The 144,179-nt window shown below is 43.0% G+C and overlaps 2 protein-coding genes across 4 annotated transcripts; one reads left to right on the forward strand and one right to left on the reverse strand.

Annotated features, from left to right (window-relative positions):
- The first annotated feature begins 37,710 nt into the window (after positions 1 to 37,710).
- CT47C1 (cancer/testis antigen family 47 member C1) lies at positions 37,711 to 40,886 on the forward strand. Its single transcript, XM_072955924.1, has 3 exons — positions 37,711 to 38,374; positions 39,195 to 39,333; positions 40,241 to 40,886. The coding sequence occupies exons 1-3, from the start codon at positions 37,711 to 37,713 to the stop codon at positions 40,251 to 40,253; spliced, it is 816 nt and encodes a 271-aa protein (XP_072812025.1). The 3' UTR covers positions 40,254 to 40,886.
- Positions 40,887 to 43,878: 2,992 nt separating this feature from the next.
- KIAA1210 (KIAA1210 ortholog) lies at positions 43,879 to 103,068 on the reverse strand. Of its 3 annotated transcripts, XM_072956434.1 has the most exons (13): positions 102,952 to 103,068; positions 95,528 to 95,595; positions 83,414 to 83,484; positions 77,530 to 77,698; positions 74,004 to 74,130; positions 73,585 to 73,683; positions 69,914 to 70,069; positions 57,722 to 57,916; positions 55,235 to 55,343; positions 50,053 to 53,580; positions 48,882 to 49,045; positions 47,368 to 47,473; positions 43,879 to 45,950 (listed from the first exon to the last, which is right to left on the reverse strand). In XM_072956434.1, the coding sequence occupies exons 1-13, from the start codon at positions 102,973 to 102,975 to the stop codon at positions 45,778 to 45,780; spliced, it is 4,989 nt and encodes a 1,662-aa protein (XP_072812535.1). In that variant the 5' UTR covers positions 102,976 to 103,068; the 3' UTR covers positions 43,879 to 45,777. The 3 variants fall into 3 exon arrangements, with proteins under 3 accessions (XP_072812535.1, XP_031527257.2, XP_072812536.1); XM_031671397.2 differs by lacking the exon at positions 95,528 to 95,595; XM_072956435.1 differs by lacking the exons at positions 95,528 to 95,595; positions 102,952 to 103,068 and adding an exon at positions 86,724 to 86,778.
- Between the last annotated feature and the right edge of the window lie 41,111 nt (positions 103,069 to 144,179).

Here is a 144,179-nt window from a genome sequence, read left to right on the forward strand (position 1 = left end):
ATGTTGTGTCAAATTCCAGTGTTCAGCACAATTTTTCATTCATGGATTTTAATTCCATCACTTCCAGGAGGGGCTGAGGTGGGGTGGGAAGGGGCTGGTGTCAGTACTCTCCATATTGGCTTCTTCCAGGTAACACAGGAAATTCCCAGCCAGACTTGTCCATGGTCAGCCTAACGCAGAGGCTTGCCCTGGTCCAGGCAGAAAAGTGCAGGCCCCAAGGAGCCCTGCCTCTAGATCCTGAAGCCCACTTCTCCCAGCCTTTTCAGTTTTCTGTTAACTGATGTCCCCATTTCAACCGGTTCTTACATTGACTGGCCACCCATGTTCACTATCCACCTATACACGTCTTAGCCAATGTCATTAGAAAGCCCTGGAAAACTCTGTCCTCTGCTTACTGAACTGCTGCCCTCTCGCCCTCCTACAGAACACCACCTGCCTCCCAGTAAGTCAATATCCACAATTTCTGCATACCACAAGTGCAGTGAAATTAAGTCCTGAAATCACTTGCTTAACCTAAGTCTAGTTTTGCTATAAAAATCTTGTTTCTCTTGGATTTTAGAGGTGCGTGATGGGAATATTCAACACAGCCATGGGAACTGGGGAGATCACTGCTTCTTTGGCCCATCAAGCTGCCCACTGCCACGCCTGGCAGGCACCTGCATTCTTGGGACCATATACTCCCCCTCTAAGCCCCAGAGAGCACTTTCATAAGAGGACCAGGGCTGCAGGTTGGGGGAGCATAAAGTCGGCAAATGGAGTTAAGCTCTTCAGTTTGGGTGGTCTACAGGGATGAGTTCCAACAGGGAGGGGTGGGAATAAGAAGGGAGGAAGAGAAGGGTGTGGACTTTCTCATTAGATCCTGACTATAACCTGTGAAGTAGATCTCCAGTCCCATGTTATAGGGGAGTCAACCGCAGCCCTGGGTGCTTACATCACTTGCCTATGGTCATACAGATTAACACCCGGGCAATCTGATTCCAGAGCCCACACCCTTAACCACTATCATGAGCCGCCCATCACACGGTGCCACAGACCCAGGAGAACAACTCAGCTGGTGGATACCTGGTGGGGAAGCTGCAGTGAGGATGACAGTGAAAGAGTGGCAAGAGCAGCTCCCATTTACCAAATATGAATTATGTACTGGGCACTACCTCACGGTACCTTGTTTAGTCCTGAGGTGGGTGCTGTTACCACTCATCTCTTACAGAGGAGGACTCTGCGACTCAGAAAAATAAAGCAACTTGTTGAAGCCACATGGCTCGGAGGCAGGGAGGCTGGGCTTGGAATCTAGGCTGTCTGACCCCACAGTTGTTATTCTCACTCTGCAAGTCAGACTGTCTCTCATGGAGCCCATGGCTCTTCTCACTTCTTAGGCCTTCGGTTTCCTATATTCGGCTGCCCACCATAGGCATTTATCTCATTTAATAGGAAGACCAGAAACAAGAGATTTCAGGGTTGGTTCATAGGTCCAGTGATCCCATCAAGGACCTGGTCTGTTTCCATCTTTCCTGCATGTTTTTAAAGCCTCATTATTAATGAAACCACTTCACAAAGAAAAGAAGGCTGTCAATCTAGTCCTACCTGCTGGGGGCCAGATGCCTAAAGGGGAGGGGTTTTGTGGGCCAGCAGCAATACAGGGCTATAAATTCACAGATGGAGGAATTTTTAATGTAGAAAAAGGTACTTTGAATTCTCTTTGGAACAGGTTGTAACATCTTACTGGTTCCCTCATTAATTATGAGTTAAATAAAATCTTTGACATGTGTTCAAAAAATAAGTGGAAAAGGGAGGAGGGTCTTCTTATGCTCAAAGTTCAGATTCGAGGGGGTTCACCAAAGGCCTTTCCACCTACAGGAACTGGCAACAAACTAGAGGCTCAGTAACAGTGGTAATTCTTCATCCAGGTCTGCCAAGGCAGTAACACCTCCAACTCATTCACTTATTAATGGAACGAATATTTCCAAGACACATTAAATGCTAGGCACTGGGCTACAGAGAATAAAACAACACGGTCTGTGCCCTAGGCCTAAGGAAGAAAACCCAGAGCGTTACTTTCCTCAGAGGAAAGGCACCTAATCTTGCTTGGGGCGGTATTCAAGGAAGGCTCCCTTGAGGAGGTGACGAAGCTGAATCCTGAAGGATGAGAAGTTTTCCAGATGAAAGAGTAGAGAGAGGTTGAAGAACATTCCAGGCAAAAGAAACACATGAAAAAAATCTAGTGGTCCATAAAGAGAGCACTAGCCAGTTGAGTGGCATATTGTGAGTAGTTCAGCCTGGCCAAGCCCAGGGCTCAAGGCATGGCAGTTCCTGACAGGGAAGCAGAGCCCAGTTTCTCACACTTTTGTTTTATCCTGATTGAAACCACCAGCTGGTCTTTGGGGAGGTCTGTGCAGCAGGCTTCTGGGAGAGGGGGGAGGGCTAGCATATGAAAGCGCAGCTTGCTGGCCAAGTCAGGGTTTATTGGGCAACTGCCATGGGAGTCCTCTGGGCACAGCCTGACTTCTGGTCCTGAGCCTAGGAGGCCCGTTAGGGTTTGCACGAGAGAAAGAGAAGATGGACATGTTTGGAGGAGTGATTTGGGTATTCAGAGGAGGCCAGGGTGGGGAGGGAAAGGAAGGAGTTGGCAGGGCTGGAGTGGAGGGTTGTGACTGATGAGATCTGGAGTCTTTGGGATGATGGATCCAGATGAATCTCCTTATCTTGATCAACTGCACATAAACCAGGGCCCCAGCCGTGGTGCGCTGCATCCTCCTGGCTCACAAAAGCCAACTGTTAGGATTTCAGCATTTTACCAGCCAGTTGTTAAATACAGCCATTATTTTAATAAGTTATATAAGCTTACAATTAAATAAATTACATTAAAAACAAGGTAATAAATACTCAAAGTTTGTCCCTTCTGAATTGTTTTACTATTTTTTACTCTCATCTTTGCTTTTGAAGTTATTTGGTGCTCCTGCATCTGTAGGTGGAAATGGTATATAACAGTATGCCACACACTGAACACCTCTTTCCAAGTCCACGTTTGGTGACAGCAGGTTGCTAGCTGAAATCAACCGCAGTGGGAGATGTACATCACACTAGAAATTAGGCTCCTCTCTCAGAGAACTGGCTGCTACATTTTTACCAGCATAGCGCTGGCTCTGGGTCATTTTCCCTTTCTCTGTCTCTAAGCTTCCCCAACGCCAATAGCTGTTTTCAGGAAAAAGCAATCCTGAAAACTAACTCATGTGGACATGTGAAGTGCTAGGAGTCCGGATTTCTGGTTTGGGCTCTTAGATAATTTCTTTGAGCTTTAACAGAGGTCTTCTGGGGATGCTATAATGGTGTGATTGACAGACATTTTCAGACCAACCTTTTCCGTGGCTGTTGAAATGGACATAATAGACAGCAATCCCCTCTGTGCTTTTGTTTAAGGTCATCCCTCCACACCCACCTCCTTCAAACCACAAGCCTGAAACCTTCCCCCCAGCCTAGGATTTCAGTGGAATTAAGCAGCTGAGTCCTCATCATTCATCCCACTACGGTAATGACAAAATGGACTGACAGGTCTTCAACCCAGGAGCTCTCAGCTAGAGAGGTTTACTTTTACCCCCAGTACACAAGGGTAAGTAATAATAATAATAATAATAATAGCAGGAGCAGATAATGTATGTTGAGCGCTTGCTATGTACCAGGCACTCACAACACTCACAACAGTCCCAGAAAACAAATACCATTACCATTCCTATTTTATAGAAGAGGCGACTGAGGCTCAGAGAGGTTAAGGAACCTGCTCTAAAGCACAGCGCAATCAAGCAGTGAGTGAAGTATGAATTCAGGCCGTCTGCTTCCAGAGTGTTTCTTTCTTACCATGGCAGGGAGCTTTCTCCCATCAAAGCTGTCCTCATGCCTCTTCCCCTGGCTTGGCCCCGGCTCGGCCCCTCCTCTCTCTGACCAGCCTGTTCTCTCTCCCTGTCCATTGTGGGATAGCACACCTAGGGGCTTAGATGTATGGCTGAACTTGACCGTTAAGTGAGAAAATCGCAGAAACTGAGAAAGTCCCAGACCACTTCCATTTTACGATCCTTCCAATGTATTAAAACAAAGAAAAATATGAGGAAATGCCAAAGATAAAGTTACAAATTTGTAGTAACACATTCATACATTTAATATAGAGCAGTTTAATGCAATTTTATTTTGTTATTTGTAAGATAAGAGGGCAGCTGTTTAATGAGGATAGAATTTGTTTTGCAAAGTGAAAAATTTCTAAGGATCTTTTGCACAACAATATGAATAGAGTTAACACAACTGAACTTTACTTAAACTTGATTAAAATGATATATTCTATGTTATGTGCTTTGACCCCAACTTAAAAAAAATCTTATAGTGAGGATATGGGGAAAAAAAAAAGAGGAAATGCCAGAGAAAGTTACAGAATTTGTGGTAACACACTGACACGTTTAATTACAGAGCAGTTTAATACAGTATGATTTTACTATTCAGAAGAGAAATTCAGGATTTATATAAAAATTAACTTGTATTGCACTCTATGCAGTGTCGTACGACACCAGCTTTAAGCTGTATGATGAATGCTGTCTTTGTCCAGACCTATCAGTGCAACTCTGTGAATGTATGAAAAATAGCCTCGTTGTGAGATAACCTCAAACACTGAGGTCTGTCATGAATGTAAGGTCTTCATCAAACGGCTTTCCTCGCTGCCCCAGCCGTGTTTGGCCCATACCTGACATGAGGCTTCTGGTGACAGAGGGCCTCTCACAAGTATCATCAATTTCACACTCAGTTTCACAGCTCTGACTAACACTGTAGTTTCCAGAGGGACCGCACAAGCTTGAAAGTCCTTCCAGGCCAAGACAACCTTCTCCTGACTTTTTGATCATCTGAGCAGATGGTTTGACCTTATTTCATCAGTCTTTATATTGCTATATCTCATCGGTTATCACCATTATTGTATCACACACAAATGCAGAACATTATGTACCTGCTCTTTAGAAAAACATACATACATACTATTTTGAATACACTTTGCATATATACAGTTTACAGTTGGAATCAATGAAGCCCATTCATGTGCTCTCTATAGAAGAACTCTCCATACACTGAAGTCCACACTCTGTGATAGGAGGTTCTAAGCCATGATTGCTTGAGGCCACCAAGGTTAATACAAGAGCCCCATAATATTTTAGTGATTTGGTGGTGGTTCAGCATACAGGATAACATGCTAAATTTGAACTTGACCCAAACTCCCAAACTTTCCCCATCTCACAAGTTTGAGGACTGCCCCTCAACCCCTCCCTCTTGCTTGGTCTCCCTGGCATGCTGACCACCTGGCTACAGCCTAGAATTGACCCAGCAAACAAGCAAATGTAAATATACATTGAGTCTCTCTGGGGCCATTCTGTATATACAGAAGATGTATATAAGTTGTCCTGCCTTTGAGAATCTGCTAAGAGCCATGTACACAGGCACATATATTGAGGGCTCTTAGACCCTCTGACATGCTCTATTTGCCCTCTGGCTTCTGACCTGGGCCCTTCTTGGAAATCGCCATTCTCTGACTCAAGGGTCTAGACTAAGCCCAATTGGACATTCACTTTCTGCTTTCCCCCCACTGTTTTTTCCCCTCTGGTAGTGTCTGTCCTTGCCCCACCACACCTGAGCTCTCTCATCTTTGATCCATAGTTATATTTCCCCACAGCTTCCCTCTTTTCCTCTTTAACCCTTGTTTTCTGAGGCTTGCATTTATACTATTTTGGTATTTTGGTCTCAGCCCCTCCCCTTTTCCCAACAGCCTCTGAATACTGCGTGCTTGGCACAGCTCATGGTTTCCAGCATCTCCCACAAATGGGCTTTGTCTCCCTCTCCTGAAGTGTTTCGTTATGGCTTCCCAATACATATTTGCATTTTGATTATGATTTCCATGGATTTTGGCTCTGCAAAAACAAAAACCTGCAACTCAGGAAGCCATGTTGATGTATTTTTCAAAAGTCCCATTCGTCTATCCTCCACTGGCTTCCACCATTCAAAACCCCTCGTTTGCCAAGAGTGTCCTCACACCTCTCCCCACCTCTCCCATCCCTTAATTGTGGGACTAAAGCCTAGAACATTCTGTTTATTTGGCTAAAGAAAAGAGGTCATCAGATTGAGCCCAGAGATGTATATGTGGGGGCTCAGAAGTGAAACAACCTCATTTCACTCTTTTTAAACAGAATGTTAGCTAGGTTACTTCTACTAATAGCCACCCATTGGGGAAAATTAATGACTATCAATTTACAAAACAGGATTACGGAAATTCACAAAATGAGAGCTAGATAGACAAACTCTTGGGTTGACGCTCTTCACTGACCTAGAAGTACACTGCAAAAAGAAAATAGTCTATTTCTGATAATGAAAACATGGCCTCTGTACCTAGCTTTTTTAGGTTAACAGTGGTGCATATACACTGTCCCTTCAAGGGCAGCGGGACCACATTCTAGATCACTTTCTTCCGAGCTTATCTGGAGGAACATGCGAATCAAATCTTCTTAGATAACTCCACCCATCTGGTCCCTGGGACAGGAGTTGAGACTTGCATAAGAACCAGCTGCCATTAGATGAGCGAATTTGAAGTTCAGTAGCACGTCTAGAAGAGTATCAGATCAGAAGATTTAAGAACTCCAGATGTTTTAATCTGGGAAAGTGCAGCCACAAAACTTGCTGGGTCCTCAGTAGAAGACTCGGTAGAGAAGAAAAAGTAGCTGGTATTAGATGAGATTAGGGGTGGGGGGAGACAACCTGGTTTGTCCTTAGAAAGGTCGAGGGAATGGAGTAGTGAGCCATCCCACACTAATAGTGCCCAAGGCAGGGTGGCAAAGTCGCCACTGATGAGTACTGGGGAGGTGGGAGGTGGGCAGAGCCTCTGTAGCAGCAACAATGGTTGCATCAAGATGGAGTTTAATGTTGAGACCATTAACGGGCAGGCTGCCCTGTCTAGTGCCCATTGAAGGCAACGTAGTAATGTCCTGAACAGGCTCGCTCTACAGTGTCATGATCATTGTTCTTGCTTACATAGACATGGGCTTGGCTCCCCAGCTCTCCCAAGGACTCTGTGAGCTACCAAGAACCTTTAAATAAATACATTTTCTCCCTGCATCAGTTAGCGATTGTTCCTGTAGCTTATAATTCAGACCACCAACTGCTATGACTCAGGTCTGCATCTGTATCCTGAGAGTAACTCAACTGCAAATGTCCCTAGGTGTCAGGGACGTTCAAAGCTGAATAGGTGATGGCCTTGGGGTTCTCAGTAGTCATGTGGTTTTGGGCAGTGCTCCCCATCAGAGCTGCTGGCAAGAGGAACCCCTGACTTGAGGTTTTTGTTTTCTTTTCTCCTCCCTACTTTCTTTTGGTCCTCCTTTTTTTTTTTTTAGTTCTTCCTTTTCATTCCTCATCCTTAGCCAAGGCTTTGTCTAGGACACTAGGCCCTACAAACATTGTTCAGCCCCAAGAGGGGCCTTTGGGAGCAAGGAAGCTGTGAGTCCTGCTGAGTCTGGGATGTCTTGGGAATGAAAGCTGCCTTGGGATGTGTTCCCCCTCCACACTCTCCCAACCCTTCTTGGACGAAGACTGGTAGATAAGGATAATACGCCTTTATTTTTGTGCAAATATTGATCCTCTATTACTTGGAAACCAAAGGTCAGCCTGAGACAAAGCGGCAGCTCTAGAATATCCATAAAGGAAGGGCATCTATATCTCTATTAAGGACAGCAAACGGTTACTAGTGGGAGGTGGACCAAGAAGGAGGGGCAGTGTGTGTGGCCAAGGGGGGCTGTCTTGAAACGGAATTTACATAGCCAGCACACTACTTCTATTTACATGGTATATGGTAGAGGGGCAGAAATAGCAAAAGTCTCCAAATATGTTCTTTTTTACCCTCTACCAATATTTAAAAATGTGGGTTATCCTTATCAAAGACGGCTTTTCATATTTTAATTTAGGGGTAACTTTGGGAGACGGATGGTTATAAGGGGGTCTATATAGCTCTCACAAGCTACTGCTTGGTGCCACCACTCTTGGGCAAGAGGCATCTAGGGCCCCCAATCTTAGATCAGAAGGCTGTTATTCAGCCTCAAGTTCAATTATTGCTCCTAGGGACTTGGGTTGTTCCTCAGCCACCTGCCTGGGGCCTGAGTTCTGGTTGCCTGGGCACAGGCCTCTGCTCATTGGTCTCCCAAGCACAGGATCCAGGGCTCCTGTGGCCTCATTCCTTGGACCTGGCACATAGTCTTTAGCTGATTTCCAATGTGGTCTCAGGCTTGCCAGACTTCTGATACCTCCAACTCTCCTTTGGCATGTCTTATCAATTCCCTGATCTTCGCTACTCCATTCCAGCCTGTGGAATTCAAGCATGATCATGAAGTCAGCCCTTTGGCAACAACGTGTACAATTAGAGATAATTCCCAGGTCCAGGTTATTTTTTCTCCTTCTGGGTAACTCAAGAGGATTATTTGATTGAAAATGTAAAAATACAAGACAAAACAAAAAACCAGGGGACAACCTGAATTTGTCTGAGGTAGAAGGCTTTCAAGCATTCACTTAAAATATACCCAATCTCTCATCGGATAGTTGATTTAACTTTGTTTTAACATTTTATTAGGGGAAAAAAAAGGTCAGTGGAGCAAAGGTTTCTATAGCAACCTGGCAGCCACACCCCTTGTAACCTATGAAATCATTAGATTATGAGGTGTAACTAGGTCAGAGAAGGGCTTTATGGAAATTGACTGACCAATGGTTATATAACTGGAATAAGGGAAGGTTCCAGCCCACTCATCGAGGAGACAAGTAGGCATTTACAACGCCTGAGGCTGTGTCATATGGCTCTATTGTTAGGAGGGCCTCAACTCAGGGTTGGGAGTATATAGGTTGTGCACATGTCTTTAGGATGGGAGGTGGTGGGGGCAGTGTCCTAAACGGTGGAAGGGCAAAACCTGAGAAAAAAGTTAAGGCTTAAGTCTGAAAAGCCTGGTGCTGCTCAGACTAGGTCATCTCTGTTGATCTGGCTCCCTGATAAGGGTAGGCAGCCCTTTTTTAGGGGGTGGGAGGAGGGACAGATGATTACAAGCCAGCTGTACTTGAGAGTAAAGTGACATGTGGGTGAGAAAACACAGAAGACCAGGATGGGCATGCTGGCAGGTTTCAAAAAACCAAACCAGACCACACCAAACCCCTATGCCTGGGAACCTGAAGATTTGCCAATGTTCAAAGGGCTAAACTACCCCACAGACACATCCTCCGCGGCCCTCCTTCTCCCCTATCTCACAGCCTCTGACAACAATCGGAACTTCCCCTGAATGCTTACAAGTGTCATGTAGAAAACTGATGATTAATACAGAGACTGCTGGAAATGAATATCCACCATTAGTTTCTCTTATCTCGGCAACACCTCTGCAAACCAGAGGTAAATAGATGAATCAACCCACCTTCACTTAATGTGGGGAATGGCGTTATATAACGCAGCTGTTTTATTTTGCACCTGCGGATGAGAACAGGATTTGACTTAAAGAAATTTGTTTCCAGTCTGGGTCATATGATGAAGGAGGGAGAGAGAGAGAGAGAGAGGCATTCTATTTTCTCAGCATCCTGTGGGAGGAAAGCCTGATCAACAATCAACATGAGCCCCACCAGTGGGGCCAGAGTCCCCATTCTCCCCAACCACGGGAATGCTGAGAGACCGGTCTGGGAGGCTGCCCAAGTCCTGGGACCCTGGAACTTGCTTCTTTGTCAACCTCCTTTGGGTCTCACAACCTACCTCTGCCCTCCCATCCCCCAAACACATTCAGGCACCCTATTTGTGCCTTTGATCACATTTGTCTGACAGAAGGCAGGTGTGGGAGACTAAAGAATGTTTAACTTCATGGGAGTGGAGGTGAGGGAGGTCAGTTTGGGATAACCACCAGAGCTACAGCACTCGTGTGTTGGCTCGAATACTAAAGTCCAGGGTCATTTCCAACTTGCTGAGTGACCTTCAGTCTTCTATGAGTCACAGCTGCAGCTGAGTCAGAGGCAGAAGAAGAGAGCCTGTGTTTTCTGCTTATAAACCTTCTTTCTTATTCCCTCCCCCTAGTCTTCCCAGTTACTTGAGGAAGGGGCTCTGTCTTCTATTATTATCACAACCAATGTCGTGATGGCTTTGGAGTCACAGAGGTCTGTCATTTACTGCCTGTAGATGACTTCCGCTGCCTGGGGCTACATTTCACGATCAACAATGTGGGGAGAAAATAGTACCTTGTAGTGTATTACAGGATGACTGTGAAGTCTAAATGCAGATCAATCGTGTAAATATTTCAGAGTCCCTGTCACATACTAAGTACTCAGTGAGTGTGAATCATTATTAAATTATTCCCCCAAATTATTTTGGAATTTTTTAAAGAAATTCCTCTATTACGAGCTTGCTTAGTGAGAACCATTTCCTCAGAACCTCATCACCCTGGAGGAAGAGGCAGTGATCCAATTTGACTTCTGCCTCCTAAAAGTTAAGGACCAACACTAAGCATGTGTTGACCACATCAAAGGGCACATACCCCACCAAGTGACACATGAAACAACACATGGGCTTCTCTCTGGCCTCCTCTGTACATGGTAAGGAGCAGATTATGCATTAACTACCTTCCGCTTGTTGGACTTCTGCTAGGGGAGGATATATCCCAGGGTTCTCCATGTTTATGCTAATGGAATGGTTTGTCCAACCCGCATAGAAAAACGATGGTGCACCTCACTGTCAGTAGAATCTGTTCTTTGGCCACCTGGGTGCCCCCTGGGTTCCTTGAATACTTGACATCCCTTATAGATGTTCCCCTGGGAGATGTCCCTTGGGTGCCCTGACATCATACTCAACCAACGGAACTGACTAACTCTCAAACTGAAGGCTATTTTGCTAGTTTCTTCCTTTGGAAACAGCACATTAATCAAGATGTTTCCTTCCAAACTTCTTTATTTATCTCTTTATTTTTTCCTTCTTTTTTTTTTCCTTCAGAGATGGGGAAGTCTACCAGTGAGATTTTATGAAATGTTGCTAAGTCTTTTCCACAACAGGTTCAGTGAGCCAATTTCAGGGCTGAGTGTGCTTTTAATGCCCCCCAAAATCAATAAGGACCAATTTCCCACATAGCCTTTCAATCCAGGATTTTTAATCATGAGAAATCGACCAGCTTCCAAGCTCCAGAGACAGGTTTTTTTTCAGGAACCAAGTTTCGGGACTGGTTCATACACACAAAGCCAAAGGCAAGATCAGTGCGATGTTATAATTGTTCCAGACACAGTTGTCAAAGAATTATTGTGTGGGCGCCTCTGAAGCACCCCCATGTGTTCCAAATGCAAAGGGTAGAGGCACATAAATGTCGATGATCAGCGTGGGCTCCGCGGCCTCATTTGGCGTGCAAATGTCATGCTCCAGGGCTGTGCCATCCTCCTCTGTGGTCACTGCAACCTCCCCCTACCACAGACTACAACCATGGGCAGAAAAACCCTCAAGTACTGCTGAAGAGCCTCGACAGATTTTCCTCTGATCACCTCATGGGTATTTTTTTGTGAGGGGGAAGGAGGTAATTAGGTTTATTTATTTAGTTATTTTAACAGAGGTACTGGGGGTTGAACCCAGGACCTTGTGCATGCTAAGCACGTACTCTAACCACTGAGCTATATCCTTACTGCTCATGGATCTATTTTAAACCAGTAATTTACAGATGTCAGTTTTCCTCACTTTGGGGCCAGTAGGAGGCAGGGAGAGTGGACTTTTCTGCAATAGGGAAGTTATGGAATTGTTGTGGAATGATATTTAAAATTGGACAGGCCCTTTGAAACCATCTAGTCCAATGTCTTCATTTTTTATGAGTGAATAAACTAAGGTCCAGAGAGATTTCTGTCACTTACCCAAGGCCATTATGGCTATTTAGTGACAGAATCAAAACTAGAATCCAGGACTCTTGCCATCCAGTTCAGTGCTCTTTCCAGGACAGCATGTACTTTCACTGTAATACCATGTATTTTAACTTAAATAATAACAAATACTTTTTGACCACTCCCTATGTGCGAAGAATTCTGCTAAGAATTTAGGTGCATTATCATATTTAATCTGCAAAACAGCGCTAAGAGTTAGGGACTTATATTTTACCCACTCTACAGACAAAGAGATGGAGGCTTAGAGCATGGTCAAGTAACTTGAGCCAACATTACCCATTATACCATACAACTTTTATTTCTTTCTTTGATAATGGCTGCTCTCTTGGACCTTTTTTTTTTTAATTGAAGTATGGTTGATTTACAATATTGTGTTAATTTCTGGTATACAGCATAGTAATTCAGTTATACACTTATATATATTCTTATTCATATTTTTTTCATTAAAAGCTATTACAAACCTATTGAATATAGTTCCCTGTGCTATATAGGACCTTGTTGCTTATCTATTTTGTATATAGTAGTTTGTATCTGTTAATCCCAAACTCTTAATTTATCCCTCTCTTTCCACTGGTAACCATAAGTTTGTTTTCTGTATCTGTGAGTTTGTTTCTGTTCTGTAAATAAATTCATCTGTACTCTATTTTAGCTTCCAAATATAAACAATATCATACATTTGTCTTTCTCTGTCTGACTTACTTCACTCAATATGATAATCTCTAGGTCCAACCATGTTGCTGCAAATGGCATTATTTCATTATTTTTATGGCTGAGTAATATTCCATTATATCTATATACCACAACTTCTTTATCCAGTCATCTTTCAATGGATATTTAGGTTGTTTCCATGTCTTGGCTTTTGTAAATAGGGCTGCTATGAACATCGGGGTGCATGTATCTTTTTGAATTAGACTTTTCTCCTTATATATGCCCAGGAGTGGGATTGCTGGATCATATGGTAAGTCTGTTTTTAGTTTTTTAAGGAACCTCCATACTATTCTCAATAGTGGCTGCACCAATTTACATTCCCAACAGTGTAGGTGGGTTCCTTTTTCTCCACACCCTCTCCAGCATTTATTTGTATATTTTTTGATGATAGCCATTTTGACCAGCATGGGGTGATACATCATTGTGGTTTTAATCTGCATTTCTCTGATAATTAGCAATGTTGAGTATGTTTTTGTGTGCCTATTGGCCATCTGCATACAACTCTTTCAATATTTAATTTACTAAACTAACCTAATCCAAGGAGAAGAATACTCAGACTAGAGGGGATGTTTACATTGAGCAGAATCTATAAGGCAGAACGTCAGAATTTATATGTACATTTGTTTATTTTTATCCTGGGAAGATGATTTCCTCCATTAAGGCTTTCAAATCTATTTCTGAGAGGTCTTTCCCTCTTCTGAATGCACTCATTGACGTTCACCATTATGTTTAGGAATGGCACTGTCCAAACATCCCACTGTTTCTTGGCAGGAGAGTCAGAGCTAGTGGATGTAGTTGGTAATCTGGAGAGTTAGACTTCAGTCTCAGTTATCCTTTCAGAGGCTCAGTTTCCCCTGGGCTTAATACCCACCTTTCTGACACACAGAGTGACTATAAAGGCAATGAAAGGAAATAAGTGAATGTTCTTTGACAAATTACAAGTTATCATTTGTGACGGTTACTTTTACGTGTCAACTTGACCCGGCCACAGGTGTTTTTGAGACGGAAGGTAGGTTAGTCGTTTCCGAGGGATGGGGTGGAGGTGGGGCATAAAGAAAAATGGGTTTTAATGGCTAATGGCAACGGGTTTCTTTTAAGGTGATGAAAATGTTGTAAAATTAGATTGTGGTGATGGATGGATTCATAATTCTGCGAATATACTCCAAAACATTCAATTGTACGCTTTAGGTGAGTGAGTCGTATGGTGTGTGAATTAAGTATCAATAAATATGTCAAAAAATAAGGAAGCCTTCCATGGCTCTTCCTGCCTGCCTTGTTTCTCACCACTGTTCTACATCTATCCCAGCCTATGGCCAAACCTCAGTAAACCCCAATCATCATCCATACATTCCTGCCTCTACATTTGTTCAGTTTCATCTAATTCCATCCTATTTCTTTTCTGGAAATCTCATCCATCTTCTGAGACTCATTACTATTCACTTCTTAATGATCAGATACTCTAACTTGTTTTGTAGTTATTGACCTATGCCCATTATTAGACTAGAATGCTTTGAGATTCTATTTGGTTCATGTCTATTTGGCTACATTGCTGCCGCACCTAATGTGGCAACAATTAGGCATTGAAAAGTTTCCCTTAAAACTGAGGAGGAACAGCAGGACTTTTCCTCCAGCCCTTTTTATCTTGACAATGCTACAATTTTCAGTTATTGTAAACTTTTGAACTTCAGTTCTTAGTCTTAGTCAATCCTCTGACCTCAATAGTTTTTACAGCTATCTCTGAATTCCTACCAAGTTTTTAGTCTTTTGTTAGCCATATGGTCTTGGAATGCTGAGACCTAATCTTCTACAACCATGTGATTAAATATATATGTATATATGTGTGTATGTATGTATGAGAGAGAGAGAGAAAGAAAGAGGGTGAATCTATTGTGTGCCAGATACTGGGAGGATACCAAGATGTAAAAATCATAAGAGTTAAATGAGTTCCAGTCCTTGTGGGTGAAGATGAAGGTGCACGTATATGGACACAGTATACAGTAGACTCAGAATGCACATAGGACGTAGCGATACCCTGCAATGAGAGACTGCTGAATGCCAGCATTGCTCTCCTCAACCCACCTCCCCCCACAAAGTACATGGACCTTTTTAGCTGCCTCAGTGTGCTTTGAGGCCATAATTAATTTACAGATTAGCTTGCTTAATTTCCAAACATAGTGCTTTTCAAATGTCTTCTTCTCATCAAGTATATGGGTTTGGGTTATTTTTCCTCCCTTGATTATGTATTAACTTGCTTGTATGCACATTGATTTTGTTTGTTGACATATTTTAGACTTTCTGTAGTCCCTTTTCTAAAAATTGAATACTAATATATTGAGGTCTCTTATTGCTTAATTTAGAAGACATGCTCTCTAGCCATCGGATCGAGTTATACAACATTTCACCGATAACGTACAGAAATAGAAAACGCCCATTTTATCATCAGTGGCTGTATTTGATCAAGCTTAAGAATGTTTTCACCAACTGAGGGTGAAAGTCTTAGGCCAAAGATGTTCTTAGAAATAAAGGGGACAAAAACACAGATTTTCTAATTCAGGAATTATCCAATATTTACTTCTATTGAAGTCACATCTACTTACATTCCTAAACTTACCATAAATAAACGTTTTTAAAAATCCTAAAATAGTTTGAAGTAACCCTAACTTTGCTTATACTCCTGCAATTCACTTTTGCTTTACATGGTACCAACAAAAATGTTTGGGAAAGGGGACCCAAATGGGTAAAAGACATGCCAGGAACATCAGTCAAAAAGCACAGCGCAGGGAAACCAACCATCGAAATGCCTAAGAGAGTCTGTACTCTGATTAACAGAGGGTTAGAGAGAACCTATCATTTACTATGTTTTGGCCCTTATAAAATCGCCCCTATATTATGTGAATCCACTTTCCTGCCCTGGTCCTATTACTGATGCTCTTCTAAGTGAGGGTGTCACTGGATGTCTTGTTTAAAAATCTCACCTTTACATTTCCTATACCTTTTTCCTCGATTTTTCTTCACATCACTATCATCACCTACTACACTATTTTGTTCACTGTCTGTCCACTCCCGCCAAATGTCAGATCTACGAGGCAGGGATTTCCCCACCACCACCATTTTATTCAAAGCTATGTTCCCCTCCAGCATCTAAACCACACTAAAAACAAAACACATACTAAACATGCAATTAATTATTATTTAAATAAACTTTTTATTTTAGAATAGCTATAGAGTTAAGAAAATAGTTGTAAAGAGAATACAGAGACTCCCCGTATACTTTCTCCTATGTTAACATCTTACACTAGTGTCATACATTTGTTACAATTAGATAATCAATGTTGACACGTTATTAACTAGGGTCCATAGTTTATTCAAATTTCCTTAGTTTTTTACCTACTGTCCTTTTCCTGCTCTAGGACCCCATCAAGGACACCACATTACATTTAGTTGTCATGTCTCCTTAGACGCCTCTTGGCTGTGACAGTTTCTCACACTTTCCTTGTTTTTGATGACCTTGTACTAGTCAGGTATTTTGTAAACTGTCCCTCACTGGGATATATCTGATGCTTTTAACATGAGGTTATGGGTTGGAGGGGAGGAAGACCACAGAGGTCAAGTGACGTTCTAACCACATCAGATCAAAGGTACCTGCTATCAATGTAACTTATTACTGTTGATATTGACCTGGTCGGAGGTAGTGCTTGTCAGCTTTCTCTGCCATAACATTACTCTTCTCGCCACTCCTTCCTATAACGCACTCTTCAGAAGGAGGTCACTGTGTCCCAGCTCACACTTAAAGACTGGGGCGTTACACTCTGCCTCTCTGAGGCCGGAGAAGCTATACAAATTATTTGGAATTCTTTAGCACAGATTTGGTTTGTTTATATCAGTATGGACACATGGATATTTATTTTACACTTGGATTATGATCCAATACTACCATTGTATATATTGTTGCTTAGGTAGTTTCAGCTTTGTTCATGGAAACTCTTTCGATTGGCTCCTGTGTCTCTTTGATATACTCCCATCATTTGGGGATTTCTTTCTTTCTTTCTTTCTTTCTTTCTTTCTTTCTTTCTTTCTTTCTTTCTTTCTTTCTTTCTTTCTTTCTTTCCTTCCTTCCTTCCTTCCTTCCTTCCTTCCTTGTCTTCTTTCTTTCTTTCTTTCTTTCTTTCTTTCTTTCTTTCTTTCTTTCTTTCTTTCTTTCTTTCTTTCTTTCTTTCCTTCCTTCCTTCCTTCCTTCCTTCCTTCCTTCTTCCTTTCTTTCTTTCCTTCTTTCTTCCTTCCTTCCTTTCTTTCTTTCCTTCCTTCCTTCCTTCCTCCCTCCCCCCCTCCCTCCCTTTCTTTCTTTCCTTCCTTGTTTCCTTCTTTCCTTCTTTCACTTCCTTATTCTCTGTCACTACAAGATGCTCCAGGCTCATCTTATATATTCCCTGCCCTAGTCCTAGAATCAACCACTTCTCCAGGGAGGCCTGGTTCCCTTCACTGGAGAATAGCATTAGAAACCAAAGTCAAGGAACTGGGTGTGCTCATCGTTACTAGGATTTTGTTGCTTCTAGGCCCCGTCAGCAAACAGAGCTAGGAAATATTTGCATACATACTAACCTATGTATACTCACATATCAAGAAATATTTTTGTATCTATCCTTCTGTATCTGTATTAAGCTGAACATGAGTTCATACTGACATCACAAATTGGTTACCACTTGGGTCATTCTAGCCTCCTCCTCTTGCTTATCTGTCGCCTTCCACTACTACCTCCCACTACAGATGGGAACCTGGCTCCCATCCTTTCACTTAATTACTCAATGTATACATGTACAGCAATTTGAGAATTGTACCTGTGTCCCCATGAGAAATAACTTTGCCAACTAGAGTAGAGTGTTTATGCACACTCTTCTCTTTAATTTTATATTAGCCAGTCAAAACACCATTTTTCAAAGTTACTTGGGTCAGCATCATTTTCCACAATCCATTCAGGGAAGTTATGTCGTATATTTGAAATACAGCTAGATTCATTAGTCTGCATTTCATCCTGGGATCCTCCAACCTCCTGGTTGATGAAAGCAATTTTTTTCCTACGTTAAGGTTTACTCTCTGTGCTGCAAAGTTCTAAGGGTTTTGACAAATGCATAGCATAGCATCCTGTGTCTACCACCTTACTAGCATACTGATTAGTTCTATCCCACTGAAAATAATCTCTTGTGCCTCCCCTAGTCAAATTCTCCTCCTCTCCAAACCTCTGGCAGCCATTAATCTGTTTTCCATCTCTCTGGTTTTGCCTCTTCCAGAAAGTAATATGAATAGAATCATACATTTATGTATCTTTTTGGTCTGACTTCTCTGACTTAGCAAAATCCACCTAAAATCCATCTGTACTGTTGAATGAACTAGTAGTTTGTTTATTTGCATTGTTGAATACCATTGTATGGAAATAGAAGAATGTGTTTATCCATTTACCTTTTGAAGGAAACCTTAGTTACTTCTAGTTTTAGCTTCAATATAATGCTGTATTTGTTACCATTTTGAACTTAGCTGGCCAAATTCTGGAAAGTTAGCACTGAGTGTTTCAGTGCTAATAATCCTAACAACCTTTCTAGTATTTCTCTGGCAATCAGATCTCTATAACACAGTGCTTCAGTTCAAAATGAAAGTTTGGATTTAATGGAGTTGAAATAGATACACGTCTCCAGGTGACACCCTTCCCACCTGTATTGTGTCACCAAGCAGCTCATCAAGAGATAAATATAGGCGGAAAACATGGGAAACAATGTGAAGCAACTGAAAAGTTTGCACATAGCTCACAGTGAAAAAAATGTGACAATGAATATATATATGTTCATGTATAATTGAAAAATTGTGCTCTACACTGGAATTTGACACAAAGTTGTAAAATGACTATAACTCAATAAAAAATGTTAAAAAAAGAGAAAAAGAAAAGTTTGCACAGCAAGAGATGAGTTCTTTAGAACTGATTTTCTGTTAACAGCTCATTAAGACAATAGGACTGAACATTTCACCAAGGATATTTCACATATTTCAAAAGTTTCTAAAATCATGGCACACAGACCTCTACATTGCTATAGTGAGTGGGTTGCTTCTCTGCAAGTAGGGGTCTAAATTTAAAGTTTCAGAGATAATTGGTACAGTGCCATGAATTGGAATTTGTTATTGTGGGTCTGTGATTTATTCATAACTAAGGAAATATTCCACTCATTTTTAGAAAAAATGTTGTCAGCATGTTATTAATTGAAAAGATGACGTATCAAAATGTTAAAGAACATGTTTTAAAAGAAAATATGTTTCATAGCTGTAATCAGAGCTAACTTGCTTTAAAATTTTTTAACGTAGCACAGTATTTTTAATTATAAAATATGGAAATTCCAATTCATATACAGAAGTGTTCTTTCAGTTTCATAGTTTAATAGCTGCCATTAACTATAGTCCAAATACTTAAGGTTATTATCTTTTTTATTGAGGTATATTTGATTTACAGTATTATGTTAGTTTCAGATGTACAACATAGTGATTCAATATTTTTATAGCTTGTGCTCCATTTAAAGTTATTATAAACTAGTGGCTCTTATTTCCCTGCACTGTACCATATATCCTTGTAGCTTATTTTTTTTATATCTAGTAGCTTGTACCTCTTAATCCCCTACCCCTATCTTGCCCCTCTGCCCTTCCCTCTCCCCACTGGTAACCAGTATTTTGTTCTCTATATCTGTAAGACTGTTTCTTCTTTGTTATGATGAAATAAAATTACTTTTAAGGCAGAACAAGAAAACTTTTATACATAAAATTCTCTCTCTGTCCATTTGGGCCCCTACACCTTCCCCTTTAGTATGCATTGTGTATCTGCATTACGCATTAACCAGATCCTCTTAGAAGACACAGGAAGATCTGATTCCCTCCCACCCCCCACTCCCCAAATACAAGCAATTTTCTCCTGGCGCCATCAAAGTAACTCCTTGGGAGATAACATTCCCTTCTCAATCCTGTAAGGGGTCACGATGACTCAGTACTCACTTTCTTGGGCTATGTACACTGTCAATATGTTAATTTGATGCATAATCCTTTGTCTCAAAAACTTTTTTAACTGCTTTGACCTCAGAGCTTTCTGAAAGTCTATCTCTTGTATTATAATCCTCAGGTTGGCTGGGATAAAATTTCTTTCTTAGATTGACTATTGATTAATTTTTTTATAAACAGTTATATTCATTTTTTTTAGTTTTCAGGTTCCACATGCAAGTGATAACATACAGTATTGTCTTTCTCTGACATTTCATTAAGCATAATGAGGTTGTTATCTTAGAAAGGATTAAAAGCTTAGCTGTTTCTTCTACAAGAACTATTTTAATACATTTAAGAAAAAGACTTGAAAATGTATTATGTAAGCATGTTTCTTCAGTGTATAGTAGACACATGAAATAAAACTAAAATATTTCTACACAGGAAGATCTTGTCTATAAAGGATTATTTCATACCCACTTTTGATTTTCTGGCCTATCTATTATTTTGATGCTGGTGACACTGATGAAAAGGGAAAACAAAGGGGACAATATTAAAAACTGAAAATCAAACCAGAACATTACTAGTATTATACTGGAAATAAATCACATTAAAATTAATTTAAATTACTTAAAAATTAAATTTAAAAGCCAAATATAGAAGCTTCATGCACAAAAGATAAATTAACACTTTATTTTACAGTAAATGAAACGAAAATCTATAAAATATGTAAAATATTTTGTCTTTTAGATACAATAAACATTTATTTATATTTACTATGTGATATGCCTTTCTCCATACATTATATTGGGTTTACCTTAATATTTTTATCATTTTAAAGGTAATATAATACTCATTATAGAAAATTAAATTTAGAAATTTATAAAGAAAAAAATTAAAGTCACCCACAGTCCCACTACTCATAAACCACCGTCGTCTTTTTTAGCCTTTTTTTCCTGTACATACATATCTATAGCCATTTAGAAAATAAAATGAAAATGATGCTGCATATACAAAGTAATTGAAGCATCCTATACTTACAGGAAAAGCAAAAAGATAATGACAAGAATTAATGTATGTGTCTGCAATTAAGTTTAAAAGTCAATAAATCTTATTAACTGTATAGCCAAATAGGAACTTATTTTCATGGTTGGTGGTTATAGTAAGCAGTTCATAAATTCTAGAAAAAGTTGTACATATATAATAAAAGTGACAAACACAAACATCCTCCCTTTCTCGCTCATTAGGACTGTAACCCAAGAAACTAAAGATTAAAACATGGATCAAGAATGATGTTACTATTGATGGACATTTAGGTTGCTCCCATGTCTTGGCTATTTTAAATAGTGCGCTATGAACATTGGGATGCATGTATCTTTTTGAATTAGAGTCCCCTCTGGATATATGCCCAGGAATGGGATTACTGAATCATATGGTAAGTCTATTTTTAGTCTTTTGAGGAATCTCCATACTGTTTCCCACAATGGCTGCACCAAACTGCATTCCCACCAACAGTGTAGGAGGGTTCCCTTTTCTCCACACCCTCTCCAGCATTTATCATTTGTGGATTTTTGAATGATGGCCATTCTAATTTGTGTGAAGTGATACCTCATTGTAGTTTTCATTTGCATTTCTCTGATAATTAGCGATATTGAGCGTTTTTTTTACGTGTCTATTGGCCATTTGTATGTCTTTATTGGTTAAAAAAATGGTGTTACTAGGAAACAAACAAACGAAAACCAGGTGAATGGATAAAGAAAATGTAGCATATACATGCAGTAGAACTAATTCAGCCTTAAAAACAGAAGGAAATTCTATTGGTCACATGGATGAACTTGGAGGACATTGTGCTAAGTGAAATAAGCTAGTCATAGAAAGACAAATATTGCCTGATTCCTCTTATATGAGGGATCTAAAACTGTCAAGTTCATAGAATCCAAGTGTGGAATGATGGGTGTCAGGGATTGTGGGGAAAGGAACATGGGAGTTAACTAATCAATGGGCATAAAGTTTTGTTAAACAAGATGAATAAATTCTAGAGATCTGCTGCAAAACATTGTGCCTATAGCTAACGCTACTGTATTGTGCACTTAAAAATTCATTAGGAAAGGTAAATCTCATGTTAAGTGTTCTTACCACAGTAAAATAAAAAATTTTAAAAACAAAACAAAAACAAGAATGTCAACAACCATGCTGAAAAAAGTTTTCACTTTGATTTCCCTAAAGATGTGTACTTAGTGGGGGCAGGTATAGCTCAAGTGGTAGAGCACATGCTTAGCATCCACGAGGTCCTGGGTTCAATCCCCAGTACCTTCTCTAAAAAAAAAAAAAGGAGATAAAATTTTAAAAAATACAGGGCCCAAGATACATCATTAGCATAATTAAGAAAATTATTCTTCAATCAGAAACAAGACATATAAAAAAATCACACTGTACCGAAACCCTGTATTTAATATATTGAAAAAATGAAACCATAGAGACATGTATGGGAACAAAGTATATGAAATGTTCTCTATTAATATAAGCATATGACCTAAGAATATGACACCTATCAGAATGACTAAAATAATGTACAGTGACAACAAAGAATGCAGATGAGGATGAATATCCATCACTTGTGATAAGTGGGGTTTTGCAGATGCCAGTGACACAGGAATTCTCCCTGGCAAACCTTGACATCAGAAGTTGCAGGTCTTGGGGGAGGGTATAGCTCAGCTGGTAGAGTGCATGCTTAGCATGTATGAGGTCCTGGGTTCAATCCTCGGTACTCCACTAAGTAAATAAAAAAAAAAGTTGCAGGTCTTTACACATTTTTTAAAAAATTTCTGTCTTTATTTCTCTCAGTTTCCATCTTTAACATGTATTTTAAGTAATCTTCTTTTTTGATGGGGGAGGTAGTCAGATTTATTTATTTTATTTTTTAAGGGAGGACTTTATTTTTTAAGGGATTGAACCCAGGACTTCCTGCATGCTAACTAAGCATGTGCTCTACCACTGAGCTATACCCTTCCCATTTACACACTTGTGATTCTATGGTTTTTCCAAATGTGAGAAAATTTATATATGATGAAATGTGCAGATAGCTGCTGGGCAACATTTCTCAGGAGAGCTGGGATTATAGTAAAAAGTGAACATTTCTAACACTTATTCTGTGACATCCTGGATAGGCTCCAACAGTCTTAAAGGAGCACTGCAGAATTCCCTCAAAATTAATTAGTTATCCCAATTCACTTTATACCAAAGATAAATCAAAGCTTGAAATGCTCCCCCCAAACCTCTTTGGTCTAAAGTGTATTTTACCCCCCCCTTCCTCCACAAAGCCTTCCTTGGCCCACAGTGCACTCTTCCTGTGAGAATTCCTCCTGCTTCTATGGGACAAGTACCAGTGGCATTCCAAGAAACGTTTAATTTAGCACATTGTTTGGTCTCCATGGTCTTGTTCTGTTTGTCAATAATTTGCTGCCTCCGCAGTCAGGTTGTACACTCCTGAGAATAAGGTTAGCATCAGATACTTTAGTTATACCACCTTTTCCACCCCCTCAGTAGATTAGCACAGTTTGGAACCAAACAAATGCTCAAAAACAACACTTGAGAAGGAACTGGGGGATGTCATAAACATAAAGTTAATGTTCCTTTAAAGCATTTTTAAAAATAGCTACAAGAGAGTTCCTGCATGAGCATCAGTGAACAACTTACATTGGGCTCTGTATTTAACCACCCTGAAATTTGGACCTGTTCTCCCTGGGCCCTGAGCCAGAGATTACAGAGAAAAACCAGCCCTAGCTGAAAGTCATGCTGGGAAGTATAAAGACTGTGCAGGTGTTGGCGTAGGAACGACAGCAGATAGGATCTGAGTCATCTCCCTACCCACAGCGTCATCAGGAAAAAAGGAAATCTGAGGCATGCTGATTTGTGGGATTGTGATTTATTGCTAAAAGAAGTCTTGCTCGGTCTCTGCAGTGCCAGCGATTGCTTCTGTCATTTCATTTACCCTACTGTGTTGTATGAGGTGGGGCTGCTTTTGTTTCAGATATTTCTTGGATTGATTCTGGGGATTCTTGAAAGGAAGCTGAGTGGCGGGTCTGCAGCCATAGCCCACAATCACTTTAGTGACACTATCAAGGCCCTCTAGCCAGGGTCACCCAGGAACACACATGTGGTCAAGCTGAGCTTGTCCCTTGCTGTGGTGAGAGAGAAACCACACCATGGAGAACCATGAGGCATCTTAAGAGTAGGATATTAGTGGAAAGGGTATAGCTCAGTAGTAGAGTGCATGCTTACCATGCATGAGGTCTTGCGTTCAATCTCCAGTACATCCATTTAAAAATAAACAAACAAACAAACTTAATTACGTACCCCCTCCAAAAAAAATACGGCATTAAAAAAGACTTACAGAATTTGAGCTTTGGTTGGGTGACTTGGGGGGATGTTGTCAAAGGAAGCTGTGGTTCACTCCAGGCTGGGTGCTGTCAGAAAGCAGGTTTGGTGCTGTGAGAAAATAGAGCAGTTCTGTGATCATCTCAATGAATCCTATCTGGGGTAGGGGGACAGATTAGAGTGAGGCTGACTGGTAACTGGTAGAGGAGCAGTGGTCACTCATATTAGCCAGGAAGGAGAGTGATTCGGTCATTTCTGTGATTTGGACAATGTTCATACTTTGCCTGGGTTCAGACATTATAGAATGGTCTTGTTTTTGTCTTGGTCCATCATAGTCACAGAGTTGCCTTTTCTGGTATTGATGTCCTGTGAAATTGTCCATGTTTCAACAGAACACCAAGCCCTAGTTTGGTGTTGCTACTGGTGCCAGGCTAGCACATAGCAACACCAAGGCTAGCCAATAGTACCAGACCAGCTCCCGGATGTTAGGAGATACTTTTCTCTTTCTTCATTTGGCATTTTACCAGAAGGTCATGTGTAAGGGGACTTCCTTAAGTGCATTTCAAATAGGCCTGACCTCTCCCTCGACCCCACAGGCATGCCCATCTCTAAGCCCACATTCTCTTGCCCCCACTACCTTGCTCTAGCTCCATCTACTCATCCCCTGGCATATTTCTGGGACCTATCCCAAGTCCTACCTCCTCCATGAAGCCATCTCTGATCACTTCACTCCAAAGGACTTTCTTCCTGCTCTGATCTTGGTGCTTTTACTGTTTACTTTATTGGCACTTTTAGGGCCTAAGACTACATGCAATCTATGTATGTAGTAATAAGAGGTGGTCTCTTCAAAAAAGAGATGTTGAGAAAACTGGATATTCACATGCAAAAGAATGAAATTAGACCCCTATCTTACCCCACTGACAAAAATCAACTTGAAATGGATTAAAGACTTAAATGTAAGACTAGAAACTGTAAAACTCCTAGAAGAAAATATAAGGAAAAATCTCCTTCACACTGGTTTTGGCAATGATTTTTTTTTGCGTATGATACCAAAAGCACAAGCAACAAAAGCAAAAATCAACAAGTGGGACTACTTCAAATTTTTTAGTGCTTCTGTGCTTCTGCACAGCAAAAGAAACAATGAAAAATGAAAAGGCAATCTATAGAATGGGAGAAAATATTTGAAAACCATATATTTGATAAGGAGTTAATATCCAAAATATACAAGAAACTCATACAATAGTACTTAATAGAACTCAATAGTAAAAAACAAATAATCCAATTTAAAAATGGAGAAAGGAGCTGAATAGACGTTTTTTTTTCCCTAGGGAAGACATCCAAATGGCTAACAGGTACATGAAAAGATGCTCATCATCAATCATTAGAAATGAAAATCAAAAGCACAAGGAGATATCACCTCACATCTGTTAGAATAGCTATCATCAAAAAGACAACAAACAACAAGTGTTGGCAAGAATATGGAGAAAAGGGAACCCTTGTGTAAGTGACTGTGGGAATCTGTGGGCACAGCCACTATGGAAAACAGTATGGAGGTTCCTCAAAAAACTAAAAATAGAACTACCTTATGATCCAGCAATCTTACCTTTGGGTATATATATCTGAAGAAAGTGAAACCACTATCTTGAAGAGACAGCTGCACCCCCTAGAAGAGATATCTGCACCCCCTTCAAGAGATATCTGCAGTTCCCTGCAGTACTACTTACAATAACCAAGACATGAAAACAACCTAAGTATCCATCAATGGATGAATGGATAAACAAAATGTAATACACACACACACAGGAATATTACTCAGCCACAAAAAGGATGAAATCCTCCCATTTGTGACAACATGAATGGACTTTGAGGGTATTATGCTAAGTGAAATAAATCAGACAGAGAAAGACAAATGCTATGTGATCTCACTTATATGCAGAATCTAAAAAAGCCAAACTCATAGACACGGAGAGTAGAATGGTGTTTGTCAGGGACTTGGAGTTGGGGAATTGGGGAGATATTGGTCAAAGGGTCCAAATTTCTAATTATAAAATAAATAAGTTCTTGGGATCTAATGTACAGCATTAGTTAACAATATTGTTAACTATACTGTATTATATACAGTTAAATATAGTTAACAATACTGTATTATATACTTGAAGGTTGCTAAGAGAGTAAACCTTAAATGTTCTTTTAAAAAATTTCCTGTGTGACGTGATAGAGGCATTATCCTTACTGTAGTAATCATTTCACAATATACGTGTGTATCAAATCATCAGGTTGTACATCTTAAATTTACACGATGTTCTATATCAATTGTATCTCAATAAAGCTGGAGAAAAAAGGAAAGTGGAAGGCTGGAGGTGAAAGGATGGTGGCAGAGCTTTGTGGGGTTGGGTGAGGAGAAGTGAGGGAAGGTTTAGGTAGGTTTTCTTTATTGTGAACCTGGAAGGACAAGGGAAAGAAATCAGGACTAGAACTTTCCTGGTGGCACAGCCTACCCAACCCTCCTGGAATGAGATCTGAGGTCAGAGTTGCCAAAACAAACAAACAAAAAACCAACCAAACAAAAACACAAAAACTTGTAATTTGTCTTCTCTCTGCCTGTAACAAAGCCCATCTCTACTCCACAACACAGCCCCACTGTTTTCCCCAGTGGCAGTCTTGAGGTAGTGCACCAAGAGTGTCTGCCAGAGCCACCCAGACTGAATCAGAACACTGACCAGGTAAAGAGATGTGGCTATGTTGTTATTATTATTGTTATTGTTGTTGTTGTTGTTGTTATTATCAAATCCCCAGGGGATTCTGATGTGCTGCTGTACTTGAGGATGGCTGGCCAAACTTGCACTTTCCCTATAACACAGACTTTTTCTGGTGCCAATCAGAATGGTAGGTGGCACCTGGGCATGTTGCTAACCTAGGCCATCTGCTTTTTGCATTCTCTCCTCAGGAGTTTCACTCTTTCTCACCAACTGTCATTTCTTGGGAAGTGGGGGTGTGTTGGATTGTGTATTAGGTGCTGAGGATAAAGCACTGCATAAGACAAACAAGGTCTCTGTTCTCATGGAGCTTACAGTGAGGAAGACAGATAAGTAAATCTGTACTTACAGATGGTGATCATTTCTATAAAGAAAATGGACATGGTGTTGAGATAGAAAATAACTGAGATGAGAGAAGACTTCTTTGAGGAGATGACACTGAAGCTGAGACTTGAAGAATAAGAAGCCAATTATACCTCTAATAGCCAAAACAATCTTGAGAAAAAAAAAACAAAGCTCTTTAGCTTCAATCCATACTACAAAGCTATAGTAATCAAAACAGCATGGTACTTGCACAAAACAGACACATAGATCAATAGAATAGAGTAGAGAGCCCAGAAATAAATGTCAATTAATCTATGACAAAGGCCACAAGAATACACAATGGAGAAAAGACAGTCTCTTCAATAAGTGGTGCTGGGAAAACTGGACAGCTACATGTACAAGGATGAAATTAGAACATTTTGTCACACCATATACAAAAATAAACTCAAAATGGATTAAAGACCTACTTGCAAGACCTGAAACCATAAAACCCCTAGAAGACAACATAGGGAGAAAACTCTTTGACATAAATCATAGCAATATATTTTTTTGATCTGTCTCCTAAGGCAAAAGAAACAAAAGCAAAAGTAAACAGATAGGACCTAATTAAACTTAAAAGCTTTTGCACAGCAAAGGAAACCATAAACAAAATGAAAAGACAACCTACTGAATGGGAAAAAATAGTTGCAAATGATATAATTGATAAGGGGTAATGTCCAAAATATATAAACAGTTCATACAACTCAATATCAAAAAAGTAAACAACTGATTAAAAATGTGCAGAACTTTTGCAGCAATATGGATGGACCTAGAGAATGTCATACTAAGTGATGTAAGTCAGAGAAAGATAAATATTATATATGATGTATATGTTGAACATAAAAAATAATACAATTGAATCTATAGACAAGACAGAAACAGACTCAAAGACATAGAAAACAAACTAAAAGTTTTCAAAGGGGAATGGTGGAGAGGAGGGGAGGGACAATTTAAGACTATGGGGTTAACAGATACAAACTACTATACATAAAATAGATGAGCAACAAGAATTTACTGTATAGCACAAGGAACTGTAATAAGTATGTTGTAATAACCCATAATGGAAAATAATCTGGAAAAATATATCTATAACTGAATCACTTTGCTGTACACCTGAAACTAACACAATATTGTAAATCCACTATACTTCAATTAAACAAAAACAACAACAACAAATGGGCAGAAGACCTGAATGGACATTTTTCCAAAGAAAGCATACAGATGGCCAACATGCACATGAAAAGATGCTCAACATCACCAATCGTCAGAAAAATGCAAATCAAAACAACAATGAGATATCACTTTACACCTGTCAGAATGGTTATCATTAAAAAGACCACAAATAACAGATGTTGGTGAGAACGTGAAGAATAAGAGAACCATTGTACACTGTTGGTGGGAATGTAAATTGGTGCAGCCACTATGTAAAACAGTATGGAGGTTTCTCAAAAAACTAAAAAGAGAACTACCATATGATCCAGAAATTCTATATATTCTTGGGTATATATCTGAAGAAAATGAAAACACTAATCTGAAAAGATACATACACCCCAGCATTCATAGCAGCGTTGTTTACAGTGGCCAAGATGTGAAAGCAACCTAAGTGTCCATCAGCAGATGAATGGATAAAGAAGATGTGGTATTTATATATATATAATATATAATAAATATATATTATATTTAAATATATATAATATTTATATATATATAATATTACTTAGCTATAAAAAGAATGAAATTCTGCCTTTTGCAAAAACATGTATGGACCTAGAGTATTATGCTTAGTGAAATAAGTCGGACAGAGAGACAAATACTCTATGTTATCACTTGCAGGTAGAATCTGAAAATAAAACAAACAAGTGTATATAACAAAATAGTAACAGATTCACAGATATAAGAAACAGACTAGTGGTTACCAGTGGGGAGAGACAAAGGGGGAGAGGCAAGATAGGGGTAAGAGATTAAGAGGTACAAACTACTATGCATAAAATAAATAAGCTACAAGGATGTATTTTACAGCACAGGGAACATAGCCAATATTTTGTAATAACTTTAAATGGTGTATAATCTATAAAAATATTGAATTACTTTGTTGTGCCCCTGAAACTAATACAATATTGTAAATCAAATATACTTCAATTAAAAAAAAGAATTGAGCTCTAGAAAGAGTTGAAGCAGGGCTTCTGAGAGCCTACAGAGTGCCTTTGTTCTGAAAGGAAAATTAACTCCCCTCTGAACACATATAGCCCTGTTGACTTGTGCTAAGTGCTCACTGGCACTTTGAAGTCAAGAGATAAAGCTCTTTCTCCAGGAAATTACAGTCCCACACCACGGCATACTGCTGGGACAGCAGACTGTAAGCTAGATTTCAGCTCACCCTACCCTTCAGCCAGATACCTTTGTGTGGAAAACAGTCTGCACAGTCTTAGATGGGAGTAAGGGTTAAGGACCCAGCTTCAGCTTTTCCCCTGGCTGACTTCAAGCAGATGGAATTGCATGTTCAGGGAAGAACTTCATGTGTTCTAGAAACTATGAGACCAGTGGCAGGCAGAGGCCAGATCACACAGGGTTTATAGGGTAGGATAAGGAGTTTGTATCTTATTTAATCCATGAGAAGGCTGTGAAGGTTTTTAGCAGAAGTACTGAAAGAATCTGAGTTATGGTTTAAGACAATCAATCTGGTTGCTGTGCAACTGGAGAGGACAGGACCCTGCCAGTATTAGCAGCCCTAATTCCATCTGCAACTTTAATTCCCCTTTGTCATGTAACCTAACGTATTCATAGAGTTCCAGGGATTAAGAGACTATTGAATAGTCAAATCAGAGATGATGATGATTTGGATTAGGATGGTAGTGATTGAAGGGGTGAGAAATGGCTGGATTTAAGATATTTTGGAGCTAAGTTGTGTAGAGGAGTTAAAGGCTACCAGGGTTTTGACCAGAGCAGCTGGATGGGTGGAAGTGCTGTTTCCTAGGATGGAGAAGGCAGGAGGAAGAATAAGCTGAGAGGAGGAGTAAACCAAGAATTCCATTTTGTTACAATAGCCAAGATATGGAAGTTATCTAAATATCCATCAGTGGGTGAATGGATAAAGATGTGGTATATATATTCAATGGAATATTATTCAACCATAAAAGGATGAAATCTTGCCATTTGCAACAACATGGATGGACCTTGAGGGCATTATGCTAAAAGTGAAATAAGTCAGACAGAGAAAGACAAATACCATATGATCTCACTTACATGTGGAATCTAAATTTTTTTTAAAAAAAAGATGTCTATAGCTACAGAGAACAGATTGGTGATTGCCAGAGTGAAACAGATCAAAAGGTGCAAACTTCCAGTTATAAAACAAAAAGTCCTGGGGATGTAATGTACAGCATGGTGATTATAGTTAATAATACTGTATTGCATATTTAAAAGTTGCTAAGATAGTAGATCTTTAAAATTCTCCTCACAAGAAAAAAAAGTCTGTAACTATGTATGATGACAAATGTTGAGTAGACTTGTGGTGATCATTTCACAATATATACAAATCATTATGTTATACACCTGAAATTAATATAGTGTTGTGTTTCAATTACACCTCTATTTTTTAAAATTCCATTTTAGCCATTTCAGGTTAGAGATATATGTAAGATAGTCAAGTGGAGATGTCAAGTAGAGTTTGTTATGATATTATAGCTCAGAAGAGAGGTTTGGATCAGATATATCAAATTGGAAGTTATCATTGTTTGTGTTATTTTTGAGGCCATGAAAAAGGATCACATCACTTAGGGAAAGACAATGCAGAGAGGTAAGTCCAATAACAGGACCTAGAGAAACTCCAGTTTGAGGGAATCAGGTAGACAGTGACCAAAGTGGGAAAAAAAAAACCAGGAATCTATGGTGTCACAGAAGTCCTGAAAGAAACTGTTCCAAGAAGAGCATGGACAGCTGTGACTGAAGGATCAAGAAAGAGGAGAATTAGAAAAGTGGATCCATGGTTGTGATCCCATGGTGGTCTTTGGGGATCGTAATAAGAACAAGAGGACCAAACTGGAAAAATAAGAGTGTGGGATGTTTGAAATTGAGATTTTTGGAAGTGATGTTGATTTTCATTAAGAAAGGTCTGGGACCCTTAGCCGCTGGGAATGAGTGGCTAAGATAGAGTAGATGACAAGCCATTGGAAATGAAGAAGCCAAGAAACAGCTTGGGTGTTTAATGGTGAAGTTGTCAAAAATTTGAGGTGGAGAGGAAGTGTGAACTTGCCAGGCAGTCTTGAGTGTGCTCATGATCACAAATTGGTGGTGAACCTAGTCAGACAATTTTCAGCAGCTTCAATATGGACAAAGAACCATGTGGTTTAAGTAGGGTTGGGATTTTGCCTAGTGGATATGATAGGCAGTTAAGAGGAGAAAGGAAGTGGAGTGACTTTAACAGGGAGTGTGTATTGATTTCGTATTGCTGCTGTAACAGATTACCACAAATTTAGAGGCTTAAAACAATACAAGTTTCTGGAGATGAGAAGTCCAAAGTGAATCTTACACGGCTAAAATCAAGGTGTCAGCAGGTCTGCATTCCTTCAGGAGACTCTAGGGGAGAAACTGTCCTTGCCTTTTCTAGCTTCTAGAGGCTTTCTGCATTCCTTTGCTTATAGCCCCCCTTCCTCCATCTTCAAAGCAAGCAACATTGGGCTGAATCTTTCGCATGTTGCCATCTCTCCAGTTTTCTCTTCTAATTCCCTTATCCACTTTTAGTCACTCTTGTGATTGCAGTAGTTTCCTCTGAATAAACCAGGATAATCTCCTTATCCTAAGGTCAGCTGATCAGCAACCCTAATTCCATCTTAAACTTAATTTCCCTTTGCCATATAAACTAATATATTCACAGGGTTTTAGGGATTAGGATGTGAACATCTTTTTGAGGGCCTTTCATTCTTCCTATCACAGAGTGATTATAACAATAGTCAATAGATTCCTACTGTATAGCAAAGAGAACTATATTCAGTATCTTGTAATAGCCTACAATGAAAAAGAATATGGAAAGGAATATATACATATATATGTATAACTGAATCACTATGCTGTGCACCAGAAATTAACACATTGTCAACAAACTATACTTCAATAAAAAATAAATAAGAATTTAAAAAATAAAAAAATAATATGATGAAAAAAGTCAATGGATGGACTCTACACTGGGTAAGGAGGCAAATGGAGAAAACAGTGGGCAGATGAAGAGAAAGAAAGTGGTGGGTCAATGAACTGGAGAAGTAATCTGATGAGATTGAAGAGCTGTAGCACTAGAGTAGAAATGTTCAAAATGCTGCAGTTTCTGGTGATGAAAAAGCTGATGTAGGATCAAATCAAAGGGGTGAATATCTGAAGTAAGGTTGTACAAAAAAAAAACACGGACAAAGAAGTCATGGGGTCTTGATGCTGATGAGCTAGAGGGAGGTATTCCACAATGGTGCTTGCTGGCACCTGTGTCCACATGGTGGAGGAAGCTCCTGGGAATGGCTGTCACCAGAGTCTATGTTCTCAGGGTGAGCTGCAGTTGCCTCCTGCTTCTCTGGGAGAGTCTCCAAGATCAGCAGAATTGTAGAATTACAAAAGAAGAAGGCACTTCAGAGAACAAAAAGGAGCTGATGCTTTTCTGAGTTGTTTTTCAGAAGCCAGACCCTATCCAGACAGAAAGAGGTGGCTCTGAGCACACAGTCTCACTGGAGCCTGAAGATTGATAATATTAACCCAGGTAGCCTCAGCTGGCTCCCTCACCACCCATCAGAGAACTTCGTAGGAACTAATCACATTCCTCATGACCCTCTCTCTCACCTTGCCTTTAAAACCCCTTCCCTGAAAGCCATCAGGAAGTTCAGGTCTTTTGAGCATTAGCCACCCCTAGCTCCTTGCTTGGTACTTTGCAATAAATGCTGTACTTTCCTTCACCACACACACAAAAATAAGAAGTCATTGAAGTGAGAGTCTAGGGTGTGGGGTGGGTCATCCAAGTGGATGTTAAAGTCACCAAGAATGATGAATGAGCTTCAGCTTAGGGAGGACAACCAGGGCTGGAGGAAAAGATGTAAACCCCACAAGCTAGGTAGCTGTAAGTGAAAAGGACCTCTGATGGTACCAACTCAGCTAGGACTAGGACCAGGGCCTGGCAGGACTGCAGCTCCCAATCAACAGGAAGGATGGAGTGCTGACACTCCATTCCACTCCCAGGGGCTGGGCTCCAGGTCACAGGCCTGTGCAGAAAACCCCTTGCGATGTGGTCTAGGAGGCCAGCAACAGGACAAATCACTCCCTGTGTGTGTGTGTGTGGGGGGGATGTGTGGCAGGGTCACCTGGGAGCGAAGTCCCTCATTGTCCCTGATATCACAGCACCATGATCCACAGGAGCAGAAACCTCATGGGAGGCCTGACAGAGGAGCTAAAGGGAGACAGGAAGAGGGATGGGAAGGCCCTTTGTGGACAGTGGGCCCTGGGCAGGTAGAAGAGAAACACCATTGACAGTGAGTGATTCCAGAGCCCTTGTGATTCTGTCAGCAAACACCCACCTGTGCAAAGACACCATGGGTGTCACAAACTTGAAGAAGGTCTGGACCGTCCCTCTAAAGGGCCTGTGCCTTCCTAGGAGAGTCAGACAAGGTCCACACACATCAGCACAATCAGGAGAGCCTGTGGGGGTGGGGGTTGGGGAGCAGATACGGAAGAGAAGGCTTGCTGGAGGCAGTGAGTTTGGGGCCAGGCTGTAAAGAAGAGCTCTGGGCTGGTCTTCAGGGAGTGTGCCCTGCCATGTCTGATGTGAAGCAGAAACCTCTTCCGGCTGTGGTGGCCTTGGGTCCTTCCCCCTGCCCCAGCCTGACCCTGATGGGCGATCTGCAAAGGGAAAGGATGTGGCCATTTCTGCTGACTGACGGTGGGAAAGAGAGCACCTTTCCCTAAGGAAATCTGAAATCCTGGATAGAGCCAACTTCCTGGCCTAGAGAAGATAAGAAGTCATGGGTGGATGGCTGGAGATGGAGGGCAGGCAACCACTGAACACCAGAGAGATAGGGAATGGGACATCCTGAATGGGTTTGTACCCCTGGGCAGACTCAGGCAGATGACTAAGGCCCTGGAAATTGACCCATGGACTTCTGGGCTAGATACTTGCTGTGAAGAGAGCCCCAGTGTCAGAGCTGGGAGGAGACTCTCCCTCAGTTTTGCATATGTATTCCCTGAAGGCACATCCACTCAGCTTTTTCCTTTCTTCTTTGTTTCCTGGTGCCAATTAGTCCTCCCTCCCAGGGACTTGGACCCAACTCCAACCTCCTAGGGAGATAGCTTGCTGCTGCTGTAAAAGCACCATCTCCTCTGGGGTCCTCTTCACTCCCACCATTTCTTAGCCATAGTTTTTCATTGGCAACAGCTGCTCCATGACAACAGGCTTTCTCCATGGGAAACTCAGTGCCCAGTCCTGCCTCCCTTCACAAAGAAGAGGCTCCAGGTTCACACTTCTTTACCAGAGACTTCATAATTAACAGCAGTCATCATGTTGTGTTTCAGCCCCGCTGATAAGTGGAGAAGAAAACTGGGTATGACTGAGTATAAACAGAATCTTAGCAAATATATCAGAATATCACACTGTGTGCAACTGGGAGGGCCTAGCCCCCAGAGGTCTTAGCCAACCCCTCTAAGAAGGGCCCAGGAAAGATGGTGGAGGAGACAGCAGGATGGGGACCATGGACAGTTCTGCCATCTTTGAGTTTCATATGTCAAACAAGAACAGATACAAATGACAGTTTCAATGGTGCCTGGCATTGATCCATTGAAAGTTACCCAATACATTTGGCAGATGTGTAAATGCATTATTTAATTAATAAAGTTGATCATTTGGGGTAGGAGGTGAAGAGGATGAGAGGGCACTGTGCTAGGCAAGAGGGGAGGAGATTGGTGGCACAAAGAGGAATATGTGCTTATGTAAGAGACAGAAGAGCTTCTTAATAATAATTTTAGTAGTAATAGTTAATTATTAGTAGTAATAATTATGGCCTCAATCTGCTTTCTAGCCTCATCTGTCCCACTGCTCATGCTGGAGCCATTTGTTTCCCTGGAGAGGCACACATACACACACAACTCTTCCACTATGCAGGCTGTTTCCTTTCCCTGCAGTGATCCTCTTCCTTCCTCTTTACCTTTTCCCTTCATCCTTCATTGCTAGATAAACTTCTAGTGATCCTTCAGGATCCAGGTGAAATCCTCCCCTTGAGCATCTTCCCAGGCACCAAACTACTCCCTTCCTTGCCCTCACCCCAGTTAATCATTCCCTCTCCCATACTCCCATAGCACTTTGTGTTCACCCCTGTTTTAGCACTTGACACTTGTGTCATCTTTGTCCATGTGTTTGTCTTCCCCCCTAGACCATGAACTTAGGCAAGCCATGAGTCTTAGGCATCTGTGAGTGAGGCCTCTCTAGCACAACCTCAGGTGTAAACAGGTGGGAACTCAATACATGCCTGGTGAATAATTGAATGGCTGGGACTTGTAGTGTATGTCCTATAATTTCATGGATCAACAGATGTTATTAATATTGCTAGATTGTTGCTATTTATTTAACAAGTAAACGCTGAATTGTTGTTGTTTTTACATTGTGTTTCTGGGACTCTCTTCATGTCTGAGTTTTATGAAGGGCAGAGTGCATTGGACTGGTTTTTCCTAACAAATCCATAAAACTATTGCCAGGCTTCTTGTTTCTGATCATAAGAGGTAGAGAAGCTTTCTGATGAACTGGAAGCAGTGAATCAGTGTGCTAATTCGTGAATAAAATACTTATCATTTCTGGCTACAATAATTGACAATAAAATATTACAAAGAGAAACTGTAGAAATCACTATATAAAGGCCCACATACCCCCTCATGCCTTTCTACCAGTGGACATTTATTATCAAGTATTTTGACAATGGTTTATCTGAATTCCTTGAATGTCTTTGATTTAGCTTCTCTGTGTTCACTTCATATTGACTGTCACAGAGATTTGACTCTGATGGTGTTAAGCCATGTAGCTGTTTATCGTAAGATTGGAGTGAGGGGTAAGGGACTTGGAGGTAGCTTGGACTCCATATGAAAGATCATCTTTCGTTGTATGGACAGAGGCACTATTTTAGCATCATATCCTATATTGACACTACTGTCCCTTATGTGTGAACTAGCCCCTAGTGGCTCAGCTCTGAAATGGTTAGTGACAATAACCTTTGTCATTTCATAGCCATAGTTTTTCATTGGCAGCTTCTTAATGAGCTCATCTTTGGGTACCAAGTGGCAGAGCTATGGGATTTCTTTAAGAGATTTGAGAGACATAGTCAGTCAATTAGCATTTTTATTTACTTTAGCAGAGCTTTAAGTCTCAAGACCTGCCTGAGATTTTCCTGGTAGTACTTGCAGTGTCTAACAAAACATGTCAAAAATTTCATAATTGTGATCCCAGGAATTTGGCAGTAACAATATTGAGCAGACTAGGACTGAAAGGTTGGTTGATGATTGCTGAGTTTAAAATGACTGAAGAATTAGTATCTATGAACAGTCTGCATGGAACTAGTCTGAGATGAATATTTTTGGAGTTGAAAAAACACTTAGCATAAACAAGTGGAATCTGCTAAGTTGTGTTATAACTGATGGTGTTAAAATATGTGTGGAGAAAAAAAGACTTAGTGAACAAATGTACAAAATTTGTGAAAATATAAGTTATTTAACTCATGGTTATTCATTATATTATTTATCAGCAGTTATGCTGCAGACAATATTTGAATCTCATGTATTATTAAACCAATAGTGTCACTTGGAATTTCAATTAAGCAAAATGTTGTTCTCCCAAAAGAATTCCATTCTTCTCATTAATAGATCTATGTTATTTAAAAAGTTGTATGCAGTTATTAGTATTTTTTAGTTTCAACAGCAAAATATTTGTGGAAATTTTTCTCCTTTGTTATGTAAGTGCGTACATAATAATTTCAGTTTTACTTCTGAGCACCTCCAAACCCAAAATGTTAACTCTCTGCTCTTTACAGAAAACGTTTACCCAACCCAGGCTGTCCATATATTGGACCACTATAGTTTTCCTTGTATAATTAAAAGGACAGGAACTTTGTGGACCGTAGCATAGCACCCCAAGGCGTCAAAGAACAGGAAGGCGGTTGGGAGCAATCTTAGAACCAAAAGGCCTTGGTCTTTCATTGGACCCAACCAAAGGGCCTTGGTCTTTCATTAGACGCAGGGCACATCAATCCTGTCTTCTCAGCCAATGAGCTTGCAGCTCATGATGAGGGGGCGTGGCCCATTGTCCACTCGTCTGGCCCCGCCCTCCGTCCGCAACCTGGCGCAATCTTCCCGCCCAGCCTGCGCGGCTGCTGCCTGAGGCCCAGCCGCGGTGGGCCGCTACTGGCATCGGCCTCCTGCCCACCCGCTCGGGGGACCTCCTCTGTTGTCCCCTCAGCGGCCACTCCGCTCAGCGCACACCCCCAGGCCTCCTGTCAGGGCAGCCACCTCGGTGGCTACCAACAGTACCGTCGCCGCCGCAGCCGGCCGCGCCGCGGCCGAGGTAACTGCCATGTCAACCTCGGGGGATGGAGATCCGGCCTCGGGCGGCCTGGACGGCTCCACGGGCGCGGAGGGAGCGCCGGCCGGAGCGACCAGAGCCGGAGACGGGGCAGACCGCGGCTCCGGGCCCCACGGGGACCACGACGATTCCGGGTCCCCCCCAGGCGTCGCGGCCTTGGAGGCCAGGAGGGCCGCGGGAGACCCGGGGGAGGCGGCGGGCCTGGTAGCGGCCCTGGAGGGCGGGAGCCCCGAGGATGACTCAGACATCGGGCCGGTCCAGGACGAGGACGGGGAGGAGGAGCCCCCGGAGGTCCTGGAGGTCGAGGTGGACGCCCACCAGTTCCCCATGGTTGGCTTCAACTTCCTGTTACTGGAGCTGCTGCATTCGATGCTGCGCCGCATCCACCACAACGACCACATCCTGGTGCGGCCCCGCAGCGGCCGCGTGGTGGTGCGGCCCAGGGCCCCCTCGCCCACGGGCTCAGCCATGCTCCCCGTGCCCCCGGCGCCCGGGGGGCCGGGAGAGGGGCCCGCGCCAAAGGCCCAGGAGCCCGAGGAGCCTGAGGACCCCGACGAGGACGCCTCCTGGGAGACCCCCGAGGAGGGGCCGGCGGAGGAGGCCGATGATGATATCAGCGTTTGGGAGATGGCAGAAGAGACCAGCACTCCTGAGGGTAAGGACCCGGCTGGGGTGCAGGGGCTGGGGGCCCAGCCTGCGGGACCCCGGCTCAGCGGGGCCTTGGCAGCTGAGGCCGTGGGAGTCAGGGAGCCCTCCACCAACTGAAGGCCAAAGGGGCCCAGTAGAAGCCCAATTCCATAGCGACCTTTACGGTTCGAGAAAAAATAGCCCGACCTCTACCAACCCTGGTGAGAGATACGAGATTATCCATCAGTGCCATTTCTGAGCCCACGGGTGAATGTCCGTGGAGGTAAGTGTGGAGGAAGGAGCTTGGGAGGAAATGGAAGAGAAAAGAACAGGCAAATGGCATACCTCATGTTTGGTTCCTGGCTGTTAAAAGTGCCAAGATGCTTAGAAAGTTGATACCCAAACATTATGAACTGACAGGGGAGCACTCGGTAAAAATGAGACATTCAGGGATGAGGAACTAATGAGCTTCACCATAGAATTTGTATTTGAGGCAAAACATTTTTGCAAGAAAATCCTAACCAAGACATACAGAATGATCAGGCCCAGACGATTCTGATCCCTTCTTCTCTGAAGGGCCAGAAATAATCAGCAGCACAGGGTGGCAGATTTACTGGAAAAACAGAAATAATGTCACTGTGAGAATGATCAAGCAGCAGAAAGGTGAGGGTCGTGAAAGTGTTGTATCGACCAGAAGGAAGGTGCCCAGCTGTTCTTTCCTTAGTTACTGCTGTCTTCCTGCTTCCCCCAAGGATGGAGTACTGAATGGCACTCTTCCTTATGAATTGGGATTTTTTAAACTTTCTGTTAATGTCTGGTCCCAAAGTATGTATTATTCTTCACTAAAGGAACAACTAGATATCAATATGAGAACTCCAGTGAAGAGGCTCATGGCTCCGAAAGCGAGGGAAAAGAGAAGTTTAACAAAAAACAAGAAGAGCCGGAAAAACATCAGGACCCAGCAGAGGGCAAGCCCAGAAACCCCAGGTATTTGTATGTAGCTTTGAAAATCACCCAACCATTCCAGGCACTGGCCAGTTTTGTTTCTTGCTTTATAATTCTCCCAGTAAACTAAGAAAAAGCTTGTTTAAAATTAGTTCAACAACTCAACTTTACCTACTTAGAATGTTACTAGAACACTCACGTACCTCGTAATATAAAATGCATCATGGCTGGAAATATCCTTCATGGCTGCCCATTTATTGTGAGGTCTTTTGTCCTCCAGCTCTAAGACTATTCACAAGTTGTAAATGTATCAGTACCTAAGACTGATATTTGTTTAGAAAACAGTTACCAGAGGCAGCAGTGAAAGTGTCTGGGCTGTGCACTAGTGGGGCCTTCATCGCTTGGCCACAGAGGCGCAGTCTCCCGCACTAGGAGACAGTGCCTTTTATAATGTGTCTACAAATAGCAAAAAGTTAAAAATTTCGAGTAGGACCACATTTAATGATTAATACCTAAAATACAAAAATCTACAACTGAGCAAATGTTTATGTGACAGTCACAAGAAAAGAAACTTAGTCATAGTATGACTGTTTATCACTGCATTGGTAATGGAATCTTAAGGCATAGCTTGTCTTTGAGCATATTTAAATGAGTAACCTTTTCCCCTGCATTTTCACAGCTGTGTATTTCATAATAACAGCCTCTTTCTCATATGGTAGATATGGAGACCGAGGTTCTGGGAGGGTGAGGGGGTATCATTTGCGGAATGAGCACAGGCTTTCAAGGTGGAGGTTGCGAGAGGAAAACGTGTTGTTCTCCTCTACTTGTTGAGGTGTAGCACCCAAATGCAGCAGGTGTGCATAGGGCTGACTACTTTCTCAGATTCAGAAAGTCACTGCTGCCGGTTAATGCTGAATAATTGTTAATTGTCTCTCATTTCATCCTGCAGTTGGGAGAAATAGAAAGAAGACATGTAAAGAAAGAACCCACTGTTTACAGCTTTCAGGTGTTTCATTTTTCAGACGCCCATGGGAATTTTAACACTGATCCCAATCCAAAGTTCATCAACTAAAAAGTGATATCCAGTGGCTTGCGACTTTCATCTTTTACAAATATACTTAACAGCATGGGTTCTAATTAAAAATAAATTTGCTTTAAATTAATAAACTGAAATGCCAGCAGATTTTATTTAGATAAATGATTCTGACTCAAATCTCCCTTTTACCTTTGTTTTGATCCATTTTATCTTCATTGAAAGGCATCACTTTCCACCACTTGGTAAGCCTGTTTTAAATATTTTTGTTAAAGTAAGTTAAATGTCAAGTTTAAAATAATTTTTGTAAAGACAGATATGGAGGTCAAGTTTAATGTCAAGTTTAAAATAATTTTTGTAAAGATAGACATGGAGGTCAAGACTTCAGAGCTGTGCTGTTTGCTACACTTAGTCCCTGGCCATGTGTGGCTGCTGAGCATTCGAAATGTGGCTAGTCTGAGTTGAGATGTACTCTGTGTTAAAAACAATGTAAAATCGCATTAATACTACTTACATGTTGAAATAATATAGTGTTAACAAAATATTAAAGTTACTTTCTCCAGTTTCTTTTTCCTTTTTTAAAGTGGCTACTAGAACATTTCAAATTACACATGACTTGCATGATACGTGTATTTCATATACTGTCGGGTGCGTTTGAAGGAAACCTCATAGACGGCCCCGCTTGCCTGGAGGCCAGATGGTGCTGCGGAGCCTGAGCCCAGACATTGATTTGGAGCAGTGGTTCTCAAAGTTTGGTCCCCAAAAGAGCATTATCAGCATCACCCAGGAATTCTTAGGCTCCACCCAAGACCTGTGAATCAGAAACTCAGGGAGTGGGGCGCAGCAATCTGGGCTTTAAGAAGCCCTCCAGGGGGTTCTGTTGCAGCTAAGGTTTGAGAAGCACTGGTTTAGAGCCACAGGGGAAGCAGCTCAGAGTCACCTATGGGGGGACCAGCCTTCACTCACTGGCTTGGGACTGTTGTAGGTAAATTGAACAGGACGGCAAAGGCTGGACTGGGGAGGAGACAGCACTCACAGGGGCTGAGACACAGAGGGGCTAAGAGTGGTGATGGCAGCAGAAAATGCATAAAGGAAGACACTGATTCCAGAAGGATACAAAATGATACCATATGCACGAAGTCTAAGGAAAAATACAGTCACTGTACGTTGATTGTGGATACATATAGTGACAGGCATGCCTGTGAAAGTGTATACAAATGTAGCATACAGAAAGGCCTGTGATGGAAAGGTAAACACCACATTTAGGATGGTGGTTACTCCTGGGGAAAGAGAAGGAGCGGGATCCTATTGGGGCGGGCTCCACAGTGGGCTTCAACTGTATTAGAATGTTACGTTTTGCAAGCTGGGTGGTGGGTATGTAGGTATTGATAGTATTATTCTCTATACCTTTGTGCAGGTCTGAAATAAAAAAATAAAAAGAGGAAAGGGCGAGAGTAAGTTTAATATCTAGACTCTAAGGTGGAAAAAAGGTAAAGTCATATTTGATCAGAGGATCAGAGAAGGGGAGGGGTCCTGGGGGTTTGACACTAGACAGCCTCATTTCTCCATTTAATTAAGGCTTCCTAAGTGCTCTCTTGGTAGCATTTATACCTTCTCTCATATTCCATGGTAGCATATCTCATATGCTAACTTATGTTAGCATTATTTTTTTAATTGAGGTGAAGTTCACTTAAAATCAACCATTTAAAAGTGAACAATTCAGCGATATTCACAGTTTCATGCAACCACCACCTCTTTAGTTCCAAAACATTTTCATCATCCCCAAATCCTATACCCATTAAGCAGTCACTCCCCAGTTCCCATCCCTCCACTCCCTGGTGACCACCAGTCTGCTTTCCATCTCTATGAATTTCCCTATTCTGAACATTTCTTATAAATGAAATCATACAGTGTGTGAACTTTTGTGTCTGGCTTCTTTCACTTAGCATAATGTTTTCAAGGCTCATCCACATTGTAGCACGTATCAGTACTTCATTTTCATGGCTGAATAATATTTTAATTGTAAGTATCTACTGCGATTTCTTTACCAGGTCCTCTGTTGGTGGACATTTGTGTTGTTTCCACTTTCTGGTTCTTGTGCATAGTGCTGCTGTGAACATTCATGTCCAAGTATTTGTGCACTATTTATACATACGTGTATCTACTGCCCCCACCCCACCACTGGACTGTGAACTTCTGAATGGTTGGGACCTTAGAAGGTTTTGTCTTTCTTTCCCGAAGTCCTAAGCACTGAGTTTTTTCACTTGGCAGGTACTCCACTAATGCCTGTTAAAGTGTAGTAAACTTAACACTTCCATAACCCTTTTTAAATCACCATTGTTGACATTTTAAAATGTATTATCATGAATTCCTTATGGCTAGTGCCGCATGGTGGGTCAAAGGCACAGGCCCCTTGTCATCATTATCTGAAGGAAAAGGGTAGGCCAATAGACAGTTTTCCATTTGGTGTGATTTGAGAGGCTTCAAATTGCCTCTGACTTGTTAGTGTTTATGTGTCCTAGTTAATGTAGTATTGCTTGTAGACCCAGGCAAGAGGGGCCTCTGTCTTGAGCTCCTGCTTTAGAGGCCCCACTTGGGCCCTCTTCCAACCGTACCCCTCCCTAGAGGGCCAGGAGCCCAGCCCATGGGAGTGGGAGGTGTGCCCCTGCTAGCTCATGCTCCAGGTACCTGGCCCCCCTCAACAGTCCCCAGCCTGCTGCCAGGGCCTGCGTGCTCCTCTTAGAGCTGTCCTGGCGAGGGCTGACTGCACTGCCGGGGGCTGTGCTCCCAGGCCCGAGGGGGACTGTATGCCCCAAGCGGGGGATGGGGCCTGGTCTGGGAGCCGGAGCACGGGCAAGAGGGAGGTGGGGAGCTCTTCCCAAACCACTGGAGCAGAACGTAGGAGTCTGAGAATTCTAAATCCCAACCTGCACTTTTAGGTCGTTATGAAGGTACATTTGTCATGGGAGGAGATAACTTATTTAACGGTTCATTAGTTGATTTAAACATTTCAAGTATTTTTAGACATGGTATCCGGATCTCTAACTGAATTCTTTCTCTGAGTCCTGTAAATATTACAAATGTTACAGGAGGGCCAGGTTAAATATCTGATCTATCACCCCTTCCCCTTGCTCATTCTGTGTTACACTTTGTTACCTGAGCACAGCAGGGCCCCTTCCTTTCGATAATGGCTTGTTCTAATAACCCATCTTGCTGTAAGACTGAGACCCAGTCCCTGAGCCAGGCTGGAGTACAACCACCACCTTGCCCTCCCTGTCTGCTCACCCCCATCTGCATTCTTTCTCCCACCCATCTGTTCGCTCTCCAGATATTTATACATGTGAAAACCTTCTCTTCAATACCATCTCTTCCTCATACAAATACCCACCTGGAGGCCGTTAGCTTGGTCAGGCACACCTCCATAAAGGGGGCCTTTATGCCTTGCACAACCTCTTAAAATCATTTAGCTTTTCTGACAACTCTCAGGTCTAAGTTGTCAATAATCCTATATTCAGTTTCCCTCCTCATGTGACAGACAGAGACAGACTACAGAACAGGCTTTATTGAATTTATTTGCTTTGCATATAGCAGAAATCAAGAATGCTAAAAGAAGCTGAAAACTTGTCAGAATGTGCCTCTAGGCGTTAAAAAAACTTAACCTCTTTACTTAAAACAGATTTTTGTTGTTAACTGTGGAAAGGAAATTGTTAATGGAGAGTTCTTAGGGTGAGAATAACCTAATAGTGGTCCACTCTGAGGAAAGGGGCATCGGAGGTGTAACAGCTAATTTACCAGGACTACCTAGGCAAAGGGCATCTACCTTTAATGATCTGTTCACTATGAGAAAACAAAGGAAATCAAACCCAAACAATCAAAATCTTAGCATTATCAAAAAGGCAAAGATACAGTATCAGGAAAAATAAATGTAGTATAGAGAAAAGATACAATCCAGCATATGATTGTGCAATATCACATTATATCATCATCAGCAAAACCAAGCATCAAGGATTTAAATTAGCTCTGGCACCTCACAGCCTCGCTGAACTTTTTTTGCATGTGGCAGCACCCTACTCAGAATTTAAAGGCACAGTTATATCTAGGTCTGCATTTCTGTTTAAGCAAAGTAGCCCCAAGGTGACAGAGACAGACACAGAAAAAGGTATATTAGGACACTTCTGGGTTTCCTAAGCAAATGAGCTGGGTACTGCCCAGGTATCAGAGGGAGCTCTCCCTTAGTGCTTGGTGTGTCTAGGGGATGGAACAGAGGGAAAGGACTTGGGGTGAGTGGTTCACTGGGGAGGCAAGGGCTGTCTAGCCTAGTGACTTTTGGGGTGTGTGCCCCTAGGAATAAGGGCAAGGAAAGGCTGATTTAATCACCTTGGGCTTCCAGTTAGCAGAAAGTTAATTGTTCTATGGCTTTAGAATTGCAGTCTTGCTTTGGGGTAAAATCTTGTGAAACAGAGGCTGCTGAGGGAAAGTGACAAGAAACTGGACTATGTGGAGGTCTCCATCTTAAGGCTGGAGCCAGTGTGTAAGACAGCTCTCCAGTGGCCCCAGACTTCCTCTGCGGAAGGCTTTCCATCTGCCTGATTGAAAGCACAGCTTTCAGCATCTGTAGAAGTTTGAATTTCAACAGGGTCTTAGGTTAAAAAACAGGATATATGTGACATGCAGTACATGTCTGAGCAACTGGAGAGGGTCACAGTGGCACTGGGGCAAAAGGTCAAACACTGATGGACTAACCATCCAGAGGAGTACGAGAATCCCCAAGGAATGGTCTGCCTCATAGGAAGGTGCTCACTGCTGCCAGACCTGTGACAGGTTGACATAGGGCAGGTGCAGAGAGAGCTCTGTATAAATTGTAGGCATTGGGGGCCCTCACAGATACAAAGAAGGTGTTTCAAAGGGCAGTGGGCTGATTGGGGGACTGGCTGTGCAAAAATTTTCTTGGACACCCAGGATTTTCACTTCTACCACCTCTTCTTAGGGGCTTTGCAAAGCTTGGAGCAGCAACCAAAAAACTGAAGCATCAAACTAGGCTCATAGAACCTAAAAGCCAATCCTTGGGCCAAATCATCTGGACATTTCCATTAGAATGAATTTACTTGATCAAGGGAAATGACTACCTCTTAGTTGCTCCAACAAAATGTTTTCGCTTTCTCCCTTCTAAAAGCACATTGTCCAAAGTTAAAGACTTCTCAATTTGACAGAAGTGCAAACATTTTACATAGTTTTCACAGAGGAAATTCTGGGTTTTCAGATGCTGGCAGTGACTCTACTGAAGGTTACACATTTACGGCATTTGTTTCATTCAGATAATTATTAGCTTTAATTTTCATTTTAAGGCTCCTTTGCTTAATACAAATGGTTACAGTAAATAAATCACTATGTGGCATTAATAACAGCTATTGGCAATTATCATTTGAAATGCTGATACTCCACCCAGGAGCTATTTATTTAATGATTTCTGCCATCTGGCTCCATGCTTTGGCTTTCTTCTTGGCCAGGGAGAACCAGACTGGCTCAGCTGGCTCAACCGGCTGTTGTAGTGTGACTGGGAGAGTGGAAGACCTTCTGGTTTCCTTCTTCATAGAATGTACTTGAAATATCTTATCATCTTCAAATCCTATTGGAACCACAGTAAATAACACACAAGTAGTAAGAAGCCCCAGAGATACTGAGGTATGTTTATGGGATGCAATAAGACTTTTCCTCCTTTCAGGTTTTCTCTGGCTTCTAAAAGTCAGTGCATAGGCAGTGCCATAGGGTGATATGTGAAAGGGGTAACATCAATACGGCTATGGCCACAGGGACCTGGACATGGGAAGGTCTGAGAGAAAATACCTACAGCTGTAACTGCCAATCTTTGGCTGATTATTATTGGATTGTCTTACACTTCTGAATTGAGTCTAGAGGGGAAATGTATCTTTTCAGTTTTTTCAATTTAAATAAGGTAATATTGTTTTGTTTTGCCAATCCATGATGTTGTATGAAATGACTGATGACTCAGTAGATCCACCCAGTAAAAGTCTATGCTAAATAACATTATATCAACTACTCCTTCCCTCATCTGGCTTTATGGTTGATGGACTTAGTGGCTTAGAGTCAACCAGTGATTCTCAACCCTGGCCACACATTAGAATCATCTAGGGTTCTCTTTAAAAATATGAATGCACATGCTATTTCTTGAACTAACTGAATTAGAATCTCTAGCAATGGATCCAGGGCAATCTGTAATTTTAAAAAAGCTCATCAGGTGATTCTAATATACAATGAGAGTTGAGAACCACTTGACAGGAGTACAGTGCACATGAGACGATTCACAGCTATAAGCAGGTCAAGTGCTGCTATTTCATGGCCACACAGTGGGTTCCTAAACTCCTAGTTTAATTTCTTCATGAGACAGACTAAGAGAGAGGGCAAAGATGACTCAATATAAATCCATCCTCCCCCTACCCCGCTCCTCCTCCTGGAAGAGAAAACATCCCTCTGGCACACAACTCTACTGATGAGACCTTATTCTATCGCAGCAGTGCTTTTTCAGCTTTCAACATTCCCCCACCTCTCATACCCCTGCTCAGAATACAGAGGGGCTGAAACAAGCTTTTAAATGGTTAAAAAAAACAATTCAATACCACTGAGACTTTACAGTGCTTTATTTTCCACAGATTCATTGGGAATGTAGAAGGTGAGAAAATGCTGCTTTGCTATGAACTAAAAAAAAAAGTAACTTGGTTCTTTCCTCTTGAATACCAGCCCTAAGAATGTTCTAGTGAGTGATCACAATTTTGTGCCTATACAGCTTCATAGATGTGGTAAAGACTGGAAGGCTCTCTGAAAGTTACACACTGGACTTAACAGTAGTCATAATTATCAGATTTTCCTAAAACAAGCTGATATCTGTATCTAATGGAAGAGCCATGAGAGAAACATGAAGCTGATTTGGGGGAAGAGACATCTGTTGTCTGAGCTTGAAACTGCAAAAGTTTCACAACATTCTACCCAGGCTATTTTGAGGGGTGGGGGTGGGGGGTGTTTTTTACCTGCTTTGGTAGACTTAGGTAGCTTCATCCGTACCATTTTCTCCTGTCTATTGACATTGGAACTGAAAATCCGTCTTGATTGGTTTTCATTTGCAAGGCCAGCTCTCTTTAACACAAAATGAAAACAGAAAGGTTGTTAAGTCCTGACATGAAAACTGCAAATTACTTATTCAAATCACAAGCCCTGTCCTGGGTATTATGAGTTCAACATTAACCAGAAGGAAAGAGAGAGAGAGATAGAAAGAAACAGAAAGCACCTTGGTTCAAAATTTCAGTTCACAAAACCTAAGCTGGTTCAAGTTTATCACCTTTCTGAGCTGGAAGAAAAGGTTGTCTAATCATACAAATAGTGTAAACAAGTTAACGTGAGAATTATTTAACTTGACAACAGCCTCTTCTCTAGCACTTTACCAGCACTTAGCAAGCTAACAGAATGTGGTGGTTACAAACACCTTATCAGTTAATTAACGTGACTTTCATGGATTTCTACGTAACAAAACTTGTTTACATCTGACTTGCATTAGAAAGTGATACAACTAGGTGTTTTCAAAATTGTACAGCTTAAGCTTTTCAAATTAACCTCTCCACAACTAGTCTAAATCAATGAGTTTATATACCCTAAAATATGTCCCCCGACAAAAGCTTTAATGAAGGTGGACTTTGCCCTGTATGATCCTGCTCCCATAAAAACACTAATGATGAAAATGAAAAGATCTTTAAAGCAAAGAGTTAGATTTTCACATGATCCCACAACAAATTCAGTAAGCACTTAGAAGTATAGGAACTTAGACATATCTTTTGATATGTAAATTTGATGTTTTCTTGAGTCAGTTTTCTGTAGTTTTGACAAGCAGGGGTCTCATTCTGACACTTCCAAAGACATTGCAAATGCGACATTGGAAGCAAGACATCATCCCATCATGTCTGGTCCACACGTGGTACCATTAGCCTTGTTCATCACATAGCTTTTCTCTTAACTTATAGGGGGTGCCACACCAAACCAAGTCGGTATGTGGAAACCCAAACATGAAACTACCTTTACTTACGTAAAGGTAAACCATTATGTACTGATATGGAAGGGTGTCCAGAAGTGAAATGTTAAATGAAAAATAGTATGTATAGTTTAATTCCATTTATATTTTCTTAAATACATGTACATATTTATAGGCATAAAATATCTGTAAGGATATTTACTCAACTCTCACCCCAGTGGTGACCTTTGGGTTTTTTTTTAATGGCTCCTTATTTCTAGACCAATTTCATGGAATTCCTTAGGACAGGACTTGAATCTTCTCATATTCATCACTTTTTACAAATCCTTTAAGAGCATAAAGCGGAGCACATTTCTATGAGTACAAAGCAAGTCTTTTCCCCTGAAGAGTCCCCAGATTAATGTATGATTAACGTATTCAAAGAGGTGGGGAGCTGCATCTTTAGCAAAGTTCCCAATACAATCTTAGTCAGTTGGCTCCAGCAACCTTTTGGAGTGTTTTGTGGGCTGCCCCAGGTCCTACCCAATATCTAGGCTCCTTAGTCTCAGGCTTGGCTCCAGCTCTATTCTTGGTTTTGGGCTCGTTTGCAGGAATGTTGGCCTGGAAACTCCCCTGCTTCTGCTTCACCATGGTTATCCAAGCTGGCTCTGAGGTGGCACAATCTGACTGTTGACCAGGAGCTTTTCCTGTGAAAGGAATGAAAGTTAGAACTGAAGCGAGGCAGGCAGGGTTTTGAGACTGACTGGGGCCTACCCACAGTAAGGTCCCAAATGGGACCCTTGTTAATTGCCAAATGAAAATAAACAGATAACACATAGAGAAGGGCCTCCTTCTTTTGTACCCTCCCCACAACTTGGCAAGGCAGGAGTTCCTTGAGTAGATAAGAAGCTGTACTTCTAAGTTTGCAAACCGTCCTCTTACTGGTCCCTTTCCCTCCCTTGTCCATCCCTCTTCCTATCTCCAGTTCAGGGTAGGACAGTGGTTGCTAGATGTGCTGGGAAAATTCCTACGAGGCTAGATGCTGAATTCACTGATGTCATTTCTCTTAACTCCAAGGAAAATCTTACTGTATTTGTTACCTCATGGTCCCTAATGCAAGTGTGTGGTTACATGGGTGTGGTTATAGGTGTGTACAAGACTATGTGATGGTGAGCCTGAAGGTACAAAGGCTTTGAGAGAGATAAATGCTCAAAATATCACCTAGCTCTGGGTTCTTAGGCATTTCAGGTGAGTGAAGAAGCTGTGGAAGTACAAAACATTTACAATAAATTAAGATTTCAAGCTGAGAGCCTGAACATAGTGCTTATTAATGAGTTGGTTTTAAAAATACACACAGTGTTGAGGGGCACCTAAGACATGTAAAGAAACGTATTTTGAGAAAAGCATAAAATCCCATCTACATGTAAGGTGTACAGAGGTTGGGGGATGGGGAGATGGTCACATGTCTATTACAGAATGTGGACAAATGTCCAGAGGGGACCACCTTGAGGAACAGAGGACTCAAAATGAACCATCTCCAAATCCATTAATCTAGAATGGGGCATGATTCTGCCCCTAAGTCCACAAGCCAGCCTTATCAAAGCAACAACTGAGCAAGCAAAGCTAGAGCAGACTTCCTCCTAGTCAAGACTTTGTTTTCCAGTTCTTCCCTCCATTTGGTACCTGTTTGCCATCTGGAAAGATAAAGTCTCACCTGGGGTCCTGTAAGCGGGTTGCTTCTTGCCCATGCTTTCAGATTTGGGCCTCCTCTGTAGCCTCTCTGCAAAGTTAGATGTTGTGGGGAGGCTCTGTGCGCTGCCCAGGAGCCCTGTGGAAGCCCTTCTTCTGATTTGCTGTCCTCTACCTATGGAAGATGAAATTGGGCCCAAGGAGTGCGAAGGATGCTTGGTAAAATCTTGTTTCCCACTCTTACCCTTTTGTGAGGAAGAGGTTCTTCTCAGTCGGACTCCAAAAAGATTTTCAACATCAGCCCCATTGGTGGATGAATTTGAATGACTGTTATTTTGAGCACCACTCCCAAGAGCTTCCTCCTTAGAATAAGTGCCTCCAGAAATGGATGCTTGCCAGGCAGGAGTGACGGTGAACTTCACAGGTTTGGTAGCAGGAGTCGGGGTGTTCTTAACGAGGTCTTCAGAGCTTTGGCTGCGTTTCTTGGTTTTGTTTGGAGAAGTGGGGTCTCTCGGTAGGGACCAGCAGCTAGGCTTGCTCTCAAAAATGGTTTCCTCAGCAGCAGCACTCACAGAACTTGAATAAACCTGTTGCTGACACTCAGGGTCTGCAAGAGCCTGAAAGGTGTGTCTGGGAGGCAGGCGCTCCTCCGAACCTCTCTCCTCCGCAGGTGCACTCACTGGGCCTGTCGAGAAAGTCTGTGGCTGAAATTCAGCCTCATCCTCAGCTTGGAAGGGGCGCCTGCAAGGCAGCTGCTCTTCGGAACGCCTCCATTCTCCACGAGAGCTCTCAGAAGCCAAGGAGATTTCTTGCTGGTACTCCAGCTTCCCCAAAGCCTGGGCAAGGTGTCTGGGAGGCTGCTGGTCCTTAGAACTGCTCCACTTCACATGACCACTCTCCGAATGGGCAAAAACCTCTTGCGAGCCTTCCGGCCTCCTCAAGCCCTCCAGAGAGCTTTTCATAGGCAGCAGCTTGGAAGAAGTGCCTCCCTCGGTATCAGCACTCTCCCAGCCTGAGAAAACTTGGTGCTCGACTTTTGGCCTCAACATAGATTTGGAAGGTGGATTTGAAAATGGAGGATCCACATAATTTCCCTCCTCAACAGCAGGACTCTCTGAAAAGATTTGCTGGGCCATAAACTTGACAAACGACTGGGAGGGACGCTTGGAAAGCACCATTTTCTTAGATGTGTCTTCTTCACCAGTACTGCTCTCTAGACGTGAGGACATTTCCTGAATTTTAGACTTTTTTGCCACCTGGGCAGGATGTCTAGGGGGCAGTGGTCTCCCAGAAATGCCCACCTCGACAGCAGCGCTCTCCAAACTTGACATCTGCCGGACTTTACGTCTCACAATGGACCAGGAATGTTTGGCAGGCGGCAGCTCGGTAGAAGCAACACTCTCTGGACCTTCAGAGATTGCTTGTTTGACTACTGACCTCGCCAGGGGCTGGGAAGGGACTCTGGGAGGCAGTGGCTCCATAGAAATGCCCCACTCCATGGCAGCGCTCTCTGGACCCGCAGAGGCTTGTTGCTCAAATTTGGGGCTCACCCAGGACTGCTGGAAGCTGTGTCTGGGAGGCAGCAGCTCCCCGAACATGCCCTCCTCTACAGCAGTGTTCTCTGAGATTTTCTGGGCTTGAGGATTTGTCAAGGACTGGGGAGAATATTTGGGGAGCAGTGTCTCCACCGGAATAATCTGCTCAGCAGAAACACCCTCCAAATCTGAAAATACATTGTGTTCAGCTTTAGCATTCACCAAGGGCTGGGCAAGAACTTTAGAAGGCAGAGGCTCCCTAGAAATGCTCCCTTCTGCCACAGCACTCTCTGGACCTGCAGAGACGTGTTGCTGGGCTAGAGGTCTCATCAGGGGCTGAGAATGATGTCTGGGAAGCAGCAGCTCCATAGAAACGCTCTTCTCAACCATGGCACTTTCCGCACCGGAGGAGACTTGGTGCTCCACGACTGGTCTCACCAGAGCCTGGGAGGGACGTCTGGGAGGCAGCAGCTTCCTAGACATGTTCCCCTCCACAGCTGTGCTCTCTGGACCGGCAGAGATGTCTTGCTCAGCTATTGGTTTCGTTGGGGGATGAGAAGGATGTCTTGAAGGTAGCAGCTCCACGGAAGTGATCCTTTCACTAGTAGTAACTTCTGGACCTGCGGAGACCGGTTGCTCAACTTTCAGCCTCATCAGGCGCTTGGAAGGCACTCTAGGAGGCAGCGGCTCCACAGAAATGTCCCACTCCCCGGCAGCGCTCTTTGGACCCACAGAGGCTTGTTGCTGTAATTTAGGGCTCACCCAGGACTGGAATGGGCGCCTGGGAGGCATCTGCTCCACAGAAACACCCGAAACTTCAGGTGCATTCCTTGAAACCGAGGAGACTTCTTCTTGGTCTTTGGGCCTCCCCAAGGCCTGGGAAGGGCACCTGGGAGGCAGATCTTCCTCAGAGCTGCTCCAGTCCTCAGCACTGTTGTACTTTTCAACATAGCTACTTGATCCTGTGGAGGGGTCATCATCAGACTCCCCCAAAGCCTGGGGAGCACGCCTGGGAACCAGCTGCTCATCAGAAGTGCTCACGTGCTCGACAAAACTTGATTCTGCGAAGACTTCTCGGCCACCTTTGGACTTCCCCAAGGACCGGGAAGAATACCTGGGAGCCCGCCGCTGCTCAGCACCGCTCCCTGCCTCGGAAGTACTCTCTGAATCTGAGGCGACTGCTTCAGGCCTCGGCTTCCCTAAGGACCGGGAAAAGCTTCTGGGAGGCTTCCCCTCTGCAGAAGAGCCTCTGTCTGCCAAAGCACTCACTGTACCTGAAACTCTGGCTGTGAAGGCCTGGAGAACATTGCCAGGAGGCTTTTCTCTGCAGGGATTTTGAGCTGACTTCACTTTAAATCGGACACTCTTCCGATCAAAGCTGGAAGCTCCTTCCTCTTCTGACTGGATGTCAGAAGGGTCCATAAACACCTGATCCTTCACTGGCACTGAGAAAATGACATCTTGGGTTGTGGAAAGGTTTTCTACCACTGGTGAGAGAGCAGCTCTGGCTTCCGTCTTCTTGGCTCCAGAAGCCCCATCTTCATGGTATGGTGAGAGACCAGTGACCATGGACTCTTGCAGGTCTTCAGGTATTGACTGTGATGCTGATGCTTTTCTGGCATCAAAGTCTACACCGGCATTTCTCCTTCCCACGTCGTTTTTATCTGAAAACAGCTCCAGCGGCGCAGCACTTTCTGTTTGTGGAGTTGTGCATTGCTCTACAACTTGCTTCTCCAAGGGCAGATGCCAGACAGGGCTGTCCCTGGAGGTCTTATCAGCAGGTGGGGACCCAGCTCTGTCACCTAGGCCAAGGGCTCTACTGGATTGTTTAAAGCTTCTTCTTCTGGATCCACGCTCATTCATCCCCAAAGTACTTAATCCTCTTCTTCCACGTCGCCTTCCGTATGCTGGGGAAAGTGGGTAGCCCTGACTCCCAGCGGCATCTTTGTTTGCAGCCTGATCTGTTGTCTTCTTTTCATAAATCTCAGCTCTGTTGCTCTGTTTCTGGCTTGAGGGACCTGTACCAAATAGAAATAAGGAAAGGAAAAGTGTGTCCTTTTGATTTCCTAAAATAAGAATACTCTGCCCTGGCCCGCTAGGTACCTACTTGCTATTGAATTCCCTAGTACAGAGAAGTAGCTATTCTGAAGACAGAGAGCAACTTGGTCACTATTAGCCTTCTGCAGTTGGAAATTTTTAAATCAAAGTGAAATCCTGTTTTATGAACTGATTCCAAGATTGGCCCATCACCATTATATCAACAGTCTGTTCCACCATTAGGTGTGAGACACATCAAAAGGCCATTTTTTGAACTTGTAACAATGATTACCTTTTAGGAAACTGGGGCAGGGCGAAGGGAACTTTTACTTTCTACTTAGTAGTCAACAGGGGTTATGGGAGGTGGGATTATGGCCCCTCATTTCTTCTGCTTTCAACTCTCTTGTAGTAAAGTAATCTGATGTAAAATGCATGCAAAGCAATCTTGGAAGAGTGTATTGGTCCACAGACTTCAGATCAAGTACAAGGCAGCAGTTCTACAGATTGCTCCTCTCCTCTCTAGCACTTTTACTAAGGAACCCAAGTTTGATCCCCAGGTGGGAGGGCCCTCACTTCCTCCTCTCCCTCATCATCAACTGATCCTTAGCTCCATCTAGTGGTTTCACATCCAGCAAATAGCACCGAACCTGGAGGTTCATTCCAAGCCACTTCCATTATATGGAAAACAAAAGTATCTGACCCCACGGACAATGAATGTTTTCATCTCTGTGTGTAAAAGGGAATGCTATTAAAAATAAATATGAAAAAAGGGTAAAAAGAAAGTAAAAGAAATTACTCATTTAATTTCTTTCTTTTTGTTGTTACGCAGAAGAGTTTCATGGTTTTATTAGTTTTGATGGGAGAATGTCTTCAAGGGCTATCCTGTCTTTGAACCCACGTGTGAAATCCTTTGCGGCAAAAATATGAAATAACTGTTTGACTTAATTTGTAAAACAGGAATCTTGTTTTATCAAGTATTGCTCAAAATTCAGTTGCCATCAACTGGAGCCAACATCCACGTAAACACACACACAAACACACAGACTTTTCACTCCAGTGGTATTTGTTGTTTGGGGTGTTGGCTGCCAAGGACATCTGTCTGCAGCTGCCCAAGCCCTCTCTGCCCATGGATATGGGAACTGGTCTCACTGTTAACAGAAGACCTTTTTTCTCTACTGGAAGAGAAAAGCAACTTTAAAAAACCAGGATTTTTTTTTCGCCAATTCTGTTTTTATTGTCTGGTTTCGTTGCTGAGGGGGGATGCTGAAGAGGAAATCACTGGCTGCACTCAGACACCTGGGCTCACTGAGGAACTCAGCAGGTACGTTAGACTTAGGATTAAACAAACTTACAAACAAATAACCATAAATCACCTCTCTGGTTGGAAATTCATTTAGATAAAATAGGAATCCAGGTATGACCCTTTACCTAAATCTCACACAAATGGCAACTGTATTAATTGGGCAGTTTAGATGGAGAAACTTGGACCTTATTAGTATGTATCTTAAATTGAAAGCCCTCTGAGGACCAAGGACAGCAGGCCTGGGCAATTCTCGTTATATAGCCCCTGTTACATGGAACTGTGCCACTAAGTTTGTAGTACATGTTTCTGGGTGAGGGTGAAGATGTTCCAACCTGCACTGTCTCTTTTCGGCTTCCTTTGGTCAGCTTCTTTTGGTATGGTTGTACTCTTCTCTTCTTCAGAAACCAGTGGAAGGCTTGACTCCTCTTGCTTTGGTTTCACCTAAAAGAGGGAAAGAAAGAGCTTGAATCAGACTGAAGTGCTCTTCCTCAACCCCTGTATAGCTGCCAAAGGAAAAAGCATCAGGGGAAAAGTCCTTGCTATCCAAATGGCTCTGTTGGGAGCATAACAACACCGTTAATGATGGAAATTATTTCCAGTGGTATCCAGACCCTGGTGATCATTTTCCTATTCGAAGTGGTTCACTAGATGTGACATTTCTGATCTCTGAGTGATACACTGCAAGGAACTCTCAAAAACACCCTGGAAACCACTGACCCACACTGCAAAGCCATACATATGAAAATGGGGTTGTTGGGTCTGACAACAATCGTACTCTTGTCAACACTGGAATTCCCACGTTTGCTTCACCAGTCCTGGGAACCACATTCAAATCCTGATAGACTTCTTTTCAGAGTGAAAGCATGAATTATGTCTTTCTAGCTCAAAAGGAGAAAAAAGATTGGGGTTTGGTTGAGAAAGAAGAGAGAAAAAGATGAAGGGTTCAGCCCTTACACTGAAGGGGTTAAAGTTGGTTTAGTATAATCAAGGTTTCCAGATAATGACAGTGCAGCTGTGGAAATGTCAGAGGAGCACTACACTGAACAGGGTCCAGAATTTGCTTCGTGTAAGTCTTTATGATACGCATCTAAAGACAGACATGCAACTCTTTAGGTTCCCACACGAAGTGCCTGTGTAAACAGACTCAGCTCAAAATTATTTACTTTTGAGTGAATGAGGGCAGAGAGACGTGGGATCAGATCTCTGCTCCATCATTTACTCTCTGTGTGATGTTGCGCAAGTTATTCTCTAAATCTTTCTGTCCATGTCTATAATTTGGGATAAGGAGAAACCTCCGGGGAACTTGCACACCTAAGAAATTCCAAAGCCGGAAGCAAGTGGCAGCAGCCTCTGGGTCATAAATGACCCTAGACTCATATTCATCCATGTGTCAGGGAGAGAGTCACAAGGAAGAAGTAGATGTCCCAGCCTTGTTTAGAGAGCGCTACCCAGGCCTTTCCTCAATTAGGCTGTGCAGAAGGAAGAAAGTCAGAAGGGTCACACTAAGTTTCCCTTCACCAACATTCCCTGCCTCCCACATTTGTGGCGAGGTGTCCAGGTGATAATGCATTTACAGGGTCTAGCACATAGTAATTGATCACCCTCTGCTTGACACTGAACCAAGGAGATTCTCTCAGGGCCACCGGAAGGCCCTTCTAGGCCTGCCACCCTGTCAACTGTTCTTTCAGTGTGTACTTTGTTCTCTTTCTAAAGCCAAATTGTGATGTCTAAGCTCAGGGCAACAAGGTAGCCTGAAAAGTCCTGGGCTGGAAGTCGGAAGACTGGGTTCTGGTCCAAGCTCTGCCACTACCAGAGTTTTTGAACTTCAGCAACTATTTGTGCTTTAATACCCTTCCCTGTAAAATGCTTGTAACTACAAAAACTTTTCATCTCTTCTAGCTCTGATTTACAGCCCTTTACTATGCCCCAGAGTCATGGAGGAATTGTTTGGACCGATGTGAATCTTCTAGCTCACTGACACATCTTTTAAATACCAATATCTTTGAATTCTCAGCTTTCAGTAAAAATCTTTCCCAAAGACATTACTCCCCTATCTTCCTAAACCGAGATTGGCGAATCTCGTTCAACTTTTCTTGATGATTTGGATGAATGATGAACATGACCTATTACATTGGACAATGATGCAGTGTGGCCCTGAGGGACTTACTGAGGTCAGCAAGGTTCATGCTCCCCATACTAAGTCGCCCCAGATTGTTTCTGTCATTTCTCTCCCCTATCAACCATCACTTCTCTTTGCTATCAGATCGCAGTCTGATCTGTGGCCACGTTTTAAACATAATTGGCTCACCTAAGTGTGCTAGAAATTCATGTGACAGAACTTTGTGACATCTACATGACTCCAAGAGACTTTGGATCTCTGAATGCTTGGAGTTGCTGGAAGCCTGATCTCCAAATAAGTGGGAGTGCTACAATTTGTATCTCATGGGTCTTATCTGATTAATAATTAAAAGAATGCTAATCTGGACTATGATTGGATATCTTCTACAAAGAGGGCTGAGTGAATTCCCAGATGCTAAGCCAATAAGCAGTTTCTTGGGGGGTTAGGTCACTGTTTCTCATTTCTTCAGTCCCTTTTATGGAAGTTCCACCTGGATACTACATCCCACTCACAAGATGCAAGTTTGCTCACCTCTCTGAAGGTGTCAAGCCTGGGACAGCACCCTTGACTTTACCAGCCCTACTTAGGGTCTGGATCCCCCAAACCATACCACATCCCTAGGAGCAGTCTGCAAAGGTTGGAACTCTTCTTTTCTTATATAGGAGTTTATCCCCAGGCCTCTTGGAGGACTTATAGTCACCTGAAAGCTCTTCTTCTTTTGTTTCCGGGGGTTTAAAGCCATCTTGTGTCGAGCAGCTGAAGAATCCAAACAGCCTTGGGTGGTGGCTGGGGTGCTGAAACCGACAGGCACCCGGGTGCTTCTGGAAGAGGGGAGCCTGGCAATCGTGTTCAAGGACTGTGAGTGAATGGGTCCAGATGAGGGCCGAAAGGATCTCTGGAAAGAGTAGGAGAAAAGAAGGGAGTCAGCTCTGTATGCTGGCATTGGTCTCAAAAGTTAGAAATTCCTCTGGCTGAAGAAGAATTCCTAGAGAACTCCTTCCTGAATTACTGTCCCTTTTGCCTACAGCTGCACTCACACTTCTGGTCAGTAGGCTCATTAGAGGCAAGGTGCGCACTTTCTGCTGGTTCCCTTGCAGATGAAAATGAGAAACAAGAAGTGCAGGTTGCTCCCTGGTTTACCAAGCATTCAGGAGCTTCCCTTCATCCTCGGGACAGGAACCCAACCATTCCGTGGAGTTTACAAGGTCAAAGAGTTTGCATGTTCTTTTGTCCTGTACCCCCCTTTTATTAACAGAAGGGGCTGACTGGGGTGAGAGGCACAGTCTATGTCAGTAAAACCATCAGGGTTCTGGGATTTCTCCACAGGAGTGCCTGGTGGAGACAAGAAAATCAAGTTGAAAGAGGGCTTGTCTGAAAGCTGCATTTGCAAAGACAGCACACTTTCTAGCAGACTTTTGCTTCTGTTTACTGTTCATGGGTGCGAGGCTGATGGAAGCACCCAGAGGAATGCTCTCACCACCAACAGAGTGGGAATGAAGCCTGTCACCTTGTCCCCATTACGACTGGCCTCCACCTCTCCAAACTATCTGGTCCTGGGGCTCCGAGCTGGCTTCCTCTGTAGGAGCTTCAAAATGGTCTCCCTTGGGCTTCTTGACACAGTGTTTTCCACATCTCAGAGACACTCCAGAGCGCCTCTCCCTCCTAAGAAGTTCCAGGTATTTGTGTTAGCAGAAGCCCCTTTGAAGGCCAGGCAATGAGCCATCTCTCTCCTGGACACCGGTGGCAAATGATGCAGTTTAGCAGGTAGACAGTTTCCATGTGTGTTTGCTCACTAGTTCTTTCCAAGCTAGCTTGACACAGCACCAGGGACCCCTTTGGTATTTTCAGCTTTCACATCCCTTCACATTTCCCCACCACCATTGTATGTTGATCCAGTGATAACCTTAGCTACTATCTTGGCTCCAAATATGGTTCTTTTATGGCCTGTGATTCTAATGCCCGGGGACTTAACACAACTAGTGGGTCAGGCTGATGATACGTCCATCTCACCATTCTGTTGTTGATTCTAGGAAAGGGAGTGGAATGCTACAGTTATCTTTTGTGGGGTCAATCACACAAAATTGGAGTGGTCCCAAGCCTTTCCTAACTTCTTTATGCAACTGTCATCCAGGAATATATACAACACCTCTTCCTGATACTTTATTTTTAGCTTGTGTTACCTCTCGGAATTATGATACTCAGTATACAGAGTAATGTCTCTTGTTTTATTGTTCTGAAATTTTTTTATGCTTCGGTGTGGTCTTATTTATAGTTCTGGTCTTTTGAGACTGGATGGCCGCATCTATGCTTCCACTAACTTCACACGGTCTGTCTCCGCACTGCCTCTCCGGCCATGTCTCTTACCACTTTCTGTTCCCAAACCACTGCTGGTTTGCTGTTCCTCAAACATCCTATGCATGCTCTTCCTTCAAGGCATTTGCACTTGCTGTCCCCTCTGCTGGCCATGCTCTTCCCCCATTTCCACGTGGCTAGCTCCCTCACTTCCTTGGGGTCTTGATACAAAAGCCACCTTCGCAGTGACACCTTCCCTGGCCAACCTATTTGAAATCTTAGCCTTCTACCCTGACACTGCATAATCCCCATGTGCTTGTGCTGGGTTTTTCTCCTTGGTACTTTTGATCACTGTCTAACATATGGTATATTTTGCTTGTTTATCTTGTCTGTTGTCCATCTCACAGCTCCCACTACAAATACAAACTCCATGAAGAAGAGTTTTCATCTGTTCTATTTACTACTGTATTCCTAACACCTAGAACTGTGCTTGGAACACAGTAGTTGCTCAATAAATGTTTGTTGAACTGGTGGATTAATCATGTTAAGAGCTCCTACCAGACATTGCTTTCTGAGAAGTCATCAGAGAAAGCTCCTCTGTTCTCTGTATCATTTTAGTTATTCTTTCTGAGGCCTCACTAGCTCCAGCCAAAGGTAAGTGGAAAAATCTAGAAGGTCTGTGGATCTAGAAACTCTAAAAGGATACCATGCAACCTGCTTTGCCTGAAAACTAACCTATGATGCCTATTCAGCAAGTAAATACACCTTTAGTAAAGAAACACTTTCAATTCAGTTGTCATCCCAAACCTTGTGGCAAAATCACTGTAGAAAAAAGCACTGTTTAGTAAAACCCATTCTATAGTATAACAAAGAAATCCGGTTCAGCAAAGTTCTGGCAATTTCAAGAGTGAGTGTGTGCAGGAGAGAGCTTATCTGTTCCCAGTCACAGCCTAAGCAAGGAGTCCATCAAACTTAGTAATGGCCACTACTGTCCCTATGCTTGATTGACTCTCATTAAGGAATCTCTGGACATTAGATCTAAACACAGGCCCACAGCTATCTCAAACCTGGACTAAAAATGAGATTGCAAAGCCATCAAGCATTATCCCCACTGACTATGGCACTCAAGCTCAGGTGTGTGATTCAAAACAGCCCTAAGAGGGTCTCTGCTGTTGGGTTTAGAGGATGTTGTCTGAATATAGAGTATGTATATATTTTACAACTTCCCTTAAACTCACCAGTGAATTAAATAAACTATTCAAATAAACTCTCTGGAATGTTGGGCAGTGTTTCTCAAAGTATGGTCTGGGAACCCCTACCCCTAGCATCAGAATCACCTGGAGTGAGTGTTGAAAAAGCACATTTAAAGACACATCAAGACTGTCAGGAGAGGGGCCTTAGACAAGGCTCAACAGGCTCTCCAAGTGAGTCTTCTGGGAGCCAGGCTTGTGAACCACTGCCTAGTCCTCCAGCATGAAGAGAAAGGCTCCTATTTTCAAGCAGAAGCATAGCAAGTTCCTAAATAACCACATCAGTTGCCTCAGAACAGGAGCCAGCAATATCTGGGCTCCCTCTGGGAAGTGGGGTTCCTTCTTAGGCTCTACCTTTTCCCACAGCCATATTGGTCAGGAGAAACCTAGAAAAGCTACCACTGGAGCCAACCACAGGATTTTATGAGCTACACAGGAAAAGCAAACCAAAAACCTTCCTGGCAGGTTTCCAAAAGAAAAGCAAAAGCAGGAAATGGGACTCCTTTCTCTCCTTTTCCTTTCCCTCCCCTCCTGCAACCCCACTCCTCCCACCCTGCACTCTGAGAGCCAACATACCCTCTCGGTACCCAATGTGCAAGTTATTCAGGAGGCCAAGATGGTTTCATTCCTGCTCCTGTGTTTTCAAGTAGGGGTAGCACAGAGAGCTTCTGATTAACAGCTGGAGTGAAATGAGCTCCTTTTGCCTCAACATATGGGAGATGTGCCAGGCCTGGCACCTACTAACCCAGAATCTTCCTGGGGAAGGAACCTGGGCCAGGCCTCAGGCCAGGGGAAGGAATCCTTCAGCACTGGTTGGGAGGGGTGTTGGATAGTCTTTTGCTGTTAATGGGAGAAAGGTTGCTCTTTGGATGATTAAAACACATTTTATCTCCTTTTCACTTTTCTGTCAAGTTTCTAGACCCAGTATAAAATAGGTCAGTGAAAAATGCATTGTTTGGTCATCCTTTTGATAGCTTCTTTGTCTGCTGTATGGTGTCAGGGTTTTCACTTTTTCTTTTTAACTGTTGATGAGAAACACTTGAGTGGTGATGGAGAGCAGTTTGGCTGCTTCTTGGAAAAAAAGAGAACGCCAATTGTTATGTCTTGGTATTACCTGGTGGCTCTTTAGGCCCAGATTTTATCAAGACTTTAGCCTGAAAAGCTGTCACCTTGGGGGGAAAAAACTCACTTTGAAACTGGGAGGTTTTGACACTGGGATGCTAGAGAGCTAGGTTCTGTGTGAGTCATTCAGCCAAAAGCTCCCAAGGCAAGTAGTCTTTGCAACATTTGCAGAAAAAGCAGCAGCTCTTGGTAGGAAAAGTGGTTCTTAGTAGGAGGCTTCTCTATCAAGAAGTACTGGCACAGGACATGAGACGCAATATTGGCTGTGAGGACTTTAATTTCCTGAGTGTGTCAAAGTGGCTTATTTCTCCCATTCCTGAGAATTCCTGTGCAGCTGCTGCTTCACTCAGAATCGTTGTTTCATAAAAGCTGTTGTGACTACTGTTCTGCCATCCTGAAAGTTGTAAGAGGTAGAATTTCACATATTCCCTATGATCCCCTCATTACAATCTCCCCAATTTCTTAAGTAATATAGAGAATAAGAACATGAGCTGTGGAATTGAATAGGCCTGGATTTGAGGTCCTAGCCATGGCATTTTTTTTTTTTAGTGTTTGACCTGGGACAAATTACCTAACCTCTCTGAGCCTCAGTTTCTGTGTCTATAAGATAGGGATAATAGTAATATACACTTTAGTGTGCAGTTTTAAAAATTAAATGAAATGATATAGGGGGAGTGTCTTTCAAATAAGAAAGTCTCCGTAAGTGTTAGCTGCTGTTGCTATTGCTGGGCATTGATTGTATACATTCAGAGAGCTGCTAAAGTCCGCATGGTTTGGTGAAAGGTGGTATGGATTTTGGGAGGAATCCTGGGTTTGGGTCTCAGCTCTATCTCTGATTGGCTGTGTGGCCTTGGCTGGGTCATTTCACATCTCTAAACTTCAGTTTTTTCCATACAAAATGGGAATAATAGTATCTTCCCTGTCTAACTTACAGAGTTATTGAGAGAATCAAATGTACCTTTATATATGCAAAAATCACTCTGTAAGCTACAAATTTCAGTGCAACAGTGGGGAGAGGGGCATTATGCTCTCCTTTGATGTATCAGAGGATTTTCAAAAATATCTCTCTGAACTTCAGAGACCTATTTGTAAATAATAATGGTGAATTATGAAGTAAGCCATCATGGGTAATGCAAGAGGCATGATAAGGAGGCAACCTTGCAGCAATCTAAGTTAACTCTTTATTAACCAATACAATGGAACAACTGGCAGCTATTTAACTCTTACCATGTTAAACGGCAACATCTATCCTGCAATGGAACTAAAGCCCAGATGTTTAATCAGCTTAAACTTTAAGCACCTAAACAGCTGATATGGCCCTTTCTCAAGAGAGAAAGCTGACTGGGTTATATATGCATGACTATTTTTCCATACAATTATTTTGCTCCATGAAAAGCAATATTGAGGGAAAACATTCTACAGACTCATTGGGGAATATGAAGTTGACTCACTGATGAAGATGAGCCAGGTTGAGAAGGTGGCAGGGGTCAGGAAAGTGCTAAGCAAGAAGATCCTCTGGTCCAAGGATGGGCTAGAGATGGTCAGTGGGGTGAATTAGTCAGGCCCTGCTAAGTCAGACTGCCTGTTGGAGGAGCCTTGGGCTTGTGTCTTTGCGTGGTGAAAGCTGAAGTCAAGCAGAGAGTCACAGTGGCTCATTATGTCACATATGCTATATAGAGATATTCATCTTCACTGCCTGTCTCACCTATACTCAGAGAACTGAAGCCACTGAATGGAGTCAGAGGGCTGTGAGGCCCAAAGAGGAAGATTACTCAGGGATGAAACAGCAAGTTTTGCTAACTAGAACTAAAAGAGACAAGGCACCCAACTCTTCACCCAAGGAAATATGGAAGAAATAGGCTGAGACAGCAAGGGCTTAAGGCAGTCCTTCCCATCCTGCCTCAGGAGATTTGGAGGTGAAAGTAAACCTAAGGTTAAAGGTCTGCCAGGCCCTTGAGAGATAACATGTGTACTCCCCTGCCGCCAGTAGTAGGCAGTGGCTCAGAGATGAAAGAATAAAACAGCTAACTTGGAAAGACTCCTCTGTATGGTAGAGATTTAGTCATCTTTTAGTCTGACTTCTCTATTTGATTTGGTTTCTGTCTAGTTCCCTAGTTGATGCTTAGTGAGAAGGCAGCAGGAGCTGGGTTTGTGGGGAGGCCTTCGGGAATATAAGAGTTGGGGGTCATAATTTATAAGAAGCTCAGATTAGCACCCAGGTCAGCACATCTGGTTGGGATGGTGACTACAGCTGCTTCTTGGGATGCTACTGCTGCTGTTGCTGCCCCCTTCCCTCTCCCCTGCTTGTGTTCACCCCAGTGAACTAATAAACCAGGAAGCTTGGCAGACATAGCTAAGAAACTCTCATACCTGGGGATGGTAAGGGTTCGACTACACCACCAAAGATTAGACTTTCTGCCTGCAAGCCTAACATTTAACCTATAGAAACTTATCTCAGTTTTTGAATTTACTAACAGAGAATTTATTCCATTCAAGCAGGACAAATGTTTAGATTAATGTTAGGAATTGTTGACTATAAATAATTTAACACTATTCATTAACCTATAAAATACATAGTTAGCCTACTCAAATTAATGGAAAGAGAAAATTACATGTATTAAAATGTTATCTAATTTTTTTTAATTGTAATCCTCAAAGTGACCGCTAAGGAAATAATTTTTAACTATATAGAGAAGGAAATGAGAAGGGAATAAAAACAGTACACTAAAAAATAATTAAATCCAAAATAAGGTAGTAATAGAGGAACTGAAGTACAAAAAAGATGTAAGATATATAGGAAAAAAAGCAAAATGGTATAGGTTCTTCCTTATTAGTAATTACTATGGAAGTAAATGAATTACACTCTCCAATCAAAAGGCAGAAACTGACAAGATGGATTTAAAAAACATGATCCATTTATATGCTATCTACAAGAGACTCACTTTAGATCCAAAGACACAGATAAGTTGAAAGAAAAAGAATGATTAAAGGGATTCCAAGCAAAACATAACCAAAAGAGAGCCAGAGTAGCTATATTAATATCAAACAAAACAGACTTTAAGTCAAAATTGTTACAGAAGGCAAAGATGGACATTATACATTGATAAAATCCATCTAGAAAATAGAATAATCATAAACATACACACCAAACAACAGACCCACTCTGTTGGAAGTGAAGGGAGAAATAGTTCTAGAATAATAGAGATTTCAGTATCCCATTTTCAATAATGAATAAACAACTAGACAGGAGATCAATAATGAAATAGAGGACTTGAAACAATACTATAAACCAAGTAAATCTAACAGATATAAACAGAACATTCCATCCAACAAGAGCATAATACATATTCTTCTGAAATACACATGGAACATTCTCCTGGATAGACCATATGCTAGACCACAAAATAAGTCTTAATAAATTTTAAAAAATTGAAATCATGCAAAGTATCTTCTCTGACCACAACAGAATGAAACTAGAAATCAATAACAGAAGGAAGACTAGAAAATTCACAAATAGGTGGAAATTAAAAAACATACACTTAAACAATGAATGGGTCAAAGAAGAAATCGAAAGGAAAGTTATAAAATACTTTAACATGAATGAAACTACAATACAACATAATAAAACTTATGTAATACAGCAAAAGCAATCCTCAGAAATTTATAGCTGTATATGCCTATGCTAAAAAAGAAGTTCTCAAATCAATAACCTAACTCTCCACTTTAAAAAAATTTTTTTATTGAAATATAGTCAGTTTACAATGTTGTGTCACAGCACAATACTTCAGTCATATAGGAACATACATATATTCATTTTCATATTCTTTTTAACCATAAGTTACTACAAGATACTGAACATAGTTCCCTGTGCTATACAGTGTAAACTTGTTTATCTATTTTATATATAGTAGTTAGTATCTGCAAATCTCAAACTCCCAAGAAAAAACTAAACCCGAAGCTAGCAAAAGGAAGGAAATAATAAAGATTAAACAGAGATAATGAAACAGGGAATAGAAGAACGATAGAAAAAAATCAGTGAAACCAAAAGTTGGTTCTTTGAAAAGTAAAACAAAGTTGACATATCTTTAGCTAGGTTGACTAAGAAAAATAAGACACAAACTACTAAAATCAGAACTGAAAGGGCTGCCCCTGTCTCTCCCTCTTCAGAGACAGCCCACATTCTGTCTATGGAGTGGGTACCTACTTTTAATCTGAGCACCCAACCCCCACACCTCATGGCCTTTCTCCTGCCTTTCAATGTATCTTTCTGAATAAATCTACCTTTACTAAAAAAAAAAAAACACCAAAAAACGGAAAGGGAACAATTACTACAAACCTAACAGAAATAAAAAAGATTATAAGACAGTACTATGAATAATTGTGTAGGTATCCTAAGTGAAAAGAATAAATTCTTAGACATCTAAATTACCAAAATTGAATTTAAAGGACATAGAAAATCTGAATAGACCTATAACAAAGAAATTTAATCAGTAATCAAAACCTCCCAACAAAGAAAAAACTAGGACCAGATGGCTTCACTGGTGAATTCTACCAATCATGTAAAGAATTAATACCAATCCTTCACAAATTTTTTTTAAAAAAATAAAAGAAGGAACATTTCCTGATTCTATAAGGTCAACATTATCCAAAGCCAGATAAAGGCATCACAGGAAAAGAATGCTATAGACCTATATCCCTCATGAATACACATGCAAAATACTAGCAAACCAAATCCAACAGCATATTAAGGGCATACATCATGACCATCTGGGATTTATCCCAGAATTGCCAGGAGTTTCAACATATAAAAATCACTTAATGTAATATACCATATTAATAGAATGAAAGAAAAAATAACATGATCACCCCAACTGATGTAAAAAAGGCATTTTACGAAATCTAATACCCCCTATGCTAAAAACACCTAACAAGTTAGGGATAAGAAGCATAGACAAAAAATTCATCGCTAGCATCATACTTAATGGTAATAGACTGAAACTTTTCCCCTAAGACCAAGAACAAAACAAAGATGTCTGCTTTTGCCACTTTTATTCAACGTTCTACTGAAAGTTCTAGCCAGAGCAATTAGGCAAGGAAAAGAAAGAAAATGCCTACAAATTGCAAAGGAAGAAGTAAAGCTATCTCTATTTACAAGTGACATAATCTTATATACAGAAAATTCTATATATAGGTATAGTCATTACAGTTGTAAAGAATGATCAGATGGGGAGTTTCAAAGAGAAATGGAAACTATTAAAATAAGAAACCAAATAGAAGATCCTAGAACTGAAAATTATGATGTCTGGGGAAAAAAATCCCAAATAGAATTTGCATACTCATGAAAGAAGAAAATACCAAGTAAATTTGTATAGAGAAGTCAATAAAAATGACATACTATGAAGAAAAGAAATTTAAAGATTAATAAGTTAAAAAAGGAAAATTATAGAAAAGCCCCCAAAATCTGTTAGAGTTAATAAATGAATTAATCAAAGTTGAAAGATTCAAAATCAATAAACAAAAATTAGTTGTATTACTATACACTGGGCATGAACAATTCAAAAGGGTAATTAAGAAATCACTTCCATTTATAATAACATCAAAAATAATGAAATAATTATAAATAAATTTAACCAAGGAGATGCAAGATTTGTACATTTTAAACTATAAAACATTGCTGAAAGAAATGAAAGACCTAAATAAATGAAATAAAAAGACACCTCATGTTCATAGATTGGAAAACTTAATGTTAAGATGGTGATACTCCCCAAAGTGATCTACAAATTCAATGCAATCCCTATCAAAATCCCAAAGTGTCTTTTTCAGATATGGAAAACTGGTTGTAAAATTCATACAAAATTGCAAGGGATCTCAAATAGCCAAAAAAATCTTGAAAACAAAGAACAAAATTGGAGGACTTACACATCCTGATTTCAATCAAACCTAACTACAAAGCTACAGTAATTAGGACAGTGTAGTACTGGCATAAGCAGAGACATATAGATTGGTGGAACAGAATTGAGAGCCCAGAAATAAACCCATTCATCTATGGCTAATTGATCTGCAAAAGGGTGACAAGACCATTTAATGGAGGAAAGAATAGTCTGTACAACAAATGGTGCCGGGACAACGGGATAGCCACATGCAAAAGAATGTAGTTAGACCCTTGTCTCACACATATATAAAAATTAACTCGAAATGGATCAAAGACCTAAACAGAATAGCTAAAACTCTTAGAAGAAAACATGAGGTAAATCTCCATGATCTAAGATTTAGCAACAGTTTCTTAGATATGACACCAAAAGCACAAGTACCAAAAGGAAAAAAAATCAATAAATTGGATTTCATCAAAAATTTAAAGATTTTATTCAATTTTGTTCTCTTGATAAAGTTAAAAGACAAATCGCAGAATGGGGGAAATACCTGCAAATCATATATCTGATAAGGATCTAGCATCCAGAATATATAAAAAAAAACCTCTTACAATTCAACAACAACAAAAAACAAACAACCCAATTTAAAAATAGGCAAAGGACTTAAATAGACATTTCTCCTAAGAAGATAAACAAATGGTCAGTAAGCACATGAAAAGGTGTTTCACATCATTAGTCACTAGGGAAATGCAAATCAAAACCACAATGAGATACGACTTCACACACACTAGAAAGATTATATATAGAAAAAGGAAAGTAACAAGTGTTAGCCAGGATGTGGAGCTATTGGAACCCTCATATGTAGTTGGTGGGAATGTAAAGAGCTGTAGCTGCTGGGACAAACAGTTTGGTGTTTCCTCAAAAAGTTAAACATAGAATTACCATATGACTCATCAGTTCTACTCTTAGGTATATACCCAAATGAACTGAAAACAGGTGTCAAACAAAAACTTGTACATGAAAGTTCACAGCAGCAATATCTGCAAGAGGCAATAGGTGGATAGAACCCAAATGTCCATCAATGGATGAATAGCTAAAGTAAACATGGGACATCCACACAATGGCATATTATTCAGCCGAAAAGGACTGAAGCATTGATCTGTGCTACAACATGGATGAACCTCAAAAACATGCCAATTGAAAGGAGCCAGATACAAAAGGTCACATATTGTATGATTATATTTACATGGAGTATCCAGAACAGGCAAATTCAGAAACAGCAGATTAGTGGTTACCAGGGGCTGAGAGGAGAAGGAATGATAAGTGACCACTTAATGGGCATGAGGCTTCCTTATGGGGAACCAAAGCTATTCTGGAATTGGATAGTGGTGATGGTTGCACAACATTGTACATTGTGAATGTCACTAAATTGTACACTTAAACATGACAAATGTTATGTGTATTTTACCATAATAAAAAAGTTATCTAATCCAATCCTTCCACCAATTCAAACTGTCCCAATTCATCTGACTTAGTAGTATTGTGCATAAAATACAATCATAGCCTATATTCATAAATCAGTGAGCATCCTGATTCTACCTACCACCAGCCTAATTGATTTTTTGTTGACATCTTTAACTGAAGGCTGTTTCCCTCCATAGGCTCTTTTAGCATCAAACAGAGTTTTGTGCTGACTGGCCAATTATTTTCATTATAAATTACCTTTCTGTTCACTTTTTAGTTCATAAGGATAATTGTTCTAAACTCTACTTCACTCTAAAAGCCCTCTCAAGTTTAATAACAACCAGTCAAATTAACCACACATTAGTCTGAGAATGGAAGTGTTGAGATGAGCACAATCTAATAATTTTTCGATTGTTGATAGATATTTAGTTGGCAAAGCCAAGACATATGAAATACACATACATGCACTCTCGTGTCAATCTTTTCAATGGATATGTATCTATCAAACAATACTACGCCTCAACCTTTGAGATTTTGACAATGGAAACTATAGAGACTTCACTTCCTAAAAATCTCTATTGTTTTCTTCACAAAATAAGTGAAAACACCTGTAAATTTTTTTCCACAAATACTGTCTTCCATTGCTTATAAATTAAAGTGTTGATTATTTGGCTTGTAAAATTGGACAGAAAATGTAAACCACCACGCAAATCAAAAGCAAGAACAACAGCTCCTTCCTTAAATGCTCCCCCTCCCCAGGATTCAGCTACAGCAGGAGAAAAGAAAGTGCAAGAAGAAATTATGCCCCTGACCTGTGCACCACCACTCCACTCCCCTTCACACTCCCCCAATCCCACCCCACAACCTGCCACTTAGGATGGAGCTAACACTCACCTTCTTCAATGTCATGACCTTGTATGATGAAACCTTCTTTCGTGGGCTCTTAGGTGACTCTTCATCAGCAGAGCTTTCTTCAGAGTCCTTAGAGATTGTGTCAGACTGGATAAGAGGTGGGCTGATGCTGGCCTGGCGTGGGCGCAGTGGTGGGATCTGTCAAGGAAGAGGATAGAAGAAAAAGTTAAAATTTATGTGCCTTCCTCAAAATTACTGATGTTCTCTTGTTGCTTAGTGGTTGAAGGGCTAAGAGCCCAAAGTGAAAAAACAAGCCAAGGCAAGAATCTCAAACCAAACCTACTCAAACCTACTCAAACCAAAGACAGATAGCCTTGGTTCACTCTCTGGGTCACTGCACACTTTTGCCAATCCCCAAAGACAGGAACTTCAAACTGCTTGTTTGATCAAAACCAGAACCCTGGTGTTATCTCCTACTGATGCTAACTATAAATCTTATTGGAGTCTGATCACTACAAATCTTATTTGAGTCTGATCTTTGTTTTGATTTTGTTTGATTTTGTTTGATTTTGACCCTGTCTTTAGATAGTCCTGGTGTTGCAAGCGTGAGACTTTGGGTTGTAATCTGGGCTTGGCATCCAGACTATAATCCTTACTCCTATCATTCCATCATTCCAGGAATTGTCTGAATTGAATCTTGACGGTGTTGCTTATTTATCTTAAGCCTGGCAAGATTGATTTTCTGGGATTTATTGAAAAATCTACAGAACTAGTCCTCATTAGGAATGCTTTACCAGTTTTCCTAAGGGGATATTGATTATTTGTGTTTTCCTTGAGCTTCAGCCGACTGATTTGGTGGATTCCAGTTTGAAGTCATAGCACACTTGAATTTGAGGCACTGGTCCCCACCATGGACCTCTTGATGTGGATCAGAATCCTTGATTTTATCTTTAACAAATACTGGCTAAGCATGTACATTGGGCCACATCCATTCTAGGCACTGGGCCTATAACACTGAACAAAACAAAATCCTTGTTGTCGTGGAGCTGACATGCTTGCTTCTGTCATGGGCTCTGCTCCTGCTCGGGACAGATGTTTGTCAAATTTTCAAAGCCAAAGAAAGGGGGCCACAATGAGGTTCTGCCTGTGGGGTAGTCCTGGCCAGTGTCTAAGGTTCCTTCTTATTACTACCAGGCCCCACTGGGGGCCCTTGAGAAGATATACCGAGGATTAACCATCCCCAAGCCCTAACTACTACTGAAGGCAGCTAACTTCTACTGAAGGACTTACTCTGCTTTCATCTTTATTATTTCCTTTCTTTTGCTAACTTTGGGTTTAGTTTGCTTTTCTCATTCTAACTCCTTAAGGAGGAGAATTAGGTTACTGACTTGAGATCTTTCTCCCTGCCAAGCGGGAGGGAGTGCTCTCTGTAGATGTGTTTCATTTGAACCTTACAATTCCCTGAAGCATTTGCTCTTGTGGTCTCCCTTCTATCAATGGGGAAATCCAGGTCTGAGAAATGGCATGACTGGCCCTAACTCTCACAGTGGCAGAGCAAGCATTTGAAAAGGTCTGCTTGCCTTTATAGCCTATGTTCTTAACCACTCTACACTCCTGTCTCCTAACTACAAAGGCTGGGAAGGGGGTGTCCCAGACTCAAGTTCAGGAAGTTTAAAGGCAACAACCAGAAGAGATGGTGCGCCTACTTCCTTAAGAGGGGCTGTAGAGGGAGAGTCAGGTCTGTGAGCAGGTAGAAAAACTGCTTTATAGTGTCAGGTCCTTAAATTACTGAATTCAGTTTGATTCAACAATAAGATGCTAATAATCTGCTATTACCTCTTCTTATCCATTTGTCCCCAAATAAAAAGAATGTGAAACTTCTTGAAGAGCAACTGAGGCACCCATTCCTAACACTTCAGATAGGACATCAGGTAAAAATTTAGCAGTCATATATGCTTGTCAAAGATGAATCCATGCACGTCTAAGTACGCACGCTGGTGCAGTAAAACTGTGAATGGCTCATTAAATCAGTTATGGTTCCTTTGGTTGCTCACGCCTCTTCTACTTGGATAACTGGTTAACTCTAGCGCTAATACATGCCTATGGGGGCTGAAACCCCCTCCTGGTGGGGAATATGTACATTTATCAGATCAAAACAGAAAACTGGCCCCATTTTGGTATTTCTAACAGAATTGTATACCTGGATTTTCTCTCCCAGTCTCCCAGTTGCTCTGAATATCACTTACTCCATTAAGAATCCCGCCCTTTCAAGGGACCCAGCCATTGGCCAATTCCGTATTTGCCCCAGGTACTTAAATTACTGAATTCAGTTTGATTCAATAATAAGAAGATGCAACACTGTTTGTCAGGACCCTTGACTTAACGTTGTCAACTACCCTGTCATTTAAGGCTGTCACCTGGGCACTTAAGGGAAGTTTCCCACACAAAAGTCAACCTGGTTGTTGATGACTCAGCTTCTGTTAACACCCTACTCCATCTTCAGCCCTGTTTCCCAGGGGAGGGACTAAGGGAGCAGGCCAAAAGTGTGAAGTGTGAGCCCAAACCAGACATTTAAGAAAACTTGTCTTTGGACTATTGTGGCTTTCCCCTTCGCTGTGAGAGGAAATGGCCCTAGAATTTTTTTTCCTTATCTTTTTTTTTTTTTAATGGAAGAGTCTCTCTGTTGCTGGGACTGAGTTGAGGGAAAGAAGGAGGAGTCCAGGAAGCCAGTTTCCCCTTTCTGAATATGAGAAATAACTCCGTGGCATTTGGCCAAGTATGCTGGGTGGCGAGGGAGTGCAGCTGTGGAGACCAGCGAAAGCTGGTGTTGACGTTTAAAACTGAAGACTAGAAAGTTCACAGAAGTGACTTTTCTTGCTGTAGTGCAAGAGGGCAACAGCTGGCTGACCTAGGGGCTGCTTTACAACCACAAGGTCAGCTCCACTGGTGACCCCCTCAGAGTTGCTTCTCGACCCTTCATGGCTAAAGTACCCAGCAGAACTCCCACACACAGCATGAAAACCAGAAGAAGAGATGTGGGGTCTTAAGCAGGCACATCAGAAATAAGCCCCAGTTACCTTTTGCCAAATGCAAATAATCAGCCTTCAGGTGGATAAGGGGCTCCTCCTTGTGTGGCCTTTTCCGTTACATAGGTCTCTTTGAGTATAAGCCAATCCATGAGCCAAGAGGAGGAAGGCAGCTGCTAAGCATAATCTTCCTGGCAATATCTCTAGCTCCCCCTGGAGCATTTCTAGATCAGAGCTCCAGAAGAGTATGACTGAGTAATGGTTAGGATTAGCTGGGCAGAAGAGACTGTCCTATGTACATGCTGCATTTTATGGAGACTAAAGATGTACCCTTCTTCCTGTTGAGGCAGGAACAGAGAAGCTGAACATCTTAGAGGCTGGGGTAGTGAAAAGATCATGGGTTTTGAGGTCAACACATCTGGGTCAGATTTCCAGGTCTGCCACTAACTATATGGGTGAGATTGAGCAATTTCTTTAATCTCTCTCTGAGTCTTTATTCAATCCTCACAAGCAATCCTGTGAGGTAGATATTAATATTATAGCCATTGCAGACAAGGCCAAGGAGGCTCAGAAAGGTTAAACAATCAGCCTGAGGTCACAGAGCCAATAAGTAGCAGAGCAAGATTTCAAGCATCGGTCGATCTCTGTGACTCAGCTGCCATACTTCGAACAATTCTACTTTATTACCTCAGTGCTCTTGGGCACATTTCGGGGCATGGCTCCAAACACAGCTCCATGCATACTACCAGTCCCAGCTCTAGGCAGAGTTCTAAAACCATGAGATCTCTGTGGAAGAAAGAAAAAACATGGGGGTTGGAATGCCTGCACAGTAACAGTGGAATGTCACTGTCATAATACTTAGAGCATTTCTTGGGGTGTGAATATGGTAATAATAGCCATACAGTGTGCTGGACACTAGGTAAGCACATCACATATTTCTATATTCTCTCATTCAATGTTTACAACAGTCCAATGTTTACAACAGTGGGGTAGAATCAGTTGAGAAGCAAGTCCAAGTTCCTCCCTCCTTGTTTTTTGGCAGGATAGGAGTAGGAAATGGAAGAGGAGTAGTTCAATTAGGCACCGAGACTTGAGTTCACTATTACCTGCAGAGGTCTGCCTCTCTGGACATCAGGAGAGGGGTATGTTTTGCTTGCTGATCTTTTAGGTTCAGTCTCCAAAGTGAAGATGCTGTCATGGGACAGGGCTTTGATCCTCATGCTGCTCTTGGCCCTGGACAGGAAGTAAAAGGTCTTATGAAAGCAGCCAAGGTCCGTAGGAACCAAAGACATATGTACATCTATAATACAGCCTACCAGAGACACCTCAGAAGCATATGTGCTGACACAGAAAGTTGTCTGTGAGACACTGAGTAAAGAAATAAAGAATAATATGGTCCCATTTAATACATACAGATATATTACATACAGGTATAGTTTATGTTCATAAAGTCTGGAAGGATATCCACCAAATTGTTCGTGGTGGTTCCCTCTGAGGAATGGCACTAGGAACAGGAGGAGTATTTTCGTTTTCTACTTTATGTACTTCTGCATAATTTTGATTTTTAAATGATCAACGCATATCTTTTTCATGTAATAACTTTATTGAGATACAGTCTACATGCCATACAATTCACCCATTGAAAATATACAATTCAATAGTGGCAACACTGTGGAATGGGAGGGAAGACCCTGAGCTTGCCATTATTAAGGTGAGAGTTATAAAAGAATTTTCACACCCAACTTCTCTCTAGTGTTTTTGTTTTGATTTAAAATATCAAATATCTGCCCAGATGCTGGAAACTTTCATTCACCAGGTCTTTCCCTCTTTCACACAAGAGTTCTGTGATATATCTGTCCTATTTTCAAAGTCATTTTACACTCACACTACACCACCCCCAGCTCCAGCCTGCTAAACCCAGATGGAAGTACCTTCTGATTGGGAATGGAGCCAGGTTGATGACAATTACATTAAGACAAATCAGGGGGGAAGTTAGAAGCAATTGAAAGGCTAAAGGCCAAAAGACTCCTTTGGGGATGTACAAATATATTTCATCTTTAAAAAATTTCAACCAAAGACATCACAAGAAAAGAAAACTATAAACCAACATATCTTATGAATATAGGTGCAAAAATCTTCAATAAAATACTAGCAATCTGAATCCAGAAACATATAAAAAGAATTATACACTAGGCCCAAGTAGGACTTGCAAAGAATGCAAGGTTACTTTAATATGTGAAAATCAATTAATGTAACATACCATATCAATAGAATAAAAACAAAAACCACATGGTCACTTCAAAAGATGGAGAAAAAGCATTTGTAAAATCCAGCACCTTTTCATGAAAAATATATTCAATCTTCACAGAGAGCATCCGTGAGAAACCCACAGATAATATCATAATGATGAAAGAATGGATGCTTTCTCCCTCAGATCAGGAACAAGACAAGGATGTCTGCTCTCACCACTTCTATTCAGCATTGTACTGGAGGTTCTAGCCAGGAAAATTAGGCAAGAAAATGAAGTAAAAGGCATCCATGTTGGACAGGAAGAAGTGAAATTATCTTTAATTACAGATGACATGATCCTGTGTATAAAACTCCTAAGGAATCCATTAAAAACCACTAGAATTAATAAACGAGTTCATCAGGGTTGCAGGTACAAGACCAATACACAAAAAAAAATGGATTGTATTCCTATAAAGTTGCAATGAACAATCTGAAAGTGAAATTAAGAAAACACTTCCATTTACAATACCATGAAAAAGAATAAAATATGGATGGACCTAGAGGGTATTATGCTAAGTGAAATAAGTTAGACACAGAAAGATCTCATATGATCTCACTTACATGTGAAATCTAAAAAACAACATAAACAAACAAAACAGACTTCTAGTTACAGACAGCAAACTGGTGGCTACCAGAGGGGAGGGGGTTGGGTGAAATAGGTGAAGGGGATTAAGAGATACAAACATCCAGGTATAAAATAAATGTCATGGTGATACAAGATACAGCATAAAAAATATAGTCGATAATACTATAGTGATTTTGTAAGGTCACAGATGGCTACTACACTTATCATGGTGATTATTTCATAATGTATTTGATTGTCAAATCACTATGTTGTACACCTGAAACTAGCATAATATTGTATGTCAACTACACTTCAATTTTTAACAATTTAATGAAAAAGAATAATATACCTCAGAATAAATTTAACAAAAAGTATGTAAAACTTACATTCTGAAAACTATAGAACACTAATAAAAAATTAAAGAAGACCAGAATAAATGGAAAGACAACCTATGTTCATAGCTTGGAAGACACCATTACCAAAACACCATTCCTCATATATGAACTAGTTCGCATGCTTATACTCACACCATCCCCTCTTGCCCCCGCAGAGGTGCGCGCACACACACCTTCTTCGTCTGGAGAATACATCAGACTAAATGAACCATTTTGGAGGGAGAGGGACAATCAAAAATAGGGAAGGTAGAACTTGAGTAGAGACAACCCTTGCTAATTTGTAGAGACAAAGCAGAGTGAACCCAAACTCTCCTCTCCCACCCCACCCTCTGGTTTTTGTAGGGCAAATCTTAGTCTCACTTAGACCTGTAAGGCAGTGGTATGTAACGGTGTGATTTGTGAGGTATGAGACAAGCCCCGCTGTGCAAAACCATCTCCCTCACTAACAAAGCTCTCTGAAATTCCTCACATTCAATGCACTCATCAAGGGCCTTTTTAAGGAGACCTGTCAGTGGGCAGTATAACGTGTTCGCTGTCTCATTACCTCCAAGCAAAGCCTTGACCGAATGGATAGCAGTACACATGAGCTCTGTGGAGAGCCCAGATAAGTCTGGTGTTTCAGGCTGGGGGAACGGGCCTGAGTGGAACTCCATAGAGGGGGGGGTCTGATTGATTCAGAAACAGCTGGGAGTACTGGGGATCCAGATTTTCCATAATAGGATGTGGAAGTTGGGGCTTCACAGATGAACTCTTGAACAGGACTGGCAGCAGAGACTGAGAAACGGTCTTCCCCATACCTCTATGACCAGTCACAGCACTTCCCCCAGTCTCCTGGGATGGAGGGAGAAATGAATTGGGGTTCTTTGCTTGTTTGCTTGTTTGACATGAACACAGTGATTTCATGCTTATGCCCCAACCCAGCGAGATGGCTTCACTACCTAAGACTTTAATCACACATGACGAGACCTGGAATCTGAAGGCTAGTCAAGAGAACCAGATCAAGCTTCCTGAATGATGTAGGGCATCCTTACCTGATGAAACAGAGGCCTCCAGCTCCTCATTAGTGGTAGGCCCCATATCTCAAGGTGTTATAGCTGTGACAGGGAAGGGTTTCCCTGACCTACCTGCACCCTCTCATCCAGTGCTCTCGGGGAGTGGGCTGTGCATTTGCCGTGACAACAAGCATGTATATATGAGCACAGAGCAAGGCCCCCAGGACATGGCTGCATTGGCAATGGCTGCAGACCCGGCTCCCACAGGCAAGGAGGCCAAGAGTCCCTGGGACCAAAGGCCTGCTGGTGATTTGTCTGCCAAAGGGGGAGCTAGATCCAGCTACCTGCCCCTTGCCCTGCCCCTCTCCTTCTGTACCCCTACCCACTTTACCTCGGCTTGCTTTGTTGATCTTCCTGAATTGGCTTCAGAGAAGAGATGTTGATATTGCTGCTGGACAAGCTTGGTTGGAGCCTCCTCTCTCCCTGGGCCTCTTCGGGCTCTTTTTTCTTCTTCTTGCCAAAAAAACTCTTCAAGGCTTTAAATTTGGATTTCTTCTTTCCTAGAAGTTAGACATGAAAGTGAGACAGAGTGTGATGGTGGAGGGGAAGATCAGAGAGGAATCAGGGCCTTCATGGCAGGAACGAGGACTGGGATCCCAGAGGTCCTGCAGGTCTCAGGCCTCGGCCCCAGTGCCCACAGCACCACTCGTCTGGTTTGGTCTCTTCTCAGTAACTCAATAGTGAAGAGTCTGAGTTTCTGGTGAAAGGAGAAGCTTGTGGTCTTTGGACAGCCTCTCTTCAGGCCAAAGTCACTGGCTATTCACTTCCCTCTCAATTTCAACTATAAACACACACCTCTTTCCAGCCCTAAGAGGTGCATTCATATGCAGCCATTAATGAGCCAATATAAGCACTTGCTCCCCCCAGCCCCGACTTCCCCCCAGTGGCTGGAGAAATCACTATCCAGTTGGGAAGCCAAGTTTCCACACGTGACATCCATGTGGGAGTTGGTACTGCCCAACCTGTGTGCTGAAAGAATGCAGACCCAAGGAGTGATGCAGTGGGGTTGGTACATTCAGGGAAGATGTCCTCAAGAAAGGAATTTATGAGCAGGGGAGAGGTCTGGGAATTGGGAAGAAAGGGCTGCTGGGCAATGAAGCTGCCTCTGCAAAAGGTTTGATGAAATCAGATACCAAAGGGTTTTGCAAGGGAGGGGTGTGTTTATGTATTATGTGCATTGTGTGTGTGCTTCAATTATTGCTGATTGGTTCAGATGATCTACAGGGCTGCTGCCCTCTGCACAGGCAGATAATTGAACATTTGCTCTATCTAGAATAATAATAATAAAAAAAACAGGGCAGCAGTGAGGAATGTGAGCTTTAAATGCCCCCAAGGCTCTGTCTGGACTCTCTTGAGTTTCCTAATAAGCACGTATACCTTTACGGGGCTCAGTAGAAGAGGGGAAAAGGGAGGGGAGTTCATGCTGCATTGTTCAGAGGGAAGGAAGCAGCTATTATTGCTTTCACATGCAATCATTTGCCAACTCAGCTGTCTCATTCCAATTCCCGACAGTCTGGTCCCTGCAATGCTGCACTGGCAGTGAAGGGCTGAGCCAAGGGAGTTGCCGACATGGCTGCCATTAGAAAGACTTAGTGGTGTGATGGAAAGAACCACCTAAGATTCAGAAAATTCTGGAATCTTTTGGCTTGGCTCTGCTATCAGTTAGCTCTGGGACCTTGGGGCTCAGCAGGAAAATGAGGGGATCACACTAATCAGCATCTCCCAGAGGGTGTTCAGAGGGATACTCATAGGTGTACTGCATGAAAAGGGGGTCTGCTTTCCAACAAGACTTTTCTGAAACTTCAACATGCCTATGTGTATGGTGAAGCTCCAAGCAAATGGACAACGATACTATTTGCCAAATGCATGTGTGCAGAATGTTTGGCAAAACACACCTTGGGAAATGCTGAAATAGGGTTCCTTCTAGCTCTGAAATGCGATGGTCTATTTGTGTACTGATTACTTCTGGGCCTGCCTATTAGAAAGGTTTCTAAGCTTCCAGGCCGGCCTGAAGTCCACCATTACTACAATTCACGCTCCTCTCTGTACACGTAAACCTTGACTGTTGGCACCACAAGTTTTGCATCGGAATGTTCTTCAATCTGTGCATTCATTTATTCCTTCCTTCACCTATTCAACAAACATTTATTAAGATCAAGCACTTACTGTGGGTTGGATCTCAATGAGAAAGGGATAAGATAAGTTCTGTCTTAGCTCTCATCCCCCACATCAAGGCTGCAGGCAGGCCCTCTTTAGCATCCTCTTTAGTAACTAGTATAGTGCAAGGGGAGGGAAACAGCTCAGCGGTAGGAGAGCATGCATGAGGTCCTGGGTTCAATTCCCAGTAACTCCATTAAAATAAATAAGTAGATAAATAAATAAATAAATAGTAACCAGTACAGTGCAAAGCATGCAGTAGCACTCAAGAGACAACTGAGTCCATTGAGGGGTGCAACTCAGCATGTCACTTCCCTTAAATTGAAATCACTGAGCAGAGCCACCCTTAAGCATCCTGTAACTTAAACACTGGCCCTTATTGGGATTGATGTAAATTGTAAATAATGCAGTAAAGAGCTTGGCATAGGAGCTGGCATGTAGTAAATGCTAATAAATCTGAGCTAGAATTAGGGAAACAATCATGGTCTATTAAGACTAGATTCCATTCTATCTGTAGCATTGTTTTATCAATTCTATCCATCTAATCTAACTATAGATAAGAGGAAGCTCCCCATATCTATAACTCAGTAGATACATTGAACTCTAAAATACACATGGATTAGAAGCAGAAGCCAGCATGGGGTGAAGCGATGAAAGAAGATTATAGGATTGTGTGCTTGATAATCGTTGCTTAAGTAACTTCAGTTTGGGAGGACATGAGGAACTTCTCATCTGCTAGGATGTACCTATACAGGGTCATGGGTGGGATAAACTTGGCAATTCTACCTTGAGATAGACAGAATAAAGCCTGAAGATACAATACGAAACATGTTTTTTCCCAAGTTGCCTTCTTTAATTTTTTTAAGGAAAAATTAAACTAATTTCTATGATAATAAATTAAATTATTTAAAATGATATTTGACTTCATAGAACTACTGTAAGGATTCAACATGAAAGTACTGAAAAGTATACAGGACAGAGTAGGCTGGCTCTAAAATAATCTCTATTTTGCTCTCTGGCCTTCGTTCTTAATCTCCCCACCCCGAAATGATTTCTAATCTATGAAATAGTTAGATTTTTATGTAAAATCCTGATTATGATACTAAACTAATTACTATAATCAGTTTTTTGCTGGAAAATATTTCCCAACTGGATCTCTGGGGAAAATGTCCTTATTTGTAATATTTTGTATTTGCCCATTTCTATGGTGTAGACTCCCACCATGGTCAATGTCAAGCTACCAACATGATGTTTGGAAAGAGATATGCACAGACTCCCAAGCCAGTGGGCGCCAGCTCCAACATACCACTAAATCATTCCTGCCTGGTGAGGATGAACTGGCTGGTGTTCCCTCACAAACAGGAAGGAGCCTTTGCAGGCATTGCCATTTTTCAAACGGAAGGAATGAGATGTATTGATTCTTGACAGGTGGATCTCCTGGCCTTCTGAAAGGAGAACAACTTTACACTCAGAGTGTTGGAAACATCGTGATGATTGCCCTTCTTGCTTTGAAATCCCAGAATGGAAGGGAGGAGGGCAAAGCTAGAGGATTTAGAGTTGCAAACCTGCTTCTCACAAACCAGCAAAGACAGATGGGAGAGAATCAGCAGGTGACACAATCTACAGACACTTAACAACTGAGTAAAAATACTTGCAATAAACTTTTCAAGCTGTAAAACTGAATGTACCAAACATAATCATTGTAGGAACGAACAAAATTATGCATAAACACATTTTTATGTTCCAAAATTAACCAAACGACTAGTGCCATTAGAACTGTAACAGGTGCTAAAAATTAATATGTATATATTCCAGTGTTCCCCCAATCTTCCATTTTTGCTCGGGTGAAACAACTTATTTTCCTAGGAGGATTCAAAATACCTTAAGCAATGCCTGTCTGTTTCAATCATGGCCACTAGGAGGCAAAGAATGTTTCCTTTCCTCCCTCTGGGGTAGCTCTGGGTATAGCGGTGGGATAGCTTTGTTGGTGGGGAGCTGGGAAGACACCAAGAGATGGTAACCACCACACAGGGTGGGTGGGCTGCCCATTGATCTAGGGCAGTAGAAAGCTGGACACAGCCTTACTGAGCAACCCATTGCCAGACATCCAGTTCAGCTGCAAGAGTCCAAGTCTCTAGCCTGCTCTGGCTTAGGAGACCTTCCTACTCCAAACGCGTCAGACCGCATGTATGGAGACCCTGGGAGTGAGACACAAAGCTGGGAACTGTCCATGTGTTGCTTTTGAAACCCTAATGGAGTCCAAGACAGTTGCCATATATTCAATGGTATAAAGGAGCCTTTCAAGTTTTCTTTTGTAAATGGGTGCCTTTAAATTGTCAGCAGCTGAGCCCTGTGTGGGCTGGTTTCCAAAGCTGCTGAAAGTTTAAAGGATAGATAGACCTAGACAGCAGGTTTGGGTCAAAACCCACATTTGTACCAGTAATGTTTATGTAGGTCACCGGTACACTGGGTGATTTATGTCCCCGTGAGCCACAGCGGTGGTGGTCAGTGAGCTGACAGCTGAGAGGTGACAGCTGTCTGGACTTCTGTACCAAAGCCATTGACATCTCTGGCCAAGTCGAAGGACAATGTATTCCCAAAAAGGCAGTAGCTTTCAACATCCTCAACCACTGAGCGTCTGCAGTGCATCACATGGCAGAAAACGGCCCCGGAAGGCAGTCCCCTACCTCCTCACCAGAAGAAAACACTGTTAAATCCAATGAAGAAATCATTGCTTCTGGGTTGTACATTTGCTTGTCTACCATGCACATAGGCAGCCCATCCAGGTTGAACTTGATGAGCTTTCAAAGCACATCACATCATGGTGACCTTGTTCTCTTGCATTGCTGCTTGCAAGGAAAACTCTCCTAACTAGCCGTTCTTCCCTTCATCCTCTCAACAGCCACATTATTCTCTGGCTAGCAATGGCTAATACTAATAATGTACCCAAATGTTCGGCTCCTTAAAAAAAAACTTGGGAACAGAGAAAAGGCATTTCCTTACCTCCATTCTCCATCAAGACGCACCGCATTGCCACCTTCTTTTGTAAGTATCTGTCTAGCTCATAACCCAAAAGATACATCAGTTGGTTTGGTAATTGGGGCTGCCTTGGTGAGGAGGACTATCATTCAGGTATCTATTCATTCATTGATTAAATACTTTTGAGTGTCTAATCACTCTCTCTGAGGCCCAATACTAAACAATGGTGACACAGAGATGAAGCCCCAAGCTCTGCCCTCAAGGATCCATGCACCTGGCTCAGGACCCCCGGCCTCAAATCATCAGTGACGTCAGGGTTCCAGGAAGCCACAAGAAGTTCCCCTTCTCACTGCCCTTCCAGACCAAGTCTTCTGCACCACACACTACTAAGAAAACTCAGCAAAAATTGACAAACAGTCCAGTGAACTGTTAAATTCACTTCTGTCTTGAAATTCAATGTCTCATTTCATATGGTTCATTTCCTTCCCCCTCCCTTTTTTTGGGTCAATAAAGCATATCACTGTTTGGTGACTTCTGCCTGTCTATCATCCCACCCATGGTCTCCTACCACTCACAGGTGGCACCATAATTTAGGCAATGGATACACATCTGAGTAATTTTGCAAAAAGAAAATTTTGTAAATTGATTCCTATTTAACAGAAGCCTACAGTGGCGTCTTTCATTTCTATCCCCTCCTTTACTCTTCAAATTACAACTTTATCTGTTGGTTAAATCTGGATTACTATCTACAGTAAAACCTCACTTGAATCACTCCAATCATCGCCTGCTCTGATTTTTTTTCTGATTAAGCAGAAATATTTCTCCTGCTTTAGTAACCAGAACCTGGTAACCATCCCCCAAGAAGATTGCAAGGCCTAGCTAGACAAACCTTTTTTGACTATCAGAGTTGGAGGTGAAAGAGAAGAGACTAGAAGATGGAAAGGTAAATGTGGACTGAGTCTAGTGTTATTAAAAATTTGATATGAACTTGTTTTCTTGTGACTTGATTCTTCTTCCTAGGGGTTCAACACAGTAAACAAATCTGGTTCTAGTTATCAGGATTTTATTGGGTGACTTACCCTCATCACTGGCCTCCAGAACTTCCACACTGCCAGAAACTTCACTTAGTGATTCGGCCATAGTAAGATCACTAAAATAAAATATAGAGCAAAAGAAAAGCACAAAAGATTGTTTGATATCCAGGACATAAAATCATCATTTTACCCTACCCCTTATCCTTCAGTTAGTTCCTTAAACTAGGCAAGAAAAATATACAAAGTGAATTGCCATTAGAGAGAATTATCCTTCATTAAAAAAAACAATGATTCTATTTGTATGAAATTTTCAGAATAGGCAAACACATGGACACAGAAAGTGTCTTGCTTAGGGCTAGAGGAAGAGGGGTGTTTTTTTTTGAGTGATAGAGCACAGTGTTTCTTTTGGAGGTGAAGACAATGTTCTAAAATTAATTGTGATGAAGATTGCACAAATCTTTGACTATATTAAAAAAACACTGAATTGTATACTTTAAATTGATAAATTAGATAGTATGTGAAGTATAGCTCAATAAAGCTGTTATGTTTCCAAAAACAAAGACAGATGTATAAAACCTGACCTATTGCTTTGTGTCGGGGTCCATTTGATTTGGAGGCCCGTTACTACTCATGGGCATGCCCAGGGAGACAAAATGGTATTGATAAGTCATAAAGAAAAAAATTGAGATATTTGACCACATAAAAATTTTAAACTTTTGGTCAAAGAAAGGGAAAGAGTCAACAAAAGAAGAACAAACTAGGAAGCAATACTTAGAACAAATATAGATATAGGGGCCAATTTTCTGAATTTGTTGAGTGCATATCAATCAACAAAAGACAAACAAATCACTATAAAATGGAGCAAAGGCTACAACAGGCAGTTTATTGAAAGGGAAATCCATAAAGGAAGGCTCAATCCTACTCAAAAATAAAGAAATGTAAATCAAAATATTAAGTTAAAGTGGGGTCTGCGGGAGGGCATAACTCAGTGATAGAGATCCAAGGTCCTCAGTTCAATCCCCAGTAACTCCATTAAAAATAAATGAATAGTAATCCAGAAAGAGAAAGAAAAATACCACATGATATCACTTATATGTGGAATCTAAAAAGAAAAGACAAATGAACTTACCTACAAAACAGAAACAGACTCACAGATGTAGAAAACAAACTTATGGTTACCGGGGGGAAGAGGGTGAGAAGGGATTAATTGGGAGTTTGAGATTTTCGGATACTAACTAGTATATATAAAATGGATAAACAACAAGTTCATACTGTATAGCACAGGGAACCATATTCAGTATCTTGTAGTAACTTATGGTGAAGAATGTGAGAACGAATGTATGTATGTTCCTATATGACTGAAGTGTTGTGCTGTACACCAGAAATTGACACAACACTGTAAACTGACTACTTCAATAAAAATATATTTAAAAATAAATGAATAAATAAATAAACCCAATTACCTCTCCCTCCCAAAAAAAATTAAGTTAACATTTTTGCCTATCAGATTGTCAAAAAGTTTTCATTTTGAGGATGTTCCATGTTGACAAGGATGAGGAAAATGGACACTCTCATACATTATGGAGTGTAAACTGCTCTCTAAAGAACAATTTCACAGTAGCAAAAATTTTAAAGCTACACATACTTTTTGACCCAGTAGCATCTCTGCTAGAATTTTACCCTGTAGATATACTCACACTTGTACACAAAAATATGCACGCAAGAATGTTTATCACAGCATTGTTTTAAGCAGCCCCAAATGGGAAACAACCGAAGTGACCATGAAAAGGGAAATTCTCCCAGGACTCTGATTCTATGTCATGGGAGAATTACCTGTCCCTGTGCTCCTTTCCATTAGTGCCGATAATCAACTGAGCGTCAACCATAAAATTTCCATTCAATCTAGCCTTCTAGCTAAAGCTAGGGATGACAGTCCAGGGAAGCATATCAGCTGATCACCAAACCTTTATAAATCAACACTGACATTTTTTTACGGGAATTTGTGTGTGGAGGGGAGGGGGCCTGATCAGCACCATCACCCAGAGAAAGGATGCTCCATGCATACACAGCAAGAGCACTGGGGAGAGGCAGGCAGAGACTGCCCTCACAATAGCTCCCCCTGGGGTCTGGATGTGAGTGAGTCAAGTACATCAAGTGGGATTAAGTAGGTTTTGGAGCCCCTCTTCCAATCCCAGATCTGTTTTGCTCCCACAAATAGTCAAGCTGCCATTGTTATTTCATGGAAGGGCCCAATGCCCAGTCTGTGCTGCTGTCTAGTTGTAAGCCCCTGATATATCTCTGAAGCTAGAGAGGGGCGACCACAGGCCTTGAAGTTAAGGCCAACTTGAGAAGTCACCCACTGAGTGTGACTGAGGCCTTGGAAAGCAAAAGCTTCCAAACCTCAGTGAGAGCTGACAGGGTCCGGGTCCTGGTGTCAAAATGGCTTCAGACCCTCCCCTGAGAACTCTTGGTGTTCCCCACAGTGTGTCTCTCCCACTGCCATGAATAATCAACCCAGCTTGTTTAACGACTAGTGTGTTCCAGGGGGGCTTTGGCTGCAAGGTATTGATACTTTATTCAAGTCACTCAAACTCTATGAGCCAATATCACAACTCTGCCTGAAGATGACAACCCCGGGCCCACACAATGCTCACTAATTACCATACACACACACACACACACACACGCGCGTTTCATCTGGAGATCTGGAAAGAGCAAAGGGGTAGGGAAATTCAGAAGCCCTTCAGAAATTAAACAGAACAGGAGGATTCTTTGGGCCAGGAACAGTTCACATCACTGATGAGTCCCCGGACCATCTTAATAAACATGGCAGCACCCTGCCCCTGCCACTGAGAAAGGTTACTTAGACACTGTGGAAATAAACTACTCCTGAGCTTTGAAGAAGCCCGTGGAAAAGGAGCCCATTTTCCAAAATAGCAGGCCACGTGCACGGCAGGCTAACATTGTTTTTGACCCACCACTGTCAGGGGTAGAAGGAGAAAGGGAAACAACAACCAAAGAGAAAACTATGAGAGACAAAGGGAGAACAAAGAAAGAGGGCATCGTGGCAGCACCTGCATTCTTGTAGCGCTAACAGAATCATTCGATTTAACTAACTTTTGAGTTTAGACTGTCTCAAAGTCTTTCAGGCATACTTGCCTCATTTCCCCAACTGAACCCCAAGGTCCCTGAGGACAGTACCACCATAAGTTGAGCAGTCTTCCCTTCCAAACAAACCAACCAATAACCACAATAAAACACACAAACCTCCCCTTGATTCAAAATCCTCTTCCTGTTACCATCCAATTCTCTGCATCTCTTTAAAGCCCAACTCAAAAGAGTTATATATACATACTGCCCTTATGCCTTCACTTCTTATTCTTTTGAGCTCCTTCCAGCCGGCCTTCCAGATCCAACTGCTTCCAAACTATGCCACCAAAATTTCTCTCGTTGGAGCCAACCATCAGTTACTTGACCTCCCAACAGCATCTGACACTCCCTCTATTTTGAATAATTTTATCAGTTGCCTTTCTAAACACCACACTCCCTTGATGGTTCTCCTACCTCATTGGCTGGCCCTTTTCAACCTTCTTTGCTGTATCTTTCTCCTTTCCCTGTATTTGAAATGTTGTAGCACCCTAGGGCTCTACCCTTGGCCCTTTTCTTTATCTACAGTCATTTCCTAGACCAGCGCCATTAAATAGAAATGTTTATGGGAGCCACAGTTGCAAGACATATATGTAATTTTAAATTTTCTAGTAGCCATATCTAAAAAGACAACAAGATTATACTGTATAACACAGGGAAATATATACAAGATCTTGTGGTAGCTCACAGCGAAAAAAATGTGACAATGAATATATGTATGTTCATGTATAACTGAAAAGTTGTGCTCTACACTGGAATTTGACACAACATTGTAAAATGACTATAACTCAATTTAAAAAGTTAAAAATTTTTTTAATTTTTAAAAATTAAAAAAATAAAAAGACAAAAAGAAACAGGTGGCGGAGGGTATAGCTCAAGTGGTAGAGCACATGCTTAGCATGCATGAGGTCCTGGGTTCAATCCCCAGTACCTCCTCTAAAAAATAAGTAAATAAGTAAACCTAATTACCTCTCCCCCAAATAATGATAAATTAAATTAAAAAGAAATAGGTGAAATCACTTTTAATAATATATTTTATTTCACTCAATAGAATAAAATATTATCATTTCCACATATAATCATTATAAAAATAATATCAATGAACTATTTTATTCTTTTTTCATACAAAGTCTCTGAAGTCTGGTTTGTATTTTACACGTAGAGTACATCTCAATTCAGGCTAGCCACGTTCCAAGTGCTCAATAGTCATATGGGGCTAGTGACTACCATCTTGTAGATAATCTCATTCAGGCCTTATAGATACTATCTCTTCACTGGCCTCCAAAATATCTATCTCCAGACTAGACCACTTCCCCGAACTCCATATTCTTCCTATAACTGCCTAGTCAACATCTCCACCTAACTGCATATTAGACCCTTGGTTCCCCTGACACTCACTCTTTCTGGGTTTTATGTGATCTGGCCCTCTGCCCATGCTCCTCCCTCGAGTCACCAGTCCTGCTACCCTCCTACTTTCTCCCTCAGCTCCAGCCTCACTGGCCTTCCCCTTGCCTTCTCCCTGGCCTTGGCTAATCCCCAACACACTCCGCCCCTTTCCATCTTGGGATCTTTGCATTTGCTGCTCCCTCTGCCAGAAGGGCTCCTTCCCAGCTAGCAGCAAGGCTGACTCCTTTACAACCTTCAAGTCAGCTCAAACATTAACGAGAGGACCTCCATGATGCTCCTACTTAAAGCCTCTAGTCTCTCTCTATCCCATTATCCCTTACTAACATCTTCATAGCACTCATCACTATCTGAAATGATCATCTGTATTAATTTAATTGCAATTTCTTGTCTGTCTCCTCTACTAGAATGTAAACTTCGTTAAGGCAGGGGCCTTGTCCCTTGTGTTCATCCCTGGATCTCCCAGCACCTAGAATGGGACCTGGTACACCACAGGCACTTGGTAAATGCCTAACGTCAATAAAAGAAGGAGAAGTAATGGAAGAATCATCTTTGTGGTCAGAAATTTCTTAGAAACAGAGGCATGCTATCTAGGAGGATAATTATCCTTATTTCCCAACTGAGCAGGACCTGCCTTCTCTTCTGGCAAAGTGGGCGTGGGCCCTGGCCCTAGGTTATTCACCTGTGCAGAATCAAGCACTCTGGCCCCTCTTGTCCTTGGTGCAGAGAGCCCACCCCCAGGTGTCCCAGCCACAGGGTCCCTGGGGGCAGAGCCCGATTAGTGGGGTTAGTCCCAAATCCTCCTGGAGGAGGTTTCAGGAACAGACCCCCTGCCTCATCCTACTTGACAGCCACCACCACTGGCAAAACGTCTTTCCGTGTACCCCAGGCTGACCATATTAGCCAGAGCTTTGCTTCCCCAATATCTCCTCACAGAGGAGAAAATTGTATTTCTTTTCTGTGTCTCATTATGGCTCATCTAAGTTTCAAGTGAATTTGTTCCTTAATTACACCAGGGTTCTTTAATAGTGGCCTTGGCACTGGCTCCTCTGGTCTCTATTTTTATTTATGATATTTAGCAAAAACTACAGTCACCTCATTGGTATCTCAAAAAAAGTCACAATGTTCTCTCTAAAATACCCATCTGACCATGAGCTTAAACTAGTTCCCCAACTTCCTGCTGCCTGTGGGATGAAAGCCAAGTTCTGAACACTCAAAGCTCTCAAAAAGCCGGTGTTCTCTGCCCCCCTCCCTTTTACCAGCAGTCCACCCCTACCCGCACCCTCATGTTTTGGTCTTCCAGAATCATCAGTCATTCCCTAAACACACCATGTTCTTTTCCATTCTCTGCACTCTGCACAGGCTGTCCACTTGGCCTGGAACATGACCTCCCTAATCCCCACATCCTTGAAATCCTACACATTCTTCAAAATCCAGCTCAAAGGTTACCACCCTTGCCCCATGCTCTCACCCTTTGTACCTACCTCCATCATAGCTGATAACCCCTTGAAGATAGGGACCACATGTCGCTTATCTAGAGATCACCAGTGCCTGGCACCAGACACACAGAAGATGTTCACCGCGTGTTTTTATGGATGGATGAATGAGGAGTTGGGGGGGTGTTGCAGTGACAAATCAGAATCAGTAGGGGAAAAGGTCCCCTTTTTCATACGTATGGGGACAATGTTTAAAAACATATAGGGGGTGGACTTGCAGCAAAAGACCCCTCTGCATGAAGTCCCATGAAAAAGCTGGCCACCTGAGTAAAGAAAAAGGAAATAACGCAACTTCTTATTCAGTAAATGATGAGAGGCCTTCAGAACCACTTCCAAGGGGCATAAAGTCATGGAATAATGGTCATCATGAAGTCTGGCCCAGCAGAGGTATAAAGTTTCATTATCAGTCATTATTCAAATACTTGCTCTCTCTAGGCCAACCCCAGATGCTTAAGCCTCAGAGCTGCCTTTTCCTTCTCAAACGGTCTGACTTGAGGACTGAGCAAGGGCTCGGGGTGGGGGGGGGGGGGGAGAAAAAACAAAACAAGGAAAAAGGCCTGTCTTCCAAGGTGGTTGAAATTGTTGAACTACAGCCTTGTTCAAGTTCAAGGATTCAGCAGACTTTGCTTGAAAGCTTTGCTGCCTTCCCAGAGTGGGGAATGCTAATGAGAAGCAGCTGGCCTCATTACTAAAAAAAAAAAATCTGATAGGATAAAATGCTTTCCACAGAGTCTGTGGTAGGCAAATTGCCCCCAGGGCTGTTGCCTCCCTGGTTTGCATGGCCTGTAAATCCACCCCCCCCCCCTCACCCAGTGTAGATGAGCCTGCTCTGATCAGGTGAGCTCTTTTAAAAGAGAGTCTGGAGGTCGGATAAAGAAGTCAGAGAGATTCAAAGGTACAGCAGACCCCCTCCTATGGGCCTTGAGGGAACAAAATGCCATGTTGGGGAGAGGACCATGTGGCCGAGAATGGCAGTGGCCGAGAGCAACACTTGGTTAACAGCTGTCCAAAGAGTAGGGACCTCAACCCTACAGCCTCAAAGAAACTGTATTCTGCCAACAACCAGTCAGTTTGGAAGATAACCTCAAACCTCAAACAAGCCCTCAGCTCTGGCTGGTACACTGATTGCAGCCTTGTGAGGCCCTGAGTAGAGGGCCCACTACACCTTCCCTAGACTCTTGACTCATGGAAACTGAGAGAGAGTAAATTTGTGTAGTAAGATACTCAAATTTTTGTCATTTGTTACACAGCAATAGAATACGAATACAAGTCCTCTAGGCCCCAGCTTAACTGGGCAAGAAGCCAAACGTGGGGCAGGTTTGGAGCTACGTAAGCTGCAACACAGAACTTGGTAAGTGGCCCATGAGGGGATGCTTTGTCCCCTTCCCCAACCCATCCCACCACAAACACTTCTTTATGAAGAACAGAAGTTGCCAGTCCCTCAAGCGAGTTGTCAACTGAGCAAGTTAGATAGACCTTGACAAAATGTCAGAACATGTCAAAGCCCCTGAAGGCTCACCTTCTTTGAGATGGCTTTCCTGATCCTCAGGAGAATGTCTCCAACTCCTTCAAATATGGCTAGACTCTGGCCCCTCAGCCAGATATGTGTGTTGGGTGTCTGCCACTCAGTGGCGGAAGAGTCGTGCAGCTGGTCATTCTGAGGTATAACGGGGGGCAGGGGGAGAAAGTGCCCAGCTACTCCTAGACGGAATGCCTTTTGCCTGGCTGCCAGCTCATTGAGAAACCTGGGCCACCCCTGAAGTGAAAGTCTGAGAAAGGGCCCCATTTCCCCTTATTAGTTGTAAAATAAGCTGACTTCTAATGGAGTATGGTCACTCCCTCTTCCCCTTTTCCTGGCATGAGGTTGGCAGGACACCAGAGATTTGGCCAGTTCTTGAAATGCAGCCCTTGGACTCCATGATGGAGACGGCCACCCCTTAGATCACACAGTGAGATCCAGAAGTCCCACCCGGCCAGCCCAGCAGCCATCAGAATGGCTCTGATGTGGACAGTCGCCCTGCTGATGGCAGCGTTCACTCAGGGTGGTGGGGGCTTGAGGCCGAGATCTGGCCAGGACATGACTACTTCCATGGACAAATCAGGGCTCTCCAAGGTCATCGGCATGACGGGTATTTTTGCAGCAAGGGCCAAGAGCGGCAGCAGCTCTTGGCAGGCTCCCGGCCAGCTAGTTAGCTCCGGAACGTCTGCTTGCTGCTGCTCTTAGGCACTAACGTGAGTGCCATCCTGGACTAAGGGAACAATCTTGATGGTCATTGATCCTGCCTCTGAAATCCCTGGTGGGGTGTCTGCCCAAAGCAGAAACTGCTGCATGGCTCTGGTGGCATGTTATTTGAAAAGACCTCTTCAGCAGCCCCTGCAAAGCCAACCCTGAATATGCGCATGGGTGTCAGTAGGAAGTTGGATGAGAGCTATTCCACGCCCTCACCTGTGGGCATTTGGCAACCAGAACCATCAAGCAGATGTCCAGACACGCCCTAGGGGACTCCTGCCTCGGACCCCTGCTCTAGAAGAGGTGCTCACTACACTCTGTCCCCCAGGCCTTCCTTCCACTCCAGGAGGCCAGAGGAAAATGACAGCCTCCTGCCCTCACTTCCCCGCCACAGGGGAGCCCCCTTCAGGAATACCTCGCAACACCCTGATCATCATCCGGGGAGCATGTCTGTGGACTGGAAATGGGAGGCAGCTTCGAAAGAACATGCTGTCTTGGCTGGAAGACTGCTCAAAATTTCTGCGGCACTGCATCTCACTATGAGGAGAAGAGAGGAAAGATCCTCGCCTTATCTTAGAGAAGCAGCTGTGACAGCCACACTGGCTACAGCCTCTCCTCCTCCTCCTCTTCTTCTTCTTCCTTCTTTGTGCCTTTTCCTCCTCCAGTACTTCTGTTTAAAAGCTCTCAAGTTTTGCCTCCAGCCCTGCCTTCCCTTCCTCCTCATTGCCCCTCACCCCTAGAGGAGACCAGGAGCAGCTCAGAAACAGCGGGCTCATCCACCCCTAATACCTTAGAGCATCTGGTGGGGGCAGGGGGTGAAAAAGGCAAAGAACTTGGCCTCAAAGATTCTTTCCGCCATTTCTCTAGCGGCCTCAAAGCCCAGCTGGTGCAGAGTCCTGTTCTGTCTTGTCAACCTACATATCCAGTGAGTAAAAGCTCTGTTCCTCACAGGGAACTACATTCAATAGCTTGTGATAACCTATAATGAAAAAGAATATGAAAAAGAATATATGACTGAATCACTATGCTGTACACCAGAAACTAACACAACATGGTAAATCAACTATACTTCAATTAAAAAAAGAAAAGAAAAAATTTTGAAAGCTCTGTTCTTGCACAGTTGGAGGCAATTAACATTACACAATTAATGCAACAAATGAAATTGCTAAATCCTGACTCTGGGCCAGGCAGGCACTGAAAAAAATGGTTTTACAGGCATCATCTCATCGAATCTCACAAGAGCCCTATGAGGAAGGCCTTTTTATTTTGTTTTTATTACTATTTTCAGCCCCATTTCCCAGATGAGGAAACTGAGTCTCACCAAAATTAAGTAATCTGGGCAAGGCCATGCAAGTAGTAAGTAACAGAGCTAGGACTCATACCCAATTCAGGTGGATTTCAGGGCCCATAGTTTGATCACTACACTCTGCTCCCTCCTTACTTGGCAAAATCTGATTAAGTATTAAATGACCACTCACTCCGGCCCCAAAGAATCTCACATATCGGCCCATTATAGGACTTGAAAAATAGGATAACTCGTCAGGTCATCGTCAGCCCCTAACATCTTTGCAAAGTTGGTGGTCATTTTAACAAGGAAAATTCCTGCCCAAAATGGCTCCCTGGACATGTATATTGTGATGAGAGATCGCATCATATTAAGGGGCTAGGTCTGTAGCATGGACCTCTCAGGTGGCCAGGCGGAAGTGGGGTACCAGCAAGAGGAGTAGGAAGCATGAGGACCCTGAGAGACTCAAGGAAGAGCCAGAATTGAGTCGACGGGCCCTGAGGATGGATTTCACAGCCTTAAGTGCGTGTTGGGCACCAAGAGCTCTAAACCCAAACTTTCTGCCAGCTCTCAAGTCCATCCCAAGCAGAGTGTGTCTGAGGCTTTCTAGTTCATCATGTATTTGTTATTACTACTCCCAGCAGTCAATATTCCACCAGGGAGGAGGGAGGGAGTGGGGCAAAAAACCCTCCAAGGAGGGAAAAAAGGCAAAAGAAGAAGAAAAAAGCAGGGGTGGTACTGGGCCAGGCTGTGAATTCTACGTGGCTGGTTGGACTGTGTTGGCAGTGGTTCCCTGGTGGGGGAGGCAGGGGAGATAAAGGGGAAAGAGAACCTGGCCACAAGAATGTTCCCCCAGCCCAAGCTGAACCATCTGTCACCTTTGTGAAGCCAACTTGTAACTTTTTGGTTTCATCTTAAGGTCCTTTAGCCCACAGGGTGGGGGCTGGGGAGGCGATCACCTCATGGTTATGATAAACAGCCTTCAGTCTCTCAGTTCTAGGGGGGAAGCAGAGAGGTCAAGCAGAGAGGTCACAGTGTGAACTGTGTCTCCACAGGGAGGGAAAGGGCAGAAGGAGGGGTGATGCTGCCGCCCCCAAGGGGCCTAGGCCTACTAGAATCAAAACGCCTGCAAGAATCTGAAAGCCCTGGCCATTCTCATTCAAGGTCATGTTTGAGGGTCTTGAAGACCTTTGATTCTTAGCCCTTAACTCCACAGACAGCCCTGCAGCAGGGCCAAGAGACAGCTGCCTACTTGCAGCTACAGGAAGAGTTATCCAAAGGTTCTCTGGTCTGTCCCTTTCTATACAGCCTAAAATATCCACCATTTGAATTAGAACCCACCATTAGAACTAGACTACCAAGTCAGAATATTATTTCCTAGGGCCTCTCTGTTTGTACCTCAAAGTCTTCACGCAGACTTACTATGTACTCAGTCCTGTTTTAGAGACTATGGAGGTAATGATAAAATTGACATAGTTAACATTTACTGGACATTTAATATGTGCAGACACAGTTCAAAGTGTTTTGCATACATCATCTCATTTAATTCTCAGAGTAACCCTGTGAGGTAGGTATTGTTTAGTCGCACTCCTCCCCAATTTTGCAGATGAGGCAACGGAAAGGCTAAGTAACTCCTCAGGGTGTCATGCAAGTACATGGTGAGGGCAGGATTTGAACTGAGGTGATCTGACTCCAGAGCCCAGAAGTGCTCTACTAAAATGACCCACTCCCTGATGACAAAGAAAAAAATACACGTGAAAAATGGAGAGCAGTACTTGATTGGGGACCAGAAAGCCTGGGTCCTGATTCTACCCTTCTAACAGAGTCTCCCTGTGGCCTTGCCCTGGTTCTAGTTCCTTGCTGGGCCTCAGTTCCCACATTTGTAAAATCAGGAGGTGAGACAAACTTGTCATGTGTTCTCTTATGATATTTTATGACAAGTATTCATTTTATGATGAGGACTCAAAGGCTAAACTCTTGAGTACTGACTCCATATAGGAGGAGTCCGCAGGGCCCAGTAGTCGTGGAACAGGAAACTAGAGTGTGTGTTGCACACAGGCATGGCACAGGGGACCAGAAGGCAGAAATGAGGCAGAGCATCAAGGTTAAGCTGGAGAAGTGTGTCCAAAACACATCACAAAGCCCAGCTGGGCAGGAAGCAGCAAAGCAGGACTAGAAAGCTGAGATCTAGCTGTAAATGAAGGCAAAGAACAGGGAAGGTGAGAGTACAGGGGAACCTTGGGTGGGGGTATTGGGGGATGGGAGGCAGTCTAGCCACAGGAGGTCCTATATGGTGCTTCTCTGGGTGGTTCCATTTAAAACAGCAAAAGGGACTAGAAGGAACCTCTTGGTATAGGCTGGAGTCAACATGAAAGGCCTTGTAGGGGAAGCCCATCTTCATGTGGGCCATTTACTAGGCAGAAAAGGTTGTTGCCAGCCTGAGGCCTGAGGCACTGAGAGTCAGTATAGGTGAGCTGGGGATGGGGACAGAGAAGGCAAGTGACAACCACAAACCCTGAGTGACCGGGAGGAGCCTGAGGACTCTGGCTGAGCCCAACGTGCTTGGGGCACTGAGGCAGGGGCAGCATCTGGCTCACCTACATTCCTTTTGCTCAGGGTCAACTCTGCTCCCACGCTTGACTCTCATACCTCTTAGGTCCAGTGCCTGCAAAAGAAGCCAGAAGGGTCTAGAGAAATATGGACAGGCCACAGGAAGGAGGCTTCAGGACAAGGGACCCCAGATAGCAACAGATTAGAAAATGAAGTGCCCCAGGGCATGGGGGTAGACAGGATACCCAGAGGGAAAGAGGGAGCCCCAGAAAGAGGACCTGAACCTGGGCCAGGCTAGGCGGCAGCTAGTGGGGGAGGAGAGAAAGGCCCAGATGACCAAAGGCAGGAAGAAGACTCCTGGTTCTCTTCTGTGTTCACTGCAGGTCCAAGCTCATTCCCTCCTTCAGCCCCTGTCACTCCTAGGCAGCGAAAGGAAAACGATTGCCACTCTGAAGAAGCAAATGATGTGCGCAAAGCCCTTCCCACCAGGGTAGCCACCTCATGGGAAAAGAATAGTGGCAGTGAGAACCAGGAAAGGAGAAATCTTCCAGGCTTCCTTCAACTGTAAGGTGCAAGAATCCCTAGCCAGAATGGCCTGGTGGGAAGGAAGCCCCCAGGGGAGCAGTGCCCGAGAGGGGTGCCTACATCGTGGTGCAAGGCAGCCGCCCCTCTCCCATCTCTGAGAGTGAGAGGGAAGCACACAGCCAGCATCTGAGGAATAAATGAGATGATGCATGAAAAATAGCCCAGTGCCTGGTACAAAATAAGTGCTCAAGAAATAGTAGGGTTTTAAAAACTACTAGTACATGTCTTGGCTATTGTAAATAGTGCTGTAGATAAAGCTACTATATATAAAATAGATAAACAAGGTCCTACTGTATAACACAGGGAGCTATACTCAATATCTGGTAATAAACCATAATGGAAAAGAATATGTATATATGTATAACTGAATCACTTTGCTGTACACCAGAAACTAACACCATATTGAAAATCAACTCTTCAAATAAATACATAAATAAAACTACTAGTACAGATATGGACAGTGGTGTGAGAAATGGGTCTGAGGAGGAAGGCTGCAAGTCAGCAGCTTGCATAACAATTGCTGATTCTGGGGCCCTCACTCCCAGAGACTTGGAGTCTTCCATTGGGGCTGAGCTCAGAGATCTGAACAGTCCATTGCTCCTGGGTGATTCTGAGGTACAGAATCTAAACATCCCACTTTGAGGAAACCCCACTGTAAATCATGGGCATGGCTGGAACAGAACAGCTGGAAAACAAGAAGCCATAAGAAATGGATGGCAGGGCAAGTGTGGTGAAGAAAAAGTGAATTTGAATGATACCTAGGGAGAATTGTGACCACAAAGGACGATGCTTTGCTTTTCTAACTTCTGCCTCTAAGACTGGTACCTCCAATGAGACCTACGACAACTTTTGGAGAGTTGACAGCCCAGCCCTGCTATTAAGTAGCTGTGAGGCCTTGGGCACACCAAGTTCTCTCTCTGGGCTGCAGTTTCCTCACCTAAGAAGTAAGGGATTGGGCTAGACTTGGATCTAAGGGTCCTTTTAGCTCAGGCATTCCAGGATCCTCTGATTCATTGAGACAATCTTTCAAAGTTCCCAGTTCATCCTTAGAGAGGCCCGATTTTGCAGAGGCCCCTGTAAGCCTGGCTTGAGTTGACCAACAGAAACCCAGCCTTTGGAGCACGTCTTTCTGAAGCCTGTCGACATTTTCAGAAACCTCTACTTTTATCTTGTTTAGAAACCTAAGCTATTTTTTCCCATTTAAAAAATGCAAAATACTTGACTTGAAAATTCCCTATTCATTCTTTTTTCCCCTTCAAAGGAAACACCAAAAAAATCTTTTTTCAAATCAGGAGTTCATCCTTATCAGAGAATTAACAATCTCATCTCAGAGAGTTTCCTCCAACTCTGAGTAACCAAACACAGGCCATTTCTACATGAAATAAGGTCTTTGCAGATCACTGACATTTGCACAGAAGAAACACACATTTCTCACTCAGTAAAATTATATCCTTCAAAAATAGGACATGGAGGTTTATTGGGAATTTTTCCCCCATCTTGGTCTATTAAATGATTTCTAGAGACTCCCTTCAAGTATCATAAATGAATAGTGAACTAACGCAGAAACCTCTGTTCATATGCTTCATGCAAACTCAGGAGAGTAGACTTTTCCTGCCTTACCTATTGGGCTCTACTCAAAATCTGAACAGGCAGATATGCCTGGCCTCCCAGGCATTTTCTTTTCTTTTCTTTTCTGTTCTTCAGCCCCCATGGAGCTCAGAAGAGTCTCCCTTTGACATAATTTACTCTCCACTTTCCCAGAACAGTTGGGTTTATGGAAAGGGGAGATGGAGATGCAATAATGAAGTAACATGACCCACAGCTTATAGAATGGTCTGGTCCTTGGCCCAGTGAGGCCCCCAAAGGATAATGACCTTGTTGATATAAAAAAGCAACATGACTTTATTCATCTTTAGTAGCAATCTTTTCTGAAATACAGTGCCTGCAATTTGTTACTTTTTTCTTATCCATATCTAGACTTTCCCATGTCTGTATCTCTTCTTTTTCTCTTCTCGTGTTTCTATTCCCCATTTTGAACATCTACTGTATATACTATAGCAGATAACTGAATTATATTGTTGTAATTTGTAACAAGGAATACAGTTCCAAATGTTCAAATTAGATGAGTACTGTGTTTTATGTTCCTACTTTAAAAAAACTCAAGTAAGTTGCTTTAACAATATGGGGCCCTTTATTAATTTTTTCCCATTTAGCCTTGGCCCCAATAGATGAAATTCTTCCCCTCCCTGTCAGGCTCTGAGTTTTCTGAGGGCTAAAATGTCAAACTAATAAAGATCCCGACAAGCTGTGTGACCTTGGACAAGTCATATAATTTCTTCATGCCTCAGTTCTCTTATTTGTAAAATGAATTCATCTGGGGACAGAATTGGGGGGATGGAGGCAGTGGGTGGGATGAAGGAGGCATGGATGTTACAATATCATGTCTTTGTGTGGTGTTCTTGAATCTGATCCAGTCATTTCTGAGCAGATATGCCTTTGTTGAAGAAAATCTGGCATCTTGACCTTCTGAGGAGGCAGCATGATGTACTTGCAAGAGGGTTAGACCACGGACTTGGACAAATCAAGGTGTGAATCCCGACTCGCAGTCAATAAGAGCTGGGCTCTTGAACAAATCATGGAACTGTTCAAAAACAAAATTTCCTTATCTATTTAGTAAGGCTTAGAGCTCCTTCAGCATAGGCTAACTGTGAGGACTCACTTAATAACTGTTTGTTGAGCACCTACTATGTGCTAAGAAGAGATGAGAAGTGTGTTCAACAAAGAAGAGGGCTCCACTCTCACAGTTGGGTGAACTAACTCACATCGAGCCCCCGGCAAGAGGTGTAGCACATAGTAAATGCTCAATACATGGTAGTGGCGATCATTATTACCCTCCCTTCTCCGTGGGAAGGCTGCCTGTCCTTCCCATGCTGTTAATCCCCTATGTCCCCCTATGTCTTCGTTGGTTTCCCCAGAGTACAGGTGAGACTTCCTGGAGTTATCTGCATTCTCCCCAGCAGCCAGCTCCCTGGTGACCGGCAGCATTATCAAATGGCTGTCTGCACTGGGGCCTGGGGTCCCCAGCTGCTTGTGGGCACAGCCAAGTGCAACCGACCTGTGTCCTTTGCTTGTTAGCAGTCACTGGATCAAGTGGCCACCGATAGGGCTGGAGTTTAATTCCAGAGGCCTGGGAAACCCACTGTGCCCAGAAAGCTTCTCTCTGGGTACTCAGGGTATGGTGACTTTTCTCTGGGAACACCCAGCCCAGGCGAGGCCACCTGGGCTCCTCATTTATACTGTATTGTGACGAATTCAGAGCCCCATGCTCTAGCCTTCATCCGAGTCTGTCCCTAAACAATTCTGATGGCCCTTCAGGACAGAGTAGTGGCACAGCAAGGAGAATGCTTTTCCCCTTTCCTCTTCTCAGTTCTCCCATGCCACCAGCAGAAAACTTTCATTTTCTTTTTCCTTTCCAGAAGAACAAAAACAGGATTAGGACCCATGAGCTGGTTAAAAGTTGTTGTTTATCAACATTAGGTGGCAAGGGAACTCGTGTTTACTGAGGGCAACCTCCATGCCTGTCAGTTACCTGATTTAACCCTTGTGACAACACTGCAATGTGGGAGTCATTATCTCCATTTTACAGATGAGACCACTGAGTCCCAGGAAGGCAAAGGCATTCACCTACAGCTGCATAGCTAAGAAGTAGCATTGTGAGGATTCAGACCCATGTCTGACTCCAAAGCCCCATGCTCTTTCCGCCACATGGGGCCAAATACTTTCAGTGAGTGCATGTGTGTACCTCTCAGGCCAGACACTATGGCGGGTGGCTGAGCCCTGGGGCAGCATGGCCTTGACAGCACACCATAAGCTTCAGTGAGGTGCCCTCTTCTCTCCCTTTGGGCCAGATGACTTGTTACTTCATTAGCAGCCTGGGAGCCAGGCCGGTCCATACACTGCCCAGGTTTCCCGACCCCAAATGCCAAGCTTTCATGTATCCTTAAAGACAGAGGAGGCCTCAACATCGTGAAGAGCTCCTGGCCCCTGCTGTCCTCCAATACAGCCTCCCCAACACAGGCATTCACATTCCAAATTTAAGACAGTTCTACCAAGGCAGAACTTTTGCACTAACTCAAAACAAAAGCACTCCTGTGAGCAAAGTCATAACATAAACCTTACACTGATAGATGGCCTTGTACTTGACAAAGCACTTCCACATCCATTTGACCCTCTGGACAATTCTGTGACATAAACAGGGAAGCAGCATTATTATTTTTTTAGTGTTCCTATTTTACAGATAAGAAAACCAAGGCTCCCAAAGTTCATGGGGACATGCCTATAGGTGATGCTGTGAGGGCTGAGAGTTAGTGGTCTTTAAATAATATCCCAGGGGAGGGCTCCTTTGTAAGCCCTGCAGAAGCCCCATTTACATGATGACAATTACAATATTAATCACAAATCTCTGGCAATAATAACGAACATCTCGCAAATGCTTACTGTACTGGGCGCGGGTAACATGCTTCATTTGTCATGCATTATTTCACTGCCTATCATAACCCTCAGAGGAGTAGGTCCCATTATTACCCCCATTTGACAGATGATGATAGTGGGGTTCAGAAGGCTTCGATGCCATACCCATGGCCATAAAGCTAGGAAGTGGTAGACTGGGGACACAACCCCAGGACTGTGGTCCCAGAACCACACTCCACTAGACTAGAGTGCCTCTACAGTTGAGTCCAATATGGAAGCCACTAGCCACATGTGGCTATTTAACTTTAAATTAATTAAAATGAAATACAGTTATCACTCAAGGTTAGGGGTATAGCTCAGTGGCAGAGCGCATGCTTACCATTCACGAGGTCCTGGGTTCAATCCCTAGTACTTCCATTAAAATAAATAAATAAACCTAATTAGCACCCCGCAAAAAAAACTGGTGGCAAAAAAGCCCCTCAGTTCCTCCATCACACTAGCTGCACTGCAAGTGCTCAGTGGCCACACGTGGCTAGTGGCTATCGCATTAGACGGCCCAGATAGAGAACATTTCCATCACTATGGAAACTGCAACTGGATAGTGCCGGTGCAAACACTCCAGGGTGGTCCTCCTCAGGCTTCTCCTTTGGTAAAATGCTATTAACTGAAGGCAGGGTTTCCCAATCTTGACACTGTTGACATTGGGGACTGGAAACTTCTTTGCTGCGGGGACTGTCCAGTGCACTGTGGGCTGTTAAGCAGCATCCCTGGCATCTACCCACTAGATGTCAGGAGCACGCCTTCCTCCTAGTTTTGACAATTGCCAAAAGTCCCCTGGGGGAGCAAAATTGCTCCCCACACTCGTGCAGAGAAATTCTGGGTTAGGGTTAGCACAAGCATTTGAAGTAGTCAAATGGCAAATCTTATCACTTACCATAACTTGGCCTCCTGATAACATGCTATTTCACTGAAACTCTTTTCTTCTAGTGAATCACAGCCTACAGTCATTTGCATTGAATGAGTGGTTTTAAAAGCTATTGAAGATTTTATGAAAGAGTAAAACCATTTAAAGCAGCAGGATGAGAGTGAAGATGCCAAGAAGGGGTCACTAGAATGTACCGCAGGATTAGTTCCTCCAACTTGCTATTCATTAACCCTAACTATGAAATTGTGAAGGAAGGATAAGAATTGAATTGGTGTAAAAAGCTAAAGGAATGTCAGAGTAGAAAATCAATTAGGAAACAACAGAAGAAATCACATCACATACTGCATCTCGGCTACTAATTCCCAGAAATAACTAACAAGAAATATTGTGCTACGTGAGAAATTGATGAAGGAATTCCCCAGATGCTAAAGTTTCCCCAACAGAATATGGGCTTTCAAAGAATTCAAAAGAAACTAGTGTAAATGTTCCCACACAAAGTGCTGAAATTTTAGTTACTGATGAAATAACATACTTTCCCACATTTTACATATATTCCCCAGGAAAAGAAGCCTCCCTAAAGCAAATGGAACCCTGCTTGGAAAGCTGTGAAAGACCAAATGGAACCTATCAACTGGAGTCCGGCTTCCTTACCCTCAAAATGAAGACATTTGCACTTATCCCACCATTACAGGATCTTGTCTGCTTAAGAAAATTCTTATGCTTTTCCTTCATCTCCTCATGTACTTGCACAAAAACAGTCTTGCATAATTCAAGACTCCTATTTTCTCCCTTCTACCAATTAGCACATTCACTGATCCCTTGATAACTCTCCTGTCACCTGCTGTCATTCTATGTCTATGAAGAAAACAGATTTTAATAGTTAGTTATCTTAAGCAAGAGCTATCTCTAACAAGAACCAGTTCAGGATTTAAACACCCAAACTGATACCCTAGCAACTGACTGGATTCAAGCGAGGGGCCCATGGGACAAGCAACACGGAGTCAAGCCCACAAGGGCATGGATGGCTCTGAATACACTCATCTCCACCACTGGCCAAACATCTCCAACTTACATAATAAATGTATCTACCTGTATATAAAATCTAGAATGCAACTGTGATCTGGAGAGGAAACTGGGAGCCAGTCTTGTGTTTCCACCCAAATTCAACATTCAAGCCCTCCTGGGATTCCTTGAAGGGGTGCAACCCATCTGAGGCAGCCAACCTGCGATTCTAGGAAACCCCTTGAGGGAATTGTTGTAGAGATGGAGGGGGAAGGAAAGCCAAGGCTCACAGGGGGAGCAGTGAATGTTCCAGCAGCCCCATTTCCCTCCCAGTCTTCCCCTCCCATTACCCCTGGAGCCCTCGAGAAAGCTCAGAGAAGGGACGCTAGCACTGCATCAAAGAACTGCAAGACTGCATATCGTACAGCTTGGAACAAATGTAGAAAATTAAGACAAGTCAGAGAATTGAGAAGGATTTTCTTCACTCACCCAAATTCTGCTCCTTGTTTCCATCCCTCTCTCCTCTGTCTTCTTATCTCTCTCCCACTTCTCTCCTCCAGCTTCTCCACCGGCAACTGCTCTGTTTTTTATTCTCTCCTACCGAGCTTGTACCTCCCACCCCACCTCCCGCAAACTGTTGTTTACTGGGCTGACCACTCCCTAAAAAGGCAAGCTCCTCAAGGACATCTTGGTTCAGTCAACAACATTCTTTCAACAAATATCAGTGCCAGGCCCTGTGCTCACTTGGTTCCAGGAAAGGAAGCAAAAGTTTCTCCCACGATGCTCAGCACAAAGCTTGCTACAGAGCAGGTGCACAATATTTTTGAATGTTTACTGAGTCTCCATACCTTTTAAGTCCTGCAAGGGACTCCAAGCCACTTAGGTGTAGAAAGCTTGACTCAATCTCCTCAAATGCCCTCATCATTTCTCCTCTTCCTTCAGCCCAGATTCAATAAATCATCAGATGAGCTCAGACTTTAAATGGTGGCTACAGGAAGAGGCCATCTGGTCTCCTGAGTCTCCCTTTTCCACCCCAAAGACCTCAGGCTGCCCCAGATTCCCTACATGGAAAGCAGACACTAGGATGAAGGAACCCTGAGAAGGGCCCCTTGTGTATCTGGAAGCAGGAGGATCTAACAGAAGCCAGCCCTGAGCCAAGGGAGGAAGGGTGTGCACAACCACCTGGGAGCAATAACAGCACCCTTATCACCTCCCACTGCAACGGCTGTTATCTCCCTCGTCCTCCCAATGTCTCCATGGTCTACCTCTCTGTCATCTGGTGCTATGGTGAGTTACACAAGGAAAACTTTGTAATTTCCACAGTATCCATCCAAGGCCATAGGTTGAGGGCACAACAGTGAAATGAGCCTGGGAGCTGGGGTTAAAAAACAGTTGCAAGCCCCAATGCTCATAGCAGCTCTATTTACAATAGCTAAGACATGAAAGCAACATAAATGTCCATCCACAGATGACTGGATAAAGAAGTTGTGGTATATATGTACAATGGAATATTACTCAGCCATAAAAAAGGAATGAAATAATGCCATTTGCAGCAACATGGATAGACCTAGAGATTATCATACTAAGTAAGCCAGATAAAGACAAATACTATATACTATCACTTATACGTGGAATCTAAAACATGATACAAATGAACATATTTCCAAAGCAGAAACAGACTCACAGACACAGAAAACAAATTTATGGTTACCATAGGGGAAAGGATTGGGAGAGTGATAAGTTAGGTGTCTGGGATTAGCAGATACAAACTACTATATATAAAATATATATACAAGGTCCTACTGTATAGCACAGGGAACTATATTCAATATCTTGTATTAACTTATAATGGAAAAGAATCTGAAAAAGAACATACATATGTATATATTTGAATCACTGTGCTGTACACCAGAAACTAACACAGCATTGTAAATCAACTCTACTTCAATAAAAAAGAAAAAGCATTTGACAAAACTCAACAATAATTCATAATAAAATTTTTGAAAACGCACACACACACAAATTAAAACAGTTGCAAGAACATGTTTCGAGTTTAAAGATTCCAGGCCCATTCCCCATCAGAATTGCAGGAATGTGCTCTGGTACTGATCTTGAGGAAGAAGCAGAAGGGGGCAGCCAACCTACCCACGCCCGAACCACCTGTCTTTGCCACCTCAAATGGGGTGCCACTAAAAACCACATGGAATACCACTGTGGGCCCGCAGGCCAGAGGCCACCAGTCCCTGTCCACATAGTGCCTTTCCATAAAGGCAGAGAACTGCAGGGGCCAGGCGAGCCCGTGCAACACTAGACTATTGGAGACCTGCAGTGAGTGAGGTTTCTGGTGGAACTACAGATTGTGACAGCTGAGGGAGAAGATTGTAAGCTTTATGAATGAAAACGGAAAATAATCACAACCATATGACCAGATCCATTTTGCTCAATATCTTCTTCCTGTTGTCACTGCTTGAAATATGCACACGCAGCATCCAAAAACACCTCTGTGGACACATAGTGAGAATAAACTGCTTGGAGCTAGTGCCACAGCAAATAACTGGGAGACTAGGTATTGTACAGCTTAGAACAAATTTAGAAAATGAAGGCAACTCAGAAAATTTAAAGTGATTTTCTCCACTCACACCAAATCGCCTCCCTCTTTCCACCCCTCTCTTCTCCTTCCTCTCCTCTCTCTCCCATTTCTTCCCCCAGCTTCCGCCCCGACGATCCCACCACCATATCTTTATTTCCAGTCATGCTGGCTGCTGACGGGTGCCAGAAGAAAAAGTTTCGGTGTAACTGAAACAATGTTACTTAATGGAATTATTACTGCAAACATTATTTTAATGGTGTTCCTAGCCTTGTAAAATCCGGGTTTGTGGGGCGCTTTAACTGAAGACGACATGGGCTAAGTTTCTCAACATGTGCAAGTTGGAACCTATAGCTTTGCCCTTGTCTCTCTCCCCAGCCCGCGTGTTATACAAACATCCTCCTCGTGCAGCTCTCCTTCCTCAGACCCTTGAGCCATTTCTTACAAAGTATAGCAAAGCTAAGGCCGCAGGGGTTCCAAAGACTGCCCTTGCACCAAGAGGTCGGGCATCACGATGCGCAGGAAAGGAAACCCCGGGAATAACTAGGTATCCCACGTCAGTCAAGACGGCTCGGCTAAATTTTCCTATTGGTGCTTCCCTCCTTGCCTTGCAAGTGTATTAATCAACAGGCGCAACAGCCTTGGGAAGACTCTCCGCCTTCCCAGCCCGGCCCCGCGCTCCCTGGGACTCAGGTGAGCCAGGTAGGCACCGCGGCGGGAAGGAGAAAACCCGAATCGGGAGCCTGCGGGTCCAGCCGCCCCGCCCCGCCCCGCCCTGCCCCGCCCTCTCCAGGCCGGCCGAGTCCGGGAAGCGCGCGCCGGGCTCCCGCGCCCCCGCCGCCGCTGCTGTCCCGCGCACGCGCACACGCACGCACACCTGCGCGAGCCCTCGCAGGAGCGTGCCGCCCCAACCCGGCGGGCGCGTCGCCGCGAGTTAGAGTCCCGCCGCGCGCGCTCGACTAGCTCGCAGTTACGCCTCTTCTCAGCCGGCGCCCGGCTTGAGCGGCGAGAGGTACCCGTACCGGCGGTCGGCGCTCTGCCAGTCTCCACTCCGTACAGTACAGTTGCAGCGCTTACTGCGCCCGCCACTTACTCTGGGTTCTTCAGGCAACCGTAAAACCCAGCCATCGTGCCTCCGAGGGAGCCGGCGGCCGGTTACGCGCCCTGCCAGCTGGGGTGCATAGGGGCCAGCGCTCTGCGCCCGCCCTTGGGGGCTGCCACGTGGGGGCAGCTCTGCACGCCAAGCTCCCACACGCACGCAGCCCCAAACCGGCCGGCCGATGCAATCACCAGCCAGAAAGTTTCTTCTCTGAGGCCTCTGTCTTCTGAACTAGGTCCAAAAAGGGCTGAGCTTGTTCCTTACTTGGTTAGGAACTGTTAACTCTCCCTTTTTCCTCTGCCTCCGCTTCCCGTGACCACAGCATCCTTAGTGCAAAATACCAGATGCTCTTTCTTAGCCTCCCTGGGTCCCTGCAGGACTGACGAGTGTGAGGGATAGCTTGGAGGGGAAGCCCTGAGGAGTCAGAGACTTTGATCCGGGCGGGGAAGGACACTGTAAAGAAATCGCTTTCTGGCATTTTAGATCCTGCAGGCTGAGGGGAGGGAGGAGCAAAGTGAGGAAGACAGAGGTGAAGCCCCAAAGGGACTTTAAATAACAAGGCTGGAAGCATTCCCACCTCAACCTGAACACTATTTTTGACACGATTGTTCTTTAATCCTAAAGAAAACGATTTATTCCCCAAGCAAGTCTGGCCATAAACAAAAAGAGCAAGTATATCTTTAAAGTTGTGCCATCTCAAAGGATGCCTGTGAGAAGAAAGCCCCTACCAAAGATTGTGTATACACAGTGGATCCCAGTTATAAGGGGGACTCACCTTACGTGGATTCAGAGATATTGCTGATCAGATGGTGTCTGCAGAAAACCAAACGAACTGGAGAGAGCATCAAAGTGTGACCTGATGCTGGCCACCTGGAAGGTCCAGTAGGGCATCCCTCCCAATCCCAGTTCGATAAAGGGGTGCCCTGCCCTGGTATCTGAGACTCACAGATATGCAATATTTTCATTTTTGAAGTGTCTAGTGAAAGTGTGAAAAACAGGGCAAACACAGATGCAGGCTTTTGGGGTTTTTTTTTAATTACTGAGAGAAATTGAACATGTTAAAAGGTCAAGATTTCTCCTGTGCAATTCAGGGAGGTCATTAAGCACCACAGGGCTGGGCTTAATCTGACAGCCTTTCTAAATCTGGCTTCTGAGAATAAAAAGAAAGAAGAAAGCCAGGTCAGAGCCCCTCGGGGGATATGGCCCATCCGTTACAGAGGGCCTGCTTTCTCCTTCAGTCTGCAGTAGGCAACACCCTGCTTCTGGAGTTTCATTGGGTGAGTAAGACTCGGGCCTCTGGAGCAAGGCAGTGCATGGAACCATCTCTTCTTAACCTGGGGCGGGGGGAACCTAACTGACCAAGGACTAGATTTATAGTGTGGATGCTGAATCCTGACCTGTGGCTAAAATTTCTAGCTAGAATTCCTTTTTAGCTAGAATATAGTCAGTTCTCTATTATTCATATGTGGCTTGCCCACTTAGCAGAATTTCTGCTATTGTGTTTTAATCAGAGAACTACTTCTGGGGTAGCTACCCAAGTTGTGCTGTCAGTAAGTGGTTGGGAAAGACCAGTTTTAATATTGGCCAGAGAAGAAACGAATTCAGAAGGCAAATCTGTGTCCTTCCTCTCCCACCCAAATGGAACACACTCTGAAAACCATGCAATTTAGTACTTTGGATTATACATGCTTTGTGATTATTTGGCCAACTCCTTTCTTCCATTGCTATGAATAATTAGGAGTAGAGGGTCCACGGAAAATCCCTCCTGTAATTCCCAGATGGCACTGATGGCTCCTTCTGCTGAACTCTCACAGAACTCGCTGTTAGCACTCTGGAGTCAGAACTGGGTTTGCATTCTGACTCTGCCTAAGTTTCTGCAGCGTGATAACCGCACTGGCATTTGGAGGGAAGATGTCTTTTTTCTTAGGAAATACATGCTGAAGTATTTAGAGGTGAAGTGTTATGATGTCTGCAATTTATGCTCAAATAGTTCAGAAAAAAAATGTGGAGGAGTGCGTGTCTGTATAGAGACAGAGACAGAGAGAGGGAATGAGAAAGCAGAATGTGGTCAAATGTTAACAGCTGGGGAATCTAGGTGAAGCATGTGAGTCTTCATTATACTATTCTTTCAACTTTCCTGAGCTTTGAAGTGTTTTCAAGATTAAAAGTTGGGGCTAAAATCTTAGCCCTGCCTGCCCTTATCAAATGTGTAGCATGAAATTCTTTCCTCTTTGCAAATCTGAGTTCTCTCAGCTCTAAAATGGAGCTATTAATTGAACTTACCCCATAGGGTCATTCAGAGGATTAAAACGAGCTAACAAATGTCATGCCCTTAGCCTGGTGCCTGTTCCTTAAGAAGGTCTCAGTAACTGAGCAGAATTGCTATTATCGTACCATTGTTGTTTAACATTTGGTTGTATGCTGGGTATTTTGTTTGTTTGTTTATTTGTTCTTAAGGTGTTTCAAGTGCCTATATCCTATCTCCTAAACTTCGATTTTAAGCCTTCAGAGGGCAACATGCATTTGTTACATTTTTTCCTTGTATCTACCATAGTAGCTGGCACAACACTTTGTGAATCATAGATAGTGGACAGAATGCCTTGTTGAGTTGACTTTGAGGTTACTGTTCTGTGGGGTTTGGGGTGGGTCATAACATTGACTTGAAAGTGGTCACATGCCCAAAAGCCAGTCGTTATTGATGACAGACCAGTAGAAGAGGATGTTAGCATTGCACGGTGGGAGCTGGGTGAGAAGGTAGGACTACGAAAACAACTATTGGGGGAATAGATTTTTTTTTAATTCTTAAAATTGGAGGTAGATACCTTGATGTACAGCCAGACTTTTGGGGAAAGTGTCATCTTTTGTAAATGCCAGGAGGGCAAACATTCCAATACTCGGCTTTCAGGGGGGGGATGACCTCTACTAAGCAAGGTGGGCGCATCCTTAGGATGCCAGGCCAATCAGGCAGGTTTCCAAAGGTAGCAGGGCACAACTGCTTCATCCCAGCAAAGTGGGGTGCAAACACTGCAAGTGACTCCCCCAGTTCTTGGATCAACGCCTCCATTGCTTTTGGAGGGAATCTGATCTTCCTGGCTCTAACCAGTGATTCCAGTGAGTATAAAACCTGCAGGAGTAAATTCAGCTGAAACCTTCAGGACTAACTTTAAAACCATGCCAAGACTTTTAAACATCTGGCTCTTGAAAAAAAATCTGTAATAACTAGAGCCTGAAATGGAGAATGGTGAGACTCGCTTCTGAGCAGATGCAAACGATTCTAGAAGGTTCCTGTCAGTCCCTGTGTCTCCTCCTTTCCTTTTGGTTGCTGTAGCCCTCCTTCCTCTTTCCCTCTCCCCTCAGTCTACCTCCTGAGGTTCACTGAATGAGTTCCTACTAAAGGCTGGCAAAGAAATGATGGGTTTAGGAGTTAGGAATGAGAAAGACAAAGCAGTTTTAGTGTCTGAATCCATGTGACCCTGCTGATCACAGCATCCCAGATGGAGTGACATCTCAGGATGCCCAGGAGGATGAGCTAGAGGGCTGAGCTGAGTTATGGCTTCTGTGGAGCCACTCATCCAGATCTCTCAGAGGGCCTTCAGAAGATCTGCCCTCACAATGCCCAAGGGAGTCTAGGGGCCAGTGAGACTGGGGAATTAAAGACCAACAGAGCCAGGGCTATCTCTAAGGGAGCTGGACTCAGGAAAACTACACTTGGTGGGGCAGGGACCTTCCCCAACTCCCAACATTTTAAAACAGGCCAAGTCTGATGCAAACTCACATTCAGGGCAGAGGAGGTGGGAAGGGGGAGGGGAAAACCAATAAGATACTATGGTGGGGTGGGGGAGGGGAGGATGCCTCCCTGGGATGGCAGGGCTGAAAGGGAGGATGCTGATAAAGGCATGGGCTAAGGGTAGTCCCCAGTCCTGACTTCAGATCCTCTTCCCTCTTTCCCTCCCCACTCCTCCTCCATCAGGCAGTCTTCAGAGTCATTGAGCATCTCCTTCTTCCTTGACACCTTGGACTGGGGAGGGGCAACAGGGAAAGTCACCATCACTTGCCACACTCCAGGCTTGTTCTTGTGGTGGAGGAGAGCAACCAGATTGGGAGGAAATCCGTATTATATAGAATGTTTAGAATGTAGTTTTATTACTTTCAGGCTCTGTATCCAATAACACAAACTTGGCTCCAGGTGTGGTCCTAGGGGACCTGCCTGACTGAGCACAGATGAGAAGGGTTTGTAAATAGACACTGTGAAATATTTCTAAACACACACCCATCCATCTGCCTGCCTGCTTGATTTGCCCTGCTTTTTAGATTTTCCCTTTCCTAAGTGGAAACTGGAGCTCCAATGGGGCCAGTGATGTTGGGAGCGAAGGTACAAGGATGTGGAAGGTCTTTGCCAGTTTCTTGCTGGCTGCCTTCGTTTCCTTTCTCCTGGCTATGTGAAAACTCCAGAATGATTCCCTCCACTCCCCCTGGCTCCCCAGCCCTCAAGAGCCTGAGGATGGAGTGGTGCTCAGGAAGGAGGAGGAATCCAATTTGCTTTTTCCTTACTTCCTTCATGGCCCAAATAATGATATCCAACCTGAAAACTACCAGGAAAGAGAAAGCACACACATTTCTCACTCCCATTTCACTCAGCCCAGAGCTTGGAGGTGTGAGGCAGCTTGGGTCCCACAGCTGCCACCTCCGGGGTCAGAAACCCTGCCAAGCTTCACTCCCTCTACAAGGAGCCCTGCCCAAAGCCCACATACCCCCCTCCACCCAACCATCAGCCCAGGGAGCAAGGGCCCGGCCAGGGATCCTTCCCCCCGCTGGAGGGGGGAGAGTTGCTCCACACAGTACATGGGATTTTTACCACCTAGCCAGGCAGAGAACTATTCTGGCTTCCTTGCCCAGGCAGCTAAGAAGGAAGCACTCCTCCCCACCCTGGGCCCCAGGTCTGGAATCAGTGGTTCACACTGGCCTACCCAAACAGCCTCCTGCTGTCATTTTATTTCCTTCATTACTTAACATCCTGGAGAAGGAGTTCCTCATCCTTCCTCCGAGGCCACTGGTATCCTGAGTTGAATGACTGGTCAGTGGGACAAGTAAAGGCACACAGCCAGGGCAGCCAGCCTCCAAGAACTCCCAAGAAAGAAAGAAAAAAGGTTGAAAAATTCTAATGGCGCACGAAGGTATAAGATGATGAAACTCGAAAGCCCCTCTCTACCCTTCATCCCCAGCAATCCATACCCTACTTTTTGGGTTCCTTCCAGGAAGCAAAAGAGTTGTATGCATATATATTTTTTGGTTCTTTTTATTTACAGAAACAAAGTCCAAACAAACAAAAATGAATCCTGCTCTACACTGCTTTTTCATTTGCTTTTTTTCCACCTAATAAGCAACCTTGGCAATCTCTCCCTCCTGTGCCAAGGAGGTGTCCCTCATTCTTTGATAACTGCACACCAACAAACTCTCAAGTAATTTGGGGGAATGAAAATTTGAAAACTGCTACCCTGGCCTCTCTCTCATACTCACCCCCCAAAGACTTTGTCCTGTTTCCTCAGCACCTCAGAGCCTTGTGGTGTGCCAAGTGACAATAGCTGGTAACAGTAATCATGCCAACAAACACGTTACTTGTCTCAAGCCACAAAGAGCACAGCCTTGCTAAGAGAGGGCCCCAAACAGTGGTATTAATGGTGGTGGTGGTGGGGTTAGGTATCATGGCAGGTCCAGTGCTGAAGCTATTTGAGTTGAGGTGGAGTGTGGAAAAGATATTGATTTTCAGGCCACCTCCTATACGCCACCCGCTTGACTGCTGAATTTCACCGCTCTGGTGAATTACCATCAGCCTCAAGAAATCTTAGCTTTTACACATCAGTGCTGACCCAAACAAGGACCCAGGAGAAGGGGATAAACATAGGAGCAGAAAGGGCTTCACTTTTTTAATTAAAACTTTTTTCTTTTGAGCTAGGTTTATATGCAATTGTAAGAAGTAATACAGAGAGATCCCATGTACCCGTTACCGTTTCTCCCAGTGGTAGCATCTTGCAAAACTATAGTATAATGTCACAACCAGGGTACTGATGTTAATACAGTCAAAAAAGAACATTTTCATCACTACAAGGATCCCTCCTGTTGCCCTTTTACAGCTACATCTACTTCCCTCTTACCCCAACCCCCACCTGAACCCCTGGAAACCACTAATCTGGTCTCCATTTCTATAATTTTGTCATTGCAAGAATGTTATATAAATAAAATCATATGGAGTTGTACAACCACTGTGGAAAACAGTTTGGAGGGTCCTCAAAAAATTAAAAATAGAACTACCATATGATCCAGCAATCCCATTCTGCGTAGACATTCAAAGGAAATGAGATGAAAGAAAATCACTATCTCAAAGAGATATCTGCACCCTCATGCACATTATTCGCAATAGCCAAGACATGGAAACAACCTAAGTGACTAGATAAAGAAAATGTCACACACTCACAGAGTAATATTATTAAGTCATTAAAAAAAGAGAAGGAAATCCTGCCATTTGCAACAACATGGGTGGACCTTGAGGGCATTATGCTAAGTGAAATAAGCCAGACAGGGAAAGACAACTATTGTATGATCTCACTTATATATGGAATCTAAAAGAGTTGAACTCATGGAAATAGAGAGTAGAATGCTGGCTGCCAGAGGCTAGGAAGTGGGAGAAATGGGGAGATGTTGGTCAAAGGGCACAAATGTCCAGTTATAAGATGAATAAGTTCTGGGGCTCTAATGTACAGCATGGTGACTATAGTTAACAATACTGTATTATATACTTGAAAGTTGGTGAGAGAGTAAATCTTAAATGTTCTCACCAAAACAAAAGTAGTTATGTGAGGTGATGGAGGTGTTCACTGTCTTTACTGTGGTAATCATTTCACAATATACACATGTGTCAAATCATCACATCGTACATCTTAAACTTACACAATGTTGTATGCCAGTTATATCTAATAAAACTGAAAATATCATGCAATAGGGCTTCTGATTTCTGGTTCTGCAAGTAAGGGGCTTAGATGTCACTACTCTGTTCTAACAAGAAGTAAAAAGCTGAACAAACTAAAATATCAACAACTCTTCAGATCCATAAGAAAGGAGAACTCAGGGCAAATATTTGCCCTCCCAGATCGGAGAGATAGACAAGCAAATACAGGGAGTCGTGGCTTCCCAAAGCCAGGATTCACAGGCAGAAACTGCTGCAGGAACCAGTGCCCAGGTAGGAAAACCTGAACAAATTACTGGAGGCTCCTATGGACAACTCTGAAAGTTAAAAACCAGCCAGGTTAACTAAGAAAAAAAGAGAGAGGGCACAGATGGCTAATATCAGAAACTCCTGAAAGATAACATAGGCGAGAACCTAGATGACCATGGGTATGACAATGACTTTTTAGATACAAAATCAAAGGTACAATCCATGAAGGAAGTAACTGATAAGCTGGACTTCATTAAAATTAAAATTAAAATTTTGAGTTGGGGAGCAACAAATAGGCAGAGAACAGATAATTTTTAGGGTGGTGAAAATACTCTATATGATAGTGTAATGTTGGATACTTGTCATTATATATTTGTCCAAACCCATAGAATGTACAACACCCAGAGTGAACCCTAATGTAAACTGTGGTCTTTGGATGATAATGATGTGTCAATGTAGGATCATCAATTGCAACACATGTACCACTCTGGTGAGGATATTAATAATGAGGAGGTGATGCACTGTGTAGCAGCAGGGGGTTTATGGGAAATCTCTGTATCTTCCTTTTAATTTTGCTGTGAACCTAAAACTGCTCTTAGAAAGAGGAAGTCTATACCAAAAATAAATAAACTAAATAATAAGTTAAAATAAATGGGAAAAAAGTCACGGTGGGGTGTGTCATGGGGGAATTAGAACAACTGATTTGCTGCAAACGCTCTGAATGGAGGGCTCCAATTGAAAAATGTCTTGGAGGCTCCTTTATACCCACTCCACTTACTTTTGGGGACACTCATTCTTGAGTGCCCTCCTTCAATCCCCAGCCTAGTCTTATTAGACTGAGCATAGCCCCAGGAGCCCAGATATTGCCCCCACTCCCCTCCACCAGACTTTCAATCTGAACTCTCTTCTCCCGTACACAGCAAACTACTTGGTGAAGCGTGACAGTGACAGGCACATATGCGTCAATCAAAATCAATCAAATAATGAAAACTCTATTAGGGGTTGGTATTAAAAATCTCCAGAATCATAGTACCTTAAACCCATGGGAAAAGACATATTTTTAAGGACCTGAGGAAATCTTTTCTTTCTTTTTAATTCTGATAATGGACATTTTAGGCACTGCAATAGATTGTTCAGTTAGGGCAATTTTTTTCACTCCTTTATATTGAAAGGCTGGAAATACAAACAGAATAGTCAGACCATAGATAACAATAGAACTCGGACCCACACCTCTACAACAACCAGCAGGGAAGGCAGACCACAAGCTTTCCATAATAGGCCCAGGTTCCCTATTTTTGCCACTATCCCATCCCCCACCCACTTACCCCTTCCAACTCAGGAATAGCCCGAGAAAACCAAATAGGCCCCACAAACCAATCATATAGGGTGCCCTGCTTCTAATTAGCCCACCTCCAGCTTCCCCATGACAGCAGCCTCCTATCAGGGTCAAAAGCCGTCCCTTTTTTTCACTGTAAATCTTTCCCACTCCCCAGCCTGCCTCTGAGTCTGCCAGAGCCACATGATGCTGGCTGATTCCCTTGTGTAGTGAGCTCTGAATCGGTAACGTCTCCTGGTTCTCCTTTGGGTGGTCTTTGTTTATTTCCACAATGTCATACCACATAGCTGGCTGCCTGCTTCAGCCTGCTACCTGCCATTGGCCAGGGCGGCCCAGAATGTCTATACTGGCACACTTGCACTGCCACGACCACATCGTGATACAGCACTTTCATGATTAAGTCGCCTCCCCCACCCCCGGAGCCTTTTGGCAGCTTGGTGGAGTGATAAAAGATATTGATCCTGAAGCCAGATACTAAAGCATTTATTAGCCGTGTGACCTCAGGCGTGTTACTTACCCTCCCTGGGCCTCAGTTTCCACATCTCTCAGATGGAGGCAATAATGTCCTCTGGATCTCTTTTACAGAGTTGTTGCGTCTCTGGAACTAGACAGTGTTGATCTAGAGAGGTCTATACATGCTTGGGTCCCTGAGCCTCAGAGCAATGGTCCTAACCAAGAGTCCACTACTGACCAGTGGGCTGAAAAGGAAACACTTAATGACCTTCAAAGCTTTCATGTGGGAACCATGGGTCAGGCTCTGGCTCGGGTCCCAGAGAGGTTAGTACACCCAGCTTTTCCTGCCCATTTGGCCCACGAGCTGGGGAAGGAATCAACTGCTTTGATGAATATGCAAAATGATTCCTTGAGGAATGAACGAAGAGATTCGAAGATCTTTGTTTTATTTCTGATTTGGTCACCAACTGGAGCTGTTGGTAAGGCACTTAAGCTTTCTGAGTCTCAGTTTTCCCACCTGTAAAGTTGTAACAATAACGCTCACCCTTCCTTGCTGACTGGTCATCATAAAGATCTGATGGAATAACGTGCGCAAAACTTTAATTTGTAAGAAGTGCTATGGAGATGCAAGGAACTATTCTTAGGGGATACACATTCACATTTGGAGTCCTGGTGGAGAGAGGCCAATGAGAAGAGCACATCTTTTCATGTTCTTCATATCTTGTGGCTGGGCTTCAAAGCCCATGGTCTGCACACAGGCTCTGTCCCTGGCAAAGGCCTCTCCCTGACTCCTCATGATCCTAGTGTGCCCCAGAAGTGGCTTGTCCATGTCAATGAACCCTCACTATTCTCTGAGTATGGCCCAGAAATGCAAACCATTTCTTATCTCTTTATAGCACTTAACAGTTAGCAGGCCTTCCTCACACCTTAGCTCCTCACAAGAGCAGAGTCAGGGAGGGAGGGAGCCTGGTGAAATGGGTGACTGCATGGGTTTGAAGGCCGGGCTGTTTGGTAGCATCTTAGCTCTGGCACCTACTGGCCTTAGGCAAGTCACATGCTTTCCATAACTCAGTTTCCTCATTTATAAAATAAAGATGAAGAATATGAATATGTACATATTCTTATATGACTGAGGAATTGTGCTGTACACCGGAAATTGACACATTATAAACTGACTATAACTTGATAAAACATAAATAAATATAAAATAAAGATGAAAATAAAATAGTACCTGCTTCACAATATTGTTGGGAGGATTAAATGAGTTACTATGTGTAAATAGAACAGTGCCTGGCACTTAGTAAGTGCTTGATAAGTGTTTGTTATCATTATTAGTGGGCAGAGCAGGATGTGTTATACCCATTTTAGTCAATTGTAGAACTGGGACCAGGACTGGGACCCTTGTTCTAAGAAAAGTCATTGTATAAAGATGAATGCACTCATGGAATGGGAGAAAGTATTTGCAAACCATATACCTGACAAAGAATTAATATCCAGAATATATAAAGAACTCCTACAACTCAACAATCCAATTTAAAAATGGGCAAAATACTTGAATAGACATTTCTCAAAGAAGATATACAAATGGCCAATAAGCACATAAACAGATGCTCAACATCACTAACCTTTGGGAAATGCAAGTCAAAACCACAGTGAGATACCACGTCACACCCATTAGGATGATTGCTATCAAAAAACCAAAAAGTAACAAGCTTTGGTGAGGATGTGGAGAAATTGAAATCCTTGTGCACTGTTGACGGGAATGTGAAATGTGCAGCCACTATGGAAAGCCATATGGTGGCATCTCAAAAAATGACAAATAGAATTATCATGTGATCCAGCATAAGATTTATACACCCATGTTCATAGCAGCATTATTTGCAATAACCAAAAGGTGGAAACAACCCAAATGGCTGTAAACAGATGAATGGATAAACAAAATGTAGTATATACATTTGATAGCATATTATTCAGCCTTGAAAAAGAAGGAAATTCTGACATGTGCTACAATGTGGATGAACCTTAAAGGCATTATGCTGAGTGAAAGAAGCCAGTCACAAAAAGACAAACGCTGTATAATTCCACTATATGAGGCACCTAGAGCAGTCAAACTTATAGAGACAGAAATTAGAATGGTGGTTATCGGGGGTTCAGGGAGGGGTGAATGGGGAGTTAGTGTTTAATAGGCACCGAGCTTTAGCTTTGCAATATGAAAGTCCTGTTGATGATGATGGTGATAGTAGCCCAACAATGTGAATGTATTTAATGTCACTGAACTGTACACTTAAAAATGGTTAAGACATTAAACCTTATGTTGTGGGCATTTTTTCACAAATTTAAAAATTAAATGAATGGAGGGTGGCTCAGGGAGAGATTGAGACCTGGGTCAGATTATAAAAGGAAACAATTGGACAAGTGCTGTTAAAGAAACAGAGCCAGACTCACAATTCTCAGCCTTCTGTGGTTCTCATCATCTTGTCAGGCTCTTCCTGATTTCTGCTCCATTTCAGGAGGACTTTTCCCCTTGGAACTCAAGAAAATAGGAAATGTGATTTATTTACATGTTAGTGCACCCAAGTATGTTCAAAGAAAGTAAACAACCCTTTCTTTTCTTTCCTAAGTAGTCAATTTCCCCTCCAACAGGCTGACATTTTCAAAAAAGAAATTAACCAAGAACTTCCTGCAGCCCTTAAGATAAAGATCAAACTGCTTAGCAAGTCCTTCAAGGCCCCACATGGGCTTGGCCCTGGAGGCCTGCTGCCTTTGCAACCTCAGCTCCCACCATGCATTCCCTTAATCCTCTTTCTGCTCCACCACACTGGCTTTCTTACAGGCCCACCACAGGGCTTTTGCATATACTTTCCCCTCTGCCTGAAATACCCTTCCCTCCATGCTTTGCCTAGTTAAAGGCTTTTCATCCGTCAGGTCTCAGAAAAATCCTCACTGCCTCAAAGAAGCCTTCCCGGGTCTCCTGACAAATCAGAACCCCTCCCCCATTATGTGCTCTCACAGCAGATACTTCTCCTTTCTAGAACTTTTCACAAATGTATTTTAGCATTCATTTCTGTGATTCTGTGATTGATGCCTAGCTTGCCAACTTGACTATAAGTTCCATGAAGCCCGGGACCATATGTAGTTTTGCTCATCACTGAAGTCAGCAAAGTGCCTGGCCATAGTAGAGAGCTTAACAAATATTTGTTGAATGAACAAGAGAACACAATGAAATATTTACCAAAAAATTAAATAGTATAGAGTCAAGTTTCCAAAGTAAAGATGTCTGATCTGAAGGATCCCAAATAAGAGTAGTGGAGTGTTTCCCTAGGTCTTGAAGCTCCTCAAAATCCTTTCTCTTAAGATGACTACATTCTGATTAGGTGGAACGGGCTCACAGAAACTGAACTGGCTTCCCTCCATATCCCCACTTGTCACCCCCTTGAACCCATGGTCCTTGGCTCTCACCTCCCCACACATCAGGAGTGCGTTCTACTGATGCCATCCAGAGTGAGGCCAGCCCTTAGTCCAGTAAGTATAATTCAGGATCCAGAATCAGGGTAACTAATGTGAGAGGAGAGCATTTCCTTTGAGCCCCAACTTGGAGCCGAGAAGCTGAAGGCTGAAGGCCATGGCAAACTCCTTATAGACTTGGAATACAGAAAAGTCAGGGTGAGGGGCAAAGCCTGGGGCTGAGGAGGAGGGAGGGAAGCACCCAGAATACTCCTTCTGGAGGTGAGGAATAACATATCTTCAGCTATCCACCCAGCCTCTAACTAGAGGCAGGTGGGAACTGCTGGCAGATTCCAGAGGCAGTCAGGAAGAGATTCTTCCTCCATAACTTGGCATCTCTGTTCATCCGCAAAGATAAATACAGACCCGGCAGAAAGGGTTGCTTTCTGATTTATGAGGACTCCATGGCAAGGTAGTCTGGGAGCCAAGCGAGTTGGGATTCCAACCCCCACGTCTTAACATCTGCGGGGCAACATTTTTGTGGGAGGAGATGGGAAGTTGATTAAATTTTGACACCATGTAAAAAAACTGGTATTTCCTGACCAAACACCAGGGCAGCCAGAAGTTTATAAGTGAAGACTCCATGGTTTCTTTGTTTGATAATATGTAAGTTGTTGCTGGAAAAGAAAAGAAGCTTTCGTTTCTTATTGGAAATATTCTGTGCTGGGTAAACAGAAGCTGTAAGCCTGTTCCACTGACCATACCACTGATGGTATGGTGTTGGCCTGGGTGGGCCAGTGAAAGGTACACCCAGACTGGACTGCAGAAGCACATAGCAAGAGTATGCCACACACCATCCCCAGAGTTGAGGGAAGTCTGTGGAGTAAGTGGAAATCAAAGCAAGACTTCCTGGACTTTGCTGAAGTGGATTCTGAACAAGATGGCTTTGTGGTTGCTCCTGGTCTGATTCTTCCCAGCAGGTGACCACCAAGCACCTCTAGGAGTTTGCTCATGCTGGTCTTCCATCTCCCCCGCCCCAGAGAGAGAACATTGGCTGGGTCTTTGGGAATCCTCACCCACACAGGTCCTCACTCCTCTCTTGCTATGTTTCTTCATCCAGGAAATGAGATCTTTGGGCCAGAATCTAGTAACCGGATGTTATCTCTGGTCCTGCCAAGCTCTGATGACTTCTGAATTCCCCTAATAGGAACCTCAAATGCCTTGCTCCATCTGTCCTTCTTTCCCTTCTAGGTGCAGAAATAGCTAGCACTCATCTCCTCTGGGAAGTCTTGCCTTATTCTGAATTCCACCCGATCCTAGCCCCAGACTGCATAATCTCATTCAAGTCATCTCTCTCATGGGTGTCTTTTGCTAAGTAGGTTCTTGTGTACAGGAGCTGTGCTTTCTAGTTCTTTTGTCTCACCCCTCAATATGTCGTATAGTTCTCCTTTCAAAACTGGTACGCATGTAGGACTGAAACATTATGCTGTGCATCAGAGATTTACACATTGTAACTGACTATAATTTTTTAAATGTATTTTGTAGTTACAAACTGATAAGGCCTGGGATATATGGAATATACCTTTGTCCTTTGAACTGGAATAAACCTGACCAGAATAAGAGGTTAAAAAAGAAACTGGTATGCAGTCCAGGCTGTTGATTGACTAGCTGACTAATGAGGCAATTATGTACTGAAGATGAAAGAAAACTAGAAGACTTTCTGAAAGAAAAGCAACAGCAATTATGGTTAAACAGCCTTCCAAAGCAGGCCGAGTATGGTTAAGAATAAGGATTCTGGAGTCAGGCGTGGGTAGATGAGGGTTTGAAACCCAGCTTTATTGGGTACTAACTGTGTAGAGTTGGGTTTGTGAGCAAGTCATGCATATTCACTGTGCCTCAGTTTTTTTCATCTATTAAAAGAAGCATATTAATAGTACTACCTTGGGACTGTTACAAGTTTCTGTGAGGTCATGCATGAGAAGTCCTCGGCACAGTTTCTATCATATGGGAAATGTTCCAAAAGCTGTAAGCTCTTTGGTGATGGTGGTGGTGGTGATGATGATGATAATGATGATGTCAACCCATCCCAGGAGGCCTGGCCTCAAGGCAGAATGTCTATGGACACTTGACACACTATTACTTCCTTCCCATTCCTAAAAAGGCATGAGTGACTTCTGGAATCTTGAACAAATTTGCCTGGTTACCTTCTGGAATATCCACACTTGACTGCAAGGTGTCAGGAAGAGATGATCTGAGATCTTCTTCTAATTGCCCTCATGATTTAGGGAAATGTCTGTATAAATAATGGGAATTCAAGAGTGTATATGTGGTGGGTTATGACTGGTGGATATGGGGATGTTGGGAAGGAGAGAATATAGAACCTTAGACGTCATGTAAATCTATTCTTAGAAGCACATTAAAAGTAAAAGGGAATACATAAGGAGGAAATTCACACCAGATTCAGAAATTGTCCCTTAGAAACATGTCTCAGCTGAGCCTCTCTCTTGCTATCCAGTGGCCTACTGGACATCTCCATCTGAATGGTCCATGGATACTTCAAACTCAGCTTGTCCAAAACTGGACTCATTTTCTCTCCATAATCCACAGTCCCCTAAGCCTTTCTCTCCCACCCAATGATCCAAATCACAAACTGGGAAGTCAGCCTCAGCTCTACCTTCTCCTTCAACACCCTACCTCACCCTCTCCACTGTACTGCCCCAACTCATCAACTCTCTGTGAACCAGAGAAATATTCTGCTCAATAGTTCTTTTGCTATGATTGAACTCATTCTATCCCCACCATTTACAAAACCACCAAAGGGAGCATTCTAGAACTCAACTCTATCCAAGTCAATTCCTGTTTACAGATCACCTTTCTGTCTCCCCAGGGTCTTCAGGGTGAAGTGGAAACCCTTGGGGAGGCACAAGCAATGGCCCCAGCTAGACTGTGCTCAACACTCCCTCTTTCCCTGGAGTCCTCAGACAATTTACATCAACTAGAGGAGGGACAGATTATAAGCCTACAAGCTGCCCTAATTCATTGTTGGTATGCCAGACTATTTTACATTTCTCTACCACCTCTACCGCAAAGTGCTCCCCTCTTGCTCCCCCAACCTGGTGAATCTTACCTACCACCTTTGTGAGGTCTTCCCTGTCCCCTCTCCCTGACTACAGCCTCTCTGCTCACTAGTGTCCATATAAGGCCTTGGACACAACCATCGCATTGTAATTGTCTGCTCAAAGTGAGACCTCTCCAGGGCAGGGACAATATTTTATTCATCTATGTATCTTAAGCACTCAACACAAAACCTAGCCAGGGAGATCAAAAGGTACAAATTTCCAGTTATAAAACCAATAAGTCCTAAGTATGTGATGTACAGCATGGTGACTATAGTTAATGATCCTGTATCACAAATTTGAAAGTTGCTAAGACAGTAGATCTTTAAAGTTTTCCTCACAAGAAAAAAAATTTATAACTATGTGTGGTGACAGATGTTAACTAGACTTATGGTGGTGATCATTGAGCAATATGTACAAATACCAAATTATTATGTTGTACAGCTGAAACTAATCTGTTATATATCAATTATACGTCCAAAAAAGACCTAGCCCAAAGTAAGCATTCAATAAAGGTTTATGGAATGAATTAATGGCCTCACTAGATCTTTATTCCCAGTAACAACAGGTCAGTGCCTAATGAAGGTTCCCTGACTTTGGGCAGGAAGAAGTTTTGAAAAATATTAAGGGACTTGAGGTCTGGCCTTGAGTGGTACACAGTGCGACTTCTTATCCCCAACTCAACTCCTCCATCTCCACCCCCAGATAAGAAGCACAAAGAAAACCAGAGAAGCAGTACCACATAACTTTGAGCCTTTGGTCACATAGTTTCTCAATGTTCTCCAAATCTCCCTTCTATCTTTAGAAGCTGAGTTTGGAGCTTCTGCATGAAGAAAGACCATTCTCACCCCAACTCAGCAAGTGATTCTCCCTCCTCTGAACTCCTAGCAAGGCTCTTTTCTTATGTAAATATGGCACCCATTATAAGGCACCTTGTTGGGTTAGTTAATTGGCTTTCCAGGGCATCTCAGAATGTCAGAACAGGAAAAACTCTGGGAGATCATCCAGTCTGTCTGCCTCAGTTGTGCCAAGGACCCTAAGGCTTGTGGAAAGAGGTGACTTGCCAGAGATTCCACATCTCCTGGGGAGTGTGATCAAATAGATTCCTGGACCCGATCCTAGAGCCATAAAATCAGAATAAGGCTCTGGGGGCTATCATATGAGAAACCTCAAACTATATTATGCTACATCTAGGTTACATCTCCTCTACTGCCTCACCAAATCCTATTTGATGGGAGAGACTCTCTTTCTTCCTAACCCTCCCCAAATGATGCTTTCTGTCTCATTTTGCAAGTCATCCCTGACCAAAATGATTTCAGGTTAGAAAATTCTATTTTCCAGGAGGACAAAGTGTCAATTACTTGGACCCCCTCAAACATTTTCTTTAACTCTCGTTTAGGAAAAAAAAATCAACGTTCCAACACACACGCACGCACACACGCACACATACACACACACACACAAACAGATGCATGATTACTTGGACATCTATTGGGGTCACAGTTTTACACTCTTTTGGTGTCTATCCTCAGCCTGGGCAGTGATCCCAGATAGCCAGGAAACTTAATCACCACACAAAGGCTCATAACAGTCACCAGGCTGAGCTCAGGAAGGCAGGAAGTAGGCCTCAGACACTTTGGTAATGCTTTCAGCAGGGAGGATGACAAAATAAGCTTTCTGCTTGAGCCTCAGTTTCTCAAAAATTTCCATGAAGCCCCTTCCCCAAGCTTCTGACCACTCAAGGTTTTCCTCTGCTGAGAAGGCCAGAGATAGCTCAGGCTAGTGCCCCTCCAGTTCTGCTGACCCTGCAGCCAGAAACCTCTGGAAAGACAAGTGGCCTACATGCTTGTCAGCCATCAGAGAACAGAAATAGGACCAGCCCCAGCCTGGCCTCTCAGTTCCTTTCATTACCAAAAGGCCACCTCCCTATCCTTGGATCTTTGAGTAGAGTTAGACAGGCAGGAGCACTGGCTAAAGGAAAGAAGGTGGCCATGCTACCCAAAGCAATCTACAGATTTAATGCAATCCCTATCAAATTACCCAGGACATTTTTCACAGAACTAGAACAAATAATCCTAAAATTTATATGGAATCACAAAAGACCCAGTGTTGCCAAAGCATTACTGAAGAAAAAGAACGAAGCTGGAAGAATAACCCTCCCAGACTTCCCATAATACTACACAGCTACAGTAATCAAAACAACATGGTGGCACAAAAACAGACATATGGATCAATGGAACAGAATAGAGAGCCCAGAAATGAACCCACAGACTTACAGTTGATTAATCTTCAACAAAGGAGGCAAGAATATACAATGGAAAAAAGACAGTCTTTTCAGCTAGCGGTGTTAGGAAAACTGGACAACTGCATGTATATCAATGAAGTTAGAACATTCCCTCACACCATAGACAAAAATAAATGGCTTAAAGATTTAAATATAAGACAAGACACTATAATCCTCCTAGAAGAAAACATAGGCAAACATTTTCCAACATAAATCTTAGCAATGTTCTCCTAGGGCAGTCTACCCAGGCAATAGAAATAAAAGCAAAAATAAACAAATGGTACCTAATTATACTTATAAGCTTTTGCACAGCAAAGGAAACCATGAGGAAAACAAAATGACAACCTACAGAATGGTAGAAAATATTTGCAAATGATGTGACTGACAAAGGTTTAATTTCCAGAATATATAAGCAGCTCATAAAACTTAATAACAAAAAAACAAACAGCCCAATCCAAAAATGGGCAGAAGACCTAAACAAGCAATTATCCAATGAAGATTTATACAAATGGCCAATAGGCACGTGAAAAGTGTTCAATATCCCTAGTTATCAGAAAAATGCAAATAGAAACTACAATGAGGTTATCACCTCACACCAGTCAGAATGGCCATCATCAGAAAGTCCACAAATGATAAAAGCTGGAGAGGGTGTAGAGAAAAGAGAATCCTCCTACACTGTTGGTGGAAATGTGGTTTGCTGTACCCCTTATGGAAAACAGTTTCGAGGTTCCTCAAAAATCTAAAAATAGACTTACCATATGATCCAGCAATCCCACTCCTAGGCATATATCTGGAAGGAGCTGTAATTCAAAAAGATACATGCACCCCAATATTCATAGCAGCACCATATACAATAGCCAAGACTTGGAAACAACCTAAATGTCCAACAACAAAAGACTGGATAAAGAAGCTGTAGTACATGTATACAATGGAATACTACTCAGCCATAAAAAAGAATAAAATAATGCCATCTGCAGCAACATGGATGGATCTGGAGATCATTTTAAGCGAAGTAAGCCAGAAAAGGAAAGAAAAATACTATATCACTTATATGTTAAGTCTAAAAAAAAAAAGAAAAAAGACACCAATGAACTTATCTACAGAACAGAAACAGACTCACAGACATAGAAAACAAACTTACGGTTACTGGGGGGAAAGAGGGTGGGAAGGGATAAACTGGGAGTTCAAGATTTGCAAATATTAACTACTATATAAAAAATAAATAAAAAACAAGTTTCTACTGTATAGCACAGGAAACTGTATTCAATACCTTGTAGTAACCTATAATGAAAAAGAATATGAAAACGAATACATGTATGTATATGTATGACTGAAACATTATGCTGTACACCAGAAATTGACACACTGTAACTGACTATACATCAATTAAATAAATAAATAAATAAATAAATAATAAAATGAAAGGGGAAAAAAATAAAAAATAAAGTGAAGGGGAGTGGGGAGGAAGGAAATGTTGCTCCCTCCCTCCCTAGTCATCCACTCACAGCATCCTGGACAGCAAGTGCTCTCTGGAGCCAATTACTACTCATTTGCACCCAAGCTTATCTGGTCAGTTTTCTAGGGATGGAGGCGACCAGGCAAGCTCCCCTGAGCAAGAGACCTGGAGACAGGATAATTACCTGGAGTCCCCGAAAAGGTACTAGCTGTGACCTGGTAGACCAGAGGGTCTGCAAGAGGAAGGCCACATTTGGCTGTTAATTTCCAAGGGTTCACACAGAGCTAGAAACAAGAGATAAGATGTGAAAAGTCAGACACCAGTTGGACACTAGCATTAGCAAATAAGGATGGCAACAAAGTGAGAAAATCCAATTACCTTCAAAAGGGCTGAAGGTGGTGGTGGAGCTGAGGCCCAAGGTTCATGGGCAGATCATCCTGTGTTAAAGCCTAGGGGACCTGGATGGAGGCTACAGTTTCCTGGTGTGGCCTAGACAGAGCCTTGCCCTCATGGAGTTTGAAGCCTAGCAGGGCCTTTCCTTCACATAAAGAAGCCCAAACCCAGCACTGGTGCCTCCCAGCCCTGGTCCCCAGAAACCACGATGGTTTTGAAGTTAGAAAAGGCCATTGGTGTTACGGTGTGCCCTCATGCATGTGAAAGGATGTCAGCGTCACTGCTCCCCACTCCCCCATCAGCTGGACGTGAGTGTTGGGCTCTTTTCCTACAAGTGAGGGGGACCAACCCTGAGTCATACACATTCTTTCCTGGAGTCTTCAGTGTGGCTACAGAAACCTAGTCACCAAATCAGGCCGGCTTCACTATTGAGGGTTTCCCGACTGATGTACCACGTTCCAAACAACTTGGCTAACAAGACCACCAACTCCAGGAAGGCGCCTAGGGAAAGAAGCTTCTAGTTTCACCCTGGCCATGCAGCCTGATAATACCATCTGAGCCCATCAGTTTTTTGAGTTTCCTTCTTGTCAACTGAAGTCAGTGGAGCCTAGAGGAGCCATTAATCATATAAACTTTCTGATACTCTTATAATCTCGACAATTCTTTGAGAAGGACAGTAAACCCTTATGATCCTGGGGGAAGTAAGGGGAGCCTTTCCAAGGTCTGCCACTCTGGGAAATTTAGTAAGAAGAAGAAAAAGAACTGCCATCCATTAGAGCACCGTTCATGCAAGGCAGAGCCCACCTGTGCTTTACCTGTATCATCTAACCTGATTCTTATAACACCCCTAGGGCAGAGGTGCCGTAAGTCAGCCCACTTCACAGAGAGGTCTCTTGACATGCCTAGGGCCATATAGCCGACATGAGGTGGAGCCAAGGTTCAGACCCGGGGCTGTGGGACTCCAAAGCTCATGCTCTTAGTCACCAAACTAATATTGCTCAAAACCGGAACTTGGTAAGCATGAACAGATTCTCAGATTTACTGACTTGGGATCCTAGCAGGTGGGCCTGGGAATCCGCATGCTTAACACCATGCCAAGGGGTTCAGAGGCACCGGGAAGTTTTAGGACCCACTGGACACTATGCCACCTCCTGAGTTTGGGGTACAGTGTAGGCCAGAAGGCTGAAGCCTCCACCCCAGACCTGCTCAGCCATCTTCCCAGCAAATCCCCCACCCAATTCTGGCCACTGAAAACCGGGCTCTTTAGCTGGGCCAGGACAGCTTAGCCCCTTCCTCTAGACTGGGGACCCCAAGCCTTTATGGGGTCACATGCCAGTTTGAGATTTGTTGAAAGGTCTGGGTCTTCCCCCCACCTTGCCCCAAGACACATCCACACAGAGGCCCGCACTCCTCCGGTGGTCCCCTCACAAAATACCAACCTTTGCATAGTTTCAGGGAGGACAGAGATCCTCTGAAGCCCCTTCATGAACACTGCCCCCCACCCGCCCACCCACCACAAGGACCCCACATTACAGAGACTTCCGATCTAGAAATCTGAACTCAGACTAACTCCTGTGGTTTTATTTTATTTTTAATACTTTCTGTGTTAGAGATACACACTGGAGTATTATAGGTAAAAATGACATATTTTCTGGGATTTGTTTTAAAATATGCCTACTTACATGAGGGTGAGGTGCATGGGCGTGTCAGGATAGATACAAAAAGATGGGCCATGAGTTGTTCATTGCCAAAGCTGGGGGATGGGTATGTGGGAATTCATTCTACTCTTCTCTCTACTTTTCTGTATGTCTAGAAATGGCTGTGATAAAAAGCCATTCAAAAATGAGGTTGAGTTGCATGGTATGTGAATTACATCTCAATAAAAGTGGGTTTTTTAAAAAAGTAACCTATTGCTCTAGACCTGCCCGTCTGCCAATGGACACACTACAGGCCAAGAAAGAACCATTTACTTTCCTGCCTGCTGTTCTTTCAGGTCACAGCTACAGTTAGTCAAGATCTCTTGGTCTTGCTAAGAGGCAAGAACTGCCCCCAGCAGGCTGCAGTGCCGGGGTAAGAAGTCTAGCTGCTGTAAGCGAAGGGCCAGGACCACGAGCGGCAGGCCTGACTGCCTCTAGGAATAGGTATTACTCTGCTAATAAAGAGCATAGTGATGCTAATTATCACTTACATCCCATGTTCAGAGCCCTTTACAAAGATAAACTTCATAGATGAGGAGTTTGGGATTAACAGACACACACACTATATATAAAATAGATAAATAACAAGGACCTACTGTATAGCACAGAGAACTATATTCAATTTTTTGTAATAACCTATAATGGGAAAGAATCCAAAAAGAAAAAATATATATGTATGTATATGTTTAACTGAATCACTTTGCTGTATAACTGAAATTAACATTGTAAATCAACTACACTTCAGTAAAAACTAAAATTAAAAAAAGAGAAACTTAAATGTAGCAGACAACCCATGAACAAGACTGCTTCCCTGCAATCTACAGCTTGCAATAAGAAAGAGGTTTCCTGAGTGGATTTTAAAAGGAATGTAATTCTTACAGCTAACAATTGGTGATGAGATTTGTCATCAAGAAAGACACCAGAATAATCACCAGAAGGCTCTCTGTATGGAAGACTATGGGGGTGGGGCTGAGGAGTGACACCACTGCCTATATACAAACATCTGCAAACAGTCCCCTTCACTTTCTTTGTGCCTATGAAGACTGAAGTGGCCCCCTCCCATGGGTCCCTCAAAATACTGTGGCCTTTGCTTGGAAGTGACTAAACTTACAGCAATCTGCAGAGCTGGCCTAGCCACACTCTCATTGTTTCCAGCATGGGTCCCTCTGTCACTGTAACTTCTTTGTAAGATAGGGCTGACCATGGTCCCTCACTCAGAGTATTAACATAAAGTTTAAATGAGATTACAGACAGATCTCATTTTCTTGCGCTCTGCAGATACTGTGATTTGTACAAATTGAAGATCTGTGGCAACCCTGCATCGAGCAAGTCTATGAGCGTCATTTCTCCAACAGCATTGGCTCACTGATGGTTAGCACTTTTTAGCAATAAAGGATTTTTCAGCTAAGGGGTGCACATTGGTTTTTAGACACTAATCTATTGCACACTGAATAGACTGCAGTAGAGTGTCAGCATAACTTTTACATGCACTGGGAAACCCAGGAATTTGTGTGAGTCGCTTTATTGCGATACTTACTTTATCGTGGTGGTCTCCAGCCGAAGGAGAGATATCTTTGAGGCTTGCTTATATCTAGGTAAAGCCCTCCTTGGCACAGAGGCAGTACTCAGTACATGTTATTCTCATTAATGCTGTTTTCTTTGGATGGCTGCAATACAAACCAAGCCAGTCCCCTAAGTTCCATGTGGACGTGCACTAGGCTGGAAGGCAAGTGACTGTGGACTTGTGATCCCCTCACCCCAATCTTCGCCCAGAGCCAGCCATCCATCGGCCAGCACTTCAAGTGCAATGACTTAAACTCTGATGGATGACATTGATTCAGTCCCTTGTGGTCAAGGGGCAATTATTCCCTCCCTCAAATTCTCCAAATGGAAGACTCACACTAGCTGTAAATGGAGAAGAGATGGTCTCCTCCTGAAACCTACTTCTCTATTCTCTTGCTTTAATTAGTTTTGTTTCTAATAACTTTGATTGTTTCTGTAAACAATTTTTCTATCCGGAACAGGATTAAGGCATCTTTAACCAGTCCAACCCTCTAAGGATGCCCTCTGAAGTCCAACCAGTCTGCATTACTGTAAACGGGGCCCTGTGATCTACTCTTAAACATACATCCTGCTCATTTTGATTTTTCTGTGTGTGGTACTTAATATGAATGCCAGCTTAACATACAAGACCAAAAGAATCTCCACAACTCCTAGGAAATAAGCAACACAGAGCATTTGCTTTTGCCTACATAGAATCTTGAGTGTCTCTTGGATGAATTTTTAAAACTAAAAACAAAACCTTCTTCAGTGGACATAACAAAAAACCATAAGGAGAGAGTAACCACCAAGCTCAGGACAAGTCCAGCTACACAGCAAACCAACCCCACTGCCAGAGTCACTGCCCTTAGTCACAGCCACATTCCTCTGGGACCCTGGAGACCACATCTGCAAAGAGCCGCAGGCTTTTGGGGCCTGGCGAGTGGGGGTTCAACAGATAACAAATTGTGTGTGGCCCAGAGCCCAAAGAGCCCATTAATCTCTCTCCAACAATAGTCCGTCTGGGTGACTCTGGCCTCGTTGTTTTCAGGGTCCCATTGTTCAGTCCAGGGCCCAGGGCTTCAGGGGCAGGCTCTGGCTGTCTTTGAGGATAAAGCTCAGTTGTGAGAAACCACAAATGGGAAATGGTGGCATGTGCATTCTAAGCCAGACTTACAGAGAGCATGACAGCGGGGCACTCAGCACCCCAGCCACACAACCACTGCGGGAACGGAGCAGGGCTCTGCCTTTTGAGTGGTTCCCTGATGAACTACTCGGCCACCAACTTACTGCTCGCCGCACAGTCCATTGTCTCTGGATCCTTTTTCACATCGCTGCCTCTCTACCCTGAGCCTGAGGCCAGATGCCAAAGCAATAGCCACGCTGTGGGGCAGAACCAGGAACTCACATGTTAGCGAAGCAGCAGATTCCTCTGGGCCATCTGGATCCAGCTGTAAATGTGGGGCTATAAGGGAAGGCACAGAGCTGGGCAAGAAACGCAGCAAATTCCATTTTTCCTTAGGCAGATGGCATTCGTATCCTTTGGAGATCACTGTGATAAATTTTAAACACAACAATTTGATTGCAGTTGTGAAATGGACAGTGTGGAGAATATAGTCAGTAATTAAGTAATATCTTTGTATCATGATAGAAGACAGCTAGACTTCTCATGGTGATCATTTTGAAATGTACAGAAATACTGAATCACTATGTTGTGTACCAGAAACTAACAGAGTGTTGCAGGTCAATTATACTTTAAAAACAAACAAATAAACAAACTCATAGAAAAAGAGATCAGATTTGTGGCTACCAGAGGCAGGGGGTGGGGGGACAGTGAACTGAATGAAGCTACTCAAAAGGTACAAACTTCTAGTTATAAGATAACTAAGTACTAGGGATGTAGTGTACAACACGATAAATATAATTAACACGGCTGTATGTTATATATGAAAGCTGTTAAAGCAGTAAATTCTAAGAGTTCTCATCACAAGGAAAAATATTTTTTTCTATTTGTTTAGTTTTATATCTATATGAGATGGTGGATGGTCAGTAAACCTATCATGGCAGTCATCTCATGATCTATGTAAGTCACATCATTATGCTGTGCATCTTAAACTCATACAGTGCTGCATGTCAACTATATCTCAATAAAACCAGGGGGGAATCAAAATAATAAAAATAAAACTGCTCCTTTAAAAACACAACAATTCTAGATTAGCTTTGCTCTGATTCTCAAATCTTTATTGCTAACTGTAGTGCACACAGGGAGGTCACACTGGTTTTATTATGAGCATTAAGTCAGGAATGCACTGAAAAGGCACAGATGTGCTGTCATAAAGTCTCAGACTGAAATATAAAAATATTTCATTTACTCTGGAGCTAGATCTGAACCTCAGTGAATTAAAACTATCTTGACCAGTGATGTCAAATAACCAGCAATTTTCTCCTGGCTTGCCCCAGCCCCTTATGGGGAAGTTTTATTCACCGAGAAGGGAAAGATTTCAAAAACCAATTCCACTGGAAAGTTCCCCCAGAGAAGGGATTTTGTCTATTTTATATCCATAGTGCCTAGAATTGTGCTTGGAACACAATGACATCTGATGAATGAATGAACAGTGGCTGGGACGAAAAGGTTCCTGATGCTCAGTGAGTTACTCTTCAGTGAACCAGAGTTTTTCTTAAACAAACCTTTATAAAAACTGAAATTTTTTATTTCTTCTTCCTGTCCACTAGGCACCCAAGAATGCGTCATGAGAACCTCTCACTTACTGACACGCCAAGTCCAGGGGAGTCTTTGTGTTTTGAGGTAGAAACTCAATACTGCAGGGCCTTGTGGACTCAGAGGAAGGAGAACTGGTTGAATCAGCTGAGCTCACACTTGGGAGCAATCAGCCATGGCCACAGTCACTGGGCTTCCTGGAAGACCCACATCTGAATTCCTTGATGCCAGGTGCCACCTACAGGCTGCTGGGAATCTGGCCAGTTCACTCGGAAATCCTGGCCAAGGCTGCTGTGGTGCCTGCTCAGGCTTTCTGAAGCCTCAGCACCATTCAGTTGGATAACTAGGGTCTGGGCCATGTTTTGGGGCCTCCCACCTGCCCCTTTAATGCATCCTTCTCAATACCTCTTACCTCAGGCAACCAGGACAATTGGGATGACTTTAACCTGCACCCATGATGGTACCCGGCCCAGAAGCAGACCCACCATACTGAGGCGGGGCTATAAAACCTGAATTCCAGATCTCTTCCTCTCTCTCCTGCCTCTTTACCAAACAAAACCTTCCTGTGGAGACTTTCGCCTCTGGGAAGATGGAGCAGATGTACTTTTCCCCGATCCTCCCACTAAATACAAATAAGAATGCTAATCATTATATACTAAAAAAAGAAGAAGGAGGTGCTGCTAATGAAGACTCAAAAGTGGAGAGAAGAAGGCAGACCAGAGGCGTGAGGACAGAGGAGCAACAATGGTGGTGAGCTCCCTGGGTTTTCTTTTTGCCTCACATATCTCAGACTTTGGGCTAAAGAAGCCAACAACTGAGAAAGGACAAGAGACACAGTCCAAAAAAGCCCTGAGAAAAGCCTGCTGTCCCTAGCCAAAGGACCAGGAAAGGGAGAAGCCATAAGACAGACGCAAATTTTAAATAAATACTCTACTCCAGCCAGATACCACAGAAAACCTATGGCCCCACCCCTACTGAAGACAGCAAAGGCCTAGAGGGGAGCCCACACTTCCACCCTCATGAGGTTGTCAGGGGTTCCCCTACGTCCCACCAGGATGGTGTCAGAGGAGGCCTAGCAGAAAATGAGGAATTTCACTGCTGCCCCACAGTAATGAGGCTCTACCACATGGGAAGGCAAACAGATATAAAAGGAAGAAATAAAATTGTCCCTATTTGCAGGTGGCATCCTCGTCTAAATAGAAAATCCCAAGCAAGCTACAAAAAATATCTAGAACTAATAAATGAGTTCAGCAAGGTCGCAAGATACAAGATCAACAGAGAAAAATCCATGATATTCCTGTACATTAGCAATGAATGCATGGACACAAACATTTCAAAATACAATACCTTTTACAATCGGTCAAAACATTTAAATACTTAAGTATAAGTCTAACAAAATATATACAGCACTTGTTTGCCTAAAATTACAAAACACTGATGAAACAAATTGAAGATCTAAATAAATGGAGAGACATAGGAGTGTTTGTGAATTAGAAGATTCAACCTAGTAGAAATGTCATTTCTCTCTCAAATTATGTATACGTTTAATGCAAAATCCAGCAAGCTTATTCTAAAATTCATATTTAAAAGCAGAGGAACTAGAATAGATAAAACAATGTTGAAAGAGAACAAGTGGGTAGAATCAGTCTATCTGATTCCAGGACTTACTATATAGCTACAGTGTGTATTGATAAAGACACATAGATTAATGAACAGAACAGAGAACCCTGAACTAGACGCACAAATAGGCCCAAACTGATTGTTAATAATGATGCTGGAGCAAGTAAGCATCCATAGGCCAAAAAAAAGTTTAACTCAATATGGATGATGAATTTAAATATAAAACGTCAAACTAAAAAACTTCTAGGGAAAACCATAGGAGAAAATCTTCAGGATCTAGGGCTAGGCAAGTTCTTAGACTTGACACCAAAAGTATGATCCATAAAAAAAAAAGGATAAAGTGGACTTCATCAAAGTAAAAAGTTTTGCTCTGTGAAAGTTTCTGTTAAGAGGATGAAAAGACAAGCTAGAGACTGAGAGAAAATATTTGCAAAGCACATGTCCAAGAAAAGACTAGTATCCAGCATATATAAAGAACTCTCAAACTCAACCTCAGAAAAACAAACAATCCAATTAGAAAATGGCCAAATGACATGAACGTATATTTCACCTAAAAGGATATATAGATGGCCAATGAGTACATGAAAACATGTTCAGTAACACTAGCCATTAGGAAAATGAAAACTAAAACCACAATGAGATACCTACCAGAAAGATTAAAACAGAAAAAAATAATAATAATGGCAACACCGAATGTTGGTGAAGATCTAGAGAAATGGAGCCATTTGTATGTTGCTGGTGGGGATGTAAAAAGGGATGGCTACTCAGGGAAGCAGTTTGGCAGTTTCTTAAAAAGATAAACATGCAACTACCATGTGATCCTGCAATTATGTTCTTGGGCATCTATCCAAGAAAAATGAAAACTTACGGTCACACAAACACTTGTACATGAATGTTGATAGCAGCTTTATTCCTAATAGCCAAAAACTGGAATCGGCCCAGATTTCCTCCAACAGGTAAATGGTTAAGCAAACTGACAACATCCATACCATGGAATACTACTCAGCCACAAAAAAAATCAAGTCTTGATACATGCAACAACCTGGATGAAACTCTGGAGAATCATGCTGAGTGAAACGGGGCCAATCCCGAAAAGTTAGACTATATGATTTTTATTCAGATAACATTCTTGAAATGACAGAATTATAGAAATGGAGAACAGATAAGTGGTTGCCAGGGATGGAGGTGGGGGTTGGGGTGGGAGGGAAATGGGTGTAGCTGTAAAAGGGCAAAAGGAGGGATCCTTGTAGTGATGGAAGTCATCTGTGTCTTGACTGCATTAACATCAATATTCTGGTTGTGAGATTATAGTATAGTTTTGCAAGATGGTACCATTGGGAGTAACTGGGTAACGGGTACATAGGATCTCTCTGTATTATTTCTTACAAGAGCATGTCAACCTAGCTATTTTTAAAAATAAAAAGTTAAATGGAAAAAGAAAAGACTCTTCTGTTCCTCTGTTTATCCCCTTCTCCTGGGCCCTGCTACAGTAATCCACATGAGGTATTAGTGGGTAGTCAAGGCACTGAAACTATCCCCATCTCCCATTATCTCAACAGGAGCTTCCTGGAGATCATGGACGGGCAACGTTTTATAGAAGAACTGCCTTGAATTTAAAATCAGGATACCTTGAGGCTTGGTCTTAATATGCTTTGTGACCTTGGACAAATGGCTTGGCCCCTCTGAGACTCCATTTCATGACTGTAGATAAATTTGAAGATTAAATGAAAATGTGCAAACACTTGGTAAGTTGTAAAGCAGTACACAAAAAGGAAGGTCTTCCTCCCTCTCTCTCTCCTTTCTTGTCTTCATCACTACTGGCTGGAGGAAGGGACTGTGTCCTAGGCCTTCTTGTATCCCCGTGGCTTAGCCTGTATCACTGCCTCAGAGGTGTTTATTCAGTGCTTATCAATGATAAATACAGCAGAATGCTTAAAACAGAGGTGTAGGAGGTGGTAGGGGGTAGGGGAGTCAGGTCCAATGGGGGCTGGGGGGAGGAAGGTTCAGCGCCCAGCAGGACAGAGGTGAGACTTTGAAGAGCCCTTCTAGCATCTCATGTAGAGCGCTCCCTGCCCCGGGCCAATCTCCACCCCAAGACATCACGGTCTGGAGAGCCAGGGCCCGTGGGCCAGGCCAGCTGCCAGATGGAGGAACCAGAGATGATGAGAGAGAAGAAAAGCTTCTCACTTTGACCAAGAACTTTCCTCTCCATTATCACCATCTCTCCCCATCACCTGCCTAAGGCAGGTATAACAGGGAGCATCCTGACTCTACATTTGCAAACCCTAAAGCTGGACGGGGCTGAGACCCACCCAAGGTTCACGCAGCAGCGAATGAATCAGTGGCACAGCTGGGGCCAAACTCCTGGGCCAAACATTTCCCACAGCAGGGGTGGTGGCCAAAAGGAAAAGCACAGACAAGGGAAGTGCAGCTCTTCGCCGCCCTGACCTGGAGCCCTTCCTGAGGGAACTGTGGCCTGGCCTCACCAGGCCTTTCCACACCGCTTGCGACCTGCAGGAGCTGCTCTCACAGCGGCCTGGGAGTCTCTGGGGGAAGCTGCCCGGGGAGGTGGTTTCCCTCCCTTCCAGCTCAGAGCTTTCAGTGACCTATTTAAAGGCAGAGAAACCAGTTTGGGGTTTGGGTCTCTCCCGAGAGGGTGCCTCCCATAGGAGGCTCTCCAAGGCCTTCCCAGGCACGTCTTCCAACCTACCCTCAGTGGCAATAGCTGGGGTGGGGTAGGGAGGGCGCCTTTCTTCTTATCTGTCCCCGAAGGCCCAGAGTGTCCTGGGGTGGGAGTGGGGCGGGGAGGGTAGCAGCGCCCTCCCACGGGGTTCTGGATGCTTCCCCAAGGACCCCATCTCTTCCCCCACCAGGTCTCTGATGATAAGACTGAAATGTGAAAACGCAAGTGCTGCTGGGGACAGGGAGAACCGGAAGCTATTTGCTGGGATTAGTTCATCCATTTGTAGGTTGCCAACTTGGAAAGCAGTGAGCAGCTCTGAGGCCAGGAAGGTTTGAATGGAGGAGTGGGGGTGGGGGAGCTGCAGTGAGGGGTCAAGCAATCAGCAAGTCATTCGGCAAGCCCTTCCCAAGGACAAGGATGAGGACGAAGACGGCCTCGAGTGTGGCCCCATGCTGTTCCACGGGGACCCCTGCTCCTGCCCTCCAGTTGCTCTTGGTCTGGGACAAGGGGACAGAGCAGAGCTCCCAGAGAAGACATGAGGCAAGAGGTCCAAGGACAAGAGCCGTTTTGGCTTCCAGGCAACTTGCTGGACCTTCAGCAACTCAACTACCCATTCATTTGTTCATTCATTCATTCATTCACTCATCACCCATTTCTTCACTTAATAAATATGTATGAAGTACCTATTATGTGCTGGGCACTGGAGATACCATGGTGAACAAGGCAGGCTGTTCACCCTGCTGGAGCTTACAGCCTCATGGGGGAGCAAGGGAGGGGGGCCCCTTTAGATAGGGGAGTGGAAAGAGGCCTCTCTCTTACCATGAGGCCACACCCCACCTCCTAAAGATCCACAGATGCTTTCCAGTTTGTGCTGCCAAACCTGAAATCTAAGTGTCCTGAGGAAACTGCCAACATTTTGCAGACATAGAAGGCTCAAAAATGGGTCCCTAGCACCTCATAAAAACCTTCTCCCTTCACAGGGCCTCTCATCCATAAAGGAAGGTTTGAAGAGGGAAGAAAAAGGGGGGTGAGGTTGCAGCGAGGAGGCCTCTTGAACAACCAGCTGTTCAGTCAGTGTGTCATTCAGTAATCTTTTCCTCCCAATAGTGTCATAAAGTCCCTCCCTGTCTTTTAAAGTCACAGTAACTCAGGACCAGTTGGTTCTACTTTCCTTCATCCATAGGCTCGGGGAGAATCTGCTGACCAGCCACAAAAAGCTGGCACTTCTCCAGGAGCTGGAGGTGCAAAGGTGAACTGGATAGCAAGCAGTGGTCACATCAATGGAAGTGACAGAGATGAATTATTTTCATGAATAACACTGATTACAATTGTGCTAAATGCTTTGATAAGGAGGCCCTCATTCAAGGGAGAGGTCAGGGGAGGCTTCCTGGACGAGGTGACATTGAAAGCTGAAACCTGAAGGATGAGCAGGATTTGGTGAGGTGGAGAGGAGGGAGAAGAAGCGTCGTCTCACAGAGGACACAACACATGAAAGCCCAGAGGCCAGGCGGTGTGGTACTTTCAAAGAACAGGAAGCCGGCCAGGGGTTGAGGCGGAGGGAACTAGGAAGAGAGAGGCTCAAATGAGCTCTGGGGGATAGGCAAGGACGGACCAGACAGACGGGGCCTCACAGGCCATGAGAAGGATTTGGATTGTAGCCTGAGAAATTTGGGGAGCCACTGAAGGACTCCTGACAGGAGACAGAATCAGGTTTGCATTGGCTTCAGGGGGCAGCTGAGAGTGGAAACGGGGAGACAGTTGAAAAGCTGCTCCAGGCATTCAAGTGGGAGATGATGATGGAAGCCTCACCTAGTGCAGATGGTGAAGATGGAGAATAGTGGACTGAGTCCCGGCACAGTCAGGAAGTGAAATCGACAGGACATTGCTGTGGATCGGCTATGGAGCTTCAGGGAAGGGAGGAGATGTTCCCATTCTCTCCATTGGGGATGAGAACACATAGGAGAAAAGCTTCAGAACTGAGGGCTCCGTAGAGTTCTTAAATGTGACACCAAAAGCGCTAGTCATCTACAGGAAACTATATTCAATATCTTGTAGTAACCTTTAATGAAAAATACGGAAACGAATATGTGCATGTATATGTATGACTGAAACATTATGATGTACACAAGAAATTGACACATTGTAACTATTTTAAATAAAAAGCACTAGCCCTTACAGAAAAAAAGAATCAAACTATTGATATATGCAATGACTTGGATGGAGATTAAGGGCATTATGCTGAGTGGAAAAAGTCAACGTCTTGAATTATATTGATAGATTTTTGAATGCCAAACGAACTTTGCATGCATGGAGTAAATCACATTTGGTCATGATGTATTATGCTTTTTATATATCAAAAAAATCAGTCTACCTCTAAAAGCTATATACAGTATGGTTCCACTTATATAAGTTTCTTGAAGTGACAAAATTATAGAGATGGAGAACAGATGGGTTGTTTTCAGGGGTTAGGGATGATTGGGGGATAGGGGAGTGAATGGATGTGATTACACAGGGGTATCTAGAGGGAGATGTACGCGGTGATGGAATAGTTCTGTATCTTGATCGTGGTGGTGGTTACACCTGGGATGAAATGACATAGAACTACACATTGTACCAGTGTCAATTTCCTGGTTTTGATATTGTACTAGAGTAATATAAAATTTCACCATGGGAATAAACTGTGCAAAGGATACACAAGAACTCTCTGTAGTATCTTCACAGCTTCCTGTGAATCTATACTGATCCCAAATTTTTTTAAAATTTGGGGGAAAAAAAGGAGAGAGACAAAACACGATGCCCAGCATGTAGAAAGCATTTGATGATATGTAGCTACTATTAAAACCAGACATTGCCCCCTGTTTTCAGGGAGCCTCTGACTCAGCCCTGCGGCAGGGATATAAGAGGGCCTGTGGCTGGGGTGACTTTCTGAGTCTGGGAGACTTAGGCTGTATTAAATAGAGGGGGCAGGAGGAGGGCAGAGGGGGAAGGGACTCTGCAAGGGCTTTTTTTTTTATCGGAAGTACAAATTAGGCAAATTAGAAGTTGGGATTACAGAAGGAGTGTCCTTAAAGATCTTTGAAAGACCAGCCTACATTTATGAATTTGTTTACAGATCATTAACTCTTTAACCAAAAGTCTGATTGGAAGCCCCCTTGGTGGCACGTCAGTGGAAAAGACTGGGTCCTACTAGGACCATGTGACTTCCTCAACAATGCCTTCTGACCAAAACTCCCTTTTTTCTTGTGTGTAGAGTGGGCTGGGGTTTCAGGGACACGGAGGTGAATCCTCCCCATCCAGTTCTCTCTCATCCACTGTTGGATGCTTGATGTTCCCCCTTAGACTTTCAGTCCTCCGGCTTAAGGCCAGACTCCCTGTTCCAGCCCTAATCTTACTTAAGAGTAGATTTTGACTGGGGGAGAGTCTACCAGCTCTGAGCTGAGGGAGGATGGGCATGGAGGATAATGGGTCAGAAGGGGAAATCTCCTCTTCTTGGCCTTCGTGGGCACCTCATCTTGTCAGGGCACATTCCTCACCCTTCTTACCCACTGCTGAGAGCTCAGTGCAACCAGGCAGAGCAAGCAGGCTGAGTTGCCATGTTTCCAGTATCTACTATTTGCCAGGAACTAGGCAGATGTTTTCTCTCATCTTCACAACACATCTTACAAAGAGGGTACTACGTTTAGCCCCTTTTTAAAGATATGGAAACAGCTTCAGAGAGGCCAAGGAGCTTGGTATAGCCAGATTAAGATCTCAGGTCTAGTCTGGTCCCAAAGGACTTGCTTAAAGGAGACTATAATAGGGAGAGCCTCGTCCAACAGAGAGGTCAGGGAAGGCATTCTAGAGAAAGAGTCCAAAGGAGTCTTCTCCAGACACCCCCTGCATCCTCGGGACTGGCTCACCCACAGTAGTTAGGCTCCCATTTCCCTGAGGACAGGCTGTAAGATGCAGATGAGATAAAGAGCCAGGGGGTGATCAAGACCCCAATTTGGGCCACATGTTTAAGTGTCAAATGTCTTCTCCATCAAGTTGGGCGTCCCCCAACTCTTACCCAGAAACCCAGGTGGCCTAAAATCTGTGCAGCATGATTTCAGGGTTACTACCTGCCCTCTCATTTGCTAAAGCTGAACTTCCATCCTTCCTTTAGTTCAAGGCCCTTTTCTCCTGTGTGTGGTAGAGACAACCTAGGTCCCCTCAGCTGCCAAAATGCACCCCCGCCCCAGGAGCGGGTGCGCCCTCTGGTGTTCTCACAGTGAATCTCAAGTGAAAAGAAGCCTTTCATGGATATGGAAATAAAGAGGTGGGCAGCTTGGAAGGGAGAAAGACCATACCGGGATGAGGGCAGGCCTGAAGACTCACAGTAAGCGTGTGCTAGTGAGTGTCCTAACTTGGTGGATGTCTCAAAGGGGAAAATCAGTGTCTCCTAAAGTAGTCAAATAGCAGGCTTAAAGTCTTTATGCAAAGTAGACCAACAAATGAAAACCTGAGCACTGAAGAAATGACTAGATGGAAGAACATTAATAGTAGTTGCCTCTAGGTTACGGGAATATGATGTATATATATACACAGTCGTCCCTTGGTATCCGCTGAGGGTAGGTTCCAGGATCCACCACTGATACCAAAATCTATGGATCCTCAAGTCCCCTATATAAAACAGCATAGTATTTGCATATAACCTATGCACATCTTCCCATACACTTTACATCATCTCTACATTGCTTATAACACCTAGACAATGTAAGTCCTATGTAAATAGTTGCCTGGAGCTTGGCAAATTCAAGTTTTTCTTTTTTGGAACTTTCTGAAATTTTTTTCCTGAATATTTTCCATCCACGGTTGGTTGAATCTGTGGCTGCAGAACCTGCAGATGTGGAGGGCCATTATATGGTGGGTTATAATATGATATGATAATACTGATATGATATATTATAACATAATACAATATATCAAGAAAGGGAGACGTATCCCCTGCCACCCAGGAGCCGGCTCTGTACTCACAGCCAGACCTTGGTGTTCTCCTGTTGAATGTAAGCAATTTCAGGAACAGTAACATCAGATAAGGCACTCTGTGAGGGTGATGGACCAAGACAAAAATAAGAACCCTCCTTAATCATGTCTGAACCCAGGCAAAACACGGACCACTGTCCAAACCACAGAAATGACCAAACATCTCCCTCTCCTGGCTAAGACGAGTGGCTGCCGCTACTTTGCCAATTACAATTGTTAACCAATACAGTGTTAGCCATTCTCTAATCTGCCCTCCTTCTGGATAAAACTTATTCAAATATCCAGTCATGGAAGTGGCCTTGCTTCCTGATAGCAGCCAATCTAGAGCTAAACCTGGTTTCCTTACATCCTCCTCAAATCACAGAACACAAGCCCATATCGTGTAAGCACTTTCTTTTCCTTTTTTACTGAGGTATAGTCAGCTTACAATGTTGAGTCAATTTCTGGTGCACAGCATAATGTTTCAGTCATATATGTACCTACATATATTCCTTTTCATATTATTTTTTATTATAGGTTACTACAAGAAATAGGTTACTACAAGATATTGAATATAGTTCCCTGTGTTATAATACAGAAGAAACTTGTTGTTTATCCTGTAAGTACTTTCTAAACCCTCTTCTTGAGACGGCCATGGTTTCCCACAGTGTGAATTACTCCTTGCTGCTGGAGAGGATTGAGTGTGTGTGTGTGTGTGAGAGAGAGAGAGAGAGAGAGAGAGAGAGAGGTGGATAGGTAGATAGATAGAAAGAAATATATAAATGTAGATGTAAGGGGGGAAGGTATAGCTCAGTGGTAGAACATGTGCTTAGCATGGACAAGGTCCTGAGTTCAATGCCCAGTACCTCCATTAAGATAGACAAATAAACCTAATCACTTCCCTCCAACAAAAACTTTTTAAAATATATAAACAACATTAAAATATTTTAAAAATAATTAATTATAGATATAAATATATCTCACACATAGTTTTTTCCTACATGATTTGCTCTTCGTTTTAGACTCTTCACTTACCATTAAGATGGAGCCTTGGTTGGACCTCTGAAAAACTGAGCAAAGTCTCATGAGTTGAGAGAGCCATCACTCACAGCACAGGACGAGCACAGGCAGCTGAAGTTTACCCTTGCCCCAACTATTTTAAAAAATGACAGAGCTATGGAAATTAATCATCTGAATAAAAATGGTTGAAAACAATTCAACTAGTTTGGAAGCAGCATCATTTGCATGCTAATTAGGTGCTAATCACTTCACCTTATCCATTCATTAACAAAGGTCGAGGTTAACCTCCATTAGTTACTCCCTGTTAGGTATTAGTTGAGGTTATTGTTTCACTTGAAAAGAACTATTTTTAAACAGTCTATGAATTGGACTTCTTACTTTCATAGGGGACCTTCATCTACTAACAGTGAGTGAGACCAAGTACCCGTCAAGTACCTTTGGGGTTCTCCAGTTGACTTGTGGGGCAAAGGAATGTGAATAAATATGGTTACTCAGGCCATTCTGTTGAACAAGTAATTTGATATTTCTTCACCATGCAGGGCTGTTCTGAGCCCCACCTTTCATTCCTCTCTGATCCAGGGTTTCTCAAGCTTGCATTCTTTGGGGAAGTCTGTCCTGTGCATTATAGGATGATTAGCAGCATTCCTGCCTTCTACCCACTAGATGTCAGTGGCACCTCCCTTCCCCACCCCACTCTCCTGTAGCAATCAAAATTGTCTCCAGATTGTGGCAAAATCATCCAGTTGAAAATGGTTTGCAATTCTAATCACTTTCACCTCCCCTCCCCACTCACTTAAAATAGTGAAGAGTCATCTGTAATCTTGACCCTGGGCCTATTGCTGCCTCCACACAGGTGAGAGTGTTGCAGGAGAATGGAGTATGAGAGGATGATCACGCCCCAGGTTTCAGAGGAGTCCATGGGACAAGCTGCCAAGTGAGGGTCCTTGGCATCATGCAAAAAAAGAATTCAAGAGCAAGTCAGTGAAGTGCAGGCAAGTTTACTTAGAGAGATGCACATTCCATAGACAGAATGCGGTCTGTCTCAGGAGGGGGAGCAGCCCCAGGATGCTGGGACTGGGAGGGGGAGGTGGTTAGTTTTTATGGGCTGGGTAATTTCATACGTTAACAAGTGGGAAGATTATTTCAACTATTTTGGGGAAGGGATGAGGCTATAGTAATCAAAGCAGTGTCATATTGGCATAAAGACAGACATATAGACTAATGGAATAGACCAGAGAGTTCAGAAATAAACCCTCGAGTATAGGGTTTTTGACAAGGATGCCAAAGCTGTTCAGTGGGGGAAAGGACAGTCTTTTCAACTAATGGTGCTGGGAAACTGACTACCCACATGCAAAAGAATGAATTTGGACCCTTACCTCACACCACATACAGAAATTAACTCAAAATGGATCAAGGACCAAAAGGTAAGATCTAAAACAATAAAACTCTTAAACGAAAGCATAAGGCAAAAGCTTCATGGTATTGGATTTGGCAATGATTTCTTGACGATGACACCAAAGGCACAGGTAATAAAAGAAAAAAATAAGCAAATCGAACTTCATGAAAATTGAACAATTTTATGCATTAAAAGCACTATCAACAGGGTAAAAAAGAAACCCACCGAATGTGAGAAAATATTTGTAAATCATGTATCTGATAAGGGATTAATATCCAGAATATATATAGAGCTCCTAAAACTCAACAACAAAAAGAAACCCAATTCAAAAATGGGCAGAAGACTTAAATAGACTTTTTCTAAAGAAGATATACAGATGGCCAACAGGCACATGAAAAGATGCTCAACATTGCTAATCATCAGGGAAATGTAAATCAAAACCACAATGAAATATCACTTCATACCCGTCAGAATAATTGCCATCAAAAGAAAAAAAAACCAACAACACTGAAAACAGCAAGTTTTGGTGAGGATGTGGCGAAATTGAAACCCTTGTGCACTGTTGGTGGAAATGTAAAATGGTATGGCCACTGTGGAAAATAGTATGGTGGTTCCTCAAAAATTAAAAATAGAATTACCATATGATCCAGCAATTCTGCTTTTGGGTATATACCCAAAATAA

This window comes from Vicugna pacos, chromosome X (assembly GCF_048564905.1).
Source record: "Vicugna pacos chromosome X, VicPac4, whole genome shotgun sequence".
Lineage (NCBI taxonomy): Eukaryota > Metazoa > Chordata > Mammalia > Artiodactyla > Camelidae > Vicugna > Vicugna pacos.

What these genes read in the sequence shown, in the direction of transcription:
- KIAA1210 (XM_072956434.1), bottom strand. Translation starts at nt 102,975, where the DNA reads ATGGAAACAAGGAGCAGAATTTGG. An exon ending in TCTGGAGGCCAGTGATGAGG is followed by an intron (nt 77,699 to 83,413) that starts GTAAGTCACCCA and finishes TCTAACTTCTAG; the next exon opens with GAAAGAAGAAATCCAAATTT. An exon ending in AAAAGAAGAAGAGCTTTCAG is followed by an intron (nt 55,344 to 57,721) that starts GTGACTATAAGT and finishes TCCCTCTTTTAG; the next exon opens with GTGAAACCAAAGCAAGAGGA.
- CT47C1 (XM_072955924.1), top strand. Translation starts at nt 37,711, where the DNA reads ATGTCAACCTCGGGGGATGGAGATCCGGCCTCGGGCGGCCTGGACGGC. An exon ending in AGAGACCAGCACTCCTGAGG is followed by an intron (nt 38,375 to 39,194) that starts GTAAGGACCCGG and finishes TCTTCACTAAAG; the next exon opens with GAACAACTAGATATCAATAT.